The sequence below is a fragment of the Schistocerca nitens genome, chromosome 5 (assembly GCF_023898315.1).
Source record: "Schistocerca nitens isolate TAMUIC-IGC-003100 chromosome 5, iqSchNite1.1, whole genome shotgun sequence".
Classification (NCBI taxonomy): domain Eukaryota; kingdom Metazoa; phylum Arthropoda; class Insecta; order Orthoptera; family Acrididae; genus Schistocerca; species Schistocerca nitens.
This window is the reverse complement of record NC_064618.1, coordinates 287,642,418-287,782,640: the sequence shown is the minus strand read 5'-3', so window position 1 is coordinate 287,782,640 and position 140,223 is coordinate 287,642,418. Positions and strand designations below refer to the sequence as shown.

The 140,223-nt window shown below is 40.5% G+C and overlaps 1 protein-coding gene across 1 annotated transcript; it reads right to left on the bottom strand.

Annotated features, from left to right (window-relative positions):
- Window positions 1-22,240: 22,240 nt before the first annotated feature.
- On the bottom strand, window positions 22,241-113,306 carry LOC126259530 (cytosolic Fe-S cluster assembly factor NUBP2 homolog). The gene is made up of 6 exons (XM_049956396.1): window positions 113,031-113,306; window positions 112,331-112,419; window positions 70,791-70,900; window positions 49,086-49,197; window positions 35,104-35,257; window positions 22,241-22,861 (listed from the first exon to the last, which is right to left on the bottom strand). Exons 1-6 carry the CDS (start codon window positions 113,139-113,141, stop codon window positions 22,637-22,639), a joined length of 801 nt encoding a protein of 266 aa, XP_049812353.1. The 5' UTR covers window positions 113,142-113,306; the 3' UTR covers window positions 22,241-22,636.
- Between the last annotated feature and the right edge of the window lie 26,917 nt (window positions 113,307-140,223).

Here is a 140,223-nt window from a genome sequence, read left to right as displayed (position 1 = left end):
AAAATTCCTTGATGTCCTTGTGGGGGTATAACCCTTTCACCTTGCCCGTTCGTGTGTTACCTAACAGATAACATACTGGGTGAGGTTTGTCTATTATAATGAACGGGCCATCATACAACAACTGCCACTTTTTGTTTAATGCCTTAATTTTAGAGGATTTTGGGTGGGTACGTAATAGTACTTCCTGTCCAATGTTAAATTCTGTAACCTTTCTTATCTTTTTGTTGAACTGCTTTCTCCTTATTTCTGCTTGTTCTTCCATCTGTAGTAATGCTTGACGTACCTTTTCGCCTAGTGTTATTTCCTTTGTGGCTAATTTAGGTAAAGGTTTAGCCCATTCGTCAAGTTCTGTGCCTTGAAACATTAACTCTATAGGTGTAAAGCCCGTTGAAGTATGAATTAAATTATTTACAATATGCTGAAATGGGGCTATGTATTCTACCCATTTTGTCTGCTTATTTGGTATATAAGTTCTTATAAAGCGATTAAATTCTTTGAAATTTCTCTCAATCGGGCTCAATTCTGGGTGAAATTTGGATACCAATATATGTTTTATGTTTTGAGATTCGAGAAATGTTTTCCATTTATTACTAGCGAAGTTTGTTGCATTATCAGTTAATATAATTTTCGGTTTTCCCACTAGTGGTATGTAGTCTTCTATCATGCGTTTGATTATTGATCCCGACAGTACTGCTTTTATAGCATACATTTTTAAATACTTTGTGAAGGCATCATAAAATGCGATCACATATCTAACTCCTCCCCTAGCTCGTGGATATGGTCCTGCTGCGTCCACGGAAACTAGTTCTCTTGATCTAGTTGGAATGATAGGGTGTAATACGTCTAAACAAGATCTATTAAGATATTTAACATTCTGACATATTGTACACTTTTTTATTATTTGTTCAATCCTGAGTCTGAGATTCGGGAAGTAACAATACGTTGATATTTTCGCTGTACATTTTGATACCCCATAGTGTCCCCATACTCTATGTGTGTGTCTTATCAAATTGTCTATGTATTCTTCCGGGATGCAGACACACCAGGTGTTGGATTGTGGATTGCGCCTGTAGAAAAGAACATCGTTTGACATTGTGTAATATTGTTTCAATGTACTATTGTCATCTGCCTGCAGTTTTTGCATAACTTGTCTCCATCTATTGTCTTCCTTTTGTAGTTTGCTCATGTCCTTACACATCTTTCTGTAATATGGTTGAAATGTGCCATCATGCATCAGAAAAACTCTAAAATCGGAAGTCTGTTCGATCAATTCATTGAACTCGCTCAAGCCTTGTGGCAAACGCGATAATGCGTCAGCAATTACATTCTGTTCACCCTTGATATTAACGATCTCGAAATCAAATTCCTGGAGGAATAAACACCAACGTGCAATCCGTTTGTGCAACAATTTACATGTGAGTAAAAACGATAATGCTTGATGGTCACAAAACACTCGTGTATGCCTCCCCAGAGATAGTATTGGAACTTGCGGAAAGCCCACACTACAGCTAACGCTTCAAGTTCAGTTGCCGAATAGGCTCTTTCACATTCCGTTAACGTTCTACTGGCAAAACTAATTATGTTTACTTTCTGTTCTCCATTGTCATTTACTAATTGGAACAGACAAGAGCCTAATCCCTGACATGATGCGTCCGTGCTCAAACAAAAGTTGTAGTTCATGTTAGGATGCTTCAAAATGGGTGCGTTTATGAGTGCCTGTTTGATTTTTACGAAATCTTCCTCACATTTTACTGTCCACAACCATGTGTGGTTTTTCCTTAAAAGGTTGAGTAGGGAATCACTATTCAGTAACTGTTTGGGCACGAATTTTCGAAAAAATGACGTGAGCCCCAGAAAAGCTTTCAATTGTTTACGTGTTTGTGGTGAGGGGAAATATTCTATGGCATCAAGCTTTTTTGGATCTGGTAAAATTCCACCTGGTGAAATAATGTGGCCTAAAAATTTTATTTGATCCCTTCCGAATTCAGGACTTCTTAAAATTTGCTGTGACGTCATATTCTCGGAACTTTTGGAACACTTTGTGTACCAGTTCTACATGCTCTTGCCAGGTCTCCGTGGCTATCAATAGATCGTCTACATACAACGTCACTTTGTTAATCAGTTCTGGACCCAATACTCTGTCTAAAGCCTCTATAAACACCCCAGCACTCACGTTGAGTCCAAATGGCAGTACTTGGAATTGATAGCTTCTGCCAGCATGAATGAACGCAGTATATTTTCTGCTATCACTATGTAGGGCTATTTGCCAATACGAAGCCTTCATGTCAACGGATGTTAAATACTTCACTCCATGAAATTTAAGCAATTGCCCATCTAAGTTCTCCGGCCTAGTGCGTATTGGTACGATGATCTTATTAATTTCCCGCGCATCAAGTACTAATCTGACTGATCCGTCAGGCTTGCTAACAGCTAGGATTGGACTGCAGTACGGTGAATGTGAAGGTTCTATCACCTTCCACAGAACCATTCTATCTATTTCTTTGCGAACCACTTCCTTCTTTGCCCATGGTATCGCATATGATTTATGGCAGTACGTTTTATGTGGGTAGACTTCCGTTTTGTATTCATAATTTTTGATTATTGTCGGCTGTTTTCTAAAAATGTCCCGGTATTCATAAATAAGATCTGCTAGTTCATTTTGTTGAGTCTCTGAAAGACAAGTGGATTTTCCTACCTTCTCGTGGGCGGCCTGTTCGTTAATTATTTCCGTGTCTAATTGTTCGGGGAAAGGAATATCTATCAATAACACTTGTGGGTAAACTAATTTTACTTCAGCTTGTTCCTGTAATTGGCCATTACGATCTATTGTTGACTTTACAAGATTGACCTTCACACTACGACTGCCCACTCGGAAATAGCAAAGTCCACTGCTTATGTCGATGTTTACTTTATGCTGCCGGAAAACTTCCATACCTAAAATACAATTGACGATTAATTTGTCAACGATTAAGAAGGTACAGTTTATCGTGACATCGCTAATGGTAACAGGTATTTGCGTCTGCCACTTAATACTTTTTGACTTGTTACCTACAGGTGTCAAGATTTTACAATTTTCCGTTGGCAACACTGGTACTTTTAATGCTTTCGAAACTTCTTTAAATAAACTGTTAGAAATAATATTCGTAGATGCGCCTGTATCTAAAATTACGTTGGTAATTATAGTTCCTATCTTTGCTGTTATTACAGCCTGCACGAGGTCACTTACCTTGTCCGGTGCTTTCATCTCTTCTTCACATAGATCATCTTCTACGGTAGCATCCTGATCATATCTTAAAAATAATTGTTCAAGATGTAATGAGTGCTTGTTTGTGCCCCCTGTTGTCAAATCGGTCGGCCGGTGGGGGCTCATTGCGACCGATTGTTGTTTACCGGGGGAGACAACGGCGTTGCTTCATTACTGTCCGTTTCATCTACGAAGTGTACTGAGTGGTTATTCTGTCGCCAATTAGTTTCCGGACCGCTGCGTGCAACATTTTCTTGCGACCGGTCGTCGCTATTCCTCCTTGGTCTGTCATTTCTATTACCGTAACTATTGTAATTTTCGTTTGTGTGCCGCCTTTCATAACGCGGACCTGACCAATCATTCACGTGATTTCTATCATTTCCATACCGGCGTGAACCGTAATCTGTATTATATCTTCGGTCTTCACGTCTCTGTGGCGCCGAATTCCTCCGATTTCCGTAATTCCAGTTTCCATTATTTGGCCTTGTCGCATACGGATGCCAATTGTGTGGGTTTTGTCCACTGCCATTAAAATGATATCCGTTACCGTTGTTTTGATTGGTTCCGGAATGTTCATTCCGATTACTTGTGCTCGGCTCTTCTTCGTATATTAGATCAATTGAGTCAAGCACGGAAAGAAAGTATTCAAGGTCGTTCTTCGGTATGGTTACCAACTTCTCGCGTAAGTTCGCGGGTAGTCTGTTTTTCAGAATTTTGAGAACATCTACATGCGGTATTGGATTGTTCCAATAGCGCGTCTTATTCAAATACCTTTCGAAATACTTTCTCAACCCGCCGTTTTTTATGTTGAACGGTTGTGGGTTGAATACCTCACGTCGCAGTCTTTCTTGGACCCCAGCAGACCAATATTTCTCCAAGAAAGCTCGTTCAAATTGTTCGTAGGTGACGCACTGTTCAGCCATGTCTGTGGCCCACAAAAGTGCGTCGCCTTGTGTGAAGCCTACTACATATCTAATCTTCTGTGCCTCAGTCCAGTTTCTTGGTAAGACATTTTTAAATGCTCTTACAAATACGACTGGATGAGTTTTTCTGGATTCTGTGGAGAAAACTGGAAACTATGTTTCAACAGGCTCTCATCGACTAGAATCGTCGAGATGCAAGGCGACACGCCTACTGCCTGTTGCAGCACCGCGTTTGGCGAATAGCCATTGTTTGCCTGTGCCGGTGCGTGCACATACGCCGAACTGGGCGCGTGATGTTCTGCGTTATTGACATCGTAATCTGGCACGGGCGAATAAGTGTCGCGCTGCCTGTTGCTTGACGTAGGCAAGTCATTTGAAACATTCAGTCTACCCGCGATTTCCTTACGTATTCTGTCCTCGGCTACTTTGATTTCATTACCTAATTTTTCAAAAAGTTTTATTTCCCGTTCAGTTATTGATTCATTTACATTACCGGTTTCTAAAGTTTCATTTATTTTGATAATGTCCGCGTTGATACGTCGAGTCTCCTGTTTCAGAAAACCGACTTCTTCGTTAACTTTATTAACTTGGTCAGGTATTTCTTCACATGCGGACTGTGCTCTTGTTAAATTTAATTGAATAACCTGTACGTTTTCATGTATTTCTTTTTGTACCGTTTGTGTTTGATAGTGTGTTTCTACGATTTCTGACAGTTCCTGTTCCTGTTTGTTTGTAAGATCTGACAGTTTCTTTTCTAAATCATTTGCCAATACATTGTATACACTGTTGACTGTTTTGATGACTTTATCTTCGATCTTTTGATCGATTTCATTGGTGAGTTTATTTAAGCGTTGATCGAAATGTCTGTGCATGTTTTTCAAATTGCGTGTTTACACTTGAAAACTGCTGTTGGAACCCAATTTCCATGTATGACAATTTTGTGTTTGTCATGTTGTGGCTGATTTCTAGATTCGCCAGTTTTGTGTTCGTTGTGTTGTGACTGATCTTTAAATCAGATAATTGCTCGCTCACGTTTGACATCAGACTATATAATGCCTCAAGCGTAACTGACGAAGCTTGTGTGTTTGTATTTATGCCATTGTTTCTCTGTCGCGGTCTGATTGAATCGAAACCGGGCTAGGTTCACTGATTTCACGCGAAATATTTTCATCTGATCTGGTAATCGATGCTTCATCGACTGTGTACAAGGTTTCATTTGCAAGTGGTTCGTTATTGTTAATCCCTGTGGAGTGCAATTGAATTGTATTTACTTCTACATTATGTTGTACTGAAAAACTAATTGCGTCATCATTTACGTCACTATTGTCAGAATCGGTGACGCGTCCATGAACATTTGCCAAATTAAAATTCTCCGATTCCATTGTGAAGATATTATTTTTGTCTGTACTTTACTGTTAATCTAAATCTTTAAATTCTCTCGCAGTTGAATTAATAAAAATATCTCGCGATTGTTATTTGTTGCGCGTCGGAAATTTACAAGATGGCGCACTACGTTGTCTTAATTCTGCGATTGTTGAACATAAAAAAGTAATTACAGAGTGTAATTGTGTGTTGCCACAAACACTACCAGGATTTTAATATGGAAAGGAAAAGGTTCTGCTTTAAGTGGAGCTAAGCCAAGGTGCAGCCGCTGCATGCGTTTGCGCTTTCCTACCTTAATTATGGCTGAGCTGCGTCACTCACGATTACGTTAGGTTTGTAAATCCTTGTCCTTGTTCCTTCTGGTTATTGTGCCATCCGTTTATACAGTTAATATTGTTTCACCTTATTCGTCATTTTCCATGTGCATCATGTAACAGAGAAACAGTAATTAGTACAAGTACATTTGTAGTACAACAATGAAGTACTTACTCTTTGTTCCACCAGCACTGTCCCTGTCAGCGGTCGCCAGTGTGGCGAAATAAATAAAAAACATTTTACATTTTAAATTCCACGTCATTGTTGATTTAATCAGAGTTCTCAACTTAGACGTAGAATTAGTCCTTCTGCCACAATATTAATTCATCAGTCGCCATCGATGTTCTTCTCTTTGTTGACCGTGTGTACCATCATGAGTCGGCATCGGTTCACTTCACGAAGACGGTGCCAAGCCAAGGAATACAATGCTACGTCGCTATAAATAATTTTCGTAACACTTCGATACTTTTCACTATTTTTTATTCACAACACAATAAGACTTACTGTGCTCGTCGCACAAACCATAATTACTAACTATATGGCTGCCTTTCCGCACAGTCCAAAAATCACGTCCATCGTCCACAAGTCAACAATCGAAAGTGTCCCTTAGCTCCTTGGAGTATCAAACAAAAGAGAATCCAATGTGAACTTTACAAAGATTATAATATACATGCCTCTCAATTTATCTTTGGCGCAGCTTTTAAGATATTGTATGTCTCTGCATAGGAATGTGTCATTACACCACTTCGTTCGCGAACGGCAACAGGCAGACCCGATTCGCGAATGGAGAGAACGGCAGACGATGATGGTGTGCGTGACGTATCGTCACAGCAAGCGGGAGAAAATTCGATGGTTGAAATGATGAGAATTTTTTTTCAAGAAAGAGAACAGGAGCAACTGGAAAGGGAAGTTTATAAATTACAAAAACAACGTGATAGACAAGAAAGGGAACAAAAAGAAAGGGAAAAGGAACGGGAGACAGATCGAAAATGGTTTGACCTAAATACCATGATTGGTACAATGAAAAATAGGTTAGATAATATTGATCCCAACTTAGAGGCAAGAATAAGGACAGTCACGGTGTAATATATCGCGGAATTAAGTACTAAAGTTAATGAAAGCATAGAAGGTATTCTGCAAAAGGTAGATGCATGTGAGAGCACAGTAGGTAACGTGTACAAAGACATCAAAGTACAAATCGAAAGTTGCCCGGCAGTTACAACGGAAGTTTCAAAGAAGTCCGTTGAGGTCGGAGCTAAAGTAAACAAGCTTGCAGACAATGTCATCACTCTGCAAGGCCAGGTCAATGACCTGACAGAGGCGCTATCCGAAATTAACATTGAAAGGAGGGTGAATGATGCTGCAGCAAACGTACGTTCCACGATAGGAACATCAGGAGATACGATTCTCACTGAATTAGGAGAGATTCGTAGAGTTTTTCACCGAGATCTTCCCGAGTGGAAACGACACCTCACTGAGGAAATCGAGCAGTTGAAACAACAAGTCAATGATTTTCCTAATGACAATAGAAGTGAGTATTCACACTTGCTTTCTTCAGAACATGAATACAATAATAAATCCGTGTCTCGTGTGAAATTCTCTCCAATTGTACATGGTCACAGCAGTAAGAAGCCGTCAGTACGCAACCAGAACGATCAAGTAACTCTTGTCGAGCTCATGAAAGAAGAAAGCGTTCTCAAGCACCGCGTGTTCCAGCCTTTTCTGCCAGAGAAACGCAACATCCACCCAATGGTTTTTCTGAAGTCACTTAATGGTATTTTTCCTGAGAGCTGGGATGACAAGCAACGTATGCGCTTTATAGTAGGTTACATTCAAGGAGAGAGTTCTGTCTGGGGAACAGAAGTAATTGACAGATGTAATAATTACGCTGACTTCGAAAAGCAATTTCTGAACAAATTCTGGAGTTCAGGCATACAACAACGCCTCAGAAAGGAAGTATATAATGCTGAACCGTTTAATACGAGAAGTGCTGGTCTCCGTAGGTACTTTGAGAAATACCTGCGAAAAATACAATATTGGGACACGCCCATTTCCACGAAGGACGTAATTACGATCCTTAAGTCAAAGCTACCGGTATCAACTAGGGAGAAGTTAATAAATGTCAGTGACGACGACACGGAAGCTTTTCTGTCAGTACTTGACAACCTTGACATGATTCAAGAAGACGTGCGTGCTAGTGCGCAGAGTAATTGTAATCTTGGCCCGCACACTACACAGCCGCACGGTGTAGGCGCAGACTCAGGTATGTCATACCAACCCAACAACAGTAAAGGACACGACCTTCCGTGCGATGATAACAACTACTATCGCCGTAACGGGAAACATAAATTCCAGGATCAAAACAGGTACCATCCAATATACCAGACAACACAACAGCAATACGGTAATTCACCAGTTAATTACAATTATCGCTATCACTACAATAACGATCGCCAAAATGATAAAAATTTCAATGGAAAAGGACGTTGGATTAACACCAACAGTCAACAGCAGTATGGTAACCAGCCTAGATTCCAGCACTGTTCTCAAGGGAGAAATGCTCCAGATCCTTCCAAGCAATACAAACAACAGTATGCTCCAAACTTTAGAAATAGTCCTCCATCTTTTACTAACTATCAAAGTCAAAATCATGAACCTCAAAATTCTCGCATCTATTATGCCCGAGCAAACCCGCCAACACACACCATCTCGACTGAAATTCCGGCAAATAGCTCGCAACTTAGGTGGAATACGGAAGCAAACTTCGTACCGAGCGTACCGCCCGGTACTTCAAAAGTAATTGTGAGCGAAATTCAATCTAACGAACATGCGAAAAACTAAAAACACACTTCGACTAGTTTCACACCTTCAGAACTAATCTCCAGCCAAAAGGAAAGCAATGAATGGACTGATCCTATCCCCAAGATACAAGGTCAAGAAGTCAACCTAGATAATAAGTAAGACAAGCCCTGATCTCTCTCACAACTGATGCCAATTTAAGAAAAAAGGCATTTGACAAGCATGTCAATAAAGTTCTGTCGTATCGCCTGAACGAGCGTGTTCTTCTGAGGACACATTTCAAACCATCTCTCATCTGACGTAAAAATCGTAAGTGGCAACACCTATACGAAGGACCGTTTATTATAGTCAGGAAGCCACATATTGGTTGTTACGTGTTGGCAGATCCAGTTAGTGGACGAATAAAAGGACTTTACCACCATGCAGACCTAAAGAAGTACCATGAAAAACATTAAAAAAAAACATTTATTATGTTAAGCTGCAACTTGAAACAAGAGTGTAATCTGTTTAGAAAATATGTGAGTCAACAGCATGTACATGTATTCTGCAGGTGACGTAATCATTTGAGTGAGGTGGACACAAAGTAATGATGGAGTTTGAAAGATATGAAGTGATTGAAGAAGGTACTCTGCGTATTTGGAAAATAAGATTTGCTTTAGTTTTAAGGTAGTTTTAAGTTTCTTGAGCAATAGAAGACTGCAGTCGTTGAATTGAATAAGGGATGTGCCAAAGTGCCACCTGCTGCTTTAGTTTTAAGTTATGGCAAATCTCCTTTTTACCAAGTAGTAAAGGTTTTCTTCAAATCCCTCATTCAGACCAGAATGTCCGTATATGTGAAGTATTAACCTAAGTTAAGCGTTCAAAGGATTGATATTTTAAGTCGCTAGAACCATGTACGATGCAAAACTGATACATTGTAATCTGTAGATTACACCGAGTATAAGCAGCAACATATAGTTAATGTACAAAGAAATGAATAATGGTACTCGCAACTGGAGAGCAACTTGAATTTATTTATTACTATGAGTCAACCAGTTAAGAAATTTGCATTTATAATAACAATTAGGTCCTGTATTGGAGAAACTTAAGAGAGACTATTCCTATGTCACGAGTATTATACAGAAACCTTCGATATTAAGATACCTAGTTGAGGACTGAGATAATCTGCTTATATTCTTCTGCTATGTCCGCATGCCGTGATTTTGAGATATATCTGAAGATGCTTTGGAAGCGGATTTGTGCGACATTTTAATACTGAAGTCAAGTTATGCCACGTGGATGACATTAAAAACGGTGGAGCCGAAGAATGAATTTGCTCAACTGATTATTTCACCTATTATCTATCTTCGTATCTTTCATTTCCTTGCACTATCCTATTGTAGTTTTATTCTTTAGCATTCTTACCTTTCTACCCACCCGGCAGGGGAAGAAATTTGGAAATTGGTTCAAAAGACTTGACGTGTGTATATTGTGTGTATTGACGATCGTGGCTCGTTGGTTAATGCGTATCTGCAGTTACTTATCGAATCGTGATGTAAATCTGATTTGCTGTGAGCAAAAGCATCCTAGGAAATATGAATAATTTTCCCGATTTCTGTTAGATGAAGTTTTGAACGTGAACTGTTCAGCACGCCAAAGTGGGTATATTTTACTGATTATTGATGTAACCGAGGAAATGAAAAAAAAGAAAAGAAACAAATAAAGGCTGTTATAGAACAATAAGAAAAGGAAAAGAATCAGATTTAAGATACATATAAAAGCTAACATGCTTCAGAAGCACCATTCAGAATAGCAAACACGTTTTTCGTTAGGTCTTGGACAGTAATAAAAAACCTATGTATATTTGTAAATGATCCTTTCATTATAAGTAATTTTAGCATTACCTGTACTACTCTGTAGTATAAAGACACCTAAATGGACATGTATGGATTGCTGCGTGTGACTCAGTGACAAAATGATGGACACGTGTGTAAATCGTAATTTGGCACAGGTATGGACACGAAAACTAGTTATCTCTTGTGTGAATCAAAACTGTAATAAACTTATGGACACAAGTGATGTTCCGCGTGTGAAGTAGCATTACAAGTATTCTCACGTTGCAACGACGATACAGTGACTATCGAAGGATAGACAAGCTATTGTACTCACTGCAATAGGTGACAGTAGTCATTTTCATCGATGACTGTTCTTCGTCGCTGGTGCAGTCAATTTACCGTCCAGGTTGACCACGTCGCCTTGACGAGCTGCTCCAGTACCCATGATTCAACAAAATGCACAAGTTATAAAACAATTGGTAGCCACTGAACCATCTGCCTCGTGCAGGGCGCGGACTGCCAAGGCTGTTAAACTGCCAGTTCGTTACCATGTGACTGTGGCAACATTCAATGACTGCTCGCCCGCCCGTACTCAACAATAAGCATTCCTCTCCATAACAGGCGCGAGCGTGCTCCAGATTTGAGATGAAAATGGTCATAAAAATAATAAAACGTTGATAAACTACGCACGATTTTACTATATTTATATTAAAAGGACACTAATGATGACTTTTCCTTAACTATGAAAATTGCTACGGCAATATTGCTAAATACATTGCTTAAGAAAGACCTGTAAAAGACGAAACGTGTTTTGCTAATATTTCCTAACGAAAGAATACAAAACCTAGACACAAAATATGAATAATATATAATGTATATGTACATAGTCTATGTAGTAATTTTTATTGTCTTAAATTCTTACTCTATATTCCCTTAGATTAAAATGCTAATTAATGAGCAAGTCCTAATACAGATTTTTTTCTGTATTTTATGTGCTGAAACATGAATTGGAATGAGATTAAGACAGCCACCAAACTGACTCATTCGTCATTGAACCAGTCATCGACTTCCCTGTTTCCCGGCATGGCCCAATGGATCGTCGAGTCAAGAAATATCACTTCCCCCTTCACATAGTGAAATTCCCAGTGTTTTCCACCAGAATGTGAAAAGGTGATACCCAGTTTTAGTGCAGTGAAAAACGAGAAAGGTGATGAGAGAATTCCCCTGCGAAAATCACCAGAGTTCATGAGAAATACTCCCAACTACAAAGTGAAGAGTGACGTCGCTACGAGAAAGACTGATTTGTTTATGTTCTGTTCAAAATTGGCGGAAATGCACCAATACTTCAAATGAATACCTGTAATCAAATTTCTTTTCTTCTTGTCAATATTTATGTATATAAGTATCTGTATGTGTATTTGATTTGTACTTGTATCTATGTTAGTATTTCAATGTTTCTATTGATTGAATGAGAGTAATTCTTGAGAACACGAAAAAAAATAAATAACATAAAAAAATCCTTGAACACTTATGATGGCATCATGCTACAACCAAGTTTGTTAATGATCAAGCAACTGTGATTAGCTTTGACGACTTAGTGTGAAACGTATATAATTCTATATGCCTTATGTTATGTTTGCTTTGCTCCCTACAAGGAGAGATCCTGAAATACTTCATTCACTAAGTACGTGAATCCAATAATATTACGACTGCGCGTGAGTCGTAACGATCTTTCAGAATCATTACTCCTCACGCGGGAAGCGATGAAATATTTTTGGGATTTCCGTAGTATGAAAGCTGTGAGTACCCTTGGAAAGACATTCATCTATCTGTATGTTAAATGATCAACTTATGAAATGAGACCTATTCTTTGAAAGACATTTGTTTTATATAATTTACGAACTGTAAAGATGCGCATCTAGCGCGGACGCTAATACATCGATTGCGTAGTCAAAGAAACATTTTAACAAAAGCTGAACCAAAGACCTTGTAAAAAATAACTAGACTCACTGATGGCGCTGCAGTCGCGGGATAATTTGAACCTTCGGCTGGAGGAGGATGCTAAGTTCACCCAACCTGGATATGATGTGATGTCATTATGACGTATATACGCTTTAGTCGGTTAACACACCTATCGACTTTTACGAACGTTCGAAATTCTAAACTGTCGTCAGCTAGTGGTTTGTGTTGACATGTGCGATTCTGATACCAGCTCAGTGTGGCAGCGTATATGTATTTCGCCAAAATAAAAGTAAAAGAGCTGGATATTAATAGAAATATTCCTGACCGTGGTCTTGAAAACACCACGGACAACACGTTTCGTAAAAAAGTGAAGTCTTCTTATGTCCCGACCAGATTAGATTGTGTGATTGTTGTATTGAACGCTTATGCCGAAAATAATATTTATTTATTATCAATATTTTAGTATAGTTTCATACAATTGGTCTTGTCAGTACATATTAGATTGTAACAGCATACTCTTGCTGACTTTTTTTTCTTAATTTATACAGCTGAAAGAGAACTCGTGCAAGTTTGTTAGCTAAGTAATTTATATGTCCATCCCAAGATAGTCTTTTATCAACCATAATTCCAAGTAATTTTACACTCGTACCGCAGAGACAGGTACCTTAGTGTCCAGTAATGACTGGTGTGTAGAATGATTGAATTTCGAACTTAAAATGAAAAATGAGGCATTGTTGAAGAAAAATCGTCGACCGGAGATGAATTACGAGGGGAAGTGGATTTCTCAATGTAATCTTAACCAAAGGTTAGTGTCTTGACGCATCTAAAGATTTTGGCTGCTGAGTGCTTCTTCTCACCGAGTACGAATAACCGACGCACTTCAGCTGGGTCAGAAGTACATCAATTTCTGCTTGAGATTCACAATAACCACGCAATTGCCCGTCGTCATCGATGCTGAACTCTTTCAGATTTTCTCTCATTAGTCTCTCGAATTCTGAACACATAATTAGAGACGAGAAAACGAAAAACAACGCACAGGATACAAAAACAGTACAATACACGATTTAAACGCAAGGAACGCAAAACACATTTAAACGAATGGCGCAGTCAGCAGTGCACAGCGCTACCCTGTCACAACCTCTCGAAAGTTCACAAAAGTCGATATACGGTTTCTATCGTTTTCGATGTAGCGTGTATACGTCATAATGACGTCACATCGTATCCAAGTCCGGTGCACTTAGCATCCTCCTCGGCTGGACGCCAATCACGCCATTATAGTGGTTGTAATCTGATGTGTTGTGTAGTACTGTTGTTTATGAAGACCTTGATTCAACATTGTATATTTGTTGGGACGTACATACTGTATTTGTTACTCGTAATTCTACTGTCTGTACGTTCTAATCAAAAGAAGTACAGTGGTGAAGAGTCGTGCAGCGATTAATTGTACAAATAAATTCGAGAAAGGAACGAATATTACATTTCACAGGTAAGTGTATATTTTAAGTTGTTTTGTATATCAGTGCACTTGCTTAATAAATGTTTTTGTAACACGGTATTAGTATAATGTCTGTGCATCTATTTGCAGGTTTCCTTTCTCAAAACCAAAGCTGTTACAAAAATGGTTACACGCTGTCAGGGGGCAACATTTCCGACCGACAGAATACCATTTTATATGTTCTGATCATTATGAAGAAAGTTGGCTGATCTGTAGTGTTTTCATGGTCTAGGTCAGGTTGAAACTTGATAACGTTCCGCTTCGATCTAAATAAAAGATGACAGTAAAAAAACTTTTGTAGATCTTCAGATTTTTTAATATACTTATGCTTATAATGTGAAAACGTAGGAGGAGGTCGACTTTAAGCTAAAAAAGTGAGCGGTCTTGCCAGCGTGCAGACAACATTATTAATTAATAACATTCAAGTAATTTATGTTCGAAGCTGTAAATCGTCAAGTTATTGTTATCGGAGGTGTTGAACAGTGTAAGAATTGTCTTTAACGAAGGAGAAAAGTAATGACTGTAATTTGTGACAAAAACGTGAACATAGGAGCTATTACAGGACAGGCTGAAATCTGATCGCACCATAGAGTTAGAAAATTACTTATGTAAGTTATGCTGTTTATAAAGTAGCTCTAATTGCTTGTGAGAATTATTAGAATATATTTAGTGTTTACCAGATTTCTGATTCTATTCCTTTCCTTTATGCTTTTTAACCTCCATGCCATATTATTTTTAGAAATGTCAAACAGCCTTTACTACAGCAGAAAATACTGCGGCATCCTGGTCGTGTACAGGAGGCCGCCCCTTGTCTTCTATACAACTCATAGCTGCCCCATTTATTAATGATTTCATTTGCAAATGCAATTTTTTTTTACTGTTCATTGTTAAAGGTCCCTTAGGTAATTACAAAATTCATACTGATTACGTAAAGAAATCCGGGTTGTACTTTTCCAAATAACAGAGGTCTTTGCGTAATCAAAAACTAGCCTCCTCCTGACAACGATCAGGAGCCGACCAGAAGACGGACACGTCTTCGACCGCTTTCGTGTCTCCTGTGGCAAAGCTGTGCCAGACTGGGAACACGACATTCTAGTATGAAACACAGATTTAAATTGATAGAATTGAAATATATTTAACCTAATAATAATAATTTTTTTTTTCATACTAGAAACTGAGTTGTTCTAGCTTCAATATAATACTATTCATACTGCGTTTCTATCTAACCACTGGAAAAGATCTTAGGAAAAGAATTGAATAGTCAGATCTATATATCCATTAGACACAACACATGGTCAAATCCTGTAAAAAGAGTAGCTCTGTTGATTAGCTTTTCCTATTAACAGGACTATCTTCCCACAGTGTACTTTATTTGTAAACTAAATTAAACTTTAGTAAGAGGCTAATACATGGCAACATAGAGACAGGGTTTTCTCTTATTTAGGTAAAAGCATAATAAGTTATAACAGTAGTCGTGGGGTTATAGAGTGACAGGTTCAGCACATCCCTTGATTCGAGTTACATAATGTACCTGAATGTAAATGCAACAATCACTGTCGATTGGTGGGTTTTGGTGGGTGCCCGAAGATGAATGCAAGGGATTAGGTGGATAAATCATGGGGGGTATGGCAGCTGATTCTGATGTATCGTATGTGGTGGAGGTAAAAGTCACATACCCTATTAATTTGCATGACACACACGCAAGTTTGTCGCTATGCTCAGAACAACTAGTTCCGTGAGGCGGCTCCACCCTAAAGTTTGTGACAACACTGCGGAATAAGTGGAGACACATTAGTCATTTTCATAATCTCCATCAGTGTCTCAGCTTGGGGATAGAGCTGGTTAGAATGACCCAGGCTATCTCCTTCAAGCAGTCCTTCTGGTTGAAGGAGTATATCGATTTGAATACGAGACAGAGAGCTTCTGTGACATGTGACTTTGAGAAAGATTTTTACAAATTAATGTATAATTCAATTTTCAGTAAAACAATAAAGACTTTCAGGGAACGATGTGAAATTTTGATTAGAACCAAATGGGATGGGCATTATGGCGAAGGGAAATGCATTGCCAGACCAAATTTCAGGTGTGTCACCACATTCAATAAGAACTTTAGTTGCTGTGGGGCTGGCAATAATTCTTACGGTATTGTTCCACAGTAAAAGAAGGTTATTGGCCTTATGAAGGACGAGGCGAATGGATTGTCAATTATGGATCAAAAATGTATGCGTATTGCACATTGGAATATGCTACCCAGAGGCGGGCTAAGAGTGTGCTTCATATGGCATCAAGAGCCCTTTCTATCGAAGACTATTTGCAGTGCCTATACAGTGGTATTCGTGATGCTGCACCGCAGCTGCAACATATGGTATGGCGAACTAATATTCGATTGAGAGGACACGTGGTGTAGACTGTGCTGCAGTCTAAAATCGACCTGTCGCCTCATGACGATAATCAGAGGTGTACACAGTTTTATCTGAACCTCAAGCCACAGAACATGCTTAATGAAAATGATGATAAGGATCATTAAGTACTGGAATACCGTATTTACTCGAATCTAAGCCACACTTTTTTCCCGGTTTTTGTAATCCAAAAACCTGCCTGCGGCTTAGAATCGAGTGCAAAGTAAGCGGAAGTTCTGAAAAATGTTGGTAGGTGCCGCCACAACTAACTTCTGCCGTCAAATATATCTAGCGCTACACAGGCATGCTTTGCAGGCACAAATATAAATACTGGCGCCAAAACCTCTGTGTCAGTTAATAAATTAAAAGAAAAGGTAGAAGGATGTAAACATTATGCCATGTATTCTTTCGTGTTTGCTGCTGTCTCATTTAAATCCTGTCTGCCTACGAAACTAGAGTGAGACAACAGCAAACGCGGAAGAATATACATATCATGTCATGTTTATATTCATATTATTCTTATGCTGAATAGTGATACAGTCAGAAATGAAGCACGGCAACTGACTAGATTTTTAAATCTAAGATGACTAATTTGTGTGCAGAATGTAATGTACTAAAGAGGCGTCTGCAAAGATTTTCAAACGGAGAAAAATTTTCGCTAAACTCTCGTTCAGAACATCTTCTATCATACGCAGTCTATTATTTGGTTTTTGTTGATCATTATCAAAGAAAGCAGCAGTGTAAGTAGCAACAAATAGCAGTCTTGTCATTGTTTCGCTTGTAAGACGATTCCTCTCTCTTCTTTTTATTGTAAGCCGCGGTAGCGCACACACAAGCAAGCCATGCCGCAAGCGGCGACAGGTCGTAAGCACTCATTATCAGAATGCGACAAACAATGCACGACACATTAAAATAATGCAGTTTCAGCTTAGAGTGACACGTAAACACCTATAACAAAGAGAACGACACTTATCAGATCAAAGCAAAATAAGCATCGATTCAAACCAAACGAAGCACATGAAAAAGGAAGGGTACACGTACCAATAAGGACGGAGCGCCTGATGCATAGCAATGGGTACTTGGTAAAGCTTAACTGTTAAGCTTACGACTCGAACCAAACTACTGTAGCTGTATCTTCACCTGATCGACCTAAATTTTCTCTCATGTTACAATGGACCAACTTTGTTTCGATTTGGAGGTGTGGTCTAAAACTTTTCTCTCCCCTTCAATTTTGAGTCTCAAATTTCAGGTGCGGCTTAGATTCGGGAAAAATTTTTTTCCTTGATTTCGAGTCTCATTTTTCAGGTGCGGCTTAGATTCGAGTGCGGCTTAGATTCAAGTAAATATGGTAGGTCACAGTTGTGTGTGTGGTGCATTTACTGTTCTTTATATTCTGATTCTAGTTTCACATTAATTATATTTTACAACTGTCAGAAGACACTATATCACTCAAGCATATATGGAAATTTTGTGAAGTCACATTAATAATAAATGTTATCTTAAATATTGATTAATATTCCATAATGTGAAGTGGGCACATTATTTTTCCATAGGAAGTACAGGATGTTGACATTTGGTTAAAAAACAATTCAGGCCTATGCGGCTGGTAGTCTATCTATAAATTATATTTTCGCAAATATCTATTTTTCTCAAAACTTTCTATCTGTGCTTTGGGCTTTTTTGGGTCTCAGTGCCTCATTTACTATAGCACCAAGTCAATATTTTTTAATAATTTTATTGGGATCTGCAAAGGAGTTTCATCTGTTGTTGTGACTGCTTTGTTCTGTTGTACTGTCTTTCGTGGAATAGGTAGAACAGATTTACTTATGGCTGGGAAAGAATTTCTAATTGCTATGGATATATTAATAAACTATTTTTGATAATTACTGCAAACTGTGGTTCACATCCATTGCAAAAATTACTGACTGAGAACTTTTCCTTTCTATGGCTGTAATCATCGTTCTCCTTTCTATGGCTGTAATCATCAGAGAAAAGTGTGTATCTCACATAAATCAGCTGATTTAGATGCCCCTGCCTGCTTCTGAGTGATAAACACACACAAAGAAACACTCAGAAAAATCCACTATAGGTCTAAATTACATCTGCATCTGCACGTAAATGTCCATAAATATTATGAAATCTGATTCAGAAGTGGACAGTGCCTTTCTGTACTCCATCAGTAACACACACAGAGATACGGATGAAGCAGAATTGAAATACTTCAACTTCAAAGAGCCACTTACCTACTGCTGACCCCTAATTCACTGTCTGAACTGGCCATATGGATTCTTTAGTAATCCGGAAGATCACATTGTTAATTTTGTCAATTATATATTGGATTCTGTCCGAGTGTTAAAGTTTAGTCAGGTGGCTGCATACTGCCCAGGCTACTTTTCTGAGCATTCATCTAGATGGCTGCTTTCAGTCACTGCCATTTCAGGTTGGCTCCCACTCCAGTGTCCAAAGAGGAGGGTGACAGAAAATGAGATGATAGGGTGAGAATGGCTGTTGTAGATGAGGAGTGGATGGCATAATTGTCTAAGAACTATCTTCCATTTTAGACTCATTTTGACAGTAACTGCTTGTAATTTAGTGGTAAGTAGTACCAGTGAAGAGTAGCATATGCTATTAATAATTACGGCCATCTCTGTCACTGATAAGGTAATCCTTTAAGTGCCCTCCTTAGCAGAAATGCATCCATTTCTTTAAAATATGTCTCATGTAGTGTGTGTCAACGCTTTCCTGGGATCCTTAGTTCTTCCGCAAGTCCAGCTCAGCAGCCAGAGACGGTGTGTGTGTGTGTGTGTGTGTGTGTGTGTGTGTGTGTGTGTGATGTGCTCACTTGTTCAGCAGTCTCTGTTGTGCCTTTCTGTCTGTGACACAATCTCCACTGTATCTGTAAGCTGAATAGTATTCAATCATTTTCATAATATTAGCACTTACGTGATTCTTTGATGTATACATTAAGTGTGTTGCACTATGTATTGGTGTGAAGAAACTTTGAGGTTGACTCAAACTTTGTAGTAGACACCATGGATAGTAATGCTCTTCTTGTTACACCAGAAGATATTCACTGGCATTTTTTCATCTATGAATACAGTAAAGTCCTTGCCGTATACCACAGAGCCAACAGAGCAATTAATGGAACATGAAGAACAGCAAGGTGAGCTGATCCAGTTTCTTCTCTGCTTACATTACTTAATATGCAACTTTTGCGTGCCCCAATATTTTCCGTTTAAAGCAAAACAGGATTCAGAATACAGTGTTGCACTTTTAGGCCACTAAATCCTATTTTAATATATTCAGGTATTATTGGACTGAAAAGCTATACTGGGAAACATGCCACATGGTCACCAGAGCTGCTCCACTGAAGACAAACATGTCGAAAGTGGAGAGAGCTGTCATTTGAGAATTACTGAATCATCCAGAATAGGTCTTTTTTTTTTTTTTTTTTACCTGTTGACAGCAAATGCTATTGTACTACTTTCTCTTTCAGAGTACAATCACAAAATGTACAACATACTTGAGGATCCATTATACAGGAAATTAAAAGAAACAACCATCAAGAATGTTCGACCATGGGCTGCCCCACTGCCAAGGACCTATGGCTTAACAAAAATTCATAAACAATATATTCCTCTATGGCCTATTGTAAACAACATAGGTGCACCTATGTACCAGCTGTCTGAATATCTGACAGCTGTACCAAGCCTCTATATTGGTAAATATAGGCACCACATCAGGAACACTGAACACGTTACTGAATGGCTGCAAGAACTATCGTGTTGTAACCAGGACCTTATGGCAAGTTTTGATGTGGTCTAACTCTTCACTAGAGCACTACTTTCTGATTTCCACATGCTGATGAGAGAGAAGTTCAGCTCCACAATGACTAACCTCTTCCTGTATCACCAGTTGTGGCTAACTTATTCATGGATCCTTCTCTAAGGACTTCATTGTCAATTGGACAGTAGACACAAATCTACCTTCCTTACTCATGGAGGTGATCAAAGAGAAAGTGCTGGAAAAGCAGCACTGAAGCCCACCTGCTTCTTCAGGCATATTGAAGACACATTTGTGGTGTGGCCACACGAGCTTGAAATGATTCAAGAGTCCCTCCCCAACATCTGAACTATGTGCACTCAACATCAAATTCACTGTGGAGGTGGAAGAGAACAACAAACTCCCCTTTGGGGATGCCCTAGTCAAATGGTAAGCTGGCAGCACTATAGGACACTGTGTGCACAGGAAAACTACCTACACTGATTCTTACTTGCATGCCTCCAGCTGCCATCAGATTTCACAGTGTGAGGGTGTACTACATACACTGGTACACAGTGTCCATGCAATATTGTATGAAGAAAGTATACCAAGGCAGCTCAACCATTCAACACGTTCAAGGAGAGCATATATGGTGACAGCCAAATCTGACATGGTTTTGAGCAGAAGATACAGGCCCACCAAACAGAACATGATAAGAAGGATTAGACCATGATGTACCTGCTGTACAACAGCAAAGCATCTAATAAAATCAGCAGAATTCAGACTCTGCATAACATTAAAATGTGTGCACTCTTAGGTATGATGAAAGATGACTTGGGGCTCTGTCTACTGCATCCCTCAATCACATGTGGCAAGGCATACATCAATAATGCAAACTATGCTGGCACACTGTATAGTCACAAGGGACTCAATGAAAAATTAACACAAGTTGGGACTGTGTTATAGAGGAGGCTGTTGGGATATAGGTGGCCAGTGGCCTGATCGACAGAGACTGTGGTTTCACACTCTCAGTAAATTAAAGAATCCAGCCAAAATGTCATCCGAGAGTGACTTCTGCACCCCGCACCCAGTAGGGGCACTGCAAGCACTGAGAGACCAGAGTTCACACCCAGCATATGGTGATCGCCGACCCTCCCTTTCCAGTACTCCACCCTACACAGCATGTGGAATCGGTAGTGAGATAAGTGGTGGGAAGCAATAAATAAAGGAGGTCCTATCTAACAAAGACATTCATTCCACAGGTATCACCTGAAGATGAAAGCAACTGTTTTGTAAAAAACCGCACCCAGCTGGACACCTGACAGCAATAAACAAGATTCATGCTTCTTTCATTGTTTCAATAGTTGGATATTATTTGACCTTTTATTGTGTATCTACCATCAATAACCAACCATATTTTACTCTTTTAGCTGCATTTCATGAAAGGTGGGACTACCACGAGTTTACTGCAATCCCAGACTCTGAAGGCTATCTTTTTAACTGGCTTGCTGACAATATTTTTTTTCTTTATGTTACACAACCCCTGTCTGTCAATAAAACAGGGAGGGAAAACTAATTTCCCCATCCCAAGAGGCAAGACAAAGCAAAAAATTAAAATCAGAACAACTGTCATAATTGTTGGAAGCTTATTGTCGTCCTTTGATGGCCAACTCTTGAAACAAATAAAAATAAACAAAATATTACTAAATAAGAAACTCTACTATCTGGGAAACAATCTTGAAGAGACCAATAGTAACATTTGCACTTCCCATTATTCGTTAAAGACCACATCTCACTTTTTCTCACAGAGCATACAGCAGGCAAGATATTCTGCAATAAATGAGGCAAAAACATTTATCTCAGTTCCACAGTTCTTGAACAGAAACGCGAATAGTCTGTTTCGCAAGACACTAACAAAACAGTTCACAACATTCTTATAACCATTCGTGATTGTTACTTTCACCTAGCTCAAACTACAGTGAGATGGTTGCATGCAAGTAATAAACAGAGTCATTTAAACAAAGCTAATTTAATTACAATGATGCACTGATTTTCCTATGTGTTGGAGGCTGTTACTATCAAAATTTAGAATAATTTTTCCCTTTCCTTTCTATTTACTTTTTTAAACAAATCTCTTGTTCCCATTTTTACACAGACATTGAATTTATTATTTCCCAACACATTAATTTCAGTAATGTACAGTACTTCAGATAATACATCACTACATATAAAACTATTAAGATTCAAATTTTAATGCTTATGTAAATATCTCATGAGAGGTAAAGAAAATAAACTTTTGAAAGTAAAAAACAGAAATACACAATTATTTCAATAGGTTTTCATATACAGTCATGTTTTGCAACAATGAACAACTTAGTCAATATGCTTCACAAGTCCCACATAAAAAAATTCTACAAAAACTTCTCACACAATTCTTACATAAAAAAGGAGGCATTAGTTTTATAATTTATTCGAACATAGCTTACTGTATCCCAACAGAGCTTATTGTGTAAACTGACTTATTACTATTAAAAGTACATTTAGGTCTTCTCTGTTGATTGGACGTCAGAAGTAACTGTTACACGCTGAACTATGGACTTCAGCACTGCTGTAACAGGTGACTCAGGGGCGAGTGCTGCATAGCTTTCACCGCTGTCAGCACACTTGCCAATTCTAGGATCAATTGGCACACATCCAAGGAATGGAACTTTAGCCAAATCAGCCAGTGATTTTCCACCACCAGAAGAAAATATATTGGTACATTCCTGATAGAACATATTATAAAATCAGATCTGCAATGGATAAGTAGCATAAACTAATCAAAAATGTTACTTTCTGAAGAAATGTTGTCTGGTGATACTTTTGTGTTTTGTAACTGCCCTGATAATCTGAGAATAACTTTTAACAAATGTTTGGACAAAATTTACATCATGAAACAAATCAAAACTTGCATCATAAAACAAATCCACAATCAGTCTTCCTATAATTCATTGTTAGTAACAAATAAAATAAACAGGTATTGTGCATCAGCAATTGAGAGAGAGAATTCACATTCAGTCCACAATCAGGAGTTTCGTGACTAAACAAAATAAAAAGCATTCCAACACTAGACATATATTCAGGTGCTAAGTTCAAAAGATAATCAAGCTGTCCTCATTATCACTCAGAACATTTTCAAATCATTTTCACTCATTAAATTAAATAAAAAAAAAGAAAGAGACACATAATTGGAGGCATCACATAATAATAAGTATCCTTATGCTGGCAGAAAAGTGGTTAGTCAAGGCACTGAAGAAGTCCATCAACTAAGCAAATCAATGACACACAATGCTAACAAATAGATCTGCAAGGCACACAGTTGGCAGTAACACTGTTGGAAAGCTGGCAACTTAAGATGTACACTACACAGGTGACGTGATGGTCCCACAGAGGAATTCACAGCACAAAGGCTGAAAGTCTGGATTCATCCTACATTGCTGTTCAGGGTGTTTCAACTCCATATATGGCTCTCAGGTCTGCTTGCCAAGGAAGGTTTCATAAATCTCACAATATTTTGTTGAGGCAACTGCCTGACATTGTTAAGTGGTTGCTACTTGCCAGCAGTAACCAGCAGCCACAAACGTGATGATGTAGAGCAGTTGTCAAGAGGATATACTGTGTGAGATTTATAAAACATGATCTAGTGACAGACTTGACATTGAACATATCTACCAGGAAGCCTGAAAAGTCATGTACATATTACTCATCCACATAAAAAATAGTATACTCTGCACTGAGATTGTGCTTCCTGGCTGTCATGTTTTATGAATTTGAAGAACATAAATATCCATGTTAACATAGGCAGTGACGGAGCCATTCAAATGTTTTGTTATCTGGACACAGACATTCTTGGTACTTTTCTTTATACAGATTATGTACCTAAATAACATTTTGGTTCCCCAAACTGTAAAGGAAATGCAATGTCATACAACAAGGCAAAGACACTGCTTCTAGCACATTATTAGACCAGGCAATGAAGGAAAATTAGGGGAGAAAATTCATTTAGTAGCAAACTTTTGCACAGTGGTAGGAGGGAGTGCCAAGAACAACATACTAAAAATCCTGATCAGTGTGATGGTGGGGGGTGGTGGTGGTGGTGAGGGGGCGGGGGAGGGGAGTGGCATTTAAAGCCACTTATTCATGTTTTTCTTGAATAACTTGAAAAGTGTTGCAGCTTCCAGCGAAAATGTTCCCAGAACAAAATTAAACTACATTAAATTGCCTGAAAAAAGATTTTATTCATTTTTTATCTAGGACTAATATTTTCTGTGTTGCAGCTGAAAGAAAAACTGCAGACTATTATGAATAGTGTTTTAATAGTATAAAATTAATGTTTATTGTTAAATGAAGTGGGTTAGAAGCAAATATTGAATGTAGAGCCTTATTAAGAGATAAAATATGCTCTGGAGGTGTAACAGGTTGAGGGTCATGCACTTCCCTCCTTCAAGGATCTGCAAAGTGAAGATCAAGCAGGCAATCCTCTGCTCTCTCTGCCATACTACATCACAAGAGGCAACTACAGTGTGCAGCGCAGCTTACAAATCACTGGCACTGCTGTGCAAACAAGCCCAAGGTGTGTTTATTTTCAACAAAGTGCATTAACAATACTAACATAAGAAATGCATATGAGCAGAATCTACATAAATCTCTACCCACCCATCTACACTGCTAGAGGAGAAACTTATGCTTAGTCATCCTGTACAGCAGCTGTAGCACTCTTCCAGGAAAGGCAACTTTCTCCACCTTGAGTGCTGCTAGCTTTTCAGTTTACAGATTATACATCCACAGTTCTTTTATATTAAAAATCATTTCACTGAGTTTGTGTTTATATAGTGAAGTTATTTTCAGTTTATTAAGTGAGTACTTATTTGCAGCTGTTAAGTGAGCTAATACAACTGTCTACTACACTGAGAGCCTGTCCCAAGTGTAACATGCTGTCAATATGTATTCAATAATGTGTCTTTCATTTTCTCCACTAACAGTGGCTGGAATACTTTCAAAGAACGGACAGCATCAAATATATCACCCCAATGTTAGCTCTCTCGACATCAGAAATGGCCCAGAGGTGTAAACTGACTCAATCTAAAATCCAGGTGTTACGGAATTTTAGATATTTCAGCATATTTCAAACAATGCGTTACAGCAGATTAAAGCCAGAATTCTGGCTGGAGCAGCTGGAAATGCCTATCATGTACGCTTGAAAAGTTCTTGTTTGTGTGAATGTGTGTGTGTTTTCCTTTCTGAAGATTGGCCAACAGCTCAATGTGCCTGTCTGCAACTCAATGTGTCATCTTTACAGTGAGTAACAATCTACCCTATTCATAATGTTGTTGGAATAAAAGTTATACTTATGATGAAACAAAAATGAAGACATGAAGGGGAAAACGAACAGAAATGGACAGAACCATTTAGTTAGCTTCAAAACATTTTAAATTTTATATCAATCCCTTTTATCATACATGAACTAATGATATTGCCTAAGGGCAACATGTAATGAAGTGCAATAACAAAATTCCCTTTTTTGTCTTACAGTTGCATGGATTCCTAATTTTTTTATGATCAGGATGTATTAACACATGGTAACTTTGTCCAGAAAAATTCTTGCATGCAAGGAACTATCACAAATTGACTATTGCAGTTATAGACAGAAGACCCATCAAAAACTAAGACTGAATTACTCAAAGGAAAATAGATGAACAGGAACGAATAAAATACTAAAATTAAGCATCGATTTCTTCATATTCATCAAGTATTCCTTAGCAGCAGATACACAAAGGGTGGGGAGAGCATAAAACTGGGTAACATAATTATCTATATGTATTACTACATTAAGGTCCGCTACAGCATTTTCTTGTCTGTATGTGAAGGCTAATCTCAAAAGCCACTGAAGGAATTTTGATATGGTTTTCACTGATACATAGGATAATTTACGAGATAGGTTTGTGTATATAGTTTACAATCACACAAATGATGAGTGAATAAATATACATAATGTTATCTGTTACATATTTAAGTGGCATTTGGAGTGACTTCTGTAGTAATGACGGAAGCTATGTGCTGGTCAGCTACCGTAGAAGCTTTATCTCAGGGAAAAAGAAGTAAAGCAAACAGCTGCGGCAATTCCAGAGAGCAACAAAGCTTGACAGGAGTGTATAGATATTGTAAATTGAAGCCTCTTCATTTTTCTGTCTATGTGTGAAGGCTAACCTCAGGAACTACCGTAGGGATTTGGATACAGTTTTCAATAACAGACTAATTCACAGAGAAAATTTGTGTGTAATTTGTTACTGCAATCAGGCCCTAGATACCTAGTGCTGCTCATACGACGCTGGGGCAGATCACTAGATTAAACTATAGGTGTTGACAACCAAATGGTCACATGTAACATAGCTCAATACTGGACCTATTGTCATTACATTGTTAGGAGTGAAGTGTACACCATCATATTAATATCAGATTTTTTATTCTTGCAGGTTTTTTTTTTTGGGGGGGGGGGGGGTGGCTGAGAAGGAAGAGGATGGAAGGGAGACAGACAGAGGGAGAGGAGGGGGGGGGGGAGGGTGAGGGAGGTCCATAAGCACTTTCAATTATTTGACATTTCAAAATAATGAGTCAAGGGCCTTCAGGATGCAGGTTTGGTTGTTGACAGCCCACAAAAAGTCCAAGATATGATGAACTCTCTTTCTGTTAATGATATGTGAAATAAATAAACAGTAATTTACAGTCAAACAGCACAAATTTCTTTCAAAAAGCCTTTTATTGTTATTCCACTTATCAACAGACAACAGGCCTGAATATGACCATTTTGGTGCTTGTAAAAAACACGTATACTGGAACTTGTAACACTATAACACTGATATGATATTTTTCAACATTTCTTTTAGTGTCTCCTAATTCTAAACAAGCAAAAATTTTTGTTTCTTGTAGCTTCAAAATTTCATCTAAGAGTGAAACAAAATAGGTTTTTTACTTCCAACATGCATTTTGTTAAGCAATCTTTAACAACCTTTAATTAATTTTATGAACATTATTTTACACTGGGTCATTTCAGTAGGGAAGTGTTGGGGAAACTTATGAGCTTTTATACTTGTGACGGAGCAAACTGTGATGATAGAATATAGAGTGGGTTTGTGAGTCTCATCCAAGATGAGAAGTTGGTCAATGAGAGGACAAATCTTATTTTACGATACACGACGGGAGTGAAATATGTGAGTAGGCAAATTGAGTTCCAAATAACATCAAGAGCCAGTCCTGAAATCGTCTGCAATTAACCATGGTGTTCTCATAATGTCTGGAGCTAATGGAGCATTGTTAAGGATGTAGACACTGCCGTCTCAATAGCATTGACAAGCTGCGAGACTGATTAACTTAGAACTTTTGTATGGCACACACCCAGTGGTTCAAATGGCTCTGAGCACTATGGGACTTAACATCTGTGGTCATCAGTCCCCTACAACTTAGCACTACTTAAACATAACTAACCTAAGGACATCACACACATCCATGCCCGAGGCAGGATTCGAACCTGCGACCGTAGCAGTCGCACGGCTCTGGACTGAGCGCCTAGAACCGCTAGACCACCGCGGCCGGCCACACACCCAGTGAATTTGACTGACAACTGAATAATAACACTACAGAAATTATGAAAAAATGCTTGGGAGAAATTTATAAAGAAGATAATACAGATGATGGAAAATTCTCTCTTTGTTATACATATTCTTGTAACTCTCTGTTAAATTTATTCCTACAGTACTTTGAGTCTTGTTTTCCCCTAAAACAAATGAGGGCAAAACTGAACAGAAGCAAGATAGTGTATAGATAACTCCAGGGATTAAACTAGTTTGTCCTAGGAAGAGAGAGCACTATGTAATTTGGAGAACAAGCAGTTGGCAAGATCTGAAACTTCATTATCACCAGTATTGTTAAATCCTACTTTCATTCATTAAAAAAGAGAAACTAATGTACTGTGCTCAAAACAATAAAACATTCTAAGAATGAGGCAAAAGTAGGAAACAAACAAAATTAGTAAACCAAATGAAACTGTGCCCCCAGAAAATAGCTGTAGCAGAAATGGTGACACTTTCAAACCTTTGGTGATCAAATTCGATGATTACTTCCTACAGTGGCTGCAAACACTGCAGCCAGTAATAAACAACCAAATAGAGATACATTAGAGTTACTTGTGCAGACACTGAATACACCACCAACAGACATTAGAAGACCTCATAAAGTGTTAAAGTGCGCGTCATTTATGACGGCGGCCGAGTTTAGGTTCGTTCTGCGCATATTACGTCACAAAACACAGTCAGCCAATTAACATAGAACGACGTTGCCAGAGCTCGACTACAGTGCAGAGCACGGACGAGTGTCTTCAGTTTTAGAAACGTTCAGTCATAAATAAAGTAATCGAACAAAAGTAATGTCTTGATAGCAGACTTTCTTTTATAGAAAGTTTGGAAAAAGCATTCTTTATACCAATTGCTTCATATTCTATTAATTAATTAAACCAAACAAGCAATAAGCCTCCTAATTCAGGTGATAGCAAGGAAAGGTGTTTGTATCATTATCACTAACCGCTTTTTCGCAATAAAGAACAGCGGTAATTGTTATTTCCTATTGTACTTCGACGAAACGTGAGTAATTCATAGTCATACCAAATGTTTGTCGGTACTTTGCGTGATATTTTAATGTCCTCCGAAGGATGAATGTAACGACGAGTTGCGTTGGCGTAATGGTTAAAGTGTATGGCTGCGAAGCTAAAGGTTCTAAGTTCAAACCCTCTTTAGTGCTTAATATTTTCTTTAATTAAAAACAATATCGATGTGTCTTACTTCATGAATTTTATTCGTTTGAATGTAATTTTTTGAAATTTCTAGTGGCAACTAAAATGGACCATATGGAAAGTATACGCTATAGACTTTTACATCTGCAAACTATTCAAAATTTCGTGCAGTGGTTTACTACATTAATGCTGCACAATAACTGCGTTGAACATCGAAACAAAATTAAGGCATTTATGGGGGGAAGGTATCAGTCGAGAAGATGTGTAAAAAATCAAATTTTTGGGCCAAATAGTTTTTATGAAATCGAATGACAAAGTGTATCAAAGCAGTCGAAACACTATGTGTCTGCACAGGCGAGCAGTGCAATCATGACAAAATCGCGCACATCGCGGAATGCGGGGAGCACGTCTCTGTAGCAGCGAAAGGGGTTAATGCGGCCGTGGTGGCTTTACTTCATAAACTGCGCGCTCCCCCGTAAACGTAAGGCTAGGCGCGCACAGGCGATTTTTCAGTCGGCGCGACTGAACAATCGCTGTCGCGGAAGTACATTGTGGTGCGCACACAGCGGCAGGAAAATCGCAACTACTCTCAGTACCTGCATGGATTTCATCGAAACAGCTTGTTTGGTGGTGCTTTTACTACGAAAAAGAGCGAGAAAACAGCGCAAATGTCGTTACTGGGTGCATCCGATTGTAAGTCAAAGACTAGTGAAAGGGCAGTTTTACAAATTACACGAAGAGTTACAAAATCACCAAAATAAATTCTTTCAATACTATCGAATGAGTAAGAATAGTTTTGATACACTGCTTCAGACAGTAGGACCGAATATAACAAAACAAGATACGACATGGAGGAAGTGTATACCACCTGAGGAGCGCTTATCAGTGACTTTGAGGTGAGCACACATTATTTCATTCAACAGTTTTTATTGCCCTTTTACATTATTGATTAGATACATCAAGAGAATCGTTTCATTCAACAATTGTTGTTGCCATTTTACATTACTGATCAGATACATCAAGAAAATCACTACTGCAAGTCGAAACTGGCGAACTTGTTTCATGAAAGAACTGCAAAACCATGTTGCGCATAGAGGTTTCTGTGGTCTTGTTGCGGTTGTCTGGAGAGGGGCACACGAACAAATTTTGTGGAGGTTCCGTTTCATTTAGGACATTTGAAGAATACGGTTGAACGAATGAAGATGCTGGAGAATAAGTTGCTTGAGTGGTGTTATAAGTCGCTTGAGTTGTGTTATAGCACATGTTTGGATGCTGTGGAAAAATCGGTGAAAGCTGATAATATCTGGCATTCCTCATCACATTCAGTATTTCTATTTTCGCGTAATGTTTCTGTTCTTCGTTTAACTTCACCAGCATGGGGACAAGCATTAATGCAAAATTCTTATCCTCGTCAACTTCTTCTTTTTGTCTGTCTTGTAATATATTTAATAGAGATTCCTCGTAGGACGTAACCTTCTTGGCCTCTCTTTTCGTAGGATGTCGTACTTTTTTGCTCTGTGCAGTATCGTTGCTGTTTTGTGAAGACAAACTGGGGGGAGAAACTACTTCCTTGTTTCCTGTGCTACTGGGCATGATTTCGATGTTGCTGGTGGTCGGTCTGTCTTCCATCTGAGGGAGCAGAAATAACATTGCATCGAAGTATAGATATTTCCGCCGGCCGAAGTGGCCGTGCGGTTAAAGGCGCTGCAGTCTGGAACCGCAAGACCGCTACGGTCGCAGGTTCGAATCCTGCCTCGGGCATGGATGTTTGTGATGTCCTTAGGTTAGTTAGGTTTAACTAGTTCTAAGTTCTAGGGGACTGATGACCTAAGATGTTAAGTCCCATAGTGCTCAGAGCCATTTGAACCATAGATATTTCCTCCGTTTTCTTGCAGCCTCGCCAGACGACGATTTTTTCTGTGATGCCAGTTCTCTCGCGAAGCAGTCCTTCAGATTTTTCCACTTCCTTTGAATTTCTTTACCTGTCATAAATGAAATTATCACTGTATATAATTTATTGTAAGTATTTACCTTAATACTTCTATGAGTAAATATTAATGCTGTTACTGAATATTATTTCTTCCAGATACCTTGCAACTGGAAATAGCTTTCGCTCATTACACTACGAATATCTACTGGGGGCCACTACAATCAGAGAAATTGTGAAGGATACATGCGAGCAGTTGTGGCAATGTCTACAGCCTATTCATATGGCAGAAAAAACTGAAGATGATTGGAAGATTATTGCCAAACAGTTTTTAGACAGAACTGACTTTCCAAATTGCATTGGTGCTGTGGACGGGAAACATGTGAGACTGAAGAAGCCTGCTGACAGTGGCTCAGAGTTTTATAATTACAAAAATTATTTTTCGACAATACTTTTGGCCGTAGTGGACGCTGACTATTGTTTCACTGTGATAGACGTGGGCTCGTACGGAGCCAATGGGGATTCTAATGTGTTCAAGAAATCCAACTTCTATCAAAAACTGAAATCTAATCAGTTAAACATTCCAAATCCTCAAAAATTACCACAAGACGAGGAAGGAGAGCCTCAACCTTTTAATTTTGTAGGAGATGAAGCATTTGCACTGTCTAGACATATTCTGCGGCCGTACTCGAGGAAAAACCTGTCAATGAAACAGCGTGTTTTTAATTATAGACATTGTTGTGCTCGTAGAATGGTGGAATGTACTTTGGGGATTTTGGCTAACAAATGGAGAATATTTCATCGACCTATGGATGTGGATGTTGGTTTTTCAGACATAATCATAAAAGCATGTTGTATTCTCCATAATTTCGTAAGACGAAATGACGGTGTACGAACTGAGGACGAGTCGTACGAATGCCTTCTGAAAGCCTGTAGGAATAAGAGCTGATGCGTGTGGTATGCAGATACGGGATTATTTTGCAAACTACTTTGTGACTCCACAAGGATCAGTATCTTGGCAATATGAAAAAATTTAAATTGTTGCAACTGTGATGTCTACATGAATGAATAAAATAAGTGAACCATGAAATACCTTTGTTAGTCTTTTCTGGTCCAGGCATTTCAGTCCAGTTCCGAATTAGGCTGCAGCATACTTCTCCCCATAGTTTCTCTTTCAAATTTCGATCACTGTATTCTTTTAATTTCCTGTTGTAGAGAGCTGGTCGCTTTTTTACTTCTGCAATTAGTCTTTCTGAATCGACAACACAACCTACAATGTCATCCGTAGCGCAACTCCCGTTATCAGACATGCTGCTGGCGCACTGAACTTGTGTGTATGCAACACAGAGCGAGAGCGACCGACTGAGAAATCGCGTCGCTAGTGCGCGCGGGCCCATTCCAGTGCCTGTGAATCATTCCACACCTGCGACAATCGCGTCGCGCGTGAAATAGGGACGGTTGCGTCTTTTAAATCGCCGCTACTTTTTTGTCGCACGTGCGCGCGCTCCTATTCGAGCCACTGTGTTTCATTCTTGCGACAAATAAATCGCGCGACGGAAAATCACCAGTGCGCGCCTAGCCTAAGTTTGCGAAATATGCTATGGCGCTGCTTCTCTTGGCGCGTACAACTGGCAACGCAGCAATCTCCCGCGTCTGGGCGGGCATGCGCGAACCGCCAAGATAAAAGAATTGAACTATAGTGGAACTAAACAACGGAAGATATTCTGGTGGTATACTCTGTGACACTGGACCAAAACCTTTGACTGTATAGACCACAAAATTCTAGACACCACATTAAAGAGTTATCACATTAATGGCATCTCCCTTGCATGGGTGGAATCTTACCTCCATAACACAAGACAGAAGGTCTCATTAACAGTGTGTGTCTCAGGTATGAAAATAACTTCAGGATGGGGAAAAATAATATGTTGAGTGCCAAGGGATCATAACTGAGCCCACTTTTGTTTCTAACCTGCATAAATGATATTCCAATGACTTTAAAAATAAGTTCCAAAACTGCAATGTTTGTTGATCACACAAGCATATTAATGAAGGATTCAAACTTAATGGAGCAGAGACAGCACAGATGACTACTGAACAGGCCTACAAGTGGTTCACAGCTAATGGTTTAAGTCTTAATCTTAGAAACATTCATATTATGCAAACTGAGACAAATGATAATGAGCTTTTAACACCAGAAGTACACATAATGGGTATACTCTGAATAAAGTGTTTGTTCATCGGAAATGTGTAGTAAGAATACTGTATGACACAGATAATAGTGCATTCTGCAGAAGCTTTTTTAATAATCTTGGAATGCTTATACTCATTTCTCAATATATTTACTCTTAATGATTTTTATGATTGATGATAAAAATAAGTTTCAACTGAACAAGCACAATACAGGACACAAAAATAATTTTCATGTAGACTTTGCCTTGTTGTCCAGGGTTCAGAATAAAATTATACGCTGGCAGTAAGGCATGCAACAAGCTCCCATCTACCATAAAGCAAGAAATTGGGAATCTTAACCAATTTAAAAGAAAACTAATAATAATTTCATGTGACTGAACAGCCTAATGCAAGTCTTTCAATTGGATGCCACTTCAGTGACTTGCTTGCCCATGTCCATCCCAGTAAGCCTATCGGAGAAAGGGGACATACAGTATAACATGGAATCCGAACAATATATCATTCCTGACAAACCTTCACACCGAAAAGAAAATTAAAAACATACCTCAATAGCCACCCTTTCTACAAATTACCTGAATATACAGATGAAGGGGTTGAAAATTCCCTTTGTTGTGAAGCTGTACAAATAATAATGTACTAGGACTAAATATCTATAGATGTAACACTTTTCTTTGAAAAATACCACTGCAATCAAATAAATATGATGCCAGTAATAGCAGAGGAGCAGCAGCAACACAGTAAAACCAAGGAGACAGCTTTCTAGCTAATTTACTTGATTAAATGTAGGTGGTATAAGTGTGAAGAGCATTGAGCAGTATAGTGATGGTTTTTTATTAATACAATATACAGGTTAAGTTTTTATTATGTCTGTCTTTTGTGTTAACATACACATGGACTCAGTCTACATCCCTGAAAGTTCTCCTTCTTGATGGGAACTACGAAACACAAATGAATGAATGGCTGAACAGTGATATGTTAAGTGTACTTAGGCAGAGTCTTAAGTACCTAGAGAATCCAGATAGTACGTGGGTGAAGCATGTGGCCCACAGGCTGCTCTTTAATGATCAATTCTCCTCACAAGCCGTCCATACCCTTAGCATATAGTTCACCTGAGGCTTCTTAAATAGTAGCTTTTAATATCCTTGTAATCTTGGTAGGTAAGCCAAAATTTCCATGCCCTATGACACTTCACTGTTGCACCCAACAGTGCTTACTGAAGCTTGCCCAAAGTTCACAAGTGCGAAACTGCCAACACTGACAAGTCCACAATATGGAAAGCCCGCGTTCACCAAATCTGAACTCAATATGTGTGATTCAGACAACATGTACATGAAGTATGAACACATCCGGCATTATCTAAGAATGTAAAATTATGAGACTGAGATGAGGGAGCACATTTAAATTGATGACGTCAAACAGAGAGAAACTGAAAGAGAGAGAGAGAGAGAGATGTAGTATGTGTTCCAACACAGAGGATGTAGAACAACATCTATATGAATATTGAATTGTATCTTATACAGGGTGTTTCACAATTTCTATTGTAGGCTTCTAGGGGTGTAGATAGGTCTTAGGAGAGACTACTATTTCACAGAAGAATATGTAATGGTTAAGAGCTGCGCAACACAAGTACTGAGAACATTTTCTGTATCACCTTGATCTATCACACACTATTTTCATCAGACTATAATAATGTCTGTGAGAAACTGATACAGTCACAACTAAGAGAGTTGACTGTGTTGCTATACAGATGTTCACCAGGGATTGTGGACCATGTATTTGAAAACATGCATCATGGATATACCCTGTGCAATGAACAGCAGGGTGACCACACTGTACTGCTCCTGCTTATTGCATAGGTCTAAACCATTGTCTCTGCTGTGTAAGTATCATGAAGTAGATGTAAAAATGATCCAATGTTCAAACTTCCAAACAGTACATTTCTAGATATGAGTTCCTTATCAAAACACTAAGTTCCCTCTCTAGCATCCCTAGAAGCCTGTAATAGGATCTGCGTCAAACTCTGTATATGAATCACCTTTACTCTCAAAAGCAGTTTGTATACTCACTGCACAGCTTGGACACACATAACCACTCATATTTTCAATCACACCAACAACTGGAATGCCAGTTTTGCGGCAGAATGTTAGTTCTTTTGTCACATCCTCAACAGCCAAAGCTTGCGGAGTTGTAACTAATATAGCACCATCACAGTTCAAAGTCCTGGAAAAACAGAACAATCAAAAGTTACTAATCTGACAGTTACAAGCACTAATAAAATGAGAAGTTTTTGAAGTTTGATAATGGAACCAATAACTGAATTAAAAAAAAAAACTTGTTCTTTTTACTTAGGTGGCCCCATCAAGTCAGATGCTCATCAATTGCCTAAAATACTAGAGACTATAAATATGACACAAAACGATAAACTTATGTTCTGACATAAGCAAAGAAAATATTTAATACAAAACCAGAAAAACAGTTCAAAATTGAATAACAAGATAGAATTGTTCTGCAGTTGTTAGAACAAACTGGAAATAGGCTGCGAGTTTGTCAGAAAGAATTGTACACATACTAACATGCTAAGAAAATTTCATCAGACTAACACTAAATGGAGACCAAAAGTGCACAGTCCATTGATTACTGTCAGTCAGAAGAAGTAACAGAAGTTGATGCCACTAAATTTAATATAAAAAACTTCCTCTGGACACATGCTGGGCAGCCATAGCTGGCAGCGTTGCTCGAGACTGACTGTCAGTACTATCTTAGTGGTGGCAGAGAGAGAGAGAGAGAGAGAGAGAGAGAGAGAGAGAGAGAGAGAGAAATACGATCTTGCTTAAGATCAAAGTCATTCTCTCACAATCTCCCTTGGCTCCACTAGCACATTCACACTATTACAAAAACGTTAAAAAGACCAACATTCATCAAATGTTCTAAAACATTTATAAAAAAAACATGAATAATACAATAATAACACCAAAGTCATGACACAGAGAGATACTGCCAGTTGATTATTTATGGAAAGTGTGGTTGGGCCAGCCATCCTGATGACACAAAAACTCCTCCCTTATCTTTTAGGGAGCAAGTCTGCCATTTTTCAGAATCTTGAAGTTTGAACCACATTCGTCTCATTGTCAGCTACACTACAGGACAGATCTGCTAGTAAATTAGCCTCTGTGCTCTCGCCTGACTATGAAATACATTTACTTAAATTGGTGCACTGTGATATGTACACCATGAGCACTGTACACAAGACGGCCCGCCCTCCCACTGGAGCAAGAATCTACAGAGCACCAGACTGTGCCCTATATGTGAGATGGGTCTCATCTCTTCCGTGTGGCTAGAAGAAGATATGTAACAGCTGAGTTGTTGGCTTTATGAGCTAGTGTTCATTATTCACTTGCAGCCTCTTTTCCCCTTTTATACATGACAATATACCTCAAAAACCAAGTGATGTATGGGGATGTCAAATTGAACCACTGCATTACCAGGACATTCCTACTTGGCTGCCAGTTCCTTGAATTCTCATGTGCTCTTGTGCCCACCAGGATGAATCTCTTTCTGTGTAGGTAAAGCAATGTGTCTTGCATATTCTGGATTAATTTACCTGCCTGGTACAACTTTGTTTGGACTGAAGACCACTCATGAGTCAGAGCAGCGAAGAAATTTTGCAATCTGAGTAGATCTCATCTGCTCCAGTGCCCCACATGCTATTCTACACCAAACACACCACAGCCAGCTTAGAGACAGAAGTGATGACACTTTCTACAGGACCAGACATTCATTCTGCAGGACAATGCTCAAGCACATACAGTGCAAGCTGTTATTAATTTGTTTGACCGATGGGGCTGCTAAGTGCCATACCACCTGGTGCACTCCCCTGATTTAAGCCCTCTTGAGTTCAACTCAATTTCTAAACTGAAGGAAACACTTCACGGCATTCACTTCAGAACTGCTAAAAATTTGTCAGGCAATAGACCGCACCGCTTGTACTGTCAACACAATTGGCACCGCTAAGAGTATCCTACGACTTCCACATCACTGGCAATGAGTTATACACAAGGCTGGTGGCTACTTTGAAGGTCAGTAAAACTTTTAAACACACATATATTTTGTACAAGCTGTAAATAAATAGTTGCCACTATTAAAGTTCCAATCCTCATATTAGTTTGTGTAGACGAGTCTTGAGGACACAGACATAACACTGTACAGCTTGACAGAGCAGTCAAAGAGTTCCCCTGCTTAGACTCATATGTGAATAACGAAAAGTGTGAGGTGATCCACATGAGTTCCAAAAGAAATCCGTTGGAATTCGATTACTCGATAAATAATACAATTCTCAAGGCTGTCAATTCAACTAAGTACCTGGGTGTTAAAATTACGAACAACTTCAGTTGGAAAGACCACATAGATAATATTGTGGGGAAGGTGAGCCAAAGGTTACGCTTCATTGGCAGGACACTTAGAAGATGCAACAAGTCCACTAAAGAGACAGCTTACACTACACTCTTTCATCCTCTGTTAGAATATTGCTGTGCGGTGTGGGATCCTTACCAGGTGGGATTGACGGAGGACATCGAAAGGGTACAAAAAAGGGCAGCTTGTTTTGTGATGGAAGTCATTAAAGCAAAGACGTTTTTCGTCGCAGCGAGATCTATTTACGAAATTTCAGTCACCAACTTTCTCTTCCGAATGCAAAAATATTTTGTTGAGCCAAATCTACATAGGTAGGAATTATCATCCAAATAAAATAAGAGAAATCAGAGCTCGAACAGAAAGGTTTAGGTGTTCGTTTTTCCCGCGCGCTGTTCGGGAGTGGAATGGTAGAGAGATAGTATGATTGTGGTTCAATGAACCCTCTGCCAAGCACTTAAATGTGAATTGCAGAGTAGTCAAGTAGATGTAGATGTAGATGAATACTATGTCGATCATTTAAAAATAATTAAAGACATCAACATAAGAGGGTGCACTGAGAAGTAACACCTCCAAATTTTTTATGTAAAAACTCTTAAAGATTTTTAAATGAAAAACATTATTAATATTCTACATCTTTATTCTTCATGTCTACATATCTGCAGCCCTCTGCCGGTAGGGGGCTCCGAATTGTAGCATGTAACATGGCGGTGTGATATAACTATTTCAGGGCATGAGAAACAGTGTGCTGTAATTGAGTTTTTAATTCAAAGAGTTTGTCCATACGTGGAGCACCCTCTCCTTAAGCATGACAATGCCAGATCACACACAAGCACTGTGACTTCGGCAACAATCTGATTCCTTGGTTACACTGTCCTCAGTCATCTTGCATATGGTCCTGACTTGGCCCCATCCAATTATAATAACTTTCCAAAACTTAAAGCCACCTTCGAGGACTTCACTTTGACAATAATGAAGTGAAACTTCCTGGCAGATTAAAACTGTGTGCCCGACCGAGACTCGAACTCGGGACCTTTGCCTTTCGCGGGCAAGTGGTAGAGCACTTGCCCGCGAAAGGCAAAGGTCCCGAGTTCGAGTCTCGGTCGGGCGCACAGTTTTAATCTGCCAGGAAGTTTCATATCAGCGCACACTCCGCTGCAGAGTGAAAATCTCATTCTGGAATAATGAAGTGGTGTATGTACATGTGAGGCTGTGATTCTGTCACCATAGTCAGAGAATACAAATACGTAGATATTTTGTTTAAAAAGCTTTAAGAGTTTTCAAATAAATTCAGAGGCATTACGTTTCAGCAGGCCTTATTAAAAAAGATTCCAGGGATGCATTCACTCATATACCTCACTAGATTTAAAATTAACCTAGGTCTCTTCCGTAACAAGAAGAGTTGCCACCAGATGATAAGAACACCTTCACAGCTTCAGCTCACGAGACTGGGTATGGGGTTGGTCCTTTAAGCAAATGTTGCCAACCTAATCCGTCCCCCAGGGAGGACGAGACAATTATCTCGAAGTAAGTACACTGTGCACCCATAATGTTGTTGATATCTCAAGAAGATTTTAAACAATTAGCACTGCATAACAAAAGAAACTGTGGTGATATGTATTTAAAGTTACCATCTAATTGCCAAATTCTGGAATGCAGGTGCTGAGAATGTTAGTGTGGATATCAATATTGTTATAAATTAATAGAGGGAAACATTCCACGTGGGAAAAATATATCTAAAACAAAGATGATGTGACTTACCAAACGAAAGCGCTGGCATGTCGATAGACACACAAACAAACTTTCCTGATGAGGCAACAGTTTGTTGCGAAAGCTTGAATTTTGTGTGTATGTTTGTGTGTCTATCGACGTGCCAGCGCTTTCGTTTGGTAAGTCACATCATCTTTGTTTTAGATATATCAATATTGTTAGTGTTACTTGCAAAACACTGTCCCAATCTCCCATGCACTTCAGCAAGTGGCTCTGTAGTTTTTGTAGTATTATCTCTGAATTTGCTGTTGTTGTTTGTGCACTAGTTGCTCCTATCAGAATTCAATGAACCCTGCATCCAACACATACTGACAACAATTACTTGTAATCTGAAGACTGGAGGTTTGGATGATAGGAAATGTTATGTAACCCTGGACAGCAGGTTTAGAGGAATGCGAGATTACTTCACCACATTATTGCAGAATATAACTCATAAAGAAGCCAACAATATAAGGAAAAGATAAAATGCTACTCACCATAAAGATGACACGATGAGTTACAGACAGGCACAACAAAAAGACACTTACACATATGGTTCCTGCCTGCAACTCAACGTGTCATCTGTGGGGTGAGTAGCAATCTATCTTTTTCTTATATTGCTGATACTCCAACCTGGAATTTCCTCTGTTTCATGAGGAGCCCACATTTGCTTGGACGTATGAGGTTAACAGCAACTACCTGCAAGAGTCAAATGGCACAACTTCTTCTACACATTTGATTGTGTACGAGTGGGCATTATGAGCAATTTTCGGGTGAGGATGAGTCGCTGGAAGACTCTTACATCTCAATGAAATCTACCTGTGCCCACTGATGGATAGCAATTACTTACATGGTCTGCAACATGGAGACATAATAGCTAGCCTGTGCTCACTTTCACAAGGCTAAATTCCAAGTACTTCCAACAGATACACTTGAAAGTGGAGGCACCTATTCCTAACTAGGAATACTTTTACCTCCTGAAGGTCAGCCATTCAACAGGATCTTCCCGTGATAAATTACCTGTATACTAATTTTTTTAAATATTAAATTGCAAAAGTTTTTTTATCCTCTGCGCTGCCCTCCCATACTAAATTGGTGATCCCTTTATGCTCTTCTCCCCAATTCTATTCAGTACCTGCTCATTAGTTATGATCTACCCATCTAATCTTCAGCATTCTTCTGTAGCACCACATTTTGAAAGCTTCTATTCTATTCTCGTCTAAACCATTTATCGTCCATGTTTCACTCCCATACATGGCCACACATCACACAAATACTTTCAGAAACGACTTCCTGACACTTAAATCTATACTCGATGTTAACAAATTTCTCTTCCTCAGAAATTCTCTCCTTGCCATTGCCAGTCTACATTTTGTATCCTCTCTACTTCGACCATCATTAGTTATTTTGCTCCCCAAATAGCAAAACTCATCTAATACTTGAAGTGTCTCATTTCCTATCCAATTCTCTCAGCATCACTCAATTTAATTCGACTGCATTCCATTATCCTCGTCTTGCTTTTGTTGATGTTCCATTCCGTTCAACTGCTCTTCCAGGTCTTTCAGTGCTCTGTCTAACTCTTCACACAGTATCATACCTCCCATTTCATCCTCATCTACATCCTCTTCCATTTGCATAATATTTTCCTCAACTACATCGCCCTTGTATAGACCTTCTATATACTCCTTCCACCTTTCTGCTTTCCCTTCTTTGTTTAGAACTGGGTTTCCATCTGAGCTCTTGATATTCATACAAGTGGTTCTCTTTTCTCCGGAGGTCTCTTTAATTTTCCTGTAGGCAGTATCTATCTTACCCCTAGTGATACATGCCTCTACATCCTTACATTTGTCCTTTAGCCATCCCTGCTTAGACTTTTGCACTTCCTGTCGATCTCATTTTTGAGACGTTTGATTCCTTTTTGCCTGTTTCGTGTCTATCTTGGCCACAATAATGCGTTCACTATGCTGTTTGTAGTAGCTTACCCGCACTCCTATTTTTTTATTCATTATTAAACCTACTCCTGCAGTACCCCTATTTGACTTCGTATTTATAACGCTGTATTCAACTGACCTGAACTCGTGTTCCTCCTGCCACCGAACTTCACTAATTCCCACTATATCTAACTTTAACCTATCCATTTCCCTTTTTAAATTTTCTAACCTGCCTGCCAGATTAAGGCATCTGACATTCCACACTCCGATATGTAGAACAGCAGCTTTCTTTCTCCTGATACGGACGTGCTCCTGAGTAGTCCCCGCCCAGAGATCCGAATGGGGGACTATTTTACCTCCAGAATATTTCACCCAAGAGGATGCCATCATCATTTAACCATACAGTAAAGCTGCATGACCTCGGGAAAAATTATGGCTGTAATTTCCCCTTGCTTTCAGCTGTTCCATAGCAAGGCCGTTTTGGTTAATGTTACAAGACCAGATTGATCAATCATCCAGACTGTTGCCCCTGCAACTACTGAAAAGGCTGCTGTCCCTCTTCAGGAACCAACACATTTGTCTGGCCTCTCAACAGATACCCCTCCATTGTGGTTGCATCTACGGTACGGCTATCTGCATCGCTGAGGCACACAAGCCTCCCCATCAATGGCAAGGTCCATGGTACATGGGTGGGGGGGGGGGGGGCAAGGAGAGAGAGAACAACAACATCATAACCAAGATGAATATGGGCTGGGATGTATCAGTGTTAGCTGGTTATCCTCCAGAAACAAGTTTTAACTTTAAAGACAAAATCTCCGAGTTGTTAAGCCGCATCATATTTCCTTCTAAAATAATCGACATTTCGACCCCTCTGCTGGAATCTTCTTCAGGATGTTCCAGTGTCCACTATTGATAGAACACTGCCAGAGACCTGGTTAAAATTCTTGTGGGCCATCATCACTGGCTAATACTCCTGTGCTGAAGCAGAAGAAGGGGCATCTTTGGCTAAACTATTATGGATACTATTTGTGGCCCATCATCATTGGATAGGAAGGCACTATTCCACACTTATGCTGGAGTAGGATTATTGGTTGAAATTCCTCCTACTGCTATTGGCTGGCCATCATCATTGGCTAGATGCGAAATAGACAGAGGAAGAGAGGGGGAATGTTTACCCAAATTATTATTGTCCACCAAGGTGAACTGCAGCACGTTGTTTATATTGCTAGCACACTGCGACTGCATATTTACTTCCTTGATGGCGGGGAGCCGTGATGCCGGAAGCCTATAGCTGTCTTCTCTCTTGAAATTACATGCATTTTTGGAAATTTCAACTGATTCTCAGACCTTTCTTCTATAAATGTTACGTTCCATAGCCAGCACATGTATGTTATTAAAATTGATGCCAGAGCCACAATCCTCGTGATGTTCTGCTACTGCCAATTTTACACTCTGTTTTAGCCACATGTTCTGTTTGTGTTCCTCAATGCGTTCTTTAACAGTTATTCCTGTTTCACCTATATACACTTTGCCGCAGAAACATGTCACTTGCCTGCATTGTGGAGGCAATCAGGTGCATCTGTTCTTCATTGGAAAAAATCTTTTATTTTGTTTTCACTGAAGAAAGATGCCTGTATACTATTTGTCTTTAGAATTCTGCTTATGTGGTCAGTGACCCTACAAACAAACGGTAACCTAACAGAGTGAGAAGGTAGTTTCTCGTCATTCTTATTAGCGTGATTAATATTCTGCCTAAAAGCCCTGTCAATTGAACAACTAGCATAGCCACTTGCCTTTATTGTCTTCTTTAAGAAATCCAACTCAGAGTACAGGTTATCATCGCTGATACAGAAGGCATGTGAAGACATCTTTTTTAGTCAAAAACAAATAAGATTTTTCCCAATGAAAAACGTTGTGTGAGCAATATAAACAATGTGCTGCAGTTCACCTTGGCGGACTCTACTCCAGTGTAAGTGTGGAATAGTGCCTTTCTATCCAACAACAATGGGCCACCAATAGTATCCATAACAGTTAGGCCAATGAGGCCCCTTCTTCTGCATCAGTGTGGGAATATTAGCCTATGATGATGGCCCACCATTGGTAGTCACAAGAATAAGTTTTTTTTGTTTTTAAATTGTAATCCCATGACATTTCAAAACTCTTGTAAAAGTGATCCACAGATGAAAAAAAAAACTACCACAACACATTCTATTACAGAAGACTGTGAGGATAAGTGATGTCTATCTTTATATTTGCAACTGACTTAGTATTAATAAAGTTATTAACAAATTGTGATATTCCTTTGTTTAGGTATAGCTGGCTGATATCGTTACTTATGCTTCTACACATTTACAGGCAAGGAACAGGATGGTCATAAGCCCACTTTGGGATTAAATTCACAAAATAATTTATAAGTGTGAGTTAAATGGTAGCTGGGCTCTATAACTGAAGAAGCAACCACTGGCCAAGAGCTAACATAATTCTGTTTGTGTTATTAGCATATGAATACACAATTTATTAATGTTATTGGTTGTCCTTTGAGGCAATGCAGTGCTTATCAGCTTACATCATGATGCCCATGGCTCACAACCAGTAGAATCCAAACCATCACAGCTACAACACTATAGGAAAATGCTTGCAAACCATGGCCTTAGAGACAAATCAGATCCAGAGGGCCATGGAGAAAGCAATTTATACATTATATATTATATACAGGGTGTTACAAAAATGTATGGCCAAACTTTCAGGAAACATTCCTCACACACAAAGAAAGAAAATATGTTATGTGGACATGTGTCCGGAAACACTTACTTTCCATGTTAGAGCTCATTTTATTACTTCTCTTCAAATCACATTAATCATGGAATGGAAACACACAGCAACAGAACGTACCAGTGTGACTTCAAACACTTTGTTACAGGAAATGTTCAAAATGTCCTCCGTTAGCGAGGGTACATGCATCCACCCTCCGTCGCATGGAATCCCTGATGCGCTGATGCAGCCCTGGAGAATGGCGTATTGTATCACAGCCGTCCACAATACGAGCACGAAGAGTCTCTACATTTGGTACCGGAGTTGCATAGACAAGAGCTTTCAAATGCCCCCATAAATGAAAGTCAAGAGGGTTGAGGTCAGGAGAGCATGGAGGCCACGGAATTGGTCCGCCTCTACCAATCCATTGGTCACCGAATCTGTTGTTGAGAAGCGTACGAACACTTCGACTGAAATGTGCAGGAGATCCATCGTGCATGAAGCACATGTTGTGTCGTACTTTTAAAGGCACATGTTCTAGCAGCACAGGTAGAGTATCTCGTATGAAATCACGATAACGTGCTCCATTGAGCGTAGGTGGACGAAACTAAAATGAGCTCTAACATGGAAATTAAGTGTTTCCGGACACATGTCCACATAACATATTTTCTTTATTTGTGTGTGAGGAATGTTTCCTGAAAATTTGGCCATACCTTTTTGTAACACCCGGTATACATACACATTATATATATTATATAATATATACATTATATATATTATATAATATATACATTATATCCATTATGCACTGCAAAAACCTCAGTATTCTGTCTGTAGTACTAACAATATGAAAAGGATAGATTGCTACTCACCATATAGAGGAGGCACCGGGTCACAGATAGACACAATGAAAAGATTGCTAAACTTTTAGCTTTCAGACAAAAAAAGTCCTTCTTCAGAAGAAAAAGACACCCCCCCCCCCACACACACACACACACAAATGACTACTGTCTCTGGGCATTCGGGCCCAACTGCTGGCTGCGCCTGTAGGTGATTTGAGCAGCAATCTGTGGTGGGTGGTGGGGATAATGAAAAGGCATGGGATGGGGAGGGAGAGAGATAGCACAACAGACATGTGGAGAAGATGTTGTGCTACTACGGGAGCAGGCAGTGGCGTGGTGAGGCAGGGTAGGGCTGCTAGGTGCAGAATTAGAAAGCTGTGCATCTGGAGGGGGAGGAAGAGGGGTAGGGGAGGGAGGAAAGCAAAGATATAGAAAATGTGAAAAGATTTATGGGTGTATTTGTGAAACAGAAGCCATGGGTAGTGCTGAAGTGACAACAGGGAAAGGGTTAGGAGACTGGAACCAGCAAAGATTGAGGCCTGGAATGTTACGAGAACAAAGGGTATGTTGTAGAAAGAGTTCCAGCCTGAGCAGTTCGGAAAAGCTGGTGTTGGTAGGAAGGAGCAAGATGGCGTGGACTGAATAGCACATACTGAGGTGAAGCAAATCACATTGGACGGCATATTCAGCAACTGGGTGGTTCAGCTGTCCCTTAGTACTCCACCTGTGCTTGAGGAGCTGTCCTGTATCAAACTAATTCACATTCACAAGTTGGTGCACGATGAATAAGTGTGTGGTTGAAATATGAGCTTCTATTACTAAATTATCAAGAACCACACAGAGATGAAGAAGAAGAAGAAGAAGAAGAGAAAGAGAAAGAAGGAGAAGAAGAGAAAGAGAGAGAAGGAGAAGAAGAGAAAGAGAAAGAGAAAGAAGGAGAAGAAGAAGAACAAGAAGGAGAAGAAGAAGAACAAGAAGGAGAAGCAGAATAAAAAGAAGGAGAAGAAGAAGAAAACGAAGAAGAGTAGTGCCTCTCAACTGATAGGCCCAAATTGAACATTTGATTTATGTTCCAAGTTGAAACGTAAATTGTTTGTTAGGTACACAAATGAGACCTTTTGGGTTTTAAATCTACTTACAAAAATGTCTGAAGCAAGTATAAATTAAATACATAAAACAAACAAATAAATGCATTATTTTTCTACTTTCAACATCTCAGAAATGTTATAGGGTCAGATGGGAATATTATATTGAAGACTAATAATTAAAAAAACACACAAGTAAGTAAAAAACCTTAGTTATTCATTACAGTCACACTTTTTCATTCAGTATACAGTATTCTTTTTAAGATACTACAGCTACGCATCTCCAACACCTCTTCCAACCTCCCATGCCTCTCATCCCTCTCTCCTTCCACCTGTAACATCTGACACAACCCTCACCCCACCCTAGTCTGCCAGCTGAAATGCAATCCCACCTAATTTTCTCTCTCTGTTGTTTAAGTCTGACAAGGACTCGTATGTTTCTGCAATTCAATGAGTGGTCTACTTCACTCCTAAATTATTTGCACTCTATCGTATGTTTCCTACTATATTTATATATCCAAAAACAAAGATGATGTGACTTACCAAACGAAAGCGCTGGCAGGTCGATAGACACACAAACAAACACAAACATACACACAAAATTCAAGCTTTCGCAACAAACTGTTGCCTCATCAGGAAAGAGGGAAGGAGAGGGAAAGACGAAAGGATGTGGGTTTTAAGGGAGAGGGTAAGGAGTCATTCCAATCCCGGGAGCGGAAAGACTTACCGTATTTACGTGAATCTAAGCCGCACTCGAATCTAAGCCGCACCTGAAAAATGAGACTCGAAATCAAGGAAAAAAATTTTCCCGAATCTAAGCCGCATCTGAAATTTGAGTCTCGAAATTGAAGGGGAGAGAAAAGTTTTAGGTCCCACCTCCAAATCGAAACAAAGTTCGTCTAATTGTAATATGAGACACAATTTAGGTCGAATGAATGACGATACAGCTGCAGTAGTTTGGTTCGAGTCGTAAGCTTAGCAGGTAAGGCTTACCAGGTAGCCATTGCTATGCGTCAGGCGCTCCGTCCGTATTTATACGGGTACCCTTCCTTTTCACGTGCTTCGTCTGGTTTGAATTGATTGCTTATTTTTTCTTTGATCTGATAAGCGCCGTTTTCTTTGTTATAGGTGTTTACGTCACTCTAAGCTGAAAATGCATTACTGTACTGTGTCATGCATTGTTTGTCGCATTCTGATTGTGCGTGTTTACGACCTGTCGCCGCTCGCGGCATGGCCTGCTTTTGTGCGCGCTACCGCCGCTTACAAATAAAAAATAGAGAGGAATCGTCTCATTAGCGAAACATTTGTTGTTACTTACACTATTGCTTTCTTTGATAATGATCAACAAGAACCAAATAATAGACTGCGTATGATAGATGATGTTCTGAACGAAATTTTAACGAAAATTTTTCTCCGTTTGAAAATCTTTGCAGGCGGCTTTTTAGTTCATTACATTCTGCACAGAAATTAGAGTCATCTTAGATTTAAAAATCTAGTCAATTGCCGTGCTTCATTTCTGACTGTATCACTATTAGGCATAAGAATAATACGAATATAAACATTACATGATATGTATATTCTTCCGCGTTTACTGTTGTCTCACTCTAGTTTCGTAGTTTATTAGGCAGACAGTATTTAAATGAGATAGTAGCAAACACGAAACAATACATGGCAAAATGTTTATATTCGTATTATTCTTATGGTGAAGAGAATACTGCATGTGATTCACAATTCATAAAAGTTCCTATTAGCAACCATCTCTTCCCACAGGTAAGAAAAAAATCAGAACGCAGAGTTGGCCATATTGACAAACATCCCAAACAGTCTTGCCAGTCGCATTTTTGTAGTACATTGAAATGCAGCTACATTCGAAAATGAACAATACGGAATTTGTATTTACTTCGTTGGATAATATACCAAAATGCAGTGGTCGAAACTCGGGGCGGAGGAAAAAGGCTCGTCTTCAACCTTTTTTTTTTTTTTTTTTTTAATTTATTTACTGACGCAGTGGTTTTGGTGCCAGTATTTATCTTTGTGCCTACAAATCATGCCTTTGTAGCGCTACATATATTCGACGGCAGAAGTTAGTTGTGGCGGCACCCACCAACATTTTTCAGAACTCCCGCTTGCTTTGCACTCGATTCTAAGCCGCAGGCGGTATTTTGGATTACAAAAACCGGAAAAAAAGTGCGGCTTAGATTCGAGTAAATACGGTACCTTAGGGGGAAAAAAGGACGGGTATACACTTGCGCACACACACACATATCCATCCACACATATACAGACACAAGCAGACACACAAACAAACACAAACATACACACAAAATTCAAGCTTTTGCAACAAACTGTTGCCTCATCAGGAAAGAGGGAAGAAGAAGAAAATGAAGAAGAGTAGTGCCTCTCAACTGATAGGCCCAAATCAAACATTTGAATTATGTTCCAAGTTGAAAAGTAAATTGTGTCTGTATATGTGTGGATGGATATGTGTGTGTGTGTGTGTGTGTGTGTGTGTGTGTGCGCGCGCGCGCGCGCGCGCGCGCGAGTGTATACCCGTCCTTTTTTCCCCCAAAGGTAAGTCTTTCCGCTCCCGGGATTGGAATGACTCCTTACCCCCTCCCTTAAAACCCACATCCTTTCGTCTTTCCCTCTCCTTCCCTCTTTCCTGATGAGGCAACAGTTTGTTGCGAAAGCTTGAATTTTGTGTGTATGTTTGTGTGTCTATCGACCTGCCAGCGCTTTCGTTTGGTAAGTCACATCATCTTTGTTTTTGGATATATTTTTCCCACGTGGAATGTTTCCCTCTACTACATTAATACTACTATATTTATATACACATAAATAATTTTGATCAACATACAATTTCTTATTACACCAGGTCTGACCTCAAATGGCATAACTGATGAGAGGATATATACTAACATTACCTGTTCCAAGCAGAAACAACACCCTTCACATCTACTATGAAAACTTAATGTCATTACTTTCCCTTCTGTCTCAAATTACTTCTTTAGGATTTAATATGTTCCAATAAAGAGAAATATGCTAAACAGCAATGTAGTTGAGAGATTCCTTTTGGAAATGGTGAAAAGTCTCATAAAATATAAACCCATACTTTTCAATATGTTTGTACAACAGCTTTATGAATTTTTCCCCTCAAAATAAACAGCAGACATCATGCTGTTAGGTGAGATTGAAGATCATGGCAATAAACCACTCAGCAACTATTCACCATCTCATTTGCTGTAATGAAAAAATATTTACAATGACAATTTTTAATACTGACCTCAGGTTTTCCATGACAGTTATGTGTTCATCTGAAGTTCCAGGTGGAGTGTCAATTATTAAATAATCTATGTCCTCCCAAAATACATCAGTCAGGAACTGTTTTATCATTGCTGTGAAGAGAGAAGGGAGATTCATAGATACTAAAATGTATTATCAACATCAAAGATAAGTTGTCATAATTAAACTTAACCTCTATGTTTTCTGATAAAATCTGAAACTTGACTGATATTTCAGAGTCCACTCTGCAAATATGCTAGTGAAAAGCATAGAAAACTGCACGATCAAGCGGAAGGAAAAGAGGGGAAAAAAATTGTGCTGGCACAATACAGTATCACTAGTGTACAGCTGCAACAAGAGAAAATCGTACAAGAGTATCAGTGTACTATACAGTTTTTTAAAATTCAAGATATTAACTGGAAACACACAGAGGTAAAAATGACATTCCACAAATAATGTCAGTTGACGTACACAGAGTCATTTGAGGTGCAACAAAAGGAAAGGTGCTGGGAGATAGCTGTAAAAATGGCTGAGGATGAAGGAGGGGCAAAGGTAATATAAAAGGAAATTACTTATAGTATGCTCGCAGGAGAATACAGCATTTACATGAAAGAAGACACATCCATAGCTGTTTTGGTCTTGTCTAATAGCCTTCTCTCAACGTACAAGACATTCACAGGAAGTATCACCTACTGCATAGAAAAAATTTTAGTCAGGTAAAGGGAAAAAAGCTGATTTTACAAATGTATGCTGCAAAATGAATCATTTGCAAAAGGTGAATGAAATTACAAAGCAGATCAATCAGTATGAATTATCATTTTGCCTGGAATTCACACAGTCTGAGAAAACTTTTGACTCAATTTCAACAAAATATGTATTATTAATCATTGTGAAACAAAGCATTTAGGATTATACACACTTTAAAACACAAAAATGCCCAAAGCCATAATATTACCTACCCACCAAATCATATGGAAGTGAACCACATACAATGTGTACAATACTGTACTGCTAACAAGTTTAGAGAGTACTCTGAACTATAAGATTGACTGGATGAGTAATACCTTTTGTTACTCAGTCTAAGCTCACACTCTCTAAAATATACTTCGACACCTGCACCATCTATTCCTAATATTATAGTCATACAGGAAAGGCAACCAGTAAGGTGCAGAAAATGATGAATAAGCACCTCAGACGAATTGTCAGAAGGCTGGAAGGCATCTTCATGTCATTGGTACAAATCCCTCTTGGATGGTATGTGTGTTTTCAATAAACTGTTATTTCTGTGGCTCAGGACACAGCATAAACAGACTACAGAGATTACAGTTCTTAAGATTTTTTGCGCCCTGAAAGGACAGCAGAAGTGGTTTGTTCATCACACAGGATCACTTATATTCCGTCCACAGTCCATTGACTTCCATGGGCTGAACTCTGTGAAGAGTAGATTTAATTATGCCAGTAACAAATATCACATTATATGGTACCTGGACCTAAGAAGCTAGGATGGGATGCCAAAGATCATCTTAGGTTCTTGACATTATCTGTTTTGTTTCTGTCCATCTGTTTTCAATTGGGTGAGTCTATGACAGATGGAGGTAAGTGGAGAAGGATAACAATATTTTTTTCTGCCTAAAATCTCTGCAGCTTTGTTGATGTGTGCGCTGGAGACTAGAGTTGCTGGAAACAAATTTCTCCCACAGAATATATTAGCAGTTGCACAGATAGAAACTTCACATTAGTTATCCTATGACAACTACTGGTAACAACAAGCTGAGCACCTACCCTGGTGAAGTGTACTAAGTCTACAGAAAGAGATCTGGCTGTACACAGATGCAAAAACGTGGCTCATGGATACATTTGAGATCAAAACTGATACATTGCAATGGAGTGCTTTCCAGAAATCTAGGAATATAGAATCTGCTTGTTGGTTTAAATCCATGCTTCACTGGATATTATGTGTGAAAAGTGCAAATGTGTTTCACATTAGTGTTGCTTTCTCAATCTACACTAGTTTATGGACATACAATTTTTCTTTGAAGGAATGACACTATAGCCATGCTTGGATCAACAGCAAAACAAATCTAAAGATTTGAGACCGTAATTTTGTACAGTCAGTTTTGTACTCCTCATATATGGACATCATCTGAACGTTTTCTGAGCCACTTGGGACTATTTGCTGTGCAAGAGATTTGCAATAAAAGTAAGATAAGAGCAGGGTTCATTCCAAAGTCTAACACTAAATCATAATGACATTAAGACCTAATAGCTTACTTGCTTATAACTGTTTCAGTACATTTCACTGCTTATTTCTATTCCTGTGCAGCAGTGAACAATGGCATCTCCAAAGCATTTTTTTTGTGGGAATGATATTTGAAATGAAAAAGTTTAGACTTTTTTGCAGTCTTCTATTTCTACATTAGACAGAGTGGTAAGTGATTGAATAGGCAATTTTACCTGCTTAGTGGCATTACAATAGGGATATAATTTTCCCAGATTCTCACAAAGACCTTTTGTTCATGTACAATACTGTAAGCTGTTACATGTGACATACACAGCTCACCATACAGACATGAAATTCTACTAAATCTGCCTGATGGCATTTCTGTCCCCCCCCCCCCCCCCTCTCCCCAACCTTTCTTTCTTCCTTTAACTGAAATTGTATCAGTCCTCGGCATCTTTCAAATGTTGTAACTAAAGCAGGGTGTGCGTTTCCCAGGTCCTTTGTATTTGAATTAGATGATGTCAATTCATTTCGTAAGTAGAATTCTAATGACTACTTATCTGCAATGCAAATCATAAAAGCTGTTGTAGCTTTCAACGGATTTACTGACTTTAGCAGCCGACATGGTTATAACAATGCTGTGATCATTAACACCCTTCTCTTTACTGCTGCTGTCTATAATGTAACGTCTATCTATAGCAATTAGACCTAAAATAAATCTGTATCATTTGGGATGTGGAAATAGTTAACTCAAGACAGTTTTTTGACCAACATTAGGGGTACTTCATGAGGAGGCATCGATTCAAACAATGAATGAGTACAAATCCCAATCTACTGGGAGAACAAGAATCCCACTGACAAAATTTAAGAGGTTGTTCAGCGACACCTACTGAGTATTTTCGCACAAGGGAAACATGGTCTCCAAAAGCTTGTTACAGGGTTACCCCCTGATTATCTCTGTATCTGTAATGCACTGAAAATATTTGCACAACAGTGTAAATGTCAACAATATGTGCCGTGTGTCTCATCATGGAAACAAACATGTTTCATTCACTTCATTTCGATACTCCATTTGATATTTACGTGAACTTCATTGCTATGGTCACCACAGCTGTGATACCAGTACATCAAATTCCTGGGATTCTTAAGCATGTAAGGCAGTCAGTAGTGGGTTTTTGTAAGCTATGGTGTGATTATGGTGGTCAACATTTTGTACAATATGTGTAAGGGAACAGCTCGGGATTTGGTACGCACTGTACTGTACGCTGACATAATGGATGATACACAGTGTGATAGAAGTGTTTCGTCTGAGGGTTGTCACATTACTCTGTGCTGTGTATTGTACATTTTGGTTATTGCATATTACAGGCTTCTTTATGGTTGTGAAGATGTTTTCTCAGAAACAAGGGTGACTGTGACAACATTGTTCTGGAATGAGTCACCAGACCATAGGGTCCTTATTGCAAACTACTTAGAAGGTATCCCTGAACAACTTCTGGATGTTTGTTGGTGGAGTTCTGCTCCAACCTGTATACTAGGGAAGTTAAAGTCTCCTCCAACTACACTCCTGGAAATTGAAATAAGAACACCGTGAATTCATTGTCCTAGGAAGGGGAAACTTTATTGACACATTCCTGGGGTCAGATACATCACATGATCACACTGACAGAACCACAGGCACATAGACACAGGCAACAGAGCATGCACAATGTCGGCACTAGTACAGTGTATATCCACCTTTCGCAGCAATGCAGGCTGCTATTCTCCCATGGAGACGATCGTAGAGATGCTGGATGTAGTCCTGTGGAACGGCTTGCCATGCCATTTCCACCTGGCGCCTCAGTTGGACCAGCGTTCGTGCTGGACGTGCAGACCGCGTGAGACGACGCTTCATCCAGTCCCAAACATGCTCAATGGGGGACAGATCCGGAGATCTTGCTAGCCAGGGTAGTTGACTTACACCTTCTAGAGCACGTTGGGTGGCACGGGATACATGCGGACGTGCATTGTCCTGTTGGAACAGCAAGTTCCCTTGCCGGTCTAGGAATGGTAGAACGATGGGTTCGATGACGGTTTGGATGTACCGTGCACTATTCAGTGTCCCCTCGACGATCACCAGTGGTGTACGGCCAGTGTAGGAGATCGCTCCCGACACCATGATGCCGGGTGTTGGCCCTGTGTGCCTCGGTCCTATGCAGTCCTGATTGTGGCGCTCACCTGCACGGCGCCAAACACGCATACGACCATCATTGGCACCAAGGCAGAAGCGACTCTCATCGCTGAAGACGACACGTCTCCATTCGTCCCTCCATTCACGCCTGTCGCGACACCACTGGAGGCGGGCTGCACGATGTTGGGGCGTGAGCGGAAGACGGCCTAACGGTGTGCGGGACCGTAGCCCAGCTTCATGGAGACGGTTGCGAATGGTCCCTAATTTGCTGGGAAGTGGCGGTGCGGTCCCCTACGGCACTGCGTAGGATCCTACGGTCTTGGCGTGCATCCGTGCGTCGCTGGGGTCCTGTCCCAGGTCGACGGGCACGTGCACCTTCCGCCGACCACTGGCGACAACATCGATGTACTGTGGAGACCTCACGCCCCACGTGTTGAGCAATTCGGCGGTACGTCCACCCGGCCTCCCGCATGCCCACTATACGCCCTCGCTCAAAGTCCGTCAACTGCACATACGGTTCACGTCCACGCTGTCGCGGCATGCTACCAGTGTTAAAGACTGCGATGGAGCTCCGTATGCCACGGCAAACTGGCTGACACTGACGGCGGCGGTGCACAAATGCTGCGCAGCTAGCGCCATTCGACGGCCAACACCGCGGTTCCTGGTGTGTCCGCTGTGCCGTGCGTGTGATCATTGCTTGTACAGCCCTCTCGCAGTGTCCGGAGCAAGTATGGTGGGTCTGACACACCGGTGTCAATGTGTTCTTTTTTCCATTTCCAGGAGTGTATTAGTGCATAATTAGGTACTTTCTAACTGTGGAAGTCAGACTTTCTTCGGTTGATTCTGCAACTAGTGCAGCAGAATCAGGTGACAAGTCAAAGCAACTTATGACTAATTTGAGTGCACCCCTGTTGGTTATTCATTTCTTGATAAATTTGCAGTCAGACTGAATTTTGTAGCATATCAAACATAATGTTTTTGTTTATTGCAATGTATTCCCCCCCCTTTTTTTTTTTAAACTATCTCATCTTTTGAATATATGTTCTATATCTCATTAAATAATTCTTCAGGCTTCATTCACCTTGTTCAGAGTATAATTTGAGCACGACAACTATCTGTAGAGCAGTGAATTTTGGAATTTAGTTATGAATGCTTCAGCAGTTAACTGTACAGACTCTTGAGATTTTCAGTCTCTATTCTCTGTTTGCCATTTGATTTTACTCCATGTATATGTAGATTCATCATAAGACTTCAAATTTTTTGCCTATTGGAAAAAATAAAAAATTTTTGCATCCTACACATATGCATGTACTGTGCTGCAAAGGAGCTGCTTCCACTGTGTACTCTATCCCCAACCTACCAACTGGAGTTCTACATGTCTTTACTCTATTCCATGGATTCAGAAATCTGCAGCCATGTCCATTGATAAATTTCCAAACCAGAGAACCTCTCACTTTTATGCAGTCCTGCTTGTCCTCTTGAAACAAGGCTAATAGTTGTCATTGCTCCTATGAACTACTTTTGCAACTGAGGGTGGCTTCAGAATCCAGGTGACAGGCACTGCAACTGCAATGTCGTGTTTCCAGTTTGCTTAGAGAAAGCACCTCCTGCATTTTTCACACCATCTATAATAATACGCACACGAACGCGTGGGCAAAAACTACAAGAAACCTCAACACCTTTTGTCAACATTTTAATAATCTGTTAACAAAGAAGACAGGCAACAAATCCATAAACTTCCTAAATCTCACCACTGACATAATTAAACAAACACTATGTTTCAAAATTTATAGAAAAACTACCACTACAGACAAAGTAACACCTTCTTCTTCACAACACCCAGGAATGCACAAAGACGCAGCTTTCCACTCAATGGTAGACAATCTTGTATGTGTTCCCATGTCCAAAGATGTCAAAGCAGAGTTAGACACAATAAAATTTATTGCTTCAACCAGTGGCTACAATCCTGACATGATTGACCACATCTTGCATACAAAACATCTACATCTACATCTACATGACTACTCTGCAATTCACATTTAAGTGCTTGGCAGAGGGTTCAACAAACCACAATCATACTATCCCTCTACCATTCCACTCCCGAACAGCGCGCGGGAAAAACGAACACCTAAACCTTTCTGTTCGAGCTCTGATTTCTGTTATTTTATTTTGGTGATCATTCCTACCTATGTAGATTGGGCTCAACAAAATATTTTTGCATTCGGAAGAGAAAGTTGGTGACTGAAATTTCGTAAATAGATCTCGCCGCGATGAAAAACGTCTTTGCTTTAATGACTTCCATCCCAATTCGCGTATCATGTCTGCCACACTCTCTCCCCTATTACGTGATAATACAAAATGAGCTGCCCTTTTTTGCACCCTTTCAATGTCCTCCGTCAATCCCACCTGGTAAGGATCCCACACCACGCAGCAATATTCTAACAGAGGATGAACGAGTGTAGTGTAAGCTGTCTCTTTAGTGGACTTGTTGCATCTTCTAAGTGTCCTGCCAATGAAACGCAACCTTTGGCTAACCTTCCCCACAATATTATCTATGTGGTCTTTCCAACTGAAGTTGTTCGTAATTTTAACACCCAGGTACTTAGTTGAATTGACAGCCTTGTAATTGTACTATTTATCGAGTAATCGAATTCCAACAGATTTCTTTTGGAACTCATGTGGATCACCTCACACTTTTCATTATTTAGCATCAACTGCCACCTGCCACACCATACAGCAATCTTTTCTAAATCGCTTTGCAACTGATACTGGTCTTCGGATGACCTTACTAGACGGTAAATTACAGCATCATCTGCGAACAACCTAAGAGAACTGCTCAGATTGTCACCCAGGTCATTTATATAGATCAGGAACAGCAGAGGTCCCAGGACGCTTCCCTGGGGAACACCTGATATAACTTCAGTTTTACTCGATGATTTGCTGTCTATTACTACGAACTGCGACCTTCCTGACAGGAAATCACGAATCCAGTCGCACAACTGAGACGATGCCCCATAGGACCGCAGCTTGATTAGAAGTCACTTGTGAGGAACGGTGTCAAAAGCTTTCCGGAAATCTAGAAATACGGAATCAACTTGAGATCCCCTATCTATAGCGGCCATTACTTCGTGCGAATAAAGAGCTAGCTGCGTTTACTTCGTGCGAATAAAGAGCTAGCTGCGTTGCACAAGAACGATGTTTTCTGAAACCATGCTGATTACGTATCAATAGATCATTCCCTTCGAGGTGATTTATAATGTTTGAATACAATATATGCTCCAAAACCCTACTGCAAACCGACGTCAATGATATAGGTCTGTAGTTCGATGGATTACTCCTACTACCCTTCTTAAACACTGGTGTGACCTGCGCAATTTTCCAATCTGTAGGTACAGATCTATCGGTGAGCGAGTGGTTGTATATGATTGCTAAGTAGGGAGCTATTGTATCAGCGTAATCTGAAAGGAACCTAATCGGTATACAATCTGGACCTGAAGACTTGCCCGTATCAAGCGATTTGAGTTGCTTCGCAACCCCTAAGGTATCTACTTCTAAGAAACTCATGCTAGCAGCTGTTCGTGTTTCAAATTCTGGAATATTCCATTAGTCTTCCCTGGTGAAGGAATTTCAGAAAACTGCGTTCAATAACTCCGCTTTAGCGGCACAGTCGTCGGTAACAGTACCATCGGCACTGCGCAGTGAAGGTATTGACTGCGTCTTGCCGCTTGTGTACTTTACATACAACAAAATCTGAAAATTTTATCCCTCCTCTATGCTCTCTCTGCTGCCTCTTCCACTGCCTGCAGTAAATGGTGTAGAATATCATACCCAAGACAGACATCACAGATTGTAGCAAAAACACTGTAAACCTGCAACTATAGGATTTCCTACTCTGTGAAGAACACCACAGGCCAGTGTATGTTCAGTAGCAAAAATAGAACCCCATTACTAGCCAACAATGGGGTACAAAAATTGTTGTGTCCTAACTGTGATAAGTTTCACACTAGTCAATCAGGCAGAGCGTACTGAGTGAGGGCCACAACTACTAGTCAGTCTCATGTCTTCACTTAGCAAGCAAAGAATAAAAACTTAATCTATTAGAAGCCCTGGAAATAAAAAAAAAAATCTAGTCCACAGTCTTGATTTAATCTTAAATGACAAACACAGCTTAATACTTCCCCTCTTCTAAAATTCACATAATTTGCTGTTTTCTATTACTTCTAACACTGTTCCTTCCTATTCCTCCATGTACACGTATTTATTCATTTCTTTTTATTTTACTGTGACTGTTTATGTACTCGACAATCCTGTTGTTACAATTATTAATTCTTTCTTTCACTTCATTTCTGGATCAATTTCCATGTGCTAATACCTCGTGTAAGTCAAGTACTAAGTTTATTTTCACAGGTTTGTTTGTTTATTGTAAACTGTTACATGGGAACTGTTTTTCAAGTTCTGTGTTAATGTTTTTCCTAGTTTGCTTCTTTTAGATTTATTTATTGTTCAACTTTTTACTTTTTAAATTCCGTTACCACCACACTGCCAAAGATGTCATTTACTGTGTTTTTGTGCCTCAGTCTAGACGAGTAACATCTTTTCCAATATTTTTTACGAACATCGTAGCTTCTTTAAAGACGATAGTCAGTCAAAGTATGATGATAGCCTTGTAAGCCAAAAACAGGTTAATCTGAATAACTTAATCCTGTAGAAAGTATACATTATTGTGCTTTTCATTTTCTTATAATGTTCTTCTACCAAGAAGTGGCAGAAGGATTAGTTAATAAAGTAATTTTTCAACATGAACTTCGAGTCTACTGATTTATGTAGATTGGGTAAACAACTATTTTTGTGATGTACTGTGGTTCAAGTACAGTAATGGGAGTACTGCACAATTGGTGTGGTCACAGTTCAATGCCAATTAACTAATACAAATTCGTGCAGCACCCCTGCACCAGATATCTCAATCAGCCAAGACGCCCAACAGCAGCAGTGAAAGCATACGTCAGTATACCTAGTGGGAAACTCACAAATAAAATGAACCTGCGCTTTGAAATGACATAAATACCAAAGAAAATTATAATAATGGCTAACTATTAATGTACTGATAGAAGTCCATGCAAAAATGCTGGTGATTATTAGACAGGGGGACAAGTACAGTTCATTTGTCAAATCAAACACATTGGGAAAAGCTTAGTGAGTGCCTATCAATCGGATGTGTTTCATCTACGTCTACGTACATACTCTGCAAGCCACTCTACACCACTTGGTGGAGGGTGCCCTGTACATTACTAACCATTTCTTTTCCTGAGCGAGGGGAAAAACGACTGTCTATATGCCTCCATACAAGCCCTAATTTCTCATATCTTATCTTTGTGCCCTCATGTGAAAAATTATGTTGGCTGCAGTAGAACTGTTTTACAGTCAGCTTCAAATGCTGGTTCTCTACATTTTCTCAATAGTGTCCCTTGAAAAGACTGCTGCCATCCCTCCAGGGATTCCCATGTGAATTTCCAAAGCATTTCCACAACACTTGCATGTTGTTTGAATCTACAAGCCCACCTCTGAATTGCTTCAATGTCTTCCTTTAATCTGACCTGATGTGGATCCCAATCACTCATACAGTAATCAAAAATAGGTCACACTAGTGTCCCATATGCAGTCTCCTTTACAGATGAACCACACTTTCCCAAAATCCTCCCAATAAACTGAAGTCTACCATTTGCCTTCCCTACCACAGTCTACATATGCTCGTTCCATTTCATACCATTTTGCAATGTTACGCCCTGATATTTAAAGGGTATGACTGTGTCAAGCAGTACACTACTTACACTGTGTTTTAATGTTATGGGTTTATTTTTCCTACTCATCCTTATTGACTTACATTTTTCTACGTTCAGATCTAGCTGCCATTCATCACACCAACTAGAAATTTTGTCTAAGTCATCATGTATCTTTCTACAGTCATTCAGCTTTGGCACCTTCTCGTACACCACAGGATCATCAATTAAAAAAAAAACGACAGATTGCTGCCTACTCTGTTCGCCAGATTATTTATGTATACAGAAAATAACAGTGGTCCTATCACACTTCCCTGGAGCATTCCCAACAATACTTTAGTTTCTAATGAACACTCACCATTGAGACAACGTACTGGGTCCTATTACTTAAGAAGTATTTGAGCCACTCGCATATCTGGGAACCTATTCCATATGCTTGTACCTTCATTAACAGTCTGCAGTGGGTCATTGTGCAAATCTTTCCGGAAATCTTGAAACACGGAATCTGCCTGTTGCCTTTCATCTGCAGCCTGCAGTATACCACGTGAGAAAAGATAAAGCTGAGTTTCACATGAGTGATGCTTTCTAAAATCACGCTGATTCGTGGACAGAAGCTTTTTGGTCTCAAGGAAATTTAATATATTTGAACTCAGAATATGTCCAAGAATTTTGTAGCAAACCGGTGTTAAGGACATGGATCTGTAATTCTGGGGGTCTGTTCTTTCACCCTTCTTATATACAGGGGTCACCTGCACTTTTTTACAGTCACTTGGGACATCGTGCTGGGTGAGAGATTCACAATAAATGCAAGCAAAGTAAAGGGCCAATGCTGTAGAGCACTCTTTGTAAAAACAAATTTGGAATCCATCAGGACATGGCAACTTCTATTCAACAAGTCCAGTAATTCTTTTTTGTTTTCACTAAAGATAGCAATGTTAGTACTGATACTGTTTCACACTGATTTTAATCCCACTCTTCATTCTTTCTTTTATTTCTATCACGGCTTCTTCAATGCATAGACCGAACAGAAGGGGTGAAAAATAACACCCCTGATTACACCTCTTTTAATCCAAGCACTTCATTCTTGGTCATCCAGCAATCTGTAGCCATGGATAATGAAGTCCAGCATCCAGTACTGGTGTCAGCACAGCAGCCAACATGCGTGGTTAGTCCAGAAGTCTACCATCATGGCTCTGGTCCAGGGAAGAAGCTACTCTAAAACTCCAGGATCACATGCATGGGACAGCATACCATACCATGAACTGTTTCCCTTGTGGGTTTAAGGCAGAGGTTCCCAACAAAATTTTCCCGAGGACTCCTTCATCGAGCATGATTGGTACCTTGTCATATCACAGTATCAAGTACCTAAAAAAGCCAAATTAAGAGTGTTTTTATACATTTTCTATTTGTGGTACTTAGAAAAACATTGACATATTCATTATTGAAAAAATATTGAGCGGCCAAAACAAAAAATCTGTTATCATACGAAATATATTTAACATATTTTTAATTCTGATATCATCTTGCGAAGCCCTCTGGCATAGCTCGCGGACCCCCAGGGGTCTGCAGACCACCTGTTGGGAACCATTGGTTTACGGTTTTATGTAGCGGCTGGCTCACTCCTTGTAGCTGAAGCTGACTCCGAACACTTCATCAGATCTGTCACCTGACATAATGTCTGATGTATTTACCCCCCCCCCCCCTCCCTTCTTCTTTTTTTTTTTTTTTAAATCTGGTTACCATAGTTGATTCTCTAGAAGTAGAGGTCCTGCTAAGTAGTGCCTCTGAAATCCCGTGTGTAGCTGAGGAAAGGCTTGACTTCTTTGTGTGCTGCAGCTGTTATTGGCACAATAGAAGATAACTTCTACTCATAAAAAGCACATCCAGTACTTTCCTTTTACAAATATATATTTTCTTGAATGGGTGTACAAACCATTAAAGCGACTTGTGAATTAGAGTAGAACAAAAGTTTTCGTACTATACATGCCTTTAAGGCTCAACATGGCATTCCAGATTACAATATATTGCATTTGTCACAAAACCATCTTGTCTTTTTTAACTCTTGCAGAGTGTGGTTGCTCTTTGATGGTCAAGTCAGGATACCAAAATGTAAAAGGTCCCAGTCACAGCAAGTGAAGCCATTTGTTTGTCGTTGTTCCTTGCCGTTTTCTCATATTCCATACCTGATGTTTAATGTCTGCACATACGAAAACAAACACCCGTGCACAGTATATATTCTGTGACTTACTCCCTACTTGATATTGTTCTGTTACGATCATCTTTCCTTGTACTGCACACGGAGTGTGAAATGTTGTTTGTCTAAATGGCATATAAAACCTCAAATGGTGGGCCAGTTTCAGCATCCAGCACATTACCACAGCATCCGAAATTGTGGTCCACATGATAGGACAATGTGGGCAGTGGTCTGGGAGGGACTGAGCACCCCCCAAAGTGGAATGCAAATCAAATACCCACATTGCAGTCACTGTCATCTCCAGGTTGGGCTACTGAAGATGCGTGTCTACCTCACCAGTTGATGGCAAACTGCTGCACCCTGATGTCACTGACTTCCACTCTGAGCTGATGCAGCATCCTCGGCAGCTGTGACTCTGCTGTTCCATTCAATGGATTCCTCTGCAGATTACGGAGCAACCAATCATTGCAAAATACACAAAAATGACTTGTATTCTGAGTAATAAACGGAATAATTTTGAATATTGTTTTATTGTCCCTTGGTTTACACCCTGACAAAACAACAGGGGTTTCCAGCCCAGCAGTGGGCAACCCCTACAGTAGCAATATATTTTCCTTCATTAGTAAAATTTCTTGAAACTTCTGCATGTGCATGAAACAACACTGTGTGTACATGAAACTAGAAAACTCTTGTTTTACTGAGATACAGACATTTCTGCTCATTTGTCAAAGGCTGATACCATTCAAAGGCCTTGTAAGTTTATCAAAGGACAATATGTTGAGTACCTGAAAAATCTATACAGCTTACAAGTGAGTCCTTAAGTAGCATTATATATATTTGAGATCGAACTGAGGAACTATCTGGTAAAACGCATTACGGTGGAATAAATTTAAATATTTCACTTGTGTTACTAACTAATATGTTCACTGATGTAAATGTACTGATATTAACATCAGTCTGGAGATGATATATAAAAGCTTCTTTGGATTCCAATTGTGTCAACCTTCAGGATGACAGAGATATATTTTCAGATGAGATACATACTTTCTTCTTCAATTTTCTGCAAATTATAAACCCATAAAAATTTTATTTCTGTATCACGAGAATTTTTCAGGTTATTACTGCAAAAGATAAGGAAATATTGTGGGCTGCTTAATATTTGTTTGCAAATAAAAACATGAAAAGTACGTTGTATGACTTGCCTGCAAATGTTTTCCTTTCCTTCTTCTTCTCCTCCTCCTCCTCTTCTTTTCTTTATCAATATTACTACACAGTCTTCGGTCAATAGTTAATTATACTCGAAATGGTTGAAAAGGTATACAAGTATGAACAATTTTCAAAAAATATGAAGTTATCAGGTGCAGTAACAGGAATATTAACAATATCATTTACATGATGAACTTACACTGGCTTCAAAATTTGCAGATCTACTTTGCTCTATGGAGTTCTGCTAAAAGATAATGGACGAAATAACTGAAAGAGATGAAATCCATTTGACCACAGCATAATAGCCAGCAACATTTTACTAATTGTGAAAGAAAACCAACATTTCATTTGAGGTGTGTCAGTCTCTAGTGTTTGCTTACCAAGTGACAAGTTAGTGTCAGAACTTCTTCACAAGTTTAAGCTCCACTCGTCTAACATACAGGGACAAGGAGAAAATTTTTTGGCTTGGAAGCGAAATACTGCATTTTTGGGTTAAAAATGCACTTGAGCTCCTTATTACAATTTGTTCTACTTTTTTTAGTGAGTGGATTCTGTACCTGAAGTGTGATTACATAGCATTTAGCTTTTATGACCTGTTTTGCATGTCCTAAACATGGCCAGAAGGAAAAAGGCATTTGTTCCTCTTCCCAATTTCTGATTCTCATATTTATGTAAAGTAAAGGGAAAAAAGCCACTCACTCACAACTGACTGATGTGTGGTGCATAGAAACACACAACAGAAAAAACAATATTTGTACTAGCTTTCCACTTCTTGCTCTTTCTGTAGCAGAAGTACACATACATACACACACAACCACACTGGTGCCCGAACACATACATCCGTGGCCATGGTAAGATTGACTGTTGATTACTGATAGCAGGTGCCTGGACTGATGGAAATGGAGAGGGGATAGTGCAGGGTAGGTCTTCCGACAGATGATCCAGTCGCTGCACAACAAGACGAAAGGAATTCAGAGGGTAGAGCATATAAGAGATAGGGAGATGGGAGGAGAGGGGGGGGGGGGAGAAGGAAAGGTGGGAGAGGAGGAGAAGAAGAAGAAGAAGAAGAAGAATGTGAAGATGAAGAGGGAGACAGGGAGGGAAGAGAGAAAGAGGGAGAGGGATGGAAAAGAGGAAAACAGAGGGAGGGAGAGGGGGGTGGTGAAAAGGGGGGGATTGGGGGGGGGGGGTGAGGGTGAGAGAGAGAGAGAGAGAGAGAGAGAGAGAGAGAGAGAGAGAGAGAGAGAGAGAGAGAGAGTCAGTCGAATGTCCACATAATTTAGTCAAATGGTAATTCTTACAGGGAAGTTTTGTAGGAGTTTTTCTGACAAGCTTCCTATGTGTTTTCAAGGGTGCTGAATCCAAATTCTCAAAGACCCACCAAAATTTAGGCCTGGAGGTGGGTCAAACATGGAAAAAAAAACCAAAAAATTAGCCTGAAGATCATTTCAGGCACCACCACTAAAACCCAACTCCTCATCTTGCAGTATGCTATGATGTTCATTCAAATGGCAAAATGAAAGCTTTCACCATTCCTACAACTAAAAGGTGTTCAAATAATTTATGTAAATGACAATCATTATGATTTAGTTTGCAGCTGGTAACAATACTAATAATTATCATAATATTATATCATTAATAAACAAATTTAAAAAAAAAATTGCTTTGTGCACTAGTGCCCCTGTCTTTACTTGACCCATCAGCAAAATGAGAACATATGTAGGTACGTTACAGCTAAGTAAGATAAAAGGTGACTAATTTCAGTTCATACCAGGTGATAGGTAAATAATTAGAGTTGAAACCAGTGTAGTGTTTGTTACAATAACTTGGTCATGAGATTTCAAAATGCAAAATTATAACAAGAACAATCTGAAATATGGCTTACCTTCGTGTGGTTTTTTGGGTGTTGTAGTCAACATTGTTGAAGACAATTTGAAATGATGTGGATGGATCGAATTCCAGTTCCTTTGGTATCACTGCAAACACCTCACAACATACTGATACTTTGTCCTAAAGTAGACAGTACATGAAGCAGTTTGTGAGAGCCAGTCACCTTATACACAAATGTGGACAGGCCAATTTCAATGGTGACAAGAAAGATTTGAATCTCTCAACTGCCATTGTGCTGTGACCATACGTTTGGTTTTTCATTTATTGAAGTTTTGTTGCTTCTCCTGCATCGCTAGTTGATTAATGAAATTCTGAACAGTATTAGGGAGGAGGATATCGATCTCTGCAAGGAACTGGTCTGGAGAGGGATATTTTGCTGTGTGATAAGTGTGTGATTGGTATCTTCACCATGTATACCTGCTGCTGTTTCAATACATACACACACTTCCTGTGGAAATGACCTTTTCGGCTGATACCACCTATCTGTAAGAATTGTCTCCTCAGTGCTTTTGTAACAAACAACAGTTGATATCATCGCAGATGAGGCAGTCACTTTATTAATTCCATACTTCAACAGTTGAGTTTTCTCAATCTTGATGGTAGTAACCACAGATCTGCTCTGTTAACAGTTTAATGTAAAACTGACACTCCTCATTATTTTGACTGAGTTAGGTGAAAATTTGCTGCATAGCACTATCAATTTCTGTGGCATATGGACCTCCCACCCCCCACCCACCCTCACAAAAAAAACTTGCTTTGGATTCCCATGCAAGACCTTCATCTGTTAGATGTGATCCTGGGCATCTGCTGCAACAACGACAGGAACTGTTGCATTTCAACATATTACTGAGTGTCCTAAATCATTGCTTCGTCTCTCAGCAAGGTTCAGAGCAGCCTATAGCAGCCAGAGCTAATGCATACAATACATTAGGTAACAATGATTGGCTGGGAGCTTGTTTTTTTGAGCCAGAAATTCTGGTGTAATAGCCAACCCACACAAAAAATTGTTGATTTTGAAATCAAAATCTGGTTGAACAGATCGAGTATCTTTTCCGCTGCAACCAGCCACAGCCCTCTTAGCCTCCAAAACAATTATAAGGGGCGTTCAAAAAGAAATGAGCCAGAGGCACAACAACAGAAACCAGTCCTGTATATTAGAAGTATTGACCCTGGCTGTTGAGACACTTGTCCCACTGTGACACAAGGCAGTGAATGGCTGTCTCATAAAATTGCCGGGGCTGCAATAATAACCAGTTCTGCACTTACAGCTGGACTTTGTCATCCACATGAGTGCAGGAAAGGTTATGCCGCCATTCTTCTTTGACCCAAATTGCTCCCTTCTAATTCACTTCCTGCAGCACGGGACAACAGTGAATGCCCAGTGTTACTCGCAAACCTTGACCACCCTTCACCAAGCGATCAAATCAAAACAACCCAGCAATCTCACCAATGGGGTCATTCTGCTTCATGACAATACAAGGTCTCATACGGCCAACACAGTTGTGGCATTCCAGCAGAAATTCAAATGGGAGTTTCTCAGCCCCCTCCATGCAGTCTGGATCTCTCTCCCTCTGATTATGCCATTTTTGGTACCCTTAAAACGACTCTGAGGGGCAAATGATTCACCTCAGATTACAACGTCCAGCTGTACGTGAGGAACTGGTTAACATCGCAGCCCCAGGAATATTATGAGACAGCCATTCACCACCTTGTATCACAGTGGGACAAGTGTCTCAATAGCCAGGGTCAATACTTCTAACATACAGGTACTGGTTTCTGTAATTATGCCTCCGGCTCGTTTCTTTTTGAATGCCCCTTATAGTTTTTCGTTACTGTATTTTCTTTGACATGGTTCATGAACCTTAATGAAAATGTTGCCCTTCTAAGGGCAGCTATCATATTCTTCCCCATCTTACTTGTTTTAAGTGCATTCTTCAAGCCCACTTTTGGTGTAAGTGATGACACTTTTCTCCGATCATACCGTACAACATCGCATAGAACATGTCCCACTTGAACTCATTATGTACAACATTTTATCCACTTAAACTGAATTTACTGACTGCAGATATGCTGTAAGCATCCATCCGAGGGCAAACTCAAACATCTGCCACTACAGGAGACCAACATATAGGACAAGCCTTCCCCCTGTCAGGAGGGGGAGGTGATTAGCGTCTCACAAACTTCTTACACTTCCACCAAGACAAGTGTCAACCATCAACCACTCCAATAACATCATGATACTACTAGAGGATGGAATTCAACAATGGATGTGCAACAAACTACTGTAAGGGCATGAGGGGTACGCCCTGAGCTTTGAAATTGCACTAACAAACAATTCATGTACTATGGCTGGTCTGACAAAAAAAAGTCACTCAGCTGTATTTTGTAGGAACTTTGTCTTTATTTTCATGAACAGTCAACTTTGCTGAAAATTGTGTCATATCAGAGTTACAAGCGAAAAATCGAAGAAGTTCATTTTTTCTTTTTTTTCATTTCTAACCCGTTTCAGGCTGAAATTTTGGTGGGACTTCGAAAAATTGTGTTCAACATCCTCAAAGGCTTGTCAAAAAAACTTCTACAAAACTTTCCGCTATTTGGCTTTTTTGAGCATCATTTGACTGGACTAATGGGGGTGGAAGGAGGAACAGTGGTGTGGTAAGGGGACAAGGCCATACATGATATGGACAAGGAAGAAGTGATGTGGACAGAAGAGACGGGAAAAGGTAAGGTGAGGCAGTGGAAAAGAGATTAGCGAAGGTTTAGGCCATCGGGCACATCATGTTGAGCCCTCAAGGCAAATGTAGTAAGAAAAGTTGTGTTCTACTCTAATTCACAAGTAACTCTAAAGATCTGTACACCCACTCAAGAAAATGTGTGTTTGTAAAAGGAAAGTAGTGGATGTGCTTTTCCATGATATGAGTATGTTATCTTCTTTTGTGCCAATAACAGTGGCAGAACATGAAGTCAACCTTTTCCTCAACTATACATGGGATTTCAGAGGCACCTCAACTATGGTTAGCAGATTATTATTTAAAAAAAGAGAGTAAAAGTAAATACATCTGACATTAGATCAGGTGACAGATCTCATGAAGGGTTCAGACTTAGATTCAACTACAAGGAGTGAGCCAGCAACAAGGGATACAGTTCATGGTATGGTAGGCTGTCCCACGCATGTCATCCTGGAGTTTTAGAGTAGCTTCCTCCCTAGACCAGAGCCATGATTGTAGACCCCTGGACTAACCAAACATGTTGGCTGCTGTGCTGACACCAGTACTGGATGCTGGACTTCATTATCCATGGCTACAGATTGCTCATTTTCCTCATAAGCCAGCAAGTGTAAGACCAACACTAGAACAGTCTCACACAAAGACCAACACTAGAACAGTCAAACACACAACATGTTACCATACCAGAACCAGAGAATCAAGTGTGAATGACATGAACACCATTCATCCTACTGATCGAGTGCTCTAGGCTAGTGGGTGTGGAGTACTTTATGAGGAGAGGCTCTACTCTACATCATTCATAATGAATGAATCAGTTCTGCTCTTCTTGAGTCATCAGAGGTCTTCAGTTCTGCTACGTTCACTTACTGAATCTGTTACAGTGTATTTACTATTTAGTCAAACCCCAGCTAGGTGGTGTTGTGTACCACCTAATGTATCTTACACGATTTTATGAGGGCAGTTTGGTCCACACTCTTCTAATGATTTTCTGCTGAGCTCGCTCGCAGTCTCACTCAAGAGTGACGAGTTTGCTGTATTCCCAACAGAATGTTGGAGCTGAAGTGTTTACAGTTCCCAGCTGGCACTTTTTGATACTTCCATATGATTGAATAATAACATCTGCTCGCTCTTAGAAAATTTTACTCTCCCATTTCCTTAATATTAGGTCAAATTAAACCTGATCAATAGCATACGTACACATATTCAAAAATAGTTGCCAAAACTGTTGGCACATTTATCCCATTGCCACACTAGCCAGTTGATTCAATTCCTGAAGAAGCTAGTAGGCTGTTGTCAGATCCAGGCCTGGACCCAGTCACACATTTTGTCATCTATTGCGAATCGATGTCTGCGAATAGCTTGTTTTGGAGGTCCAAACACATGAAAATCACACAGTGAAAGGTCGGCATTATATGGTGGATGTTCCAGCATTTTCCACCAAAACTGCGGCAATGTCGTCTCCACCGCATTGGGCTTGTGTGGGCAGGCATTATCACACAGGAGGATAATGCCATTGGACAACATGCCTCGGTGTTTCGATTTGATGGCTTGTCTAAGGTTCTGTAAAGTGGCTTGATAATGCTGGCCATTGGTGGTGGTTCCCGTTCCGGGAACTTGACAAGCAGTGGGCCCTTGTAGTCAAAAAAGGAGAAGATCATGACTTTACCAGAACTGGTGTGCACATTCTATGATTTCTTTGGAGGTGGTGAAGTTGCATATTTCCACTGCTTGCTCTGATGCTTGCTTTCTGGTTCAAAATGGTGACACCATGTTTCATCACCTGTGGCAATAAGCAACAGAAAGCCGCATTCCTCCTCATTATAACGTTGCAGATGACTGAAAGACAGCGCCATTTGAGTATAGCACTGTTCGGCGGTCGGTTGGTAGGGAACCCACTGCGCACGGATTTTTCGAAAGTTCAAGTGTTGATGCACTATGGTGTGGGCAGGGCCCACGCTAATACCCAATAACCGATGGATTTCGTCTGTGGTGATTCTGCAGTTGTCCAAGACTAAAGCATTCACTTCCACAACCATTTCCAGTGTGATGACACGATGAGACTGTCCAGGATGAGCATCGTCTTCCAGTGACTCGCGCCCCTCAAAGAATCATTTGCGCCATTCCACAACACTTGAACGACTCAGACTGTACTCACTATACATGGCCTTAATCCATCAATATATTTCACGGCCTCCAACTCCGTCCGCTGCCAAAAATTGAATCGCTCTTTGTTGTTCCTGCTTACTCGCCTGCATGTTCGGTAGTGGACAATAACTCGTGTGACCACCGACCACCTTCCCTTTGGTGTGAAACCACACTGGCACTATGCAACATCAAAAGTGTACACGCATCAGTCTCTCCACCAATAGATGGCACCACCACAGCTGCAGTTACGTGGTGCCACTGTAGTGTCTCAAGAATTTCAGTGTAAATTCCAGAAACACTCTGCCATCAACCGACTCGAACACCCAATATTTTAGGTACAAGTGCGGGAGAGTGAGAACGTTTCTACCGATCCACATGTTTCTATGTGAAGCTTGTAAGAGGGGCGAGTCACTGACAACGACAAGTGTTTGCCGCCAGCGCAACAGAAGACGTGAGGAGAACTCAATGAATAATTATGTCGTATTCTTTGATGTGTTGGTGTCTGTGATGATTGTAAAAACAACTACTGAACAGCTGAATATAGAGTGCTACACACATTCATGTATTGGACTCGCTTGAGACTAGAGACTTTTGAAGTGTTTCATGTTTTGGCTATGAACAAAGCAAGACACATGTATGCTATTTCAATATGAGTAAACGAGTCTTAACATTTAAGGAATAAGTTAGCTTGCAGAAGTTATTATCTGTGAAAGTTGAAAATATATAGTGATTGAACTGAAAAGTATTATACGAGTACCAAAATTATTTCAAGAATAGAGAAGTATTTTAATAAATTCCCTTAACCAGCTATAGTCTTTGGAAAAGAAGCTTGTGGGAGATCAACAGAGCTGATTACCCAGAGAAGAGGATCGGATACACACAATGTGCAAGTTAACTGAATTGAGAGATGTGTGTGCCTTGAAACCCAATAACACACTGTCTCTTGTCGCCCGAGAAACATTAGAACATGTTACGTTTAAAGCAACGGCAGACACACTGACCAGGTTTATTTGAATGAACCTTATAATATATCACATAATATTACCTAAATGACAGCCTTACAAATTTAAAATTGTCACTTTTGTACTTACTAAAAAAGCAAACACTGTATGTCATGCACTGGAGTAATCAATGCGAAATGATTAAAACTGTGTGTTGAACTGGCTTTGTAATCAAGATTTATGCCTTTTGCAAACTAAGCTCTAGCAAACGTTACCCTGACACAAAAGGTTTAAATTTGACATTATTTCTCTGCTCCTTTCGCAGTGACAGGAGAGTATTGTGTGAGATGTATTACTAAGTTCAGAAAGTGCTGGATGCAGGGAGTCACTGAAATCAACAGACAAGTAACAGCATCAGTGTGCCTGCATATCTCACCTGTTTTCTTTGGTCCTCTCCATACAATGCTATCATTGTCATTTTTTAAAAGGAATCCTATTGACATAACTGCCAGTTGCTTCTCTTTGTCGGCATACACAGGAACCCACCTGGAAAGACAGACAAAATGATAATTTACTGCAAAACAGTACATATTGAGATTTGGGAAGGGATAGAAATTAAATTCTTAAATAGACACCCTAGCTGCAAACAGGCGTTGATGTACTTCATTGGGGACATGTTGAAAATGTGTGCCCCGACCAGGACTCGAACCCGGGATCTCCTGCTTACATGGCAGACGCTCTATCCATCTGAGCCACCGCGGGCACAGAGGATAGTGCGTCTGCAGGGACTTATCCCTTGCACGCTCCCCGTGAGATCCACATTCCCAACATGTCCACACCACTACATTCGTAGTGCGCCTAATAGATGTTTGCCCATCATACTCATTACTCGTGGCAGATTAATCTACCAAGTCCCGTACGAGTTCGGGCATAGCGTGTGCGTTCGCACAAGAAGGTCAATGGCCGGGAAGCCATATTTTTAACTATATATGACGGTAATATCTGTTCCTGAAAGAACAGTTACCGTGGATGACCATGCAGCTTTGCTAGAAATGAAATGATAATTAAATAGACACCCTAGCTGCAAACAGGCGATGATGTACTTCATTGGGGACATGTTGAAAATGTGTGCCCCGACCGACATCTATTAGGCGCACTCTGTATGTTTTCATTTTATGCCTATTCAATGTTTGGAAACATTATCATTTTAACGTTTCGATGATGCAAAATGATACTTGCTAACATTTTGAAAATATATTAAAATTTTCTTATTTATCACCCAATCTGTATGAAATTTGGAACTTGTGTACTCTATAGTTTAAAGATTGGAAAAAGTCTCATGCCTTTAGGCAATACTACCAATGCAAGAAAAATGTATACTTACATCTTTGTATTTTATATTACAAAAAAAAAAGACAGTACACAGAATTTACCATAAAGGGAAAGTGATAATCCACAATAATTTTGTCCAAAATAATCCTCAAAGCATGGGTTACTTTCTTCTTTTTCTTGTGCCTTTGTACCACATCTCTGCAGAGTCACCATGATTATTAACAGATTTGACATGGTTAATTTAAGGGGTGGCCAGATGTCCCCTCTGTTGCCACCCGTTACCCCTCAGGACAAAATATGTGTGTCCCAACTGTCTGTGTGTAGCTTAATTCCTGTGAAAGTGTCTGAATGTCTGCTAAATGTTTCCGAATCATGTAACTGAGACGGGATTTGTTACCACTTCACTATTCACCTATTTCAATGTGGGAGACAGCCTAAAAATCACATCCAGGCTGGCCGGCACACTGACCCTCATCCTTCGATCTGGAGTCAGCACATCCCCATCCCGGAAGCAGTGCTTTAAAATGTACAGGTGTCTGGGTGAGTAAAGCATTGGCTGCCACTTGGAAAATAAAATTGACAGGGTTTTTGTTCTCCCCCCCCCCTCTCTCTCTCTCTCTCTCTCTAACAGATAACTGATTTTAATTTTTGATTTAAAAAAACCCCTTGACGTTTCAAAGGTCCTGAACAATATACATTTGACAGAAGTGGAATTTTATTACATTTACACAAGAAACAGTCTCAACCTACAGTACTGAAAGACGCATAATCTAATTCCATTTCGTTAATCAATGCTACAAACAATAAACATAAATTATTATAGTTTTACTTTTTTCAGACTTCAGTACATACACTCATCTGAAAATTACTAAGTTCTTCCAGTTAATGTTTTGTGAGGTTCAACAACAGCAAGTGCAGGTGGAATTTGAACCAGCAAATACCCTCCCATTTGGGCCAATGAAGTGCCCTTGGAGGTCCTGAAGGCTGCATAAATTGTATGTTGATCCTTCTTGTATCCAAGTTTGCCAAACAAATAGCTTAAAGTTATAGCAACTTCTGTGTCCAGTAAGCCTTTAACATTCTACAAGGTCAGAATGTGTATGATTAACAGAAAGGAAATAAAACTTAACTTTGATGATTTGAATATTACAAATCTGAAACAAATCTGTTGTAAATAATATGTGATCTCCTAAGGGTCTTTGTTAATTTTCCTTTCATGTTTATCTTTTAACTATCCCTTCTTTGCCATTACACTCATTTTGTCCATGCCTAGCTACAGAGAATGATCAGTCAGTAATGATAATAATATTGTTCATATGTAGACTTAGGTTTATAAAAGTAATTTTATTTTGTATTGGCCTGTGCAGTCATCACTATTCTAATGGACTTTGACATTCGAATATATTGATCTCATGAATTTTATCACAGTTACATGAACTCTGCTGGTCATACTGACAGCACATTTTATTTCATTAAATGTTACACGACTAGTGACCCACCCCAGCCTTGCATGGGTAGCACTAATTATCTACCAGCTGACAACTTATCTGGCACAGCAATCAGAGAACAACACTTTCCAGTACCTAAATGATTCAAGCAGCACATTGTAGTGCTACAACGATGAAAATTAATACCACGACGATGTCAAACCTTATTTTCATGATTTATATATATATATATATATATATATATATATATATATATATATATATATATATATATATATATAAATTCCCGGCAATCAGTTGCAACAATTATGCATATAATAAGTTGTTGAAAGTCGTTTGTCGTGGAAAAACTGGCGACTTCGAACATCATTATGTTTTCCGCAAACAAAGTTGTATTTCACAAAACAAAGTTGTATTTCACAAATGTTATTAATTGTCTTCATAATGTTAACCACGTATAGTTAACGGAAGACGTAGAAATGATTTTCCGAAACGAATACGTATAGCGTAAGTCAAACGTTCGAATTAGAATAGAGACCCCACGAACACAAATTTGCTGTGGCGGTATGAAATATAAAGTCCGTTACTCGCTCGTTACACTTGAAGGACAGATGTTGAATGGGCCGAAACAAGCCGCCGCATAACAGCGTAGTTGCCTGTTAACTTCGAAAGAAGGTAGATGCGGTCCCTAGCGCTACTTATAACATCGTAGAAAATCAGTGCGGACGGGAGAGCTTTGGTACACCCTGTTAAACAAACGGAAAAATGGAGGCGGTACAATTGGAGAGCGATCCGTAATAAAAAAACTGTTGCATGGCGTGGGTTTCGATCTGGCGACCTTCGGATTACGAAGCCGAGCGCTTACCGCTGCGCCACGATGCTGTAGAAAATTATCAATCGTAGAGAGTATTTCACGGCAACGGTTTCTTTTAACTGTCGATTTTCTCGACAACGGCTGAGAAGTGCATCTTGGTGCTTTGCCACATTACACCTCTGGCCATGAGCTTTTATTATGCGCAGTATGAATCGAATCTGAATTTCACAATTGCCGGCCTCCCCTTGTCAGGCAGAATACAGATGGTAGTTCAAGTGCATACTGAAGCAGAACCACAAGAAACACCAGTTACAGTCAATTTACCACCGGTAGAGCCAACACAAACAGTAATGGATCCATTTTCTCTCTTAATGATGAAAATGGAACAAATGTTTAAAATACAGGAACAATCACAGATACAGCGTGAACAAGAAACTGCTAAACAGCTTGCAACTGAGATTAATAATAATAATTTAGATAAATGTATTAGCAGAGTAGATGAACGGATTAGGACCTTGGATGAACGCATCAGTCAATTAGACGAGCGTACGCAGTTAAGCTTTTCACAGTTCTCAAAAGAGATAGATCGAAAGCTTGAAAACCGGTTAAAAGAACACGATCACCAGCTGCAACAGCAAATAGATGCCCAGTTGTCTGCTATACAGAACAACATTTCAAGTATGCAACAAACATACCATGACTTACCACAGAATGAAAAGCAAGTAACCCAGGATGTGGACAAATTACAACAAACACACACTTCTTTGGAAGAAGAAATACGCAACATAAGTACAAGTATACAAAACCTTACAGTTGATAATCAAAATGTAACAGAACAAAAATGCAAAGAACAAGAAGAACGCGTTGTGACCACATTCAACACATGGCTAAATGACAAAGACAAACAAATTAGTACTGTTATACAGAAGGAAATACCTGTGATGTTACAACGAGCAGGAACACAACTGATATATGAAAACAACACAAAGATTCATGAACTCCAGACCGAATTACAAAACGTGCAGAAAGTGCTTAATGAAACACGTATGCAAACATTTAATAACAGTTCACCGGAGTGTGTTGGTATCACAGAAACACACCCCGACCATTATGAAGCGCCTTTAACTGAAAGTAGGGGGCAGACGGGCAATAATTTCAATCCAACACGTGGAGTAACTTCCATTTATCAAGAACATACACAATCATTGGTGACTCAGGACGCTTTAGTGAAGAATTCACAGTTTCAGAAGTTTACCAATGATAAGAACAGACCCCATCCAATTGTGTTTATCAAAGGGATCTGCGGAATAGTGCCAAAGAGTTGGAATGAAAGGGAGAAAATTGTCTTTACCATTATCCATATTCAAGGTGAGCCAGCGTTGTTCGCGACATAGAAAGCTGAACAATGCAGCTCCTTCGATGAATTTGAACAAGCTTTTCTAAACAAGTATTGGTCGCGTGGGGTACAAGAACGATTAAGAAAAGAAGTTTATAGTCCTGAGCCATTTAATAGAAAAGGCGGTACTTTGCGGAAATATTTCGAAAAGTATCCGGACCAAAGTGAAATATTTATCCACACCAATTCCTGAGTGTGATGTTTTAAAGATATTAAAGGAGAAGTTACCGCGTGATCTAAAGGAGAAATTGTTTCACATTCCTGAAGACAATGTGGAACATTTTCTATCTGTACTGGACTCTTTAGATTTGGTTATCGAAGAGGACAGACACCATTAAGGAAATAATTCGTCGAATAATGGTAATGGTAATGGCAACAGGCGAAACCACAAGAACAATAGTAATAGAAACACCTACTATGGGAATCAAAATCATTGGAATAGTCCGAATTATTCAGGATGGCAGAACCACAATATGAACACAAATGGACAGTACGGTAATGCACCGAATCACAATCATCATCCACAGAACAATAGCGGACAAAACAATAACGGAAACTTTTCAAAGAAACGGAAACGAGATTTTAGAGCTAACGCCAATTACAATAACAGTAATTTTTCAAATAATCAGCAAAACGTGCAACCACCACATAACTGGTCAACACAGAATTATGCACAACAGCAATGGCAGCAGCCTAGGCCACCGCAATATCACAACAACAATCATGTACAAACCCCGTACAATACAAATATGTCAAATAACATGCAGCAGCATATGAATGCGCAGCCATGGCAACCACCGAATCAAAATATCAAGATCATTGAGGTAAGTCAACCGCAACCATCAACCAGTACCAGTCAGTCAAACTAGATGTGACGACATTCTGCTCCCATGTGTCAGTCGCAGGGTGTCTAGGGGGCACTTGCATGAATGATGTTAGTAATAACGAGCAACCAAGCGTGCAGACAACCAGCTGTAGTAACAATGAGAATGTGTGTCGCATAGAATCAGCAGCAATCGGGTCGAACGACGCAAAAGATGCAGTGTGTAGGAATAATTCTGTTGATGTTGCTCAGCAACGTAGTTCAACTATGCAGATGTTAAGATATAATGACGGAGTCGATATACGAGAGGAATTATGTCAAGATTTTTGGAAGAAGTGTAATTTGAACGGGAAGTTGTACAAGCAGCTATTGTTTGTGATATTTATGGTATTCAAACTATGGTGATTTTAGATACTGGAGCATCTGTTTCTGTGCTGAATGAATTGTTCTTTCTTCACTTAGATTAGAAAGATTCCGGTTTTTCCAGTCACTAATTGTCGAGTTACAGGAGCCATTAGTCAGAAAGCCCAACTAGTTCGGGAACAGACACTGATTTGTATTAATTTTGGAATGGGAGCCAAAGAGTGCACCTTCCTTATTGTAAAGAATTTAGCTGTGAACTGTCTCCTCGGATTAGATATTTTGCGAGAGACGGAAACTATAATCGATCTCGCAAAGGGTGAATGCAGCATGTGTTTCGGTGACACGAGAGTCAGGTTAGACTTGGTAAAGACCAAAGAATTGCATGGAAAATATTGTCAAATTTTAAAGATAGAACCGATTCGCGCACATTTATGGCGGCTTCAAGATAGTTTCAATTGCAGTACATTCCCGGTCATGGGAGATGTGAAGGACAAGGAGAATATCCACCTCTCTGAAATAGTAGAAAAAGTACAACAATCCTCTGGTCTTGACAGTCAGCAACAAAAGCAATTATTAGACACACTTACTAATTATCGTAAAGTATTTTTGAAAAAAACCTGGACTAATTAAAGGTTACGTGTACGGCATGCAAGTGTTTCCCCATGAAATTTACTGTCATCAAACATACTCAACACCCAGCATGAAAAGGGATGCAGTAACAAAAGAAATTAGACGAATGCTGGAATGGGGAATTATTGAGACCTCGTTATCACCATATAGTAACCCACTTGTACCGGTAATGAAATCTGATGGAAGCGTAAGGTTGGTTCTCGACGCTCACCGGATTAACCAAATTATTATGCCTGTCAGGACACGGCCTGAGAATCTAGAAGAACAATTACAGAAGTTCCATGGGATAAAGCATCTATCAAGCCTCGACCTCCGCGCGTCATACTGGCAGGTGGTCTTAATGCCAAGATCTAGGAAATATACAGCATTTATTTATAGACGAAGAAGCTATCAATTCAGAGTATTGCCATTCGGATTGAATGTCAGTGCCGGAGTCTTTATTAATGGGCTTGACACTGTCCTAGGCCCGGATTTGTTAGAGCAAGTTACTGTCTATGTGGACGATTTATTGATTGCTTCACCAACGTGGGATGAGCATATCAAACTAATTAACTTGGTGTTACACAAATTTGAATTTGCAGGTGTTACGGTTAACCTTAAGAAGTCCAAGTTTGGAAAGACGGAGATAAAGTTTCTAGGACATATAGTATCATCAGAAGGAATCTTCCCGGATAGTATGAAACTCGAGGATATCAGAAATTGTCCATATCCGGCCAACAAAAGACAATTAAAGGCATATATGGGTCTTGTATCCTTTTTCCGAAAGTTAGTGCCTAATCAACGGCTTAACAGCGAACATCTATTGGGGCTTCTGAAAAAGAATGTGCCGTCGGTGTGGACTGACCAGTGTGCACATGATTTCGACACGATCAAGCATTGCTTGTTAAATGCTGAAATCTTGCACCATCCAAATCTCAGTAAGGATTTTTGCATACCTCAGATGCTTCATGTACTGGGTTAGGTGCGTGTTTATTTCAAACAGAACCAGTAGATGGACACGAGCAAATAAAAATAATATCTTTCGCAAGTCGTGTATTATTGGAATGCGAATGCGCATATTCCACTACAGAGCTTGAAGCATTGGCAGTGGTATGGGCGTTTCGCAAATTTCATTATTATGTTTATGGTAGACACATTCGGGTATACTGTGATCATCAGGCTTTGAGTTTCCTGCTGACCTGTAAACTTCTCCATGCACATTTAGCAAGATGGACATTAGCGTTGCAGGAGTATGATTTCCAGATTATTTACATCAAAGGAAGTAATAATATTGTGGCAGATGCTTTGTCTAGGTGAACCTACCTCAATTTAGTGAACTCACAGAGCAAGCATCGGAATTTAAAGTGTTACTAATGGCGGACAATGTTAATCGTAAATATTTTCTAGACATGTGTAAAAATATGGCACAAAAACAGGATATAGATCATATTTGGCACGAGATCAAGGATCAACTGAGGACGGATCCTACTTTGAAATTGCATAAATATTACATGTTACATCAGGATGTGTTATTCTTTAGAAGACATGAGGATTCACGAAACTGGCTAGTATGTATTCCGCAGCAATGTGAGCAAAAGTTAATAATATATACACATAATGTTTGGGGTAATTTCGGTTCAAGGAAGTGCCTGGCGAAACTAAGAATGTATTGTCATTTTAATAACATGTATAGAAAGATCCTACGGATGACGCCAGCATGTGACATTTGCCAGCGCGTAAAGCCGTGTGCTTTATCATCGCAGACATTAATGCAGTCAATTGTTCCAACTGCTTCGCGCCAACTTTTAAGTATTGACATCGCTGGACCTCTGCCAACTGCCAGAGGAGGGGTCAAATACCTCGTAGCAGTGCTAGATAACTTTACTAAGTTTGTAAAGCTATTTGCTACAAAAACAACAGCCACGAGAACGATAATAAACCAATTGGAAAATGATTTCATACCTCATTTCGGAACGCCAGAAACATTACTCTCTGACAATGCCTCAAATTGTACGAGTGTTATCTGGAAGAAATTCTTAGACAAACATAATATAAAACCAATTTTCATTTCGAAGTTCCACCCCCAAGGTAATCCCATGGAACCCGTGTTCCACGAGTTTAATCGCTTTGTGAGAACGTACTGCTCAGCTAAACAAACTAAGTGGGTAGAATACATAGAGCTGTTTGAAAGTGTTGCAAACTACATACCACATTTATCGACAGGTTTTACTCCAGCAGAACTCACATTAAAAACAAAAGAGAACAATAGTTGGGTCAACCCACTTCCAAAACTAAATACCGAACCGGAAGACTGGGAGGACAAATTTAGACAAGCATTGGTCACACTATACGAGAATGCACAGAAACGGCAAGAATCACACAACCGGAGACTACAGAATACTCAACAATTTAATGTGGGAGATATGGTGTTAGTAAGGAATTATCCGAAGTCGTCATTATTAAAGAGAAAAATAAAGAAGTGGTTTCCATTATACTCAGGACCATTTGTGATCTTAGGTACACCACATAAAAATAGTTATTTCTTGGTCTATCCCAACTCAAATACACAGAAAGGACTATACAATCACAAAGACTTGAAAAGATATGTATCTTAAGTACAGTAGATGACCTTTTACGTGTGTCGTAATGAGGTGAAGTCAAACATCAAAGACTCAAGCACTGTGCGAGTAGGCTAAGTGACAATTATTAATTAATGGACTAGTGTATAAGTATTTTCTGGACACACTGTGATGTGGCGTGTGGGAGAATAGGAACATACAATATTGGAAGCATCAGTACTGCTTGGAGGAAGAGATTCTCAGAATACCAATTAGTTGTAAGAAAATTTCAGCTCCAGTTCGACAGAGAAGAGGACGCTGAGCTGCAGCAAGGAGAAGAAGAATTGCTTCAAGATGATTCCACCCTAAGACACTTAATCAAACATAATACAAACTTGAATATAATAGAGGGAAACATTCCACGTGGGAAAAATATATCTAAAAACACAGATGATGTGACTTACCGAACGAAAGTGCTGGCAGGTCGATAGACACACAAACATACACACGAAATTCAAGCTTTCGCAACAAACTGTTGCCTCATCAGGAAAGAGGGAAGGAGAGGGAAAGACGAAAGGATGTGGGTTTTAAGGGAGAGGGTAAGGAGTCATTCCAATCCCGGGAGCGGAAAGACTTACCTTAGGGGGAAAAAAAGGACAGGTATACACTCGCACACACACACACATATCCATCCGCACATGCATAGACACAAGCAGACATTTTTGTCTGCTTGTGTCTGTGCATGTGCGGATGGATATGTGTGTGTGTGCGCGAGTGTATACCTGTCCTTTTTTTCCCCCCTAAGGTAAATCTTTCCGCTCCCGGGATTGGAATGACTCCTTACCCTCTCCCTTAAAACCCACATCCTTTCATCTTTCCCTCTCCTTCCCTCTTTCCTGATGAGGCAACAGTTTGTTGCAAAAGCTTGAATTTCGTGTGTATGTTTGTGTTTGTTTGTGTGTCTATCGACCTGCCAGCACTTTTGTTCGGTAAGTCACATCATCTGTGTTTTTAGATATATAATACAAACTTGTTGAGATTTAGTAAACTTTCAGGAACTTACGTGTGTGAAACTACGAACAGTGAACAGAACTGCATATTTCACACAACAGTAGGATATAGTCACTTTAGAAAATAAATGTTTCATTTTGTTGAGTGTTAACTATTTTGAACTCACTAGGGTGAGCAGGTTATGTTCTTTTTTTTTCTTTCAGACTGTGTACAGGATACACTTACAACATGTAAAGTTTACGCAAGTTACGTATAGGTTTAACAAATTTTCCACCGTAAGTTAGTGCTCGGACTTGCATGAGCTATAAACCAGGTCGAACAAGATGTTGTCCATGACTGAACAGATCATTACACAGAGACAAACATGTACAGACTTGTGTTTATCACTGCACAATTCTTTGTAAGTCCAGGAGCACCTTTTCGAGGAAATATATGACTTAGGATTTGTTTTTATATTGTAAATGACTACAATTATGTACTTCATTTGATATGTACAATCATTCAGTTATTTATCATTATGTAACTAGACTGTGTAAAGACATTCTTATGGGTAGCACAAGGACTTTACCTTGTCAGACTTGATAAATGTGATCAAGTGACTACGTGGTAGAGTGAACATGTCACAGATGACCTATGAACAAAGACTTCCTGTGAACATTATCCTCTGCGCGTACGAACTTTATTTCACAGGCGGAAGAGTGGAATTTAACACAAAAGTGGACGCTCAATGAGTGTGTTGTGTTACCATGATTTCGTTTTAAAATTTTGTGCTACAAGTGTTTAGTAATGCCAAGTATTCAGAGTGTTATTGGGACCACATGCGTGGACGTAACATTCCAGTCAAACTAAAACTCGAGAGCAAGTGTTTTTATCGATCAGTCAGCAACAGTGGTGAGTCGTAACAGTGTTGGGAACTGCTACTGACTATATCATTAAACCCGTTGCAGAACTGTATCAATGTTGGAACGTAATTACATGAACCTTTAATTGCAGATAGTCAATTACGTCGGAAGGACAAATGAAATTGCATCATGATCAAGAAACTCACAAACAGTCAAACACCTCACAAAAAACCACATTCTTCTTGTTGAGTGAAAGAGTGTGTGAAATATGATGTAATTTAGATGTTAATTTAAGGAACTGATACTGCTGTTTGAATTTCATGTGACTGTATGCTGGGATGCTGAGCACACGTGTCGGTGAGGGCAGCATACTGCAGCGACATCATCCGTCATCCCTTGCCGCACCCTGCCACGTCATCGCAGTCCATCGCAGACTTACCTGATGGGGCGAGACATCGGTGTTGCAGTACACCAAGTCGCCAGCCGTCGTCACCAGCAGCACTATCACGAAATTGTACCATTATTAAATGTCATACGAAGTGAATATTCAAATGTTGAAAATTAAAAAAACAGGGTATGGAAGATGTGCTCGCTCCGCCGTGGTTTTTTTCCGGGGTTTTTCCCATTGGCCTTTGCCCGAATGGGGAGCGTAACTCAAAATCCCTGAGACTTAAAAGTAAACAAAGCACATGCTTCCAAGTGAAAGAACACAGTGAACTTTAAACAAAACAGACAAGGAAAATAAGTCTGCTTGGATGTCCAGTCAAACAAGTGTGACTGTACATCCAAAGGGGGCAATGTAGTGCTGCAATAGTGAAAATTAATACTACGACGATGTCAAACCTTATTTTCACGATTTAAAGAAGTATTCATGATATTAAAAATGTAATTATAATTTTATTATTTTCATTTTTGTGCTCAGTGTATCAAAGACTTTCTAGTGCACGGAATAAATTAGCATTGTTTGTACTACGAAACTATATATGATTGTTAACGGTTAAGCATGTAATAATTAGATGTAAGACATTTTGTTGAGTCTGAATTTTGTTCTCGTACTGGTCGATAGAGAAGGAAAAGTTCCTTAATCGATGAGGAGGTATAAAGGCTGTAAAAAGGAGAGAGAGAGAAGGTAATTACAAGTTATTCAAAACAAATATCTCTAAAGTGTAACGTCTTGTGATTTCCTATAACTAAAAATTGCAAGGCCCAATCTGAGCCTGTCCTGAATAACAGCAAAGAACATTTATGTTATCATATATTTTCTTCGTTTGATCACGGTTGTGATTCGCATGTTTCTTTTTGTTACGCGACATGTTATGAATATTTTCATTATACGCGCAAAAGTGCACGCAGCTTTAATCGAACCTGCGTCTTTCGGAAACGATAACTTTTAATCAGTATAATTACGCGAATATCATCTAAATCGCAACCGTGATCGCGAAAGTGTTTCCTGGACCAAATAATTCTTATAAAATGTGTATTCTCCAAAGCGAGCAGCATTGCACTATCACTGACTCGCAACAATCGAAAGAGTAAAAACAGTGCTTAAATAAAATTGCCACCTTTTAATAATTATTATTATCCCATTAAATAAATAAATAACAATTCAGTGGCTATCCAATCAATAAACACGAGAGGGCAATTCAACATGCCTTAAAGTTCTCAGGACACAAATGTTATTTGTTGCATATTTAATTGACATTTGGAGTGACAACTTGTGGCGATGATGAGAGCTGTGAGCTATGATCACTTGCCAGCTGGTCAACTGCAGCACCAGTATGGCACAGTCCACCCAAGTGAAGCTGAGTTCGGCACGAGCTAGAGCCACTTGCCAGTCACCCAACTCCATCATCAGTTTGGCATGAGCTAAATCCTCTGTGTGAGCTTTTCTCAATGCAACATTACTACAAAGCACCCTCTGCCATGCAGCAGAGGTAAGATGTACCCTCTGCCACAAAACATTTGTACAGAGAACCCTCTCATGCAACATATGTATAGAGCACCCCCTGCCACACAACTAATGTACAGAGCACCCTCTGCCACTTAACATATGTACACAGCACCCATTGAAATGAAACACTAATACACAGAACTCTCTGTCATGTAACATTACTATGAAGCATCTTCTGCCACACAAGACCCATTGTGACATAACATTGGTAGCAACATGCTGTACCATAAAACACAGCTAAGAAGCACCCTCTGCCACACAAAGTTGTCCAACTGCAGAGTCAGGTCATGAGAAGTACAGCGACTCCAAGGAGTTCTGCCTTTCCAGCACAAGATGGCAATGGCATCCTTCTCACAACAGCAGGGGACTTTAGTTCATCACATTTCATCCAGTTTGCATGATAGATACAAGGGTGGTTTGAAAAGTTCTCAGAACAGAATACAAAAGAAGTACTTACATCACTGAAACTTTTTTTATTTTTCATTGTAGTGTCCTTGTAGATTAAGGCACTTGGTCCAACGATGTTCCAGTGCCTTGATCCCATCTCGAAAATGAATTTCCTCCAGGCCTGCAAAACAGTTGTTAACTCCGGCTATCAATTCTTTGTTTGAAGTGAATCTTCGTCCACTGAGAAAAATTTTCAGTTTTGGGAAGAGATGGAAGTCCGACAAAGCCATATCAAGTGAATATGGTGGGTGCGGCAACAATTCATACCTTAGTTCGTGTAATTTTGCCACGGCGACTGCACAGTGCAGGTGCACATTGTCTTAATTAAAGATGACTTTCTTCCTTGCTAAACCTGGCCTTTTTTCGCGTATCTTTTGTTGCAATTTGTCCAGGAGGTTAGCATAGTATTCTCCAGTAATTGTTTGCCAAGTAGGGAGATAATCTACAAACAGAATCTCCTTCACATCCCAGAACACTGATGCCATGACCTTTCCCGCTGAAGGAATTGTCTTTGCTTTCTTTGGTGGTGGAGAATCAGCATGTTTCCACTGCTTTGACTGTGGTTTTGTCTCTGGGGTATAATAGGGCACCCAAGTTTCATCTGTGGTCACAATCCGGCACAAAAAATCTTGTTCGTTTCTCCTAAAACAGGCCAAACATTGTTCTGATATGTCCATTATAATGTGTTTTTGGTCCAGTGTCTAGAGTCGTGGTACCCATCTTGCAGATAATTTTTTTTCATTTCTAATTCTTCAGTCAAAATGTGACATACTCTTTCAGATGACATCTGGCAAGTGTGAGCAATTTCACGCACTATCAATTGGCGATCCTCCAGTCCTCCAGTGTATTCTGGAAATCTGCATGAATGCAGCAGCACATATCTGTGCTTACGCTGCTGGTCAGTGTCTGAGTAAACATGCCAATTTTTCTTTCTGAAACATTTTGCACGTTTGGTTTCATGCTGCCTGATTGCCAAAGCAATTGGTATATGACTCCCACTTTGTGAACTGCATTACCACATCTGCCACATGTACTTGCCCACTGCATGCAAGCAGTGTGTGGCTGTATCATTGACACTCAAAACACTGCAGCATACTTGGTACACATGATCACACTACCAGATGTAAGAGCACATAAGCAGTTGTTACTATGCAACGTAAGATAATAAATGGACATTATCACCCAAGTGAAAGACTTGCACCAGGCCAGTGAACCATACAAAATTATTTATACTGTCATTTAGTTCCAATATGATGGGCATAGAGAAATTAAGTCCAAATTTTAAACTGATTGTAAATCACACTCATGTGCCAAGCACATGGATTAAGGATAGAAAAGACCCACTGTGGTTTAATAATAAAATCCGGATAATGTTAAGAATACAGGGATTGTTGCACTCTCAGTTAAAAAACACACAAATGTCGACAGGCAGAAGTTAATAGAAATTCATGCCTCTGTAAGAAATCAATGCACAAAACATACAAGATCCAACGTAATACCTTAGTGAAAGACTTTGCTGAGAATCTGAGAAAATTCTGGTCATATATAAAATCAGTAAGTCTCTTGAAGTCTGGGGTGGCAATAGAAGACAGCAAAAGGAAAGCTGAAATTTTAGATTTCACATTTAAGAAATCATTTGTGCAAAAGAGTTGTACAAATACACCATCATTTGACTGTTGCACAGACTCCTGCATGGAGGACATAGAAATAGACATCCCTGGTATAGGGAAGCAAGAGAAAAAGTTGAAAACAAATAAGTCACCATGTCCAGATGGAATCCCAATTTGGTTTTACAGAGAGTACTCTGCATGTTGTTGTTGTTGTTGTGGTCTTCAGTCCTGAGACTGGTTTTATGCAGCTCTCCATGCTACTCTATCCTGTGCAATCTTCTCCATCTCCCAGTACCTACTGCAGCCTACATCCTTCTGAATCTGCTTAGTGTATTCATCTCTTGGTCTCCCTCTACGATTTTTACCCTCCACTCTGCCCTCCAATGCTAAATTTGTGATCCCTTGATGCCTCAAAACATGTCCTACCAACCGATCCCTTCTTCTAGTCAAGTTGTGCCACAAACTTCTCTTCTCCCCAATCCTATTCAATACCTCCTCATTAGTTACGTGATCTACCCATCTAATCTTCAGCATTCTTCTGTAGCACCACATTTCAAAAGCTTCTATTCTCTTCTTGTCCAAACTAGTTATCGTCCATGTTTCACTTCCATACATGGCTACACTCCATACAAATACTTTCAGAAACGACTTCCTGACACTTAAATCTATACTCGATGTTAACAAATTTCTCTTCTTCAGAAACGATTTCCTTGCCATTGCCAGTCTACATTTTATATCCTCTCTACTTCGACCATCATCAGTTATTTTACTCCCTAAATAGCAAAACTCCTTTACTACTTTAAGTGTCTCATTTCCTAATATAATTCCCTCATCCTCACCCGATTTTATTCGACTACATTCCATTATCATCGTTTTGCTTTTGCTGATGTTCATCTTATATCCTCCTTTCAAGACACTGTCCATTCCGTTCAACTGCTCTTCCACGTCCTTTGCTGTCTCTGACAGAATTACAATGTCATCGGCAAACCTCAAAGTTTTTACTTCTTCTCCATGAATTTTAATACCTACTCCGAATTTTTCTTTTGTTTCCTTTACTGCTTGCTCAATATACAGATTGAATAACATCGGGGAGAGGCTACAACCCTGTCTCACTCCTTTCCCAACCACTGCTTCCCTTTCATGCCCCTCGACTCTTATAACTGCCACCTGGTTTCTGTACAAATTGTAAATAGCCTTTCGCTCCCTGTATTTTACCCCTGCCACCTTCAGAATTTGAAAGAGAGTATTCCAGTTAACGTTGTCAAAAGCTTTCTCTAAGTCTACAAACGCTATAAACGTAGGTTTGCCTTTCCTTAATCTTTCTTCTAAGAAAAGTCTAGGGTCAGTATTGCCTCACGTGTTCCAACATTTCTACGGAATCCAAACTGATCTTCCCCGAGGTCGGCTTCTACCAGTTTTTCCATTCGTCTGTAAAGAATTCGCATTAGTATTTTGCAGCTGTGACTTATTAAACTGATAGTTCGGTAATTTTCACATCTGTCAACACCTGCTTTCTTTGGGATTGGAATTATTATATTCTTCTTGAAGTCTGAGGGTATTTCGCCTGTCTCATACATCTTGCTCACCAGATGGTAGAGTTTTGTCATGACTGGCTCTCCCAAGGCCATCAGTAGTTCTAATGGAATGTTGTCTACTCCCGGGGCCTTGTTTCGACTCAGGTCTTTCAGTGCTCTGTCAAACTCTTCACGCAGTATCTTATCTCTTCGTCTACATCCTCTTCCATTTCCATAATATTGTCCTCAAGTACTTCGCCCTTCTATAAACCCTCTATATACTCCTTCCACCTTTCTGCCTTCCCTTCTTTGCTTAGAACTGGGTTGCCATCTGAGCTCTTGATATTCATACAAGTGGTTCTCTTCTCTCCAAACGTCTCTTTAATTTTCCTGTAGGCAGTATCTATCCTACCCCCAGTGAGACAAGCCTCTATATCCTTACATTTGTCCTCTAGCCATCCCTGCTTAGCCATTTTGCACTTCCTGTCGATCACATTTTTGAGACGTTTGTATTCCTTTTTGCCAGCTTCATTCACTGCATTTTTATATTTTCTACTTTCATCAATTAAATTCAATGTTTCTTTTGTTACCCAAGGATTTCTATTAGCCCTCGCCTTTTTACCTACTTGATCGTCTGCTGCCTTCACTACTTCATCCCTCAGAGCTACCCATTCTTCTTCAACTGTATTTCTTTCCCCCACTCCTGTAAATTGTTCCCTTATGCTCTCCCTGAAACTCTCTACAACCACTGGTTCTTTCAGTTTATCCAGGTCCCATCTCCTTAAATTCCCACCTTTTTGCAGTTTCTTGTTTCAATCTGCAGTTCATAACCAATAGATTGTGGTCAGAATCCACATCTGCCCCTGGAAATGTCTTACAATTTAAAACCTGGTTCCTAAATCTCTGTCTTACCATTATATAATCTATCTGATACCTTCTAGTATCTCCAGGATTCTTCCAGGTATACAACCTTCTTTTATGCTTCTTGAACCAAGTGTTAGCTATGATTAAGTTATGCTCTGTGCAAAATTCTACAAGGCGGCTTCCTCTTTCATTTCTTCCCCCCAATCCATATTCACCTACTATGTTTCCTTCTCTCCCTTTTCCTACTGACAAATTCCAGTCACCCATGACTATTAAATTTTCGTCTCCCTTCACTACCTGAATAATTTCTTTTATCTCGTCATACATTTCTTCAATTTCTTCATCATCTGCAGAGCTAGTTGGCATATAAACTTGTACTACTGTAGTAGGCATGGGCTTTGTGTCTATCTTGGCCACAATAATGCGTTCACTATGCTGTTTGTAGTAGCTAACCCGCACAATCCGGCACATTCATTATTAAACCTACTCCAGCATTACCCCTACTTGATTTTGTATTTATAACCCTGTAATCACCTGACCAAAAGTCTTGTTCCTCCTGCCACCGAACTTCACTAATCCCCACTATATCTAACTTTAACCTATCCATTTCCCTTTTTAAATTTTCTAACCTACCTGCCCGATTAAGGGATCTGACATTCCACGCACCGATCCGTAGAACGCCAGTTTTCTTTCTCCTGATAATGACATCCCCTTGAGTAGTCCCCGCCCGGAGATCTGAATGGGGGACTATTTTACCTCCGGAATATTTTACCCAAGAGGACGCCATCATCATTTAATCATACAGTAAAGCTGCATGTCCTCGGGAAAAATTACGACTGTAGTTTCCCCTTGCTTTCAGCCGTTCACAGTACCAGCACAGCAAGGCCGTTTTGGTTAATGTTACAAGGCCGGATCAGTCAATCATCCAGACTGTTGCCCCTGCAACTACTGAAAAGGCTGCTGCCCCTCTTCAGGAACCACATGTTTGTCTGGCCTCTCAACAGATACCCCTCCGTTGTGGTTGCACCTACGGTACGGCCATCTGTATCGCTGAGGCACGCAAGCCTCCCCACCGACGGCAAGGTCCATGGTTCATGGGGGGGGGGGGGGGGTACTCTGCATATTGACCCCTTATTTAACTTGTATTTACTGATGGTCTCTTGCCCAGCACAGCACAAAATCCTAAGCGACTGGAAAAAACACAGGTGACTCCTACATATAAGAAAGGTAAAAGAACGGACCCACACAATTACAGATCAATATTCTTAACAATGGTTTGCTGCAGAATTCTTGAACAGATTCTGAGTCCTAATATAATATACTTCCTTGATACAGAAAAGTTTCTGCGTACAAATCAGGACGGATTTAGAAAGCATCACTCATGTGAAACTCGGCTTGTTCTTTTCCCACATGACATCCTATAAACCATTGATGGAAGACAACAGGCAGATTTCAAATTCCTAGATATCTTTTGACACAGTGTCAGTAAGTTTTCATCATGGGCAAGGGTATTGTTTGGAGTGTCCCAGTGAAGTGTGATAGAACCACTATTATTATCTATATACGTAAATGGTCTGACAGACAGGGTTAGCAACAAAATTTATGGCTGTTTGCTAATGACACTGGGACTAGGACACTCATGACCAGCGACAGGTGGGTGGGGAGTAGGGAGGGGAGGGGGGGCATGCTAGCTCTCACAGAAATGGAAAAATCTAGTATAGTCAGGTGTTTCCCTTTTAACAACATGTTTTTTATAGATCATGATTACCATGGCCTATTATTTTAGTATGAGAACAAAGTTTTCAAACAGTGCCAGAGTTGGCAGTTTTTTATGGTTACTTACAAGTCACCATCTTCCAAAATACTCCACACCCCCATACAAACTATCACACAGGCACCCTTGCAGTGTAGTGTACAAGAAGGTGTCATGATAGAGTGACTGTAAGAGGACACAAGATGATTTAGACAGACTTTCTAGTCTGCGTGACAAATGGCAGCTCACTCTAAATGTAGAAAAACGTAAGTTAAAAAGAATGTGTAAGAAAAATAAGCATTTAACATTCGAATCCAGCACTAGTAGTGTGCTAGGCATAATGTTGCAAAGCAATATGAAATGGAATGAGCACATTAGGTTGGTAGTTGGAAAGACGAATGCTCAACTTCATTTTATTGGAAGAATTTTGGTAAAGTGTAGCTCATCTATAAAGGAGATGGTGTATAGAATGCTAGTGGGAGCCATTCTTGAGCACTCCTCGAGTGTCTGGGATCCCCACCAGGTCAGTTTAAAGGAAGACATGAAGAAATTCAGAGGCATGCCACTAGATTTGTTACTGGTAGATTCAATCAGCATGCACGTATTAAGAGGATACTTTGTGAACTCAAATAGGAATCCTTGGAGAGAAGCCAACAGTCTTTACCTGAGGCACTACTGCAGAAACAGAGAAAAATTATTTGAGGCCAACTGAAGAATGATTCTACTGCCATCAACATACATTTTGTGTAAGGACCATGAAGATGAGATGAGATGGTGGCTTCCGAAGTATATATTGATGGTCGGCCATGAAAACCTGATGACTCAATTTTGTTAAATTTTGCAGGAGAAGTAAAAATGGTTTCTTAAAAATATATATATATATATATATATATATATATATATATATATATATATATATATATATATATATATATAAAGTGATACAGAAAGATGCTACATGTGCAACTGTACAGTAGAATTTTTTTTTATTTATTATGGTTTTAGGGCGCAAAACAGCTACGGTCGTAAGCCCCATTCTGTGGCTTAGTGAAGGGTAATAACAGGAATTTAAATCAGCAGCAATGGGAGCTAAACTCAAGGAGGAGGAAAACTAAAAACGGAAGGAAATCTTAGAAAAGTGCTATTGAAAGGGGGGTTGGTTTTCCTGAAAAGAGCTTCAAATGACCAATGTCATTCCATTAACACTTATGAATTCAAGGACGCAATCAGCTGAGCGCACGTCATCTGCTAGAAGGGAAGATGTATCAGGTGACAGCTGTAAATGGCGCGCAGCAGATTAAAATAGGGGCAGTGAAGTAAAAGGTGTCTCACCGTCCACAGTTGAGAGCAGTGAGGACAAAGTGGGGGAGGATCGCGACTTAAAAGATGTCGATGGCTAAAAAGACAGTGCCCAATCCGGAGTCTAGTTAAAATTACCTCCTCCCAACGACGAGGCCGGGAGGAAGAGGTCCAAGCACAGGAAAGAGGTTTTATGTCCCACAATTTATTATCCTGATGTGCAGACCAATGTGTGTGCCATAAAAGAGCAACATGATGACATAAAATACTCTGTAGATTGTCACAGGGAACCATGCGAACAGGGGGCTGAGGAGGAAGAGAGATGGCAGCCTTTGGTGCTATATCGGCTGCCTCGTTTCTGCGTATACCAACATGCCCTGGGACCCAAAGGAGTGCCACAGAGATGACCCCCCTTCCAAGTGGAGCATGTGGAGGCAATCCTGAATCTGGTGGACCAGAGGATGGATGGGATAAAGAGCTTGGAGGTTGAGAAGAGAACTGAGTTAATCCAAGCATATAATATACTGTATCCGCTGATGGTGATGGATGTATTGGATAGCCTGGAGAACAGCGGAATGCTCCGTAGTAAAAACCAAACACTGGTCAGGAAGACAAAATCTAATAGGGGTGTCATCGGCGATAAACAACCATGGGGGGGGGGGGTGTACTATCCTTGGGAAGCTGACAAAGATCATGGAGAAGGCAGGTCCGGGGGTGAAACCAAGGTGGCTTTGTACACCCATTTGTCAAGAAAGTTTTAGGAAATTAAAAGGAAAGTGAATGTAGCAACTGACAGAAACGGACTCCTGGTGATAATAGAGAGGAAGGGCTGCCTGCATACCATAAATCCAAGGAGGCGTAAAAAAAAAAGGGCATAGGTCAGATGAGCAAGCATGGAAGACAGACGATTAGCGTAATGTCTCAGGACAGCTCACCGATTGGACAGCAGAGGCTCAGCAGTCTCAGCGTTAAGGCTCTCCACGGGACTAGTGTAAAAAGCTCCAGACACTAAACGCAATCCACGGTGGTGGACAGAATCTAGATGTTGAAGAATAGACGGCCGTGCAGAGGAGTAAACTATAATTCCATAGTCCAATTACGAGCGCACTAAGTTGCAATATAGGTGGAGGAGGACCATTTGGTCCGCTGCCCAGGAGGTGCCACTCAGAACATGGAGGGTGTTGAGGGATCGTAGACAGCGAGCTGAAGGATATGAAACGTGAAAAGACCAGCAGTTTTCTGTCAAACGTAAGTCCCCAGAATTTGGTGATGTCTACGAACAGAAGGTTAACAGGGCCTAGATGTAGGGAAGGCAGCTAAAACTCCGTATGACCCAAAAATTTACACAAACAGTCTTACTAGGAGAAAATATGAAGCCGGTTTCGATGCTCCATGAGTGGAGGTGATCAAGACATCTTTGAAGACGTCGTTCAAGAAGGCTGTTGCATTGAGAGCGGTAATAGGTTGCAAAATCGTCAACAAATAGGGGGCCTGAGACATGGGGAAGTAGAAATCCATAAATGGATTTATGGCAATGGCAAATAGTACAACACTTAGCACTGAGCCCTGGGGCACCCCGTTTTCTTGCGAGAAAGTGCGGGATGGAGGAGTGTTCACCTGCACTCTATCATAAATTCACAGATGAAAAGGGGTAGCCAACCTCGACAGCCCCAAGAGAACAGTGTGCGGAAGATGCCTGTCCTCCAATAGGTATCGTATGCCTTCGTCAAATCAAAAAATACAAGCGGAGAGAGCAGCAAGATGGTCAACAGTGAAATGATGTTTTCAGGAACCACACTGGGCAGTTGTTAAAAGGTTTCAGAACTCCAGCCACCACCCTAAACGACAATTTACCATATGTTCCAAAACCTTACAAACAATACTCATGAGAGATTGGCTGCTAGCTAGAGGGGAGATGCTTGTCCTTTCCAGGTTTTGGAACAGGAATGACGATGGCTTTCCGCCATCTTCTGGGAAAGGTATTGTCAACCCAAAGTCAATTATAAAGGCAAAGGAGGTAGCACAGACTAGGGCATGATAGATGCAGCAACATTTGGATGTGAATACCATCTGGTCCCAAAGCAGAAGAGCAAGAGGAGGAGAGTGCATGTCTGAGTTCCCACATAGAAAAAACGATATTATAGCTTTTGCGATTTTGGAGAGGAAAAAGCAAGATGTCGCTCTTCCGCTACCCATTTCTTCGGGAGAAAGGTTGGTGGGTAATTAGAAGAGATCAAAATCTCAGCAAATTGTCAACCCAGTGATTTAGAGATTGTGACTGGGTCCAGTAAGGTATCATGAGCGACAGTTAGCCCAGAGGTCGGGGAAAAACTGGACGTGCCAGATATCTGTCGGATTCGACTCCAAACAACTGATGAGGGAGTGAAGCTATTAAAGGAGCTGGTAAAGAAATCCCAGCTTGCCTTTTTGCTATCGCGTATGATGCAACAGCATTGCTCACACAACTGCTTATAGCAGATACAGTTGGCTAACATAGGATGATGGCAGAAAACGTGACGAGCACATATCCACTCGCATATTGTGTCACGGCACGCCTCATTCCACCGTACGAGGTACTGATAGTTCCACGGCTGTAAGAATAACTTCCGTAACATGAGTGACCTCATCGTTAATGCTAAGAAACTGACGGTCATCAAATGTTGCTAGAGAGGAGAAAAGTGTCCAATCGGCTTGGGAAAACTTCCAGTGTCTTGATCGCATAGATGGCAGTTGTGGTTGTAATCAAGGGACACATGGAAAATGGTCACTCTTGTATGTATCACCAAGAGTGAACCATTCATAGCACCGAGCTAGCCGAACAGTACTGACCGAAAGGTCCAAATGAGAGTAGGTTGATGTGGAGGCAGACAAAAATCTAGGGTACTCAGTGTTGATGCAAACAAGATCCCTTTGGTGGAAGAGGACAATCAATAGGGAGCCTCTTGGACAAGGACACGGAAATCCCCAAAGCGGGCGGTGGGCGTTGAAGTCCCCAACCAGCAAATTGGGGGTTGGGAGCTGACCAAGGAGATGAAGAAGATTGACTCTTGCCATTGGTGTAGTCGATGGAATGTATAAGGTACAAAGAGAGAAGGTGAATCCAGAAAGGGAAAGATGTATAGCGACACCTTGGAAGGAACTGTGTAAGTACATTGGGTGATAATGGATAGTATCAAGGAGAAGAAACATAAGTCCGCCGTGTGCCGGAACGCCAGCAACAAAGGGAAGATCAAAGTAGACTGATTGGAAATGAGGGAAGACAAAGCGATCATGGGGACATAGCCGTGTTTCCTGAAGACAGAAGATGACCAGGGAGTAGAATGGTAAGAGGATCGACAGTTCATCCCAATTGGAGCAAATTCCGCAGATATTCCAATGGATAATTGACATAGGGTGGACAAAAAAAAGGGAAAATCTCACCACGGTTGCTGTCAACTCAGCGACCGCTGAGAGCCAGTGGCCGACGGTGTGGAATGGCATTTAGCCAGAGGCAGAAGACCCCGATCCATGGATTTTTTGGGGGCAGCTCCTGCTGCCAGTGGTCAGCTGGTTGACCAGCCGCCAGCGGTGCATTTCAGCGACACGGAAGATGGCCAAGGATGGCTACCGCTGGGTGGCGCTGTAGAAGAGACATGCCATGGCGGAGAAGGAGAGGAACCTTTTTTCTTATGAGCCTTCTTGGGAGCAGGACACTGAGATGGAGGAGCTTATGGTTGTGAGGTCTGGGTATGTAAAAAATCTTCACGAGTAGACTCTTTTTTAGAAGTCCTGGCATCTGATTTAGCAGGAACTGATGGAGGTTGAGCCTTAGAGTGAGCGGGTGATAATGGGAGGGTGAACAGGCGATCTTTGGGCTGGCTGATCTGACAACCATGGTACTAAAGGTGAGATCGCAAGTCTGTGTGGCTACCTCCTTAGTAGGTCGAGGAGAGAGGAGGACAGTGCAATATTTACATATGGGGAACACAGTGAGCTATCTACTGGTGAATAACTTACAAGCAGCAAAGGTAGACACCTTTTCCTTCACTCGGACTTCCTGAATAATTCATTCATCTTTAAAAATAGGGCAATCTCTAGAGGAACCAGCGTGGTCACCCATACAGTTGATTCAACGAGGGGATGGGGGTGGAAAATCACCCTCATGGGTGTCCCTGCCACAAGTAACACATTTGGTCGTATTGGAACATGACTGGCTGGTATGGTTAAACCTCTGACACTGACAGCAACACGTTGGGTTGGCAATGTAAGGGTGAACTGAAATTATCTCATATCCCGCTTTAATGTTCGATGGAAGTTGAACTCTGTCAAATGTCAAGAAGAAAGTGCGGATCGGTACCAGTTCCTTTTCAACCCTTTTCATTACTAAAAGTGCAGCCGTTACTCCCTGACCAGACAGGTAATTTTGAATGTCCTCATTTGATAATCCGTCAAGTGATCTTGTATAAACGACCCCACACAATGAGTTTAAAGCACGGTGTGCTTGCACCCTGACAGGGAAGGTGTGTAGCAGAGTAGTTCAAAGCAAGTTTTGTGCCTGGAGGGCACTGTCTGTGCCATTTCATAACCAGGAAAAGACTTTACAGGACCTACAATTGTGTCGACACCTTTCTGAATAATGAAAAGGTTTACTGTCGAGAAGTCTTGACCTTCGTCAGACCAGGAAACAACTAGGAACTTTGGCACTGGGGCTGAGACTCATCTAGGTTTATCTTGTGGGCAGAAGTTGTAGAAGTACAAGAAACCATTGCGAAAATATCCCCCGTGACTACCGGCATCTCCGATGGCGCGCTCCTTTCTAATGGGGGCCCTCTCTGAGGGCACTCCCGCCTTAGGTGATTGTCCACATCTCAGGTCACACCTTCCGAGAAATGGACAGAGAGACCAATCGGCATATTCAGAAGGTACCAACTCAGGTAATCACCCCTCCCTGGGCCTGGCCTTAACTCAGAGTCCTGTACTCGCCACACACATATCCACAAACGAGTTGTGGACCCCCTGGGGGCTGTTTTGCCTCAACAGCTATCCACCCAACCAGCTCATAGCATATAGCTATCCCGGAGGCTCTCCTTGTGATACACAACTTTTAAAGAAATGGAGATTACTGCATAATAGATGTAAAACAAAGCACAGGCCTGTAGACAGAGCAATGTAAATTAATATGTTTGGCTGCCAAGACGGCAAGTCATGAAGCCACCCACAACTACAAGAGCTGAATATTATCGAAAGATATCCCACATGACACAAAGAAATTTTAATCATGTATTAGTGATGTCAAAGTTAGTGTTCACACACTTGTGGTATTGACAACCCAAGTGGAGTGGAGATGTTTGTAAGGGCGCAAGACAGCAAGGTCTTCAGCACCCACAAGAAAACAAACTGAGACAAGTGTTGGTAAAATACACAAAACAGAAAGATAAAAACAGCACAGAAAACAAGTGTTACAAAAATTGGCAAACTATTTGCATAACCACACGGAACGAAGTATTGTGTCAATATTAAAACATTAACTACACAGGATGAAATGGTATAAGGAGCTATGACAATAGAGCAGATGGATGTGGCTGGCTCACCGTGAGAAGAAAAAAGGAGGGTCCAGCCACCCTAACGACACACTAAAACCTCCAGCCTACAAGTTTATGTCAGAGTCCAGACTCATCACAAAACTTTAAAAGTTTAGTCACACTCATCTCATCATCAGCTAAAATACAGAGCAGATCCCCACCAATATTTGCTTCTGCCCTTGGATCACGGTATAAAATGCAATCTGTTAAAATGTGGCAGATAGAGATGTGCATGCTACAAGCATCAAAAAACAGGGATCCTCTCGGCCGACTACAAAACTATGTGTGACAGGGCAGTGCCCAATTCTAATATGTGTGAGGGCCACTTCATTCCACCTGAGCAACTGGCAGGAGGAACTCCATGGCCAGGTTGTTGACTTCACCAACCGCTGCTTATTGGCCATCACCGCCAGCCTTTCCTCATCCCACAACTACATACACTTCCTGTGTAGTGCAGAAATGACGACAGCCTGCAAGGAAACAGGACACTGTGTCTGCAATGTAAAACATGAAGTCCAGCCACACTCATCTCTAGAAGGCAATCCTGTGCACGAACTCCATAGGGCCTCATTGCCTGTTGCCAGTCACGAAAAAGCCTTTCCAGTGGAGGCTGAGCAATGGTATGGTAAGTGCGTGTGTATGGTATGTACAGTGTTTTATATGCTTGGTGCACCGTAAGTAGCTGTCGTCTGATGTGAAGTGGTGATTCACCAGCCTCTGCATGAGGCTCGGTATGGGGCTTGTTCTGTATGCTCCAAAGGCCAACCGAATCCCTTCATGGAGATCATGTCGAACATCTTTAAATAAGAGGGTCTCGCAGATTCATACATCGTGCACCCATAATCGAGCCAAGATCGTACAAATGTCATGTAAAACCAGAGCAGACAAGTCATGTCTGCTCCCCACGTACAGTGGCAAAGACATTTTAAAATACTTAAAGCCTTAAATGACTGTTTTTTCAGGCCCTTAAGATGTGGTAACCACGTAAGCTTAGAGTCAAATGTTAGGCCCAGAAATCTTACTGTGACTTTAAAAGAAAGGACGGTGTCCCTCATCCTCAACTTAGCAAAGTTTAAAATGGAACAAGAACTGTTAATAAGAACACACTGTTCTGTGCCCACTAATCCAAACATTGAAGAGTTAGTTGCAACTGATGTGTTGTCGTTTCAAGCAAAAACCGAGAAGTCACCCACAAACAAAGAACACTGGTCAAGACTTTTTCACTATGGACGTAATGCTATTAACAGCTATGGCAAAGACAGTCACACTCGAAATGCTACCTTGAGGTGGACAGTTCTCCTGCTCAAAGTGATCAGACAGGATGTCACCAACTCTGTATCTAAAATATTGTGGTGAGAGGAAGGACCGAATAAAAATGGGAAGACAACCACGAAAAACCCATTCTTGAAGCTGCTCGAGGATATGATGCCTCTAAGTAATATCATAGACCTACCAAATGTCAAAAAATACACCTCGAAGGTGTTGTCAGCATAGGAAAGCCTGTTGCATAGCTGCCTCCAGTAAGATCAGATTATGAAAGGTGGAGCGATGACACTTCCTGAACCCACACTGAAAGCAACTAAGGAGGCACCTGGATTCTAAGATCCTGAGAAGATGGTTGTTGACCATCTGCTCCTACGTCTTTCCCACACAGCTAGTGAGTGTAACACTATGATAACTACTCAGGGATGTACAGTCTTCCCCGGGTTTTAGGAGAGGAATTAAAATTGCCTCATGCCGTGAGTCGGAAAAGTGAGGCAACGCCCAAATGGCACTAAAAATTGTGAGGAGGATGTCTTTGTTTCGCCTTTCACAGGTGTTGCAGCATACTATAATGAATTCTGTCGTGACCAGGAGATGTGTCATGAGCCACAGACAATGCAGAATCCAGTTCCCACATGGAAAAGGGGCAGGGCAGTTCGTCAGTGGTGGACCAGAGGTCCACACTAAAACCTGTCAGCAGCCGCTCTATGGTGCTGGAAACCTGGATCCTGACTGGCAACTGCAGTAACTGTGGCAAAATAGGCCACCATAGTATGGGCAATCCGTGGATTTGTTTGGAGAGTGCCATTCCCCATTACAGCAGCCATGGAGCACCTCCCTCCTGTCCCAGAAGTTCTCCTGACAGTCTCCCATACAACATAACTCTTCCTGGAACAATTAATGGTATTCAAAAACAGTTGCCATGACCTCTTCTTGCTCTCTCGAATAATTCGGCGGCACTTTGCCCTCACCACTTGAAATACTGTAAGATTCTCTGTAGTTGGCAGACACTTCAACCTATGCACAGCTGCACTCTACCAAGGGACAAGTTGCCTCTTCTGTTGTCCTGTGGTGTGTGAAATGAATGCTGCAGTGGCATGGTGTATCATTTTGGTAATATGATCCACCCATGCCTCGACATTGGCACAATGTTCAAACTGGGTCAACTAGCTATAAAGTGTCCAGTATGTCCTACCAAGCACCCACTGCGGTGGTTTCCTTTCAGGTTCCAGTCCATCTAGCAGATGAATCCAGATCGGGAAGTGATCACTTCTGTGCAAGTTGTCAACCACTTCCCATTGAGCAGTGTGAGCAAGAGCTGGAGCTGGAGAGCAAAGTGAGAGATCAATGGCAGAGAATGACCCAGTTGCTGTGCTCTGTTCTGTATTAAGCAACCATGCACATGATGACATGAGAAGCCTCTCAGTTGCTCCATCCCTGGGGCAGGTAGTTGCAGAGCCCCAAAGCACACTGTGTGCATTAAAATCGTCACAGAGGATGAAGGGGCGGGGAAGCTGTGTAATAAGGTCTCTTAGGGCTTCCACATCAAGCACCTAGTGTGGGGGCAAGTAAAGGGAACAAATTGTCAATGGATGACGCACATGCAATGCTATGGCAACTGCTTGATAAGTCATTGTAAGGGAGAGAGGCAAGGAGTAGTAGTCGGAACTGATGAAAGTACCTATGCCTCCTCTACCGCTCTCTCCAAGTCATCCTTTATGTGTAGGATATAGCCTCGTAGCTCAGGGCAAACGGTTAATGGAAATTAGTCTCCTGGAGACACAGACACAGTGGTCTACCCTGAGATAGGAGGTACAGTTCCTCCACATGCGTCCTGAACCCCTGTAAATTCCACTGTAGGATGGGAGCCATTACATCGATGTGGTTTTAATGTACCGCTACCTTTGTACTGCAGAGGTGAAGCACTTGTAGAGTGAGGGTGAACTGAAGGGCTGCCGGGATCCAAGGCATCTAACTCCATGATGTTCTCCTCATCAGTCAGACGGGAAAGAATGACATCTGATGTCGCTTGGGACAGCTTTTGACCTGAACATCGTGAACCTTTCCATGCCCCTTTGAGGATTGGGGGGAGGTGGGGGGAGGGGGGGGGGCATTGAGAGGCACTCTGCTTTTTTTGTACCTTCTGGATGCTCACTGTGGAACTGTTGTTGGTCTTCCCTGATGCAGCTGCCCAGATTGCTTGGTCCTTACTCATTTCCTTGGCATGTACATGTGCACATAAAAGTGCTTGTGGTGGATACAGGCACACTAGATGTCGTCTGCACCAAAGTGTCCACCTTGGGAATACATTTCTGCACCATGGAAGAACATGAGGTGGCAAAGACAAGGGGTTTCATCGCCTTATATTCTTTTTTGGCTTCAGCACAGGGGATCCACTTGGTTACTTTTATTTCCTGTATTTTGCATTCCTTAGCAGTCTCTGCTCCAGCCCAGGTGGTTCCCGGAGCATTTGATGCAAATCACTGGAGACGGGCAGTTAGTCCCAACTTCATGAGCAGCTTTTCCGCACTTCCCACACTTCACCTCCACAACTCATGGTTGTATGGCACCGCATAGGGTTTGGAATGTAAGGCCAAACATTAAGTCAAAGGAATCCCACAATAATATGTTCAGACAGTGTTGGGGAATTGAATGTGACAGTGAAAGTGGCTGTCTTTTCAGTTTCTTCATTATTCCTTCATGTTCGTTGCTCCACATCAACTATCCCCTGGGATGGCAATTCTTGCTTCAATTCTGCTATGTCCATGTCCATGATATCTCGGCATGTGACAACATCCTTACTGGGGCTGAGAAGTGTGCATCAACAATGATATCATATACACCCAATTTCCTTAATTTCTGAAGGAGATTCACCTACTTCGACCTGTAAGTTTTGACCAACAATGAGCCATTACACACTTGTTTTATAGATTTTAAGGTGCCAGCCAGGCCTTCCAAACACTTATGGACATGAAAGTAGGGATACTTTTTCAAATTTCCTCTCCTTCCTCTTTATCACCACAAACACATTGTTGTTCAAGAACCCATGAGCTCTGTTACTGAAGTCCACAGTATTCTTACTATCAGGAGGACTAACCTCTCTCATTCTCTTGGATGAATCTACATCTACATTTATACTCCGCAAGCCACCCAACGGTGTGTGGCGGAGGGCACTTTACGTGCCACTGTCATTACCTCCCTTTCCTGTTCCAGTCGCGTATGGTTCGCGGGAAGAACGACTGCCGGAAAGCCTCCGTGCGCGCTCGAATCTCTCTAATTTTACATTCATGATCTCCTCAGCAGGTATAAGTAGAGGGAAGCAATATATTTGATACCTCATCCAGAAACGCACCCTCTCGAAACCTGGACAGCAAGCTACACTGCGATGCAGAGTTCCTCTCTTGCAGAGTCTGCCACTTGAGTTTGTTAAACATCTCCGTAACGCTATCACGCTTACCAAATAACCCTGTGACGAAACTCGCCACTCTTCTTTGGATCTTGGGTGTGTATACTCCCAGGTGCTACACCCATCCTGCTGAGAGGACAAGAGGATGATTTCAAGGGTTCTGTTTCAGTCCAATGAGCAGCTGGGGAAACAAGGGTCCACTCAGACAGAGCCCCGCATGCCTGAGTAAGCCTTATACGACTGGGGTGCAGAGGTTCCCCAGAGGTTGCCTGCTAATGACTGTTCAACCTCAATAGGCATGCATCCCACCAGTGCGCAGTACACCTTCAGATCGAGGGTTTTTTATAGAGGCTTTTACCAACCTTGCAATCCAGGTGGTCATGCCAAGATCCTCATTCCCTGAGACACACATGTTCCACCGCATGGTGGTCGCTGAAGCATGCCCAGAGCTTACGGTGACAGGGGACTGGCGTTGTTTACCAGTCGCCAGCTCAGAAAGCCCGGGGTCGCCAAGACGGTATCCAGCAAATGAGTGCTGAGCACCTGAGGGCTCGACAACCTAAGTTGAGCTGTGTAACTCATCTTGAAAAATCGAGGGGGCAGGGAAATAAACAAATAAAAAATTGCACTGCACACCTAGCGAAACATCACAAAAACTTACAAAACTCAGTAATGCCAACATGAGTTGAACTACATGGCCCAACTTGACAGAATGACACCACTAAAGATATCCTAATAGAAATTGCACTACCCACCCAGAGAAAAATTATGAAAACTAACAAACTGAAATTATGAAAACTTGCAAAATGCAGTACCAGCAATATCAGTCGACCTGCCCACAGCACCACAAAATCCAAACTTGCTCATATAACTAACACTGAAAACCTAACCTCACCAATTTAGGCAAAAGAAACTCCATAATACCTACCACAGAACCAAAAAATTCATAAATAAACTGCATAACACCATTTTCGATATACAAGAAGCACATGATTCCACTCACAAACACAGATACCACACATACTAAAAATCAGAGAGAGAGAGAGAGAGAGAGAGAGAGAGAGAGAGAGAGAGAGAGAGAGAGAATAAAATAAAACCATAAAACTTACTTTCAACCCAATGTCATCTGACACACAAATCTAGCAATTATAGTGACAGCAAAATAATATGCCATCAACACAATCCCTTGAACAGCAAGCCAATGCAGTCTTCTCAACATAGGAACCTCAAGGCACGCAAAGTTATATGCTGTTCCACTGACAATGCTAAATATACTAGGCATAATCCGTATCACTTCAGGCAGGGGGTTACCTTCATAGTCTCGGATGTTACTGAAATTAGCATATGTTAAAATTCAAGAGTAAGTAAGAAACACGTATTATTTTGTTTTCTACAAAAAAATTCCTGCCTCGAGATACAGGCCTCCAAAGATGACATTGCAAACACCATTTTGAAGATGCAATTTCAGAATTTTTTTTAAAAATGCTGTATCTCGTAACAGTTGTGGTTATTTTGTTAAGTTTTTTTTTTTTTTTTACAATGGTATCCTCCATTTGGACATATCTGTCAAAGTTCTTTTACTGTCACCTTTTGATTTTTTTTATGATTTACAGAAAACTTTTTTTTTTCAAAAATGCCAATCCAGAAGAGTTAGATTTTTTTCCGTGTATCAGTACCATGTAGTACTACATTCTCTGTAAAGGAGAGCTACCACTTTTAGGTTGGACAGGTTTTATTTTAAAAAAATCATTTTTCTTAACTTTCAAGGATAATGTATGTCTTCACTGAAGTAGTTCTAAACAATTTCTTTGTTACAATGTTTATTTCTATTGTCTCAGTTGCAGTTATTTCGTATCACTTTCTTTGTTGCAGTTATTTCATTTCACTTTCATTGTTGTAGATATTTCTTACACTTTGTTGTAGTTTCTTGTCAGTTTCTTTGTCATGGTTGTTCATTGCAGGTCTCTGTAATGTTGCTGTTCAGTGCTAATTCGGTTACTGAAGAGGCTTCTACGAAATCTAAAACTATCCAGTGAGTTCTATGTTTTTGTGAGGAGTTTGCCAGTTGACACAGTTACAGTGTGTTCTGTGAAAAGGACTGTTTGAAATATCTTCTGACTGGGGCCACAGGAGAGAAGTGTGCCAACTATTTGCATATCCACAAAAAGAGTGACATACAAGACAAACAAAAAAAAAACAGACTTTGTTCAGGTTGGGAATAAGTGTTCTCATTTGAAGCCTGTTTCAAAACGAACATGTTTCCAGTGATGAATTTTTGTGTTCTAAATATTTTGACAGAATAAGAACAATGATAGTATCTGAACAAGGTGAAGCCTCCCATGGTGCAGACGACACAGATTTTGCATGTATAGAGGAAGAATTAAATACCCTGAATCAGTCAACTACAGATGTAGGTGTCAGTCCTGTTAAGAAACCGTGGTCAGTGAAGTTGAGTCATAAGCTCTATTATCAAGAAAGCACAGATAAATTACTAAAGTTATGGATGAATATGCTACAGCAAAACTGACCACACTCTTCAAAGTAGAAATTCCATCTTCAGAAGATAATGAACCAAAGCACTCTTGCACCTCTTGCCAGGAATTTTTCACAAATATTAATTCAGTTGTTGAATATTGACCATCCTACAGTGGGAAGGTGCAAGTTTTAACTATTATTCCAGAGATATTTCCAAAGAAAACAATTTTGAACCACATTCCATCAGTATCAAAGTACGTGGCAGACAAATCAAGAAATGTGAGTTCTGTAAAACGAGTCTTTGGAAGACCAGATATCTATTATGGTCATCCTGTAGAAGCACCTCAAGTTCAAATACTGCAGTCATTTTATCTGGAAGATAAATGGGACTGTTATAGCCAGAGTGCCAACAAAAAAGACACTATAACTGTAACAGTTGAAGATCAAAACGTTGTGAAAGTGAAGAGGGTACATGACTCGCAGCATTAAAGAAAATTTTGCAATTTATAAGAGCAACTATACAACTTCACATATAGGAAGATCAAAATTTTATGCACTACAACCTAACTGGGTAGTTCTACACCCACTTAGAGATGTCTGTTTATGTGTGTACTGTGTGCAATTTTGAACTCTTTAAGAACTTACAGGAGCACGTGACATAGAGGACACATTAGTTGGGCGTGTGAAGTCATTAGTAGTCTGTGACATAAAGCGAGAGACTTGTTTGTTTCAAGAATGTGGAGACTGCCTTGGAAAGGAAGGACTGTCATTAGACACTTGGCCTGGAAGAAGTACCAGATAACTCTGCAGAAATTACATATGTGACATGGGAGGAAAATAAACTAATTAAGAAATCTGTTGCCTTTGACAGTTTCATTGACAAACTTGGTAAAGGCTCAGTGAACACCATCATCTGAAGAAATTTCAACAACATCACATTGCAGAAGTCAAAGGGTGTGTACAGGCTGAACAACTATGTTTAGTGATTCACTGTGATTTTGCTGATAACTGGTCCGTAATCCTCCCACATGAACTACAAGGGTATCATTCGAGTAATGACCATGTTTCAATTTTCATAGGCATGACATATTTTCAAAACAAGACCACAAGTGTTGCAGTTATAAGTGATGACACACGACATTACTCAGCACATGCTTTGCTAGCAACGCGCAAAATTCTTCAACTACAAACAGGGGCAGAGAAGATCATCATTATTTCTGGTAGTGCTCCTAGTCATTTTAAAACCTGTTACTGTTTGAATTGAGTAAGTTGCTTGTGCCAGCTGACTGGGTATACAGTGTTACTGTTCATGGGAAGGGGCCTTGTGATGGTGTAGGAGGCCTGCTGAAGCACCATGCTACAAAACGTAATCTTTCCAAACCAAATACAGCTGTGATTCAGCATGCTGAGGATTTTATGACAGTCGTGGAATCTTACACATCTACAACCCTCATTCTTTTGTCCCAAGAGGAAATCGAAGAATTATGTGAGCAGAAAAAAGAAGACTGGTCCAAACAAACTACTCCTGTGAAAGGAATTCAGAAGACACACTTTTGGACTCAAAGTGAAGGGTGAACTTATATTTACTTTAAAGATAAAGAAAGAAGAAATTTCATTTGTTTGGCCAGCACCTCAGAAACAACAGGATAATATTCAGATTCACAATCTGAGAAGGGGGATGTTTGTGGCACGTGTGTATGCTGTGACTGGTGTATTGCAGAGATTATAGACACGAGTTATGAGTTAAACAAAACTGTAGTGAACTTTATGCTACCACATGGACCAGCTGCTGGACGTAGGTGTCCAGCTGATGGACAGCTGATGGACAGCATCAGTGCTCACTTCCTGTTCACAATGTTTTGAAGACTTTAAGTGCTCCAGTTCCTATTGGTTGTAAAGAAAGGCATCACTTTACATCAAAGGAAGATACTGAAGCAGTGAAATACATTTTTAGTTCATTGACTGGCTAATTTGAGTACAAAACAGAGTGCACAGAAGTTGTATAAATTGAAACCTTTTAGTCTTTGGACCTTTCACATACAGTTTGGAACCATTTAAAATGTTTGAAAAATGAGACTCTTACCCATCTTTCAAAACTAAAATTATGTTAAATAAGGCTAAGTTTTGATTTTTATGAGCATGTTATGTGATAATAAAACATGTTTTATGTATGGCAAAAATTTCAATTGTTTATAAAACCTGTTCAACCTAAAAGTGGAAGCTCTCCTTTTCAGGGAATGTAGAACTATACAGTATTAATAAACAGAAAAAAATCTAAATTTTATGGATTGACATTTTTGAAAAAATTTTTTTCCATAAATTATAAAAAAGTTCAGAGTACTATAGTAAAAGAACTTTGATAAGTCCAAATTGAGGATTTCTTTGGAATCATAAAGTAATTATCTTTCAAATGGGAAAAAAAAGAAATATCTAGAACTGTTCCAGAGATACAGTTCTAAATTTTTCTCCAAAATTCGCATCTTCAGAATGGTATGCACACTGTCATCTTTGGAGGGCTGTATCTCAGATCAGAAATTGTTTAGGACAAAACAAAAGAATACTTCATCCTTTATTTTAACATATGCTAAATACAGTAACATCTGAGACTATGAATGTAAGCCTGCCTGAACTGATATGGACTATGCCACTAGTTCCTGATCCGAGATGCAGCAACTTTGGTCAATGTTGACCTTCACATGCCGAATAACTATAGGAATTTAACTGTGCTCCACATATTGTCCCCAACTGTAACACATCATCCCCAACTGCGATACACTGGGACCTACTCATGCACTTCGTTGTCAATTCGTAACTAGCAAAAAACGAAATATACAATTAAATCTCCAACCACAAACGACACACCACACTAATAATTACAAACCCAAAACAGCATCATCTGCTGAGAACTGCCGATATCAAAATAACTCATTAACAAACTGCTACATACTCTTATAATGTTACTACCACAAACAGCACTCAAAGAGTCCAATATCAGTAACAACAGTCATAAACAATTTAGAAACATAAATATCCCATACTGTAACATGCCACCACATAATCCAACACACCCTCTGCAAACACGATACATGTCACAAGCGCACTGCCACCATGACATCACGTGACATCACACAACACAACACAGTGCCATCAACGGTCAAAGCAGATGGACACTCAAGTCGACCACACCATACTTTCTCAGAGATAGATTTCTGACATTTCCATTACAGAAACTCCCATTATGGCTTCAAATCCACAGTTCAGACAGACTCTCAAAGTTTGTACAAATTCCAGTTGCCAACTTCTTACTCCGTCTAAGCCACATATAGCCACCAATCACCCTCCTTTGACAATGTACTAACTTAATTATCTTGGCTACTTTGTTGTTGCCAGTTTCAAAGTGTTGTCTTTGATGTCAATTTCTACAACAGAGTATAGTTACACACAATTCATATGACAAAATGAAAACTACGGCTGTTCCACTACCAATATACATGCCACAAATCACCATTAATATTACCTCACTCTTCACCAGTTATCCCCTGTGTAGAACACTGAATGTTTCTTCTGATGGACTCAACCTCAAAGTGAATCACTGACCTCCATCCCCCTCTCCCATATCACTTTAACTTCATATCCATCAATAACTATTTTTTGAGAAGCAGATATACAGCTGAGAGAATAAAAATGGCTGCATTTTTCAGAACCTTTCCATAGGTTACTTAGATTTTTCTAGAGGTCAGAAATCAGCCCTTGTATCTATGTGATACAGTGATGATTTTTTCACAATCATTTTCACACAAAAAATTTATCTGACCATTCACAGACTGAAGCCATATTACTTAATACCGATTTCTAACTCATTCATGGTGTAACAGAACAGCCTCCTCTAGCATTACTTTTCTTCAACAGTAGTTGGCAATACTAGTACTAGTTTTCGAATTCTGGACAGTTTAATATTATCTCAGTTGCTTTTCTAAATACTTTGATATAATTTTATAGACAGTATGCTATATTTCAGGCTAAAATTTATGAAAAGGAATTACTTTATTTTGGATGTTATAATCGATAAATACTAGTTCTGAATGTAAAGTTAAAATTATTTTTTTTTAAACATTTGAAATTACAAATTATTTGCACACTTCAAATTTCTATTATTAATTATGCACTCCTCTACTGTTTACTATGTTTATTTCCTAATTTTATGAAGTGAAAAATTGTAAACCCTTTGGAATGTTGTTATTCCTGCAGAGTGTGGAATGTCGTAAGGTTGCCTCTGATGTGATCGGATGTATTTTTGTATAATAGGTGTGAACAATGTAATTTCGGCTTTGTTAACGTGAAAAATCAAAATTCTGTATCACATACTAAAATGTGAGACAATCAGGGGTCGACCGAAGCGTGCGATTCCACCCATCGGCTTTGACCTGTGACGTAAGGCTGTGTGATGTCACAACAGGGCGGAGTTTGGTTTGTGACTGTGGCGTGTTTGTAGGCGTCATTGTGTTGCGGTTCGTGGTACCCCCTGGTGGTGTGTTCAGGCGTTTCGTGTTGTGTGGTGTATTAAGTTCAGTGTGGTGTTACTGATTCTAGTGACTGGTTTTCGTTTTAGCTGTGTTTAGAGTGGAATTGGTTTCAGTGAGTTAACGATTTAGTGGTTTTGTGTGAAAGTTATTGTAGTGCTGTTCGCTGTAGGTCGTGTGTTAATGTGAATAAATTAATTTGTTGTTGCTCTTGTTAGGTATGGATATGACCGGTAAAATAAATAGTATACAACTCCGCGCTATTATGGGCGCAACTCAGCTGGAGCTGATCAAATTTCTACAGCTTTTTGGGTTGATTGCGGAGGTGGTTAAGTCCGCTGTCTGTCGGAATGAAATGACAATGGCAAAAGTTCCGGCGTCTCGGACCAGGGACGGTTATATGTGGCAGTCCCGTAGGGATAACCTATGGCGCTCCCTACATTCCTGATTCGAGAAGTCTAGGTTGGGCATGCGCGAGATTGTGTTGTTGACATATTACTTTTGTTATATATCCTATTAAAGTTTTTGCGCGCATGAGACTGGCGTGAGTGAGAGGAGTGTGTTTGACTGGTTTTCGTTTTGCAGTGAAGTATGTTCTGAGTTTATTAAGCACAGGGGTAAGTTGGGTGGGTCTGGGGTTGTGGTGGAGTACTCACACTTTGGGAAAAGGAAGTATGGGAGGGGTAAATCTGTGGTTGGTCTCTGCGTGTGTGGGGCTGTTGTACTGGAGGGGGGGGGGTTCGGAATGTGTTTTTAAGGGTTGTGGATGGGTGACTGGGTGGTATAAGATGGAATTAGTTGGGTTAATTGAGGAGTTTATAGAACCGGGATCCACTGTAGTTTCCGACGCTTTTTTTTTCTTATAGGGGGTTGGGTGAGAGGGGGTACAATCATTTAGTTGTTAACCATAGTTTAGAGTTTCAAAAATTACGAGATGCGAGCTTGCACAAATACTATAGAAGGGATGTGGGAGGCCATTAAGTCAGTTCTTGGGAGGGTGAAGAGGTGCTCCTCTAACCTTCAGTCTCATTTAGATGAGTATTGTTGGTGGAAGTGTGTTCCTGAGGGCTATTGTTTATTTGTTTTTTTTTAAGGGCTGTTATTAAGATGTACAGCCCGAAGGTGGTTAGTTAGTGTGGTTTGGGTGGGTGGGTGGCTGATGCTTTGGGGGGGCGGGGGGGGGGGGAGGGGGGGTGTTAGTTGTTGGTACCGTTTGTGAGGGGCGGGGGAGTGTGTTGGTTTGCGATTAAGTTGTGGAGGATCTATTTTGTTGCAGTTTTTGTTGAGTTGTAGTGTGTGACTGAGATTTTTTTTTATTTAGTTTGGTTTTTGTTTATGGGTATTTTATTTTGGGGTGAGGGGGGAGGTTGTGTTGGGGGGGTGGGGTGTGGGTGGGTTGGATCTTTCTTTTGGTTGTGTATTTTTTCATTGGTTTGTGGTTGTGTGTGGGTGTGTGTGTGGCTGTGTGTATGCCTGTGTGCGATTGTGCTGGCCGGTTTAGGTTGCGGTACCAGAACTTTGTTGTTGTAAGTTTTTATTTTTCTTGTCCTTATTGTATTTGTTGTGTGTTGGGGTCAAGGGAAGGGTTTCATTACAATGTGTGGTTGTGGCTGTGGGTGTTCTGGCATCGGGAGTTGCTGTTGAGCTATATAGGTCAAGGGAAGTGTTCGATTCCAATTTGTGGTATCGGGACCTGATGTTTAGCTATATACGTCAAGGGAAGTGTTCGATTCCAGAGGATATTGTGTTCAGTGGAATTTAGGGAGTTTTGTGTTGTTGGTTTTTTTTTCATCGTTTTTTTGCGGTTTGGTATGGTGGTGTGTGTTTAAATTTGTTTATATTTACTTTGTCCCCACCCCAAAACTCCCAATTTCCCACGCTTGTTCCATTAGTGTCATTAGGTTTTTTTATGGTACGTGTGTGTGTTGGTTTTTCAATGTATTTTCGTGTTTGTTGTCATGTTTACGTAATGACGTAATAGGCGCCATATTTGAGTCGTGGTGTATGGTCACTTCCGCCATATTTGTGACATCATGGGTCAAAGCAGACAGGTGGAATCGGACGCTTCTGTATTTCCGACAATCAGTGGTAAATATATTTACATAAAAAATTCTGCAACAACAATATTCCAATTTATTTAGTTGAAACCAATCATGAGGAGCTGATGTTAGATTTTCAGCTTCAAGAATCAGACCCCTAGACAAGAACTGGAGCCATCTCAACATGACAAGCTTAGTAAACTTGAAAGTTTATTGTAATCTTCGCTCCTCTCAAATCTTCATAAAAGACTTTGCTTATTAATTAGTTGGACTGGGTATTGTTTAATGTGGACAACAGATGGAAGAAGGAAGGAGGGGGGAGATTACAGTGGTCAACTTGACATGAAGACCATATGGCAATAGTCCAGAGAAACAAAACATTTAAAAAAAAAGTCATTGAATCTGATTAGGCTATTACTGTAATACGAACATGAGGGTGGAATATACACACTAAGTTGGAAAATGGGCTTTTGTTTGTATGCTAAAATTCTGAGGACACAAAGGCACAGAAAAAGTACAGATCACTAGTAGAGATCACTGCTTGCTCCAAAATTATTTATTTCTTCAAAGACGAAATAAGTGACACCCACTTGTGATCAAAATAGAAATTGAGGCGGAGATATTGATGGAGAGGCAGGAGTGAGCTAAAAGGAAGATCAGTGTTTAATGTCCCAATTACTACGAAATCACTAAACATGAGTGCAAACTGGGGCAGGCAGAGAAGGAAATCTGCCACATCATTTTCAAGGGAATCATTCCAGCATATATGTTAAGTGATTTGGGAAAGCCACAGAAAACGTGTGTGGATGATGGGGTGGTAATAATACCCATATGCAACCATGTCTTTATTAAACATAGTAGAATAGTTTTAGACTTTAAATATACACTTAATAATAATTTCTTATAGAGAAGTTCCCAATTTAATTCCACTTATTTTAGAAATATTCTTTTATAAACCAAATAGTGTTTTCAATAGTCAGACATAAATCTTAACTTTGAAAATATTACAGGGCAAGGATCAAGCAGATACTGGAAGTTTATTGAAAAATTTTAAGCACATTATTTTATGAGAGTTCGGAGTCTTAGTGCATGTCTGACATATCGAAGTCCAGTTTGCTCATCGTGCTGCTGAGGCATATCTTCTCTCTGATGTCAAACTTACTTAAGTTGCTTTTTGACATAAAGAAATGCTGTATAGATACTTAACTTCACAACTAGTATCATTAGCTTGATAAAGAAGCCTCAGCAGTGTTCCTTACGTCGCACTTTACTCATTATTCTGGTTACTTTTTAATGGATTTTCAGAATTTCAATTAGAAAACAGGAATGATACCATATCAGTATGCCATATAAATTGCATGACTGAAATATGCCACCTTCAGAAACTCATTAGTGATTGCATCTGTCAATTTCTGCATGATATAGCACACACTTGTTAGACATGGCAAATATGTTCCTCCCAGTTTAATTTGGTATCAACACGAAAGCATAACTGTTTTAGTGTCTACATCATTAACTAATCATAGAATTAGTTCTTGTGCTTATAGGATTACACAGCAGGTCATTGGAAAAAAAAGAAACGAATTCACTGCTAGTTCCAGTGTCTTATTCATTGTTCCACCTTGTTAGGTGAGAAACAGAGTGTAAAATGAACTTTGTAGGAGAGTACAACACACACACACACACACACACACACACACACACACACAAACTTTTAACAACATACAAGCATCATAATCTTCACACTTTGGAATGGAAAGTGCTCTGCTATTTTGAAACATTTACTCAACCACTGTGATGGTGACATGCTTCTGTTAGTACTAACAATCTAGAAACACATGGTACGAACAACATACCAAGTGAAATGAACATAAAAGGGCGTAATTTGGTAAGACCAGTAACATTAAGAATTTCTAAAAACTGAAAACATGGGTAATTTACAGCTACTACCTACAATAACTATTGTTATGAAGAGCAACAATTGAAGAGCACTACTTGTAATTATCACTTACCTTTATCCTATGAGCTATTGTGTGAACATGTTAGTAACACTTCAATCTGTGTGGTATATGACTCACCCTTGAGGGCACTGATGGACATCTTTACCCTGCAAATGCAGAAGGTACGGAATACTTGGTCCACATAAGTCAATATCAAGGAGACCAACCTACAAATAAATGGAAAATTTTATTTTACAGATTCACTTTATGAGCCTACTGTTATACGACATAGAGAAAACAAAACTAAGTACTAAGAAACAATAAGTACGAAAAAAGAAGTGCGCCCTCAGTATAGCGCGGACAAAGTGGTTTCTCTTTTTGTAAATATTAAATAGCCTACTGTCATTTCCATTTTTCACTATCAATAGGAAACATAAACCGCTGACAAGAAATTCTGTAACACTGGAGTTCCGTATGTTTACTAACGTGAAGTCGAGACGGTCCAAAATAAAACTGCATCAGTTTTGCTGGAGGAACTTTGTCACAGAGCTATGCTATAAACACATCTGCGCAAAGTGTTACTGCCACTGGTATTATGCATAACTCTGTCAAAGTCTGTGCTGAACAGGTCTGGTCTGAAATCTACGTAGCGTCAGCGCCACATTCTAAAAGCACGATTACGTACCGCATGCTCTTTCTTTCACGAAAATCGTAGCCTAACATGGCAGTCCTTCTGTCGGATGCACACTGCTGACAAGGCCACACAAGCGCTTCACGTTTTGAAGAGGCATTTGGAACAGTATGATAAAGCTACACTGGCTCAATAAATGATAAATACCTTATAACCGCTGTCTCTGAAAGCATAAGCAAGTTGAGTACTTATTGTTGACTTTCCCACGCCCCCCTTTCCCGACAACACAAGTATAATGTGTTTCACGCCGTCGAGCATTCTGAATTTTTCGTATTATTTGTACGAATATTTTTCTATGCGTGTCAATTGCACAATACAATAATGTCATACGACATCCTCCTCCACGCTGATGTAAACAATCACATACTCAAAACTCATCTTATCATCTATGACAACACGCCCTCTCCAGCATCACTCAATTGTTTACATTCGAGTCACAGACTTTATAGCAAAGGGTTGCCAACTTTTAAACGCAAAAACATCGTACCAGTCACGCAAAATCATCGCACAATCTGTCTACCATAAAGCCTAGTTTACACGATGACATTGGGTTGCGCCACTCGTTGCGTGAATGAGTTGCACGCAAATGGTTTCATATTTGACTGTAGACACGGCGAAACCAGTATATACTTCAGTTTCGTCGTTTTGTGGGTTCCTGAGTCGTGACTGAAATGAAAGTTTAGGCAGCTGCATGTCGCACGAGTTGTGATGGAGTTAAAGCTTGTTGCGTGGAATCGCTGCATAAGATAAAAATAAGAAACGTGTTTCGATTCGTGACTGGATGAAGAAAAGGCGTCAATAGAGTTAATTATGCGATAAGGAATAAAGATATTGTAATGCATGAAGCACTGTTGCCAGAACTGAAATTACATATCACATTGCATGCATTACAATCTGGAACACTCGGCATGTTATAAGATGCGGTTTCAGTTGTGATGACGCTCTTTCATTAACACCAATAATTATTAACAGTAATAATTATTAACATCAACAGCAATAATTATTCGAAGCAGGCCGCATTTAAGAAGAGAATGGTTTGCAAACTACTCTCTTGAAGACGGCAGTGTTTCAAAATTCAAACATACGTGAATGGGGAGCACTGCTGCGACGTTTTAAATAGATGAATATTGAATAAAGAATGTAGCTTCTTGATTTGCTTAGCCTCCCTCCTGTCAACAATATCCCTTTAAAAAAAAAAAATAGTGGACCATCTCGAACGATGGGATTTTAGTCTTGTAGACAAGAGCATTTCTACAGCTAGAGTTACATTTGCTTGTATTTTTATTAATTCAGTTGTATTTGCGCTCCTAATTAAATAACTTTTGCCCTGCAGCTCAGATATTGTCAAACTATTTTCTGATCGCACATCACGGTCTCAGGAGCAGCAATATGTTCTTATTTTTGTAATCAGCATCACTGAAATCCTACAAACACCTATGCAAAGCATATATATACAAAAAGCGAACTTTACTCTCCGTCCCCCACTTCATATTTCAGTTTGTCTACATTCTACGAACACATATAACCTCAAAACCCATGCAACTAGTGTTGCAAAAGTCTGAACACGCCGAAACTGTTAAGTTTCACCAACGAGTTGCGCAAACGTGCGGCGCGCTTGCGCAGTAGCCGGTAGCGTAGTTGCCTGCAACCTAGTGTCGTCGTGTAAACTAGGCTGAACAGTCGCGACACTTCGCCTCGATTTTGTTGCCTACTGCGCCAGCAGCGCGCCAAGTGTCCAGTAAGTTGAGTTTGGCGCGATCGTGAAAGCGAATGGTGGTTATGATGGTTTGTAGAATGGTTTTTACAAATGGTAGCTTAGCGCAGTGCAATAAATGGCAGCAACAACAAGAAGAAGAGACCACAGATGTCTTTTTTTAGGTTCCCTAAGAACCCTGAGAGGTATATACCATTATGTTACTTAACTGAATCGCCAGGATTCGCTTGCAAATTACACTTATATTGATGATTAATGTTTCGTTTTATGAGTACAAAATGGCTAGTGAATATCAGACGAGAAGATCTTATGAAAAAAAGACCCTGTTTACCTTTACAATAATACGTTTTGTCCGCTACATGTCAAACAAAACCAGTTCATGAATGCAGACAATAATAAACTTGTGTGGAATGCAGTTAAGCACATTGTTTGACATTCCAAATACGCAACCTCAACTGACAAAGAGGATACCGCCCCAAAGGTTCGATAATCCGACTAAAGCTGTAGAACACTCATGGTACAAAAGCAGCCAACTCTCCATTTATCAGTGCCAGATTCATCTGAATCCTCAACACAGACCTGCTTTGACGAGGAAGTGGTAAAATTAAGTGCAGTTTTTCGTGTTTAGAAAAAAGCTTGTGGAGTATTAGAATGTGCAGATCGCTAGACTTTGTGAGAAACTGTTATGGGACTACGAAAGTATCTATCATTTTAAGTACAGACAGCAATAGATACTTTATCAGAAGGATCAATTGAAGAAGGACAAACAAATTTTGAAGACTATAGGATCCCAATGTTTAAAAAAAGATGCCCCTGGCTTGTTGTTAAACCAGATTAGCATGCCATCTGCAAGATGGAAAGACAAAACTAAGCTGTTTTGCTCTAAATTTATTACATTACATCACTCAAGCATACTGGTTTTACCAGAATGTTTTATGTTTCCATCTGTGTATGCATTACAGAGGTACATGGAAGGCATACAAATAAAATGAGGGATAAGTGACATTTTGTTCCACCTTTTAAAGCAGAAGATACAGCATTTCTCCGATACTGATAAACCAGTGCATATGTCATTGGGTGAAAAGTCTCTAATAGCAAATTTAACATATGTCAGCACTTCTGATAGTGTTAATGGCTTTGAGGACTTGGGATTTTCTCTCACAGTATATTTCTCCCACTATTTGGCAGTTGCTTCTTCCACTTAGAATAATAGAAAGATGAAGTTCATACTTGTGGCAACAGCCGACAATGACTAAAGCGCAGGAGGACTATGGAATGACAATTGGGGCATCGATCTCTTTTGCATGTAGAGGTACATGTCTGTGCTTCTAATGTGTGAATCTATATGTTTATATGAGTGTATTGTAAATTGCCTCTGGATTCATGAGTTTTATCCCTACTTGAGCTTATTGTAGAATCATTTTTAGAAACATCTATTCCTTCTGATATTACACAAACTCTTGGAGGCAAAAAAAATTAAAATATTTTGTAAATCATTTAGGAAAGGGATGCAAAACAAATATTATGCTTACGACGCATCTGAAGTTCCCCTCTCTCGCCGCTTGGAGCATTAGTGCCGCTCCAGCTGTCGAAAGGTAACAACTTTTACAGCAGTGAGTGGCACAACTGTTACGTTAGACTGTGGTACAATACACAAAATTTTGAAGCAAGCTCACATATTTTGATACTGTTAGTAGAAAAAACAATAATAATAGTAATAGTAATAATACAGCCAATACAGATTAAGTGTGGAATATACCAAAAGACTCATTAAGTCCTTTCTGGTTGTGCCTTGCTCTGAACCCACTATCTAACATGCTAAATAATACAAATTATGGATATAATAGTACTGGAACACACCAACACAAAATCACACATTTGCTATACATGGATGATCTAAAACTACTGGCAGCAACAAATCAACAACTCAACCAATTACTAAAGATAACATAAGTATTCAGCAATTATATAAATATGGCTTTTGGAACAGACAAATGTAAGAAAAATAGCATAGTCAAGCGAAAACACACCAAACAAGAAGATTACTTATTGGATAACCACAGCGACTACATAGAAGCCATGGAAAAAAAACAGATGCCTATAAATATCTAGGATACAGGCAAAAAATAGGAATAGATAATACAAATATTAAAGAAGAACTAAAAGAAAAATATGGACAAAAACTAACAAAAATACTGAAAACGGAATTGACAGCAAGAAACAAGACAAAAGCTATAAATACTTATGCTATACTAATATTGACCTATTTATTTGGAGTAGTGAAATGGAGTAACACAGACCTAGAAGCACTCAATACACTTACACGATCACAATGCCACAAATATAGAATACATCACATACAGTAAGCAACAGAAAGATTCACATTAAGCAGAAAGGAAGGAGGAAGGGTATTTATCGACATAAAAAACCTACATTATGGACAGGTAGACAATCTAAGAAAATTCTTTATAGAACAAGCAGAAACCAGCAAAATACACAAAGCAATAACACATATAAATACATGGGCTACACCATTGCAATTTCATAAACACTTCTACGACCCTTTAGATCACATAACATCAACAGATACAAAGAAAGTAAATTGGAAAAAGAAAACACTACATGGCAAGAACCAGTATCGTCTAACAGAGCCACACATCGATCAAGAGGCATCCAACACATGGCTAAGAAAAGGCAATATATACAGTGAGACAGAAGGATTCATGATTGCAATACAGGATCAAACAATAAACACCAGATATTACAGCAAGCATATTATTAAAGATCCCAATACCACAACAGATAAATGCAGACTTTGCAAACAACAAAGGGAAACAGTAGATCACATCACAAGCGGATGTACAATACTAGCAAATACAGAATACACCAGAAGACATGACAATGTAGCAAAAATAATACATCAACAACTTGCCATACAACATAAACTAATAAAACATACAAGTATGCACCACAAAATGTACTGGAGAATGATGAATACAAATTATACTGAAACAGAACCATTATAACAGATAAAACAGCACCACATAACAAACCTGACATCATACTCACCAATAAAAAGAAGAAATTAACCCAACTAATTGGAATATCCATACCCAATACAGCAAATATACAGAAGAAAACAGGAGAAAAAATTGAAAAATACATCCAACTGGGTGAGGAAGTCAAAGACATGTGGCATCAGGATAAAGTTGACATTATACCAATTATTCTATCAACTACAAGAGTCATACCACACGATATCCACCAGTAGATAAATGCAATACAGCTACATCCGAACATATATATACAACTACAGAAATCTGTAATTATTGATACATATTCAATTACCCGGAAGTTCTTAAATGCAATGTAACATATACCATACAGATAAAAGGAAGTCACGCTTGATCAAGGTCCACGTCACTTTCCATTTTTAACCAGACATAACGTTTGAGAAAGGAAAGAAATAATTATAATAGTGGCATAGACATATCTGCAGCAGTGGTGGTGTTGGTAGTAGTAGTGGTAGTAGTAGTAGTAGTAGCATTTATTTACTTATTTAGACTTTTGGTCTGAACCCCATACAGCCATCTTCAGTGTATTGGGATTTTACAAACTGAAGTCACATTTATGTAAAAATTTCATACTTAATATATTATTTTGATGCAGTAGAATTGCTGAGGAAGTTGGTAATGGTTGATGGGGTCTGATTAACTGCTGAATAAATTCGATTTGCTGGTTTTCATGTAGTTTAAATTCGAAAAAGATGTGATTCATATCCCCTGCTGTTATTGCAACACATTCACAATAAGGATTGTCTCGTACATGTAATCAGTGATAATGCCTAGGGAAGATTCATGATTAAATCTCATTAGGATCAAGGAGATTATAAATTTTTTTCGCCTAAAATGTGTAGAACCAGGGTTTTGAAGGAATGTGCAGCTGTATTTGACCGTAACATTTCCCTTAAATGCGCAATGAGGCTTGATATTCGTTGTTCCATTGTCACCTTGTCTGATGACGGGAATAAGATAGTTATAAAAGTACTGTGTTGAGCAGCGGTTTTCACTAAGCCATCGACTTTGTTATTATATTTAATGTTGGTGTGTCCTATGATCCACATAAATTTTACTTTCCTTGGTAGCCTTCATTATGTCCATTACCAGTGAATAAGATTTCTTGGGAATGGCAGGCGTCTGCAAGTCTTATAGCAAGCTTGTGCAGTCCATTAAAATCAAAATCCTTCTTGCTGTGAAGGTCTGCGAATAATTTAAAGCTGCGAGTATAGCTATAGCTTCTGCCGAAAAGCTGTAAGTTTCACTGGGAAGTGATATTAATTCCTTGTAATTTGTGCTTGGACAGGAAAGTGCAACCCACTCTATCATTATCTGGGATTTTGGTGCTGTCAACATAGATCTAGAGATATTATGGTAAATTATCAGTAATAGAGGTTTCTACTAATTGTTCTGCACCATTATTTGTTATTATTAGCTATATTGGTATTCTGAATTAGGATGTGTTGGCGTTCTTCAGAGATTAGGTAAAATTTATTTGTCGTTAAGGTTCACGAAGCTTGTTCAGAGTTGTAATTTTGGGTCAATGTTTATCCTCTGTCTATTCTGTCTTCTTGAAACCATCTGTCGAGTTTATCAGTAGGTGGTCAATTACAGCAAGGCAAGATTCTTAGAAGGAATATGTTCATGATTAATTTCCATCATACACCAATGGGTATTTCTGCAGCTTCGCTAACAATGCATTTGTTGACATGGAGTGCATAGCTCCTAGGCAATTTCTGATGCAGCTACACTGGAGTTTTCACAGTTGCTAAATTAATGGACAAACATGGACATGTCAGTGACATGTATTGTCCACCACATCTTTCACACTGTGTCCTTCTTCTGCACTGATTGCTAACATGGCTGTAACGCAGACATTTGAAACAGTATTTACAGCAGGTACATATTGCTCTATCAGACATCTTGCCGGTAGAGTCTGTGCATCAAATGTTAATTCACAAGTTTGATGTTTCCAGTGCATATCAATTCCATTTTGCGTCACATGTTTTGAGCATCTTCATACCTTTACAACTTCAAATTTACTGATGATAACGTCCAATATCTCCCCTTCGCTAATTAAGAGGTCAACTCCCTGATTACACCTTGTTTGCTCACCATATGTATGAGATTGTATTCTTAGAGAACTTCTTCCTGCGCTAATTGGTTTTCTGATTCACTTTTTGTAAACTTAGTTTTTACACGGTTTTTGCCAATAGCTGACACATTAATGATATCAGATTTCATAATCGGTACTCTTGTATAAATTTGTTTATTCACAACCATTGGATGGAGTTTGCCAATATTTCTGTCGAGATTTTGACGTATACCTTACATGGCCCCACCTCTATCTTCCTACATCTGTTCTAATTTGTTTGTCGTTGTGCTGGAATTATTTGTGATCCCTTCTGCGCGTTCGCTCTGTTATTTTCCTCTAAGTTGACCCTTATTGGTTGTGCAGACTTTCGTGTATTTGTCTCTTGCCGTTTTTCTCCAGCTCTTTTATCTGTTGTAGTGTTTTCTGCATCAAAATCTCCATCTACAAGTTGTCTGTCATCTCTTGAAAATTTGACCTGACTGTAGTATTTCTTGTAGTAGAGGATGTCTTACCCGAACTGTGTGCAGCCGCTGATATAGTTCGCATCTGTGGCGCTATATTTTCCGCCTCTGCTTGTCATTTTGAGAAGGTACTGTGTAGTGGGTATCTATATTCATGACCTCCATAGCAAAGAATACGCTATAGCCCTTTATTGACCGCAAAATAAGTTTTTTCTCTCATTGTCACTTCGAAACACAACGTTCACTACGAACTTATCGGTTGCTAACCAATGATCTCCCTTAAGAACCTAGTAGTAGCAGTTGTAGTAGTGGTATAAGTGTTTTGACACAATGCATGTTTCCTCGTGCTCAATCGCAGACGCTCCAGGATAAGAGGGCATGCACAAAAATTAGTGGAAAGAGCGCATGTACAAATAAGCGTTCCCGTGTCCACACGTCGCCTCATTGCGTAGGTAGTCTGCTACCAATCCCCTTCTTTGCTTGGGAATTTGGTCTGCGTTTATTGTGATGAAAAGGCAACAGAAAAAGAAAACGCAAAAGCAACTCTAGGTAAAGATGTATCCAAATAAAAGCGATTACAACGTTGTTTTGCAAACTTCAGAAAGAGGTCACAGTGAGATTTTTAGACTTTCTGCTGCGATAACATTTTTTTAGCTCGTAATCGTCGACTTAAGTACCAGTCTGAATTATTTATTTCCCATTTCAAAACAAAGCATTTCAATGAATATTCCTCAAACTGGAGAATACTTACGGGAGGTTCTTATTCGTTATGTGAAGGTTACTTAACCTTCAATGCGCCATAAGATTATTTTATGAAAGAGGCTTTTTACACAACTTCAGTCATGAAAAATTGCAATGTCGATCGTAGGAAATGCAAACCCCAGAACTCCATCTACCTGAGAAAACATGTAATTTCAGTAACTAGTAAGTCTATATTCCAAGAGAGGTTTGAGAGTGTTTGGATTTCTCTTGTCTGACAATAAGTAGGCTTCTGCTATACTGCTACACAAGTAGCAAATTTCTTTGATTTTTTAAGATACCGTGTTTGCTTCATCTGCAAATTTTAACAAAATGGAGTTACGAGGTTTTCATTGTCTACCACATAGATTAACATCTTTGGACTCCACAAATTTGGGAAATCTACTAGAATGGAGATTGTGTTTTCCAATTTTGTATTTTTTCCACCATCAGTGCCCTTCATTTCTATTTCTACCAGTTTTTTGAGGAACTACAGATACTCCATAATTTCTTTTGTTCAAATGTCAGGCTCCGGAGTTGTGCTGATAAGTTGCCATTGTGTGAATTTTCGTCCACAGTTTCCATATATACTTCTCAAAAATTTCTCAGATATTCTTCTCTGTTTTCCTACTTTGAAATTTATTCTTTACTGTAATGTGATCAGAGACATTTTATGTAATATTTGTTCCTGAGGGCATCTCATCTCATATTTTATTCAAATAATCTTTAGAAGTGGCATTTCATACGACCTTTCTTTGCGTGTAACCATCTATAGATCTAAGGGTGCTTCCTTTGGAGCCAAAAGATATTATTGCACATAAATCACTGACACTAAACATTTCGAGGAAATTACACATGCACAAATGTGCATGCATAGTTGTGCTGTTGGAAATTTATATTCATGTGCAAAGATGAACAGAAAAAAAGGCATCATGTGGACATGCCTTAACAGCAGTAGTAGTAGTGGCAGCATGAAAGTGAAACGCTCATGTTTAAGGTAGGTACTTAGAATATTGATTACCACAGGTCCGATTAGCAGACGCATTTCCCGCTCTGTTTGCATTATATTTAAATACTTTGCTGTATTTTTGCTAATTTATATCATGTAAACTGCAATTCGTTTGGTTTACGTATTTGATTTCCATTTTGTTCACAGACACTATTACATAAGACGTCTTTACTCATTTTTTCCTGTACCAAGATACAACAAACCTTATATAATTGTTTATGATAAAATGGATGCTCAATAAGAACAGAAAGGCCATCATCTTCTACATGCTAGGTCAATACAAATATGTTGTAATTGAGTTTAGAATACTCTTGGAGATTTGGAAAAGTTCAGATCCACCACAGTATTTCAAAAGTTGAGATGACAGAATGAGCTCATTTGCAGTATCTAATGCTGGACTATTTCGAATCTTGGATTTTTCTTATACCCAATTTAGACAAAAAAAAGCTCTTTCACAAGGAGTGTTGCTGTGGAGCAAAGGACTCACTGACGGTGCAAACTCCGCTGGTTCTTTGAATTCATCATTTCTGTCGAGATTACATATGTCTTTAACAGCACTCCAGAAGCTATCAGTTTCAGGTACAGTGTATTCTTATTTCGTAGGGAATGTTACCTGTTGCGAATATTCTCTGCTGATCATCTGTTCTCTAGACATTGCTATGGTTATTGGGATTAACAGTTCTAAGCACACTGATAATCAGAGGAAAAAGAAAAGGAGGTGTGGAAGAATATGCGGCGGTTGCTTTAGAGCGGTGGACGTCAAACCGGCCCGCAGGTCGCATGTGGCCCAAACTTAGTATTCTTGCAGCCCAAGTTTCTTAGCCGCATTTTACAAGCTGCGTCTGAAAAGTTCATTGAATGGTTTCAGAAAGTAAAAGAAACAAGAGTTACAGACAAAATACCTTTTCTGACTTTCAAAGTAATCACTATTAGCTACAAAATACTTCTGACATCGGGTGTAGACTGAGACGACAAACGTCATAGCATAGCGATATTCACATATACAGATGGCGGTAGTATCGTGTACATAAGCTATAAAAGAGCAGTGCATTGGCGGAGCTGTCATTTATATTCAGGCGATTCATGTTAAAAGGTTTCCCACGTGATTATGGACGAATGACGGAAATTAGCAGACTTTGAACACGGGCTGGTAGTTGGAGCTAGACGCATGGGATATTCCATTTCGGAAGTTGTTAGGGAATTCAAATTCCGAGATCCACAGTGTCAAAAGCGTGCTGCGTATATCACGATTCACGCATTACCTCTCACAAAGCACTGGCCGACGGCCTTCACTTAACGACCGAGAGCAGCGGCATATGCGTAGATTTGTCAGTGCTAGACAAGCAACGCTGCGTGAAATAACAGCAGAAATTAATGTGGGACTTACGACGAACGTAACAATTAGACAGTGAGGCGAAATTTGGCGTTAATGGGCTTTACAGTAGACGACTGACGCGGGTACCTTTGCTAACAGCACGACATCGCTTGCAGCGCCCTCCTGGGCTCGCGGCCATATCAGTTGGACCCTAGACGACTGGAACACCGTGGCTTGGTCACATGAGTCTCGATTTCCATTGGTAAGAACTGATTCTAGGTTCCGAATGTGACACATGTTTCTCGCCAATGGACGCAACCGGAGTTAGCAGTTTCCGACTGGCGGTGCTTTGAAGTTCGCCGCCAACCTTAAGCACAACCCAGTCAGCAAACTCCAAGCCGCCGCCAATAAGATCGACTTCCGCTTTGTGATAAGCGGAAATCACAGGCAGCAACGTACAGTTCATGTTCGGCGTCGGCGTATGACAGTTCTAGTATAGAGTTGCAAGGTTGCAGTTCGTAGCTACAGTTTGTAGTGGAGATCAGCTTGCGAGATTTAGTCTACAAGTGTAGTCGCCTATAGCCTTCGCATACGGACAAGTGTTTACTACATTGATAGACAGAGTGGCGCTCAGGACGAACATAATCTTGTTGGCATTGTACTCAGTAATGTATACCTTGATAGGTCACTTCTTACTTGTATCTGTCCGTAAGCAATCCAACGAGTTGCTTACGTATCACAGAACAATAAAGTCTATATTTGTGTGTCACTAATTTGTTTACACTGTCACAGCCCCTGTGCCCACTTTGGAGCACCTCAATCTAACACGCGTGCGAGCCATTCAGTAGAATGGACTGGGTTCTTTGCTCCAACTGAACCGATCATTGACTGGAAATCGTTATATTCAGCTAATTGGAGACCATCTGGAGTCATTCATGGATTTCATATTCCCAAACGACGATGGAATTTTTATGGGTGACAGTGCGCTGTATCATTGGGCCACAACAGTTCGCGATTGGTTTGAGGAACATTCTGGACAATTCGAGGGAACGATGAAGCCACCCATATCACCTATCCTGAAACTCATCGAACGTTTATGGGACATAATCGAGAGGTCAGTTCGTGCACAAAACCGTACACAGGCAACACTTTCGCAATTATAGACGGATATAGAGGGAGCGTAGCTTAATATCTCTGGAGAAGACTTCCAACTACTTGAGTCCATGCCATGTCGAGCTGCCGCACTATGCCGGACTAAATGAGGTACGACACGATATTAGGAGGTGTCCCATGACTTTTGTCACGTCAGTGTAAAGCTGTTGGAAACTGTCAGCAGACGCTTCTTGTGGAATCACTTGAGCACCATGGTCAGGCGCGACGTCTGCAAAGCCGAAGCCTTTCAGAGGTAATTTAAGGCGGTGAAACAAAAAGAAGTCTTCCAGTGCCAAATCTAAAGAATAAGAAAGTCTTTAAGGAACAGTCGCCTAGTACTGAGAGAGATAGTAAAGCATGGAGACTTTGCTGATATCCAGTAACGTTTCACCAGAGCACAGTGCTTCGAGAAATTCCGCAAGAAGCGTCTGCACAGAGTTTCCAATAGCTTTACAACTGATGTCAGAAGTGTGTCCTAGCTAATGGTAATTACACTGAAGGCCAATGAAAGTATTTTCTTTGGAACTCCTGTTTCCTTTATTTTTTGATATTCACCAATTTTTTTGACGCACCTGGTATAGAAATATGCATCTAGCAACTATCAGCTGAATTGAAAAGTGTCAGCTAACGTTACGAGATTCTTCAGAACGTAGTTTTTCTGCTCACAAACACACAAAAATATAGAGACAGTAATATTTTAAGATGTGCTTAATATCAAATGTCGGCGATAAACCCGGCCGTGAGCTAAGTAAAATTGACAGCTGATAACAAGGGGAAGAGGGGTAAGTTAGGCGGCACTGCGGGATTAGAGGTTGTGAGAAGGGGAATGTTTTACTGTTTCTCTTCCAGTACTGACAACTCATTGGGTCTGCGCAACTCGTACCGATAAGCTGGTGTGGTAAAAATTTTGAAACGCGAGTAACATGGATTGGAGAATGCGCAATAGAGAGACATCATCTTCAAATGCGGTTCATATTTGTAGTAATGAATATGAAATTAAATTGTGGCTGTTGTAATACAACGCAATGAGTAGAAGAAAAATGACTATCAAAACATTCAGTAAACATTTGTGATCTTGTGTCATGTTGCTTAATGCATTTAAACATAAGTACGATTACTGTTATTAATCAGTCGTCCGCTCACTCCGACAACACAACAAACTTCGCCAGGCAATTATGTCACAGTATTAGGGTCGCCAAGGGTGGCTGCTATCTGAAACAGAGAACAATCGACAGGAAATGTTCCGAATGGTGTCGACTTTTAACGATCAGTACTTGGGGACTGTCGGCCAACTTCTCAGACCCTTACTACACCTAGTCTGATGGGATGTCATAACATATTAATTTATGTAGGTTACCAATCAATTTTAATATCGGTACATATGCGGCCCGAGATGCCGCCCCACAATGTCAATATGTGCTCTCGAGCAAAGAAGAATGACGACCACTGCTTTAGAGGGTTGGAGGCAGGCCATAAGAGGAAAGCAGAGTAGTCACGAAAATCGCACGTTTCTTTTACAATAACTGACAACATCCTGTAATAGGAAAATCACGACAGGGAGGGGACACGACTTCTGTTGGAACGTAATTTTGAAGTAATATTCTACTAAACTCGCTCATCATTTCTACAACCAGATATACTTCTTCCAGTGGTTTGAAGTGACTCTGGCCTGCAGGATTTATATCCTTGGCGTTTGTTTCCTTCACATACTGTTCACTCAAGTATTTGTTCAAAATACTTTTGTCGGTTAAGGGCATTCAGTTCTTTAGCACAATAATAAGCGCCTGTTCGCCTTCAAAAACTTCATTCACCCGGAGAATCTTGGTAGAATCCACCGAAGAAAATATACTAATGGAAAAAAATCACAACGCCAAAAAATAATTAATGTAGAATAATGAAATTTCGGGAATAAATTTGTCTAGGTAAGATATTTAAGTGATTAACGTTGCAAGATCACAAGTTAAGGCACACGTGAAGTAAGTCATTGCAAATGTGAAACGCTGGTACATTAATAACAGGTGTACACACCAATATGTTGAACGCAAGCAAGCAAACGTGCATGCATTGTGTCGTACAAGAGCCGGGTGTCAGTTCGTGGGATGGAGCTTCATGCCTGTTGCACTTGGTGCATCAATACAGGTACGGTTAATGCTATTTGTGGATGACGATACAGTTCTCGTCCGATGATGAATCATATGCACTCGATTGGAGACCGGTCTGGTGATAGATCAGGCTAAGGCAACATTTCGACACTTTAGAGCACAGTGAGTTACACTATCGGTATGTGGACGAATATTTCTTGTTGGAAAAGATCCCCGGGAATGCTGTTCACGAATGGCAGTACAACTGGTCGAATCACCAGACTGACGTACAAATTTCTAGTCAGGTTGCGTGATATAACCACGAAGAGCATTCCTGCTGTCATACTAGGTGAATCCCTGACCATTAACTTCAGGTGTAGGTCCAATGTGTCTAGTATGCGAAAAGATTGGTGCCAGTCTCTCAACTGGCCTCCTTCTAACAAGGCCATCACTGATACCGAGGCAGAACCAGATTTCATCAAAAAGTACAACAGTGCTCCACCCTGTCCTCCATTGAACTCCTACTTGACGCCACTGAAGTCGTAAACGGCGGTGTTTTGGGATCAGCGGATAGCGCGCTACAGGACGTCTGGCTCGGAGCAGTTCTTGAAGTAACCGATCTGTGACAGTCCGTTGCGTACTGTGATACCAGCTGCTGCTACACATGCAATACGACGCACCACAGTCATATGCCGAACACGATGGTCTTCCTTCTCGGTAGTGATACGTGGCTTATCAGGAGTCCAGTCTTCATTAGAGTTGCCAACCTTAATTGGAGCCACAACCGGCCAACTCAAAAATGTATAATTATATTACCGTTATTATTATTATTCACAACACATTCCACAGACATGCATTATAGCTGCTACAACAGGAAGTGTGCATTTATTTAACACGATATTCACTGTTAATACTGCGAATCCCGCCACTTCTGTGAGCCTCTTAGTTTCTCTGCCTGTTTTAAAGGTTTCTTGAAATTACAGCAACCTGTCGCCTTTTTTTTTTTTCTTAAATTTTACGATTCTATTAGCGGTTTCGAGCCGCTTAGTGATTCATCATGAAATAGTAATATTTATTGATTGTATGCTGCAGTATGGGAGTCGTGAAGTTGTGGCAAGATGTACCACTGCACACTGCTGCAGACAATCAGTAAATATGTACTATCTGATGCCGGTCGGAGTGGCCGAGCGGCTCTAGGCGCTACAGTCTGGAACCGCGCGACCGCTACGGTCGCAGGTTCGAATTCTGCCTCGGGCATGGATGTGTGTGATGTCCTTAGGTTAGTTAGGTTTAAGTAGTTCTAAGTTCTAGGGGACTGATGACCTCAGAAGTTAAGTCCCATAGTGCTCAGAGCCATTTGAATCATTTTACTATCTGATGATGAATCGCTAAGCGGTTCGAAACCGGTAATGGGATAATAAAATTGAAGAATGAAGCAAAATACGACTGGTTGCAGCAATTTCAAGAAACCTTTATTCATCACAGTCGCAGTAATCCTCATCCATAATGGATACGTTTTATTTTGCTTGTTATATTTTGAAGTTATACTTGTTTTCTGACTCCACAGCTGTAACAAGTTCTTTCCCGTTGCCAGATTTGACAAATTTAGTAAATTCAGCACATTCTACACTGTAGTTAAAATTTACAAGTAGTTCGGCGTTCACCATTCCCACTTTCAGTCAGTTTCTCTCATTGCTCCAGTTCTTTAGCATCACACGAAAAATCTGCTCTACAAACGCGTTTGACGGTGGTGGTGCTAGCACATGTTTAACAACTTTCAGCAAATTATGTGCTTAGCACCTCTTAAGAAATGTCACCCACTTGTCTGAAATGTTTGAGTCTGCTAAGTTCTTAATTAATGTCATTCAGTACACGTATTTCAGAAAATAATCGTCACTGTTTGTGTTGAAATTATCTATAAGTTTCATTATTTCTCCATTTTAAGGGGCTCTTCAAGACTTAACTGAGAGCCAAGCCTGAAAATTGAATCTTCACTGAAATCAAACCATTTTTCTAGATATTCCAGAATCTTGGTGTATACTTGCTGAGCTTCTCTGACAAATTTTGCTTGGACATTTTTAAGCTCTTGTAATACCTTGAATCCGAAGATATTATTTCTTTGTCTACTAATAATTTCCGTAGGCAACTTCAGGAATACAGAATACATTTTAGTTATCTGTATATGACCATGTGATTCTTCAATTTCTCCAGGCGTATTTTATGACGAAATAAATCTCGGGTGAACAGCCTGGTATGAGTGTGCATAGGACACAATATTTCGGCAATCGACCACGTTGCCATCATCAGGTGCGCTGATGTACTGACCGGCAGTGGGCCAGCGTCATGTATATATAGGACAATCCCCCTCCCGCTTCTCCCTCAGGCGCTTCCTAGGTACGGTCCGCGCCCCGCGCGTGGTCCAGGTTTTGTTTTTCTTATGAAGTGCCGAGAAGAACGTGTGGTACCGAATTTTGCTAAGGTCAAGCATCACATCGACTCTGCGGCAGCCAGAAGAATCAAGAAACGTGCCAACCTAGCTTTGGTACGAGAGAGAGTTCGCTTCACGCGGTGGCGCTTGGACACTACCAACAAAGAACTCCGACAGTTACATCTACAACTGGCCAACCGGTTCAACCCCTGGACGTGGGATTGGGTTGATGGTGTCGCATGGGCCACAGCGGACTCAACCCAGAGGAAGTTCAAATGGTTCAAATGGCTCTGAGCACTATGGGACTTAACATCTTAGGTCATCAGTCCCCTAGAACTTAGAACTAGTTAAACCTAACTAACCTAAGGACATCACACACATCCATGCCCGAGGCAGGATTCGAACCTGCGACCGTAAGTCGCGCGGTTCCGGACTGCGCGCCTAGAACCGCGAGACCACCGCGGCCGGCCCAGAGGAAGTCAGCCGAACGACAGGCATCCAAGTTTGAACGTATATGGGAGAAACAACCTTCTGATGGCAGCGGAAAGACCATCATCAATCTCACTAACAAGGAACTGGATGATGACGCTATTTCGGTTCTTCAGAAAGGATTGAATTTCGCTCCGACTCCTAAAGATGTACCCATTGCTGACATCATTAGCACAGTGGAACAAACGGCTGCTTGACTTCCACCTGAAACTGCTGAAGAAGTTCGTCGTGAAACCTGCAGAGCTCTAACCAAAACAAAGCTGATGAAACCGAACATCTCCTACAGGGAGAGGGCCGCCATACGGGAGCTAAGAGAAGATCCAGACATACTAATATTACCTGCAGACAAGGGCAACGCAACAGTGGTCCTATCCCGACAGGATTATGCTGAGAAGATGTGGGGCCTACTTGGTGACAGCGCATACCGCAAGATTGACACCGATTCGGGAGGAAGACTATGGTGCTTCTCAAGGATTCCGGCTTCCCTGACGAGATTACAAAGAAGCTACTCCCGAGGGCTACTGTTCCTCCTAGACTTTACGGACTGCCGAAGGTACACAAGGAATCGATTCCGTTACGTCCCATTGTCAGCAATATTGGTGCCCCAACGTACCTTCTCGCCAAGCACCTCGAACAACTGCTTAGCCCGTACGTTGGGAGATGTACACACCATATCCGTAACTCCGTGGATTTCCTGGAACGCATCAACAACCTTGCGCTTAAGGAATCTGACATACTGGTGAGCTTCGACGTGGTACCTCTATTCACTAAAGTTCCGTTACAAGAATCCTAGGAACTCATCAGCCAGAAATTTGACGAAGAGACCACCAACCTTTTCAGACATGTTCTGACATCAACTTACTTCTTATTTGACGGTGAATACTACGAGCAGACAGAAGGAGTAGCCATGGGGAGTCCACTCTCACCCGTTGTCGTAAAAATGTACATGGAACATTTCGAGGAGGAAGCTCTTGAATCAACACATCTAAAACCCACCTGTTTCTTTAGATATGTGGATGATACCTTCGTTATCTGACCACATGGAAGAGATAAACTGGCAGACTTCCTCACACATCTCAACTCCAGACACGATAATATTAAATTCACCATGGAGATCGAAACGGATGGGATACTCCCTTTCCTTGATGTTTTGATTAGAAGACGAGCTGACGGCACTTTGGGCCACAGCGTGTATAGGAAGAAGACGCACACCGATTTGTACCTACATGCGAATAGCTGCCACCACCCGGCAAAAAATAATGGCGGGCTCAAAACTCTTGTACACAGAGCTCACACTAACTCCGACAGGGACAGTCTCCAACAAGAATTGGACCATCTGAAGACCGTGTTTCGGAGGAACGGTTACAAGGAAGAGCAAATTCGGAAGGCTCTACATCCCACACCTACAGCATCGGATGAACCTCAGGAGGAGGTGGCCTTGGCTATTATTCCGTTTTGTGGGGCCTTATCCGGAAAAATTGGACGCATTTTACGTAAACACCAAGTGAAAACCATCTTCCGTCTTCCAAGCAAAACCAAGAGCCTTCTTGGTAGTGTCAAGGACAACCTTGGTCTACGTAAATCAGGGGTTTATCAGATACCTTGCCAATGCGGTAGTGTATACATAGGGCAGACCATTCGTACCATTGAGGACCGATGCCGAGAACATCAACGGCACACTAGACTGCAACAGCCCAGTAAGTCGGCAATCGCTGAGCATTGCCTGTCGGAACTCCACAGCATGGATTATGACCAAACCAAAGTCCTGACACAGACTGACAAATACTGGGACTGTGTCATCAAAAAAGTCATAGAGATCAGAGTAAGGGAGCCACAACTAAATCGTGACAGCGGTTACATCCTTAGCAAGGCGTGGGAACCCGCGATCACCCGGATTGAGAAGATAAAGGATATTTCCCAGAGTGTACCGACTTCGAGGGAGGAGGGAAGAATAACGAGAGTGGTGCCGGCAGACCCTCCTGAACGAGAAGACCTAGGACGCAGCGCCCAGACGGCGGGAGAACGGACGCTGTACCTGGACCGCGCGCGGGGCGCGGACTGTACCGACTCATAGGATGCGCCTGAGGAAGGAGCGGGAGGGGGATTGTCCTATATATACATGGCGCCGGCCCACCGCCGATCAGTACATCAGCGCACCTGATGATGGCAACGTGGTCAATTGCCGAAATATTGTGTCCTATGCACACTCATACCAGGCTGTTCACCCGAGATTTATTACGTTGTATATGACCACATTCCACGTGTTCTATGGTTGTATTAAATAAATGCATAACATTGTGGTCAAAATAAATGTAAATCTCTGGGAGTGCTACTTCATCATCCTGTCGTGTCCCAGTGATGAGTCCTGAGAGGGAGTAGAAGGACTGCAAGATTGCGAGTCAAAGAACTTACTTGACAGGAGGTCTCGTGGTCGCGGGCTGCCTGCTGTGCACCTGCTCCACTGAAAAGAGGGCTGTAGGGTGAGTTAGAGTACGGAACTCGGCTGGGATCTCAGGGTACACTGGATGCAATCATAAATTCGTGCATGCGGATATATACACTGGAAGCACCCCTGGCACATCCGTTCTATATACAGGTTTATACAACGTTGACTAACTGACTTCTTAGTAGCGTAACTTCTCATAGTTCTCTGAGTTTAAGTCCCAAGTCCCAGAGGCGGGCGGGCCGGACTAAGTGTTGACTACATGGAAATAAGTCTAAGTCTCCTCGTAGTTACGCAGCACTGCACTGCGATCTCACAGCATCAGAACTCCAGCTAAACCATATCTGACCGACCGACCCACTGCTGCATCACTGCCATCACTCCCATCACTGTCCCAACAATATGGCGGCTAGCCCTTTTATAGCGGTAATGCACCCGGCACCACTTGTTCTAGAAGTTTCCAGTACTCTTGAACAGTGCGTGAGTGTCACGGGGTAACACGTGAGGCCTACGTGACGAACAGGCCGTACGCCGCTGTCCAAGGGTTGCGTCTTGCGACGGCTCTCGAGCCTCGTGATGCGGCATAGTCCGCTCTTGTTAGCAGAGTCAGCATTACAAAAAAATGGCTCTGGGCACTATGGGACTTAACTTCTGAGTTCACCAGTCCCCTAGAACTTAGAACTACTTAAACCTAACTAACCTAAGGACATCACAAACATCCATGCCCGAGGCAGGATTCGAACCTGCGAACGCAGCGGTCGCGCGGTTCCTGACTGTAGCGCCTAGAACCGCTCGGCCACTCCGTCCGGCAGCATTACACATAAGGCACGTCCGGTCACGTCCGCCTCGCTGGTAACAAACATTTCCAAGCCTACATCTCACTTGAGTTTTAACTCTATTTTATATCATTCGCGACACCTCCCTGCCCCAGGGGAAAATTTTATAAGCTCGGCTCTCGAGGGTACAAAATTTTCGATCTCTATGTGCGGTGCCAGTGAAACTTGCCAGACTTTATTTTAAAACATAGTTTCACATCATAAACTCTAATACCAGTACATTGTCATTAAAAAAATAGAAAGCACAATGTAAGCACAACTGACATTTGGTTATTTGTTGTCCGCCGGCCGAAGTGGCCGTGCGGTTAAAGGCGCTGCAGTCTGGAACCGCAAGACCGCTACGGTCGCAGGTTCGAATCCTGCCTCGGGCATGGATGTTTGTGATGTCCTTAGGTTAGTTAGGTTTAACTAGTTCTAAGTTCTAGGGGACTAATGACCTCAGCAGTTGAGTCCCATAGTGCTCAGAGCCATTTGAACCATTTGTTGTCCACACCTACTTGTAGTAACTCCCACATTACACATCTATATCATTCTTTTCATTGTTCGTAGTTCACACAACATTACAAAATTTTGGATTATACAATTCAAGGTCCAGAGCTTTACCAAATATTACCAAGGTTTCACATAATAGTACACATAGTACAGACCTCTTTTTAATGTAGGATCACATAGTTTGCAACACAACACAAAAGAAAAGGAAAAATGTTACATACCATTTTATACTACATAGTTCGTCATTCAACTTCAAATTACATTTGTACATAATTTTTAAGTTTTTTTCTTGTCCTATCTGTTTTGGGTACCGACCACTCCACTGTATTTGCACGTGGTTCGATTTTTTTAGTGCGTCGTGGCGATTGACTTTGCTCGCTCCACTGCACTCGATCGGGGAGAGGCGTATGTCGTGTATAATTCATACTGTGCACTATCTTCCTCCTCTCCACACTGTACAGAATGGAGGGAAGGAGCGTATCGGACACTTCTTTCACGGCGGCTATCTGTTACCACCGTATTTGTCACACACAACAATTTCCTCCTACTTCACACAATCTTCTGCCACACCCTCGACAACACATAAAACAGATACATGAGCAACATATTGTAATAATTACAACTAGGACTACTGAACCTGTGTATCTCCACACGGAATACATACTTTGTGACCATCCTCGGAAGGTCGTTCGTTGCTGGTATTCTATTTCGCTTTGTAGTTCATCTATTTTGTGACTTGCTATCTTTAGGTCATCTAAGTGTCTTACATTATGTTCTAAGGGTAACGATACAGGTACTTTTGTGACCTCCTGCTTCTCTTCATTTATCATACAACAGTCTATATCTAAACTTAACATAGGTACTATGTCATTCTTGCTTACATTAGTACTAATTACGTGGTCAGCTTGTAGCATGACTTGCGCACCATATTCCTTACACTGGCTTGTAAATGTTAATTTACCAGTACCTCTTATGATAAGATCATTAGGGGGTAACTCATTGCACAATATCGTCAAACCCTCGTCCTTGGGTGCGACATACAGCCATTCATTGTCTTGTATCTGCGTCCAGATACTTTCATTCAGTATAATATACTTTTGATTGCAATCTTTTGGAACTTCTCTTATAAGCTGCAGCATACGAGCTTCACATCACTCGTGGTCATAGGTGGACATTAAAACAAACCTCTCCTTGCAAATCTGACTTTTTAGCGTGATCGTTTTGCAGTGTAACTGGTCACGGGACAGTAGCGCGTACTGTCGTTTCGCATCATCAATAAGCTCTGGCTCTGAGCACTATGGGACTTAACATCTATGGTCATCAGTCCCCTAGAACTTAGAGCTACTTAAACCTAACTATCCTAAGGACATCACACAACACCCAGTCATCACGAGGCAGAGAAAATCCCTGACCCCGCCGGGAATCGAACCCGGGAACCCGGGCGTGGGAAGCGAGAACGCTACCGCACGACCACGAGCTGTGGACCATCAATAAGCAAGTAGTTTTTCTCAGGCTCTATATAGGCGAACCGTTTCTTTGCCTTATCATACTCCGCGGGTAATGGCCATATTCTATATAACGTATATACGTTACTATCCACTAGAGGTACATTTAACACATAACGTCGTGCCGGCAAGAACTACATCTACCGGGTGATCAAAAAGTCAGCATAAATTTGAAAACTTAATAAACCACGGAATAATGTAGATAGAGAGGTAAAAATTGACACACACGCTTGAAATGACATGGGGTTTTATTAGAACAAAAAAAAAAAACAAAGTTCACAAAATGTCCGACAGATGGCGCAACTGCTACCGTGACTGGTGAGAGGTACGCCGATATGTTACAAAATCGCATCATTCCCAGCCTGGCTAATAAACACCTGCTGGAACGTACGATGTTTATGCGGTATGGCGCTCCACCCCTTATTGCTAGACGCGTGAAAGATCTCTTGCGCGCGTCGTTGGGTGATGATCGTGTGCTCAGCCGCCACTTTCGTCATGCTTGGCCTCCCAGGTCCCCAGCCCTCAGTCCGTGCGATTATTGGCTTTGGGGTTACCTGAAGTCGCAAGTGTATCGTGATCGACCGACATCTCTAGGGATGCTGAAAGACAACATCTGACGCCAATACCTCACCATAATTCCGGACATGCTTTACAGTGCTGGACACAACATTATTCCTCGACTACAGCTATTGTTGAGGAACGATGACGGACAGATTGAGCATATCCTGTAAATAACATCATCTTTGCTTTGTCTTACTTTGTTATGCTAATTATTGCTATTCTGATCAGATGAAGCGCCATCTGTCGGAGATTTTTTGAACTTTTGTTTTTTTTGGTTCTAAGAAAACCCCATGTCATTCCAAGCATGTGTGTCAATTTGTACCTCTCTATCTACATTATTCCGTGATTTATTCAGTTTTCAAATTTATACTGACTTTTTGATCACCCAGTATATCTATTATACGATGCAACAGATACCCTTGGTCCTTCGTGAGTTCAACGGGGAACTTTTTGTCTCTTAAATCTTCTTTTATCAGTTCTAAATACTGGACCACCTGTACGGGGTTAATCAAGTGTGGTTCTAATAGATCTTTCTGCGCGTTCACTAGTGCAGAGACTAATAAGTCATATTCCCTCTCAAGTTCATTGAACATACCAGTGTTCTGCATTATATGCTCTGTAATGGTTAAGAGAATCAGGGAATGTTGTACCCTTCTATTAGTGCTATTCTCATAACCCTCTGCATGCATACTTCGCTTTCTTATTCCGGCCGCAATTATCTGAGTATTCTTAGTTACCGCGTTAAGTGATGATTCACCCCTGTCACAATGGTCACTTGTTCTTTGGACAATCGTAACAGCTCTCTCTGCTGTTCCTCGAGTACGTCTATTTTAGCTCTGAAGAATGCCGCATCATCTTCGTCTAACGTGTCAAACAATACCTTACTTGCCTCCCCTATAAAATTTAATTCCTCTTTTGACCCTCGGTCGTTCATGCCTAGCCAACTGATCAATCAACTATTTCGATCTAGAAATTTTACTCACATGCCACTTCACGGTTTGCTGTACATTCTCGCACTCTCCAGTGCTTAACTTTGCCTGATTCATCTTACCCATGCAATGTGTTACCGCTCTATTGGCAAACACTTGTGTGTCCTCAAATTTGTCATGCAGTTCCTGGAGGTTAAAATACCTCACCAGTCTCCATGTAGTGCTGTACAAACTCACGCTGCCCTGGTTGTCGCAGTAAATTCCCGGCGCTGACTGGAATTTTTGCACTCGTACATCTTGCGGTGGCGCTTTTCGTCCCGCGAGGCTGATTTGCAAGATACTCCGGACTATCGCTGTCAGCCAAGGTGCCTTCATCCTTAGCATCTGTAAAAGAAACGTACTTGTCACTCTTCTGGGTCTCTCCTCCTTTATCGCCTGCGGTCCTTCTTCCTTTTACGTCACGTCTTCTAACAGAATGTCCACATTTCCGCTCAGTAAAATTCATTCAACCTATTAGCATGCACTTTTATACATTTCATCCCTTTTAATCTAATTACTACGTTAGGTCCTTGCATATCAACCACAGTAAATGGCCCTCGCCATTGGCTATCTGATTTCTTCGATCGTCCCCGACGCACGCTCTCGTCATACGGCAATACGCGATCATTCTTTCTAAATTGCCTCAGGTTTTGTGTTTTGTCATAGTTATTCATGTTTCTTTCTTTGCTCGCTTGTGTTGCCTCATAGGCATCTTGGTGTAACATTTGTAGTCGCTGTCAAATCTCCGTCACGTAATCGTCATAATTGTAGATTACGTTTGCCTGTTTCTTTTGAAGCCATCCCGGCAAATTGCACTTCCTGCCGAAGAGCAATTCGAATGGTGTGTATCCCGTGGTACTATGAGGAGTAGTATTCTACACAAAACATGCGAATGCAACCCATCCGTCCCAATCGGTCTGGTCCCGGTTCACACAGTGTCGCAGCATATCAGTCAGGGTACGGTGTGTACGTTCTAGCGCTCCACTGGACTGCGGATGGTACGCTGTCGTTTGTATTTCCTCTATTCCCAGTAATTTGCAGACCCGTTTCATGGTGTCGCCTATGAAATTGCTTCCCATGTCGCTCAACAGAATCGTCGGGATCTCAAATTTTAAAATAATGCTTTCCACCAATTTTCGTGCAACCGTATCCGCGTCTTGTCGAGCTATTGGTTCGGCTATTACAAACTTCGTGGGAGAGTCTTGAAAAGTCAAAATATATCTGTGCCCGGACTGGGTAATGGGTAATGTACCTACTATACCAATATCACAGCGCTCAAATATAAATTTCGGGGTCGGAGTTAGCTCTAGTGGTTGCTTAATCTTAGCTTGAATGATCTTGTTCTTTTGCCAACTTACGCATGTCCTTACGAAATGCTCTGTGTCAGCTTTCGTACCCGGCCATGTATAGTACTGTTTTATTCGTTCATACATCCTTCCCATTCCTTGATGGCCTCCTATGGGAGATATGTGCACCTGCTTTAGAATTTCTAATTTATTCTCTGCACTCAGAACATCATCTCTGTTTAACTGGGATGTGTTACTGCCTCTGCTTATCTCGGTCGCGTCAGCTGTCTCTTCGGGGTCTATCTCAGCTGTCGCCTCTGTCCCGTTATCTCGTCGCTACTCGATTCTTTGACTGCGGCCTTGGTAGCTGCGTCTCTTCGCTTATCTTCGTGCCTGTCAGTCTCGTTTGTGCCCCTGTTTGTAACCTGCTGTGTTTGTTTGTCGCCGTCTTGCACACTCCGAATGCTTGATAGGGCTTCGGCCACGCGATTTTGCTTTCCTTTCTTATACAGGGTGTTACAAAAATGTACGGCCAAACTTTCAGGAAACATTCCTCACACACAAAGAAAGAAAATATGTTATGTGGACATGTGTCCGGAAACGCTTACTTTCCATGTTAGAGCTCATTTTATTACTTCTCTTCAAACCACATTAATCATGGAATGGAAACACACAGCAACAGAACGTACCAGCGTGACTTCAAACACTTTGTTACAGGAAATGTTCAAAATGTCCTCCGTTAGCGAGGATACGTGCATCCACCCTCCGTCGCATGGAATCCCTGATGCGCTGATGCAGCCCTGGAGAATGGCGTATTGTATCCCAGCCGTCCACAATACGAGCACGAAGAGTCTCTACATTTTGTACCGGGGTTGCGTAGACAAGAGCTTTCAAATGCCCCCATAAATGAAAGTCAAGAGGGTTGAATCCGGAGAGCGTGGAGGCCATGGAATTGGTCCGCCTCTACCAATCCATTGCTCACCGAATCTGTTGTTGAGAAGCGTACGAACACTGCGACTGAAATGTGCAGGAGCTCCATCGTGCAAGAACCACATGTTGTGTCGTACTTGTAAAGGCACATGTTCTAGCAGCACAGGTAGAGTATCCCGTATGAAATCATGATAACGTGCTCCATTGAGCGTAGGTGGAAGAACATGGGGCCCAATCAAGACATCACCAACAATGCCTGCCCAAACATTCACAGAAAATCTGTGCTGATGACGTGATTGCACAATTGCCCGCGGACTCTCGTCAGCCCACACATGTTGATTGTGAAAATTTACAATTTGATCACGTTGGAATGAAGCCTCATCCGTAAAGAGAACATTTGCACTGAAATGAGGATTGACACATTGTTAGATGAACCATTCGCAGAAGTGTACCCGTGGAGGCCAATCAGCTGCTGATAGTGCCTGCACACGCTTTACATGGTACGGAAACAACTGGTTCTCCCGTAGCACTCTCCATACAGTGACGTGGTCAACGTTACCTTGTACAGCAGCAACTTCTCTGACGCTGACATTAGGGTTATCGTCAACTGCACGAAGAATTGCCTCGTCCATTGCAGGTGTCCTCGTCGTTATAGGTCTTCCCCAGTCGCGAGTCATAGGCTGGAATGTTCCATGCTCCCTAAGACGCCGATCAATTGCTTCGAACGTCTTCCTGTCGGGACACCTTCGTTCTGGAAATCTGTCTCGATACAAACGTACCGCGCCACGGCTATTGCCCCGTGCTAATCCATACATCAAATGGGCATCTGCCAACTCCGCATTTGTAAACATTGCACTGACTGCAAAACCACGTTCGTGATGAACACTAACCTGTTGATGCTACGTACTGATGTGCTTGATGCTAGTACTGTAGAGCAACACAAGCACCGAAGTCAACATTACCTTCCTTCAATTGGGCCAACTGGCGGTGAATCGAGGAAGTACAGTATATACTGACGAAACTAAAATGAGCTTTATCATGGAAATTAAGCGTTTCCGGACACATGTCCACATAACATTTTTTCTTTATTTGTGTGTGAGGAATGTTTCCTGAAAGTTTGGCCGTACATTTTTGTAACACCATTTATATGATTTGTTAATCGTATTCTTCCAGTTTTAATCCAAGCTTCATTAATCTCGACGGTGGATCCGTAAAGCTACCTAACCACATCAGTGATTTATGGTCTGTGAGTATCTTAAACTTCCTGCCAAATAGATACAGTCGGAAGTACTTAACTGCCCATACTATGGCAAGCAACTCTCGCTCTATTGTACTGTAATTTAGCTCTGCCTTGTTGATAGTACGTGATACGTATGCAATTGTTAAATCCTTTCCCATTGTACCTTTACTCAAATACGCCCCTAACGAGTACTTACTGGCAACAGTCGTTAATAAAAACCCTTTAGTGAAGTCTGGATACTGTAGTGTGAGTGGCTTGATGAACTTACAAAGTTTGAAACGCCTCTTCCTGCGCTTCCGCTCAAACATACAGCACTCCTTTCTTTAATAGTTCGTGTAGGGGTTTTGTAATTTTGCTAAAGTTGCTCAAAAATCTTCGGTAGTATCCGATCATGCCCAGATAACTTTTTAAGTCAGCGATTGTCCTTGGTCGCGGATAGTTTTCTGTTGCTGCTGCTTTAGTGGGATCGGGTTTCAGACCTTCCGCTGACAAAACGTGCCCCAAAAACGTAACTTCCGTCCTTAGGAATTCACATTTGTCG

Coding starts and splice junctions, on each gene's coding strand:
- LOC126259530 (XM_049956396.1), bottom strand. CDS start 113,141: ATGCTCGACGGCGTGAAACACATTATACTTGTGTTGTCGGGAAAGGGG. Junction 49,198..70,790: donor GAGAGGACCAAAGAAAACAG/GTGAGATATGCA, acceptor CTCTCTTCACAG/CAATGATAAAACAGTTCCTG. Junction 35,258..49,085: donor ACTGTCATGGAAAACCTGAG/GTCAGTATTAAA, acceptor CTGTTTTTCCAG/GACTTTGAACTGTGATGGTG.